The sequence below is a fragment of the Manis javanica genome, chromosome 9 (assembly GCF_040802235.1).
Source record: "Manis javanica isolate MJ-LG chromosome 9, MJ_LKY, whole genome shotgun sequence".
Taxonomy (NCBI): domain Eukaryota; kingdom Metazoa; phylum Chordata; class Mammalia; order Pholidota; family Manidae; genus Manis; species Manis javanica.
This window is the reverse complement of record NC_133164.1, coordinates 25,997,863-26,142,041: the sequence shown is the minus strand read 5'-3', so window position 1 is coordinate 26,142,041 and position 144,179 is coordinate 25,997,863.

The window sequence follows — 144,179 nt, the reverse complement described above, 5'->3', positions numbered from 1 at the left end:
CACTAGTCCCTTCTTGGAGTCTGTGAGTCTATTGCTATTTTGTTTCTTCTTGATACATTTGGACATAATGCTGATATGTCCTGCTGGGGATTTCATATAGAGGATAAGGGAAAGAGGAATTACAGATGACTTCTCCATTTTTGGCTTCATCTCAACTGAGTAGATGCCTTTTGCTGAGATGAGGAAGATTAGGGGAAGAATAAGTTTGGGGTGGAGAAGGAAATACTTACAGTTAAGATAATAAATCCAAGTGGAGATGTCAATGGGGAAGTATCAGGGGTTCAGATGTGCCCATGTATGTCTGGAGAATGGGCAGGCAGTTCTTTGGGAGAATGTATTTACATGAGTGCTCAGCAGCCTCTTGAGAAAGAACTATCCTAAGAAAAGTCAGGGCGCTCTCATTTGGTTGAAAAAAAGACCAGTGTTGAGAGGGATGGTGATCCTGTAGATAGCAGTTTATCTTCTGGCTTAGTCCACACATTCTAGGGTAAAGGGAATAATATTCAATAAATATTAAAATAAATACCTTCAGTATAATCTTAATTGATTCATTCATCACTTCTGGTGCCAGCAGTTCTGCAGAAATAAGACATGGTGGTTTCAGCACCAACAATAGTTGTGATATGAAGAGGCCTTGACATGGATTCTGATGGGCTTCAGCAGTAATGTTGGTGTCCTTGTCAACCATTGGTGATGGGCACTGCTGTGTGCTCTAGTGGTATACCTGTCATTTTTGGCTCCAGCAGTGACAGGAGCTATCACTACAAAATAGAAAGGAAAGAAAGTGGTGGATGCCAAATTGCAGCCAAGAAGACCCTTCTTGGGGACTTTTCTTTTGTTGAAGAATTTGAAATTGGTTGCATTTTCACAGTTGGGATGGAATTAGAGAATATTGTCATCATGACCCTGTTTTTATCTCCAGGATATGTTCTCTGGAAAACAGGAGTTATATAAAAAAGAGTCATTTTAACTGGTTAGCCAGAGACGGGTAAGATTCCTCAAGGGAGGAACAACCTAAGACAGGCACAGTCGCAGGGGGGCCATCAGGTGAGAATTTGGGGATCAACAGAGGTGAGGCTCAGAACCTCACCCCCCCTGCTTTGAGAGAAATCTTCTGCATCCGTGGATGTCTTGATGCCCTTGTCTAGCCTGGATTAATACTTAGTCCATAGGCACACACCTGATCATCTGATCATCTACATTTGCCTTCTTACAGCACTAAACTATGTTTTCTACCTTTATCTTGCATCTACCTACCACTTCAGCATTTTATTAAAAATAAAAATAATAATAATAATAGGAGAAATGTGGGATCAACATATAGATCAAGTACAAAAATCAAACGAATATTCATATTTGACCTGATTGTTTATAGGTCATATTGCATGATCAAAACCGAAAGTTTCTGTGATGACTGCCCTTGTACTGTTCACCATGTAAGAATTTATTCATTATGTAAGAATTCGTTCACCATGTAAGAACTTGTTCGATATGCTTCAGAAGATTGGAGACTGACGAGAATTAGGCTTGAGATGGATTAATGATTGTACATTGAGCGTTGACCCCCCTATACTGAATTTTATTGTTGTTAACAACCATTTGATCAATAAATATGAGAGATGCCCTCTCAAAAAAAAAAAAAAAAAAAAAAAAAGGTAAAGCTTCCCAAGGTTGTATAAGCTCCCTTTTCTCTGACTGAGCTCAAGAACTATGGTTATCCTAAGGCTCACAGACTCTACTTTTGCCTAATTTCAGCCTGATAGACATCCCACGGACTAGTCATCTTTAGCTGTATTCATCTGCTTTTCCTTCCTTATTTCAAATGCATTTTTGAATGTTTCTGTCTGAGTTTACACACTGTGCCTGTCCTTATAATATTATTGAGAAGATATAATTTCCTTCTCACCATTCCATCCTAATTACTTTTTCTAAGAGGCTTTGGTCTTTAAAAACGCAATAGCCTAGAGGCCTCTCTCTTCCTAAGGGTGGTGCTGGTAACAGAGTAAATGTGCTCCTAATATAATTTGCACACTTTTCTTTCTTTTCTTTTTAAAATGTCACAAATAATACAGATCCATGATTAAAATGAGAAAACATGTAAGCAGAAAGAAAAACTACGTATTTATATGAAAATGTATTTTTAAAAATGCGTGTGTGTGAAAAAACACAATGCATTTCATCACTTCTTAATATTTCCCTACTTTATATATCATAAACATGTACCTGTATTCTAATGGATGCCTGATTTTGCCTTGAATTGATGTAATAAAATAAAGTTTTTATTATTGGAAAAAAAAAAAAGAGTCATTTAAAAAGGACTTCTGTTTCTGTTGGAAAACTCTTATCAAGAACATTATGTATTGAGCCACATGATTTACATACATAAAATCCTAAATTATATTAATAATATTTACTCTTTTTGTCCAATTGATATGCTTCCACTTTCATGTTCAAATGACAAACCTAGCTGGTTGTGTTCCTATTTTAATCCTACCTTGCAGGAAGATCACAGATAAATTTTACTCTCAATTTTGTTTTTGGAATATTTGCTTTCTCCTCAATTATTAGTTTTTATTTTATAGTCATTTCTTAATCTTATTAAGATGTATTTTTCTGTGATTTCTTTCAAGCATTTTTTTTTGAGAAAGATGAGAGACTTAAATAAAACACTGTAAGGTGACACAATATTGTACTGTAAATGTCCTAAGTATTTTCTATACTGTGCAATACGGTACAAGGATTTTTCCATGTGCCCTTTACTTTTAAGTACTTGTCTTTACTAAATAGGAATAAAGAGAAATTCAAACAATTGAAATCTTTGTGTTTTGCCCTATTTTCCAAATAAGAAGATTTGGGATACTGAGTTTTTTGAGAGCTGAATGCTTTTAGACAAGTTATACAGCCTAGGAGAGATTAGAGATTTTTTTGGAATGAGAAAATTGTTGACTGAGAAGAAAGAGTTGAAAAGAATTTCTGAAATAGAAATACTAACATGTGAGCTACAAGTATTTGCTTTAATATACTTAGAATCAAAATTTCTTTTATGCGATAGTGAGATCTATTTTTTAAAAACTGTTCTTTTGTTTTTAAAAAATCCTGGCATAGTATGTGCTATTATTTTTCCTGAATAGAGTACTTATTATTTGTGATATGATTCATTAATTAATGACCAGAAAACCTGATAGCATGGAAAAAAGTTACTTTTTCTCGAAATTTCAGATCTGATAAAATGAAATTACTAAATAGGTAATAGGAGGGGTACATGTTATATTATGTTGCTAATTTAAAAAATGTTCTGAACCCTTGACTACTATTTCTGTGTTGAAAATTAATTAATGTTATATGTAATTCAACATTTAGAAAAGCTGATGGGAATTGAAGAACCTGGAGCTGCTCTTGTTAAATTAGATAATGCTCAGGGATCTCTTCCTGTCTGGTAAGATCCCTTCCAGATCCAGCTGTAAGGCTTCATCAGGGTGAATATGTTACTGCCTAAAAGTGCTCAAGTGGGTTTTCTTCTGCTTGAAAATCAAGTGTTGACCATATATTCAAAGGACCTATGGAACTGTGCAACCTAAAAGTTTAATTTTTTTATTTATTTCTATTTTGGTATCATTAATATACAATTACATGAGCAACAGTGTGGTTACTAGATTCCCCCCATTATCAGGTCCCCTCCACATACCCCATTATAGTCACTGTCCATCAGCATAGTAAGATGCTATAGAATCACTACTTGTATATACTGCCTTCCCCATGCACCCCCACTACATTATGTCTGCTAATTGTAATGTCCCTTTTTACCCTTATCCCTCCCTTCCCACCCATCCTCCCCAGTCTCTTTCCCTTTGGTAACTTAGTCCATTCTTGGGTTCTGTGTGTCTGCTGCTGTTTTGTTCCTTCCATTTTTGCTTTGTTCTTATACTCCACAGATGAGTGAAATCATTTGGTACTTGTGTTTCTCTGCCTGGCTTATTTCAACTGAGCATAATACCCTCTAGCACCATTCATCCATTCATGTTGTTGTAAATGGTAGGATTTGTTTTCTTCTTACGGCTGAATAATATTCCATTGTGTATATGTACCACATCTTCTTTATCCATTCATCTGCTAATGGACACTTAGGTTGATTCCATTTCTTGGCTATTGTAAATAATGCTGTGATAAACATAGGGGTGCATATATCTTTTTCAAATTTGGCTGCTGCATTCTTAGGGTAAATTCCTAGGAGTGGAATTCCTGGGTCAAATGGTATTTCTATTTTGAGTTTTTTGTTGAACCTCCATACTGCTTTCCACAATGGTTGAACTAGTTTACATTCCCATCAGCAGTGTAGAAGGGTTCCCCTTTCTCCACATCCTTGCCAACATTTGTTGTTTGTCTTTTGGATGGTGGCCATCCTAACTGGTATGAGGTGATATCTTATGGTTTTAATTTGCATTGCTCTGATGATTAGCGATGAGGAGCATCTTGCTTAAAACTTTTCTGTCTCCTTTACATATGGGGGAACCTATTGTGTCTTGATTTTGTACTTGTTGATGGGGTTTTGATTTTAGACTGAAGGGCAATTTATTTTCCTTATTTAGAAAAATCTGAGATCAGCCTCACCACAGTTTCTATAGAATAATTTTAATAATTTGTACAGTATCAATAATCAGCTGAAAATATCCTTTTTTCTTTATGTCAATTTTCAGACTGAAAGAATAAATTTTCTTTTTGCCATTCAGTACATCTTTAACAAGACTTACACTATGTAGTCTGTTAACTTAAAGAGGAAAGTTCCAGATCTAAGTTCCAAGTTTGTATTTATAATGAATGTGCTTAATATAGGCTTATTAAATAAATGAACAAATGAGCAAAAGAAATAATTTTTCAAATTCTGATCCTTTCAGTCCTGATCCTATCTTTCTATTTATTGCAAATTACAAGTCTATCTTGATCTGCCTCTTGTGCAGGAATGTTCCCCGTGGTCTGAAGCATAGCTCAGCAATGACATTAGCTACCCAGATGTGACTTTCAGGTTTTATAATCAAACCACAACCCTACAGATTTATTGTAGAAGATTTGTTGCCAGTATTCTGTCTCTGACCAGCTTCAAATGTCTCCTAAAAATGTCTGAAGTGATCTGGGAGGTTTTATTCTAGATCTCACCATATACAAATTTAGCATAATTTGACAGGTGGCTTTGGAGTGTTGCTGTATAAAATGGCGACATACTATAAGCCACCTAAGGTTACAAGTGTCCTCAATGAGACAGGCACTAAACATTTAAAGATGACTTTTAAGAACTAGTATCATTTTTCAGTGTATTTATGCTTGATGTTATAAAACTGTCACTGTATACAAATGACCCAATGTCTGCATGTATACAAAGAATGTTACATCAGTTTCACTTGAAGTAGAATTCTCTTGAGAACTAATAACTAGTATTCTTTTTGAACATTATGTTTGTCATGATTAGAAAGTTACATATTCTGCTCAGATTCACTAATCAAACTTAAGAAGCCTTGAATGTTTCTTGAAAATAAACCTGAGCCACAAACCTATGTCATGATCTACCCTGTTTTAGAATATGCTCCATCTTGGAATACAACATGATACAATAATCTGTTGAGATTTCTCAACTTGATTTCTAGAATCTGTCCTTTTTTTTTTTTTTTCAAATGAGAGGTTTTATAAATGATCAAGTCAGCTGATCATTTTAACAGATGGAAAGTGGTCCTGGTTGCTAACTAAGAGGTTGTTACACACGGAATTGACTCCTTATTTACTGACCCAGTGGTAGGATGGGTTCAAGGGATCAGTTTCAGGGTTTTGAATGGCTTTAGGGATTTGGGAGATTGCTGCGTTCACCAAAACAAAATTTGACAAATTTGTATTAAAATGTACATTTCAGAATTCATTTGTTATCTGAAGGAAATCTATCAGTGTGTTAACATCAATAGCATAGTGATAAATCCTCTTCTGTAAAATGAGTCAGACTGAATGAGTTTCCAAGTCTGAGTTCTAAAATTCAATGATTTTAAATAATGTGACTATCACTGCAATCTTAAACTTTATAAGATACAGTAGACCCTTCATATTCAGAAGGGTTAAATTTGAGATCTTCATGAATTCCCCAATTCCTCCACATGGAAATATGTCACATGTTTCCTAAGTATATCTTCATGACACAAGTTAACCATCTCTTCAGTATCAGCCAAGGTTTTATGTCTCAATTAAAGGATATTATAAAAAATTGAGTGTATCTGATGAATGGCAGAGTAAAAGAAAGACTCATTCAGATAGGAGTGTTGGGTGGTTTTCTAGATCTCACATCTGGCTTTGCATCACTATGACCTCGGAAACTGAAAAATAATACAGATGCTCAGGCTTTATCTCAGATCCATCCATTCAGAATCTGACTAGTAGGTAAGTACCCAGACAGCTGTAGTTTTTAAAAGCTATGATTCTGATACATAGCTAGATTTGGGAAACACATGTAGGTCTCACTAAATTATTTGCTTAACTACCAGCCTCATCATTTGGTGCCTTGGGAAAAGTACATGTCACAGTTTTGAGTTATCCTATAAAATATTATACCTTAAGTATTGAACCTATGAATGCCAGAGTCCTACATTCAAGATTCACAGTTGGGAAGCAGCAGTAATTCTGTATTCTGTTTGGGCTAGATCACATCTTTGGGGATAATAAATTTTGGGCTGCATGCTTTAAAAGAGGAGCATTGATCAGTTGAATTTGTACTTTGGCATATCTACTCCATGCTAATCTATTTTAGGGAAAACTTGTAAGTTTAGGTGGCTGAGTTAGAGAGATTCTTAAAAAGTAATAGAATTCTTTCTCACCTTTTCATTCTTGCTCTATCAAGAATCAAATCAATCTCAATTTTTGTGGGTAAATATATACAGTATACATTTTTATTCCTGACTTAATTTATTATGTTTACTGGTTAGCTGACTTTTACATTACTTATCCATTATCTATGCCATTTTTTTGGTAATATCTGTTTTTACATTAGAGTAGAAATTACTCCAATAAACAAGAATATAAATACAATGAAAGAAGGTTAGGTTTATTAATCTAAAATACAAATATTTAATAACATTCTAAAGGCTTATTTACTTTTTTGAGGTAACTGTTAATTTCAAATAGCATTATAAAATGGCATTATATTAGGAAAAGAGTAAAATGTTTCATTGTGCCAGCCTAGCATCTAAAAGAATGCCCAGCACATAGTAGAGTCTTAGTAATAATTTATGGGATAATTTAATATGTTTCAACTGAATTTTGACAATGAATACTGTTTTGTAAGTATTTTTCATTTGTGTTCATTCAATAAATTTTTTTGGCAATTTAACAGAATGACTAGGGCCTCAGGGATTTCAGAAACTAAAATAAAATAATGCTGTTAGGTCTGCTTTCCCTGCTTTTTCTTTCTCTGCTAACTGGCCACATTATCCCTGTTTCAGATATGCTTCCTTCATGTGGTGAGAGCAGGAGGTCACGGCCACACGCTGCTCTAAGTTAGTGACCCCAGAGGGAAGAGGGAGTTCTTCCTTTTGCAGGGTCCATATACAATATCCCAGAGAAGGACTCTTAGAGGTGTGGCTTATTGGATCAAGCAGATGTCCAAAGAGATGCACTGCTGGCCAGAGCCTGGTTCATATGCCGACCTCTGTGACTAAGGGCGTGTGTGACATCTGTGACTAATCAATTGTGATTAGCAGTCGGACCCACAGAGAGTGGGGAGCAGTAGTTCTCCATAAGAAGTAGGGGTCTTGCTGCAAGAACAATCTTGAAAATGAGACCAGGCAGACGAAACAAATGGCTGCAATACACCTTCCCATTTACAGGAGGCTAAGCTAGATGGTGGTTTTTCTGCTCTGCATGTACTCAGTGATGAGGAGAGAAAGACATGTAAGCTGCCAAGTAGCTTTTCAAAGGAGAAGGTTCTAGGGGGAAGGTTCAAAGTGCCATGGCCATGGAATTGCAAATAGGCTGACAGTCTAATGAGAAGAGTGCTAATTGTGGGGAGGAAGGTCAGAAAAGATGTGGGAAAGAAATGCTTTTACACTTGAACAAAAGTTGAGGGCGTTCAAACATTGAGTGTGTTTAGTAAAACTGTGTGACTTTTTTAAAGCTAACCATAGCAAAAACCTCTGGCCACATTGGGGTGAAAGGGACACCACTTTGCTTGGGAAAGATTGGCAAGAGAACGGATGACATAGAGTGAATTGGAGTTGACAGGGAGGGTGTGTGTTCGCACTCAATAAATATTTGTTGGGTGAATAAATAAAAAAATGTTGAAATAGCATTAGTGGTGATCAGCTTATACAAAGGCACAGGCTGTGAATGGCTACTGTACTTGGGAACGGTGAGAAAGTCATTGTGTTGGTGCTTTTAAACAAGAGGCATTTGGAACAGAGAAGGCAATGGGAAGAGCTGAGTCTTGAAAGCTTAGTAGGTCCATTCATTTGTTTAACAAATAAATTTTGAGTAACAATATGTGCTAGGCACATATAATACAAAGTAATAAATATATAATAGTCTAAAACAATTGGATTGCACTTTATTTGGTATATTAGAATGAAGAGTGATGTGATCAGATTTGAGTTTTAGAAAGGTAATTCTGGCAGCAATGTATAGATGTGCCTTACTAAGGAGAGGTAAGATATTTGTTCATTTACTCGTTCATTCTTACCATTTATGTATTTCACACTAACATGCCCACTTCTCTGAGTATTTTGATTCCTTCTTCATCAATACCCATGATAGCTCTGGCATTTCCATCCAGTTAGCGAGGACTCTCGCTTTCTCCAAGCTTCCCCGAGCCATCCTAGCATTGCATTAGTATCGTCTCCCTGGATCTTTGCCAGCATGTTCAATTCTGCGTCACAGAGGAATGTTGCCAGAGCAGAAATTCTTCTAGTCCAGTTGTACTTTCTGCTCCCTTGATTCAATACTCTCCGGATTCAGTCCCATACTCCTCTTGTTTCTGTTGGCACATCTTGGGGTCCTGTAGCAAGAGTAAGGTATAATCTCTGCTTTGATAGCAGATCCTCTTCTTCAGCAGGATATTTTGATTTAGCTCCAGTTATGGTCTGGTGGCCAGCAGGTGGGGGTAGGTCAAGTGTGCTCTGCATGTGTGTGTGTGTGTGTGTGTGTGTGTGTGCGCGTGCATGTGCTTTATTTGTGAGGCAGAACCCCTTTGTAGTATTTAAGAAAGGGAGTCTGTCACTAGCCTTTAACAGGAGGAGCGGGATGCTTCGGCAGGCTTAGAGGGTTTGGGAAAATCTGACGGTTCAAGCCTTTTTAATGTATCCACTCAGATAATCCCCATCCCATATCTTTGGTTCACACTACTTCTGAATCAGGGTCCTGACTGTGGAGTAGTTAGTCAGTCAAGGTTGAGAATATAACCTCTTCTAGAACTTTGCTGCTTTTTAAGTCCTGGGTCAAATCCCCAATATTTCCTGCCTTCTGGTTTTAAAAGATGTGAGTCTCTTTATATACTGCTTACGGAGGTCCCTGGCTTAAATACTTACACTCTAATTGGAGATTAAGCCCTCTCAGCTATTCCTTGTCTTCCCCTAAAATGTCGGTTCATCCCAGGAACATGCATGCCGATGTCAGATATGACGCATCGGCCTGCATCTCCCCGTGCACTGTCCACAGGCCCAGACCTCCACTGCTGGAAGTTGTAGCAACTTCCCTGCCGCCTGTGCAGAGAGCTGTCTGTGCTAGTGTTGCTCCTGGAGCAGGCCATGCTCAGGGTCGGCTTCCTTGGGCTGCACTGGGTTCTTGGAAAGCAGCAGCTGAGATGGAGAGAGCTTCAGGTGCAGCATGTTTATGAAGAAGGCCCGAATTCAACAACTAGGAGGCATGAAGGAAGCAGGACTGGCCCCAGGATGAGCTGAACTCCAAGGCACCTGCAGCCCAGGACCCCGCCAATTCTAAGGCCTTTAGTGTCTTTGATTGACCAGTCCCTGGGCACAGGTGAGTGGATGGTGAACCGTTGGTGAGAGGGGCTGTCTTCATGTAAGGCAATTACTGGAGAAGACGCAGCTGTATAATCGGCCTTCAGCCCAGCCACACGCGGGGAGGGAGTGCCTCAGTCCTGGCATGGGCTCCTGGTCGGCACCAGCACACCCAGCCTTCCGCAGGAGTCCAGAGGTGAGTGGGTCTCATACCTTTAGTCTTCATACTGTGGAAGCCTGTCCAGGAATTGCAAATAGGCTGACAGTCTAACGAGAAGAGTGTTAATTGTGGTGAAGAAGGTCAGAAAAGATGTGGGAAAGAAATGCTTTTACTCTTGAACAAAAGCTGAGTGTTCAGCATTGAGTGTGTTTGGTAAAACCGTGTGACTTTTCTAAAGCTAACCATAGCAAAACCCTTTTGTCTTGCCCATGGGTTTCAGCACCAAGCAAGTTTGCTATGGATTCAATATGACCAAAGAAATTGACAGCAAAACGTTCTTTAGGGTGAAAGGGTTTATTACCCGGCTTGTTCTCCCAGCAGCAGCACTAGCAGTCGAGCACTAGCGTCTCTGCCTCTGCCCAGAGTACTGGGCTGAGCTCTCTATATAGCGCAATAATAGCTTATAGCCTAAAGGTGTGGAAGCGGTAGCCTAGCAACAGGCCAGTTACATCATCAGGTGGTCTAAGTTCAGTGGGGATCCTGGCCATAGGAACACCAACTTTCCCACACCTTTATTTAAAAATGTCCTTTCAAAAAATAACTTTTTTCTAATGAGTCTATACACTCTAAATTCTTTTCCCTCTAGACATGACTGAAAAAGTAGCTTTTGTGATATGGTTTTGGAAACACGAGGTTTCAGAGAGACACAAAGGCTGCTCCCTTGAAGTAACAGCATCCAGACTCTAAGAAGCATATGTGCTACTCTTCTCCGATAGGACTAGAGCTGACTCAGTATGTTTAAACAACAGATCCTTCATGATTATGATGACTTTTGAAGGCAAAAGCATGAAGTCTGGATCACCAGTAACCTTTCTTCCTTATGCGGTGTTTACTTTTGCTAAGTCACTTTGTTACCTATTTTTTTCTAACAAATCCTGAATTATGACAAAAGAACAAAAAGCCTTACTTAATCCCTTGATATGCACAAGTAATTTTGTACATGTACTGTTTTTATTGCCTACTTTAAAAGAGGAGGACAGTTGAGGCTTTTAGAAATCAGGTGAATCGCCAGATTTCGCACTTCTGCCTCTCAGAGCAGTAACCTTTTCAAACATCACAAGGCCTTGAATTTATTTATGGTTCTTTGGAGCCAGGTAATTTAGCAGTGTATCTATAATTCAGAAGCAAATGTTGGGAAAGGGTGGAGGGGACAGTGTGAGCCTCTCTGAAATTTATCCGCTTAGGAGGCATAAAAGAAAAGGTGAAGCCTCATTTTGCCTTGGGCAGTGAAAAACCTCAGACCCATCCTGGATCTGGGAAGGGAAAGACCAAAGCGCTGTGAAGAATTCAAGGGATTTACCCCAGGGTAGGGAAGTGATTCTCAGGACATGGCACCTGAAACCACATTTGTTCTGGGAGCCTGAGACCAGGAAAGACATAGACATTTTCTTGGAAAAAGTTCAGACAAGAGGCGGAGGAAGTGATGGAGGGGTGGGAGGGAGTGGCTCGGCAGGACAGGCGAAAGGAATTCAATAGGTTCACCTTGGCCTGGAGACAGCAAAGACAGGCCTTGATAACCACCTGCAATTATTGGTGGATAATAACCTAAATACCAAGGAAGGTAAAGTGCCCACTTGGGGTGGAACAAAGGGAAGTGTAATTACCTGAAAATTAAGGCAATGGAAAGAAACCTGATTATGAAACAATTCATGTTTACAAAAATGTTCACGGTAGTTCTGTTAAAGACTTTGAGGCTTTAAAGGACCAACTTACCTCAGGTAAAAACAGCAGAACATAGTTTATTACTTCAGAAATAATCTTGTTTTAATGCTGTAAATTGTATTGAACCTGAATACAAGTATCACCTAAAAACAGAAACAAAACCAGAAACAACCAAACAGAAATAACTACTACAGGATTGCCCTAAACAGATTACACGGTTATTAAGCTGGGGGCTGGGGACACCCTTTTTGGCCATTTATTCCTGACCTGTGGAGTGAGCAGAAGTGACAGGAAGGCGCCGGACGTTCTCTCCAGGGGTGAGGCTCAGGGGCCCCAGGGTGTGGCTGAGGCCAGGGGCCTCCTGGGAGGTCCGAGCAGGGGCCGGAGCTCGGCTGGGCCGCCGTTTGTGCGCCACGAAGAAACTATGGCTTGTCAAACTCATCTTGCCTCCTTGATGGTGGCATCTATCCTTCACTTCCAGATTCTCTCCTGGGCTATTCGGCTATTTTACAGTACAGTTTTACCCCTTTGTGTGTTATATGCTGCTTTCGAAGCTGGTTAGAAAGTTCTCATCATTTTTGAATATTTGCTTTCCCTACTTGTTCCTCATAAAGCATTTTGAGATAGTATGTAGAATACCTAATATATACTTATTTTCACCCATACCCATGTAGGGGTTGATTTACTTTGAGGAGGAGGAATGTAAAGGAATTAATTTCATCTTTAATTTTCAAATTCTTGTGGGCCAATGCCAATGCTGCTTACAACATAATGGATTATGAGAAAAATGAAATAAAAACTCTTAAGACATGCAAAATACCGTAATATATTTATCTTTACATTTAACAAAATTTCCTTTGTTATCAAAGTTTCTAAATACTTATTCTCAATTATGGGTTCTGTTCTCTTCCATGGAAAAGTCTAGGGTTCTACTTTTGATTCTGTCATTTCCTGATCATGTTGCCTCTGGCAACACATTTACCTACTCAGAGCATGAATTTTCTTATCCCTTAAATGGATATAACATTCCTGTCCTTTCTTTCCTGTCTTTCTGGGTGACAGGAAGGAAGGAAGCTTGGTTTGTACCCAGTGAGGTGCTAATTCCACATTATACACCATATGGTTGAAATGGTTCCTGTGTGATGTGCTTGAGAAAGTTTTCATTTGTTCTAGCAAAGGAGAGAGGTTTTTTTTTTTTTAATCGAGTTAAACGTTTTACATTTAAGGAATTGTCTTGAATTCCAAACTAATTGAATACTGAATGTTTTTCCTTTAGGGATATTTTTTATACTTCACTGAGCATGAAGTCTAAAATCTCAGAGCTACTGGTGTAGGTATCAGGATAACTTTGGGGATCTTTCAAGAAGTAACATTGGCCTGTTACCCCAGACTCTGACATCATAAACCCCTTCTTCCAGGGTGGGAAAAAATATTCAAAGTTTATATGTTATGCCTCTTCCCCAAGATTTTTGCAAGTGTCTTATAGGTACTGAAGGATGAGAGCAGAGTTGTGTAGGTTCAAAAAATCTCACAGGTCATTCTGATATCCCAGCCACTCACTCCTAGTTTGAGAACAATTACTCTTTACATAATGTTAGTTTGTACAGTTTACAAATAAATTTCAGGGACTGGGAGGTTGAATTTAGGAAATAACAGGTGCTAATAGCATCAGAAGTGTCTGTAGGAAAATTGAGGACAGCTGAAGTAATACAGAGGTCATCTGCTTTGCATGCATATGGTGGATTAAGGTAACAGACGCTTGCCGTCATTAAGATTTGGGCAAAGGGAAGGTGCAATACTAGCTTTCAGTGGTCAGGAACGTGCTAAACTACCGAGCTCTCAAGAAAGGATCTGATGAATCTGATCTTTTTGGCTGTTTCTTAGATTTTCTGTGTTTCAAAGATCTAATGAATCTTTTCATTAATTCATATTCATGTATTATTTATTCTATAAATTCCTGTTAGACATTAAATATAGAAGATAAAATGAACTGATTTCATTCCTTCATACATGAATTATTTGTGATTCTAAGAGAAGTGGCACATACATGTAAAACAAAACCTCAAACTACATTCTAGAGTAATAATTTAGAATCATGAGGCTTCCCAGAAAATACTACATATATAGTTGAATCTCACATTTTTTCCTTTAGCACACAGTGAATTATTTACTAGATTCTCATGGTTCCATTGGCTCAAACTTTGAAATATTTGGAAAAAAGATACAGCTAAGAATAATACAGCTACTTATACTGCATTAGTTACATACTGGAGGAAGAGTTTCTAGAATTTAAAATCATGTGGAGGAGGAGTGTGGATCTGAGATTCAGCTGGAACTGAGTATTTATCTCCGCTTTATCATTTACTAGCTGTGTGACCCTGAGCGAACTACATTGTTCTCTAAGCTCCAGTTTCTCCATCTGTAAAATGGAGCTGGCCTTGCCTTTCTTGTAGAGTTGTTTTACAGGTGTAAATAAAAGGATATAAAAACATCTAATAGGGTGCCTAATACAGAAAATGTGTTAATAAATGAATTTCTCTTCCTTTCCTTTAATGGCCTTTTGGGATTTCAAGTTTGTACATACATTTGCCAGCGTTGGTCAGACGCTTATACACAAATGAAAATTGTGAAAGTTCACATACTCTTGAACAAATGAAGTACTAGTATCTGATTTTCACTGCTAACTATACCAAGGCTGTCTGTTAGAAAGTGGTTTCTTGGCTACAAATTTAATAATCTGGTTGATATCTTAATACTTATTTTTAACAATCCTTTTATGTTTATCAGGCCTCTCAAAAATACACTGAGATTGCTGTAAAATTACTCCAATTCTAAATTGAACGTGAATGTTGTAGTTGGAGGCTGCTATCCTGAATTTTGTAGCGGCTGCTCTCTGACTGTTCCTGTGGGTCTTCTCATGGATCTACGCAGAAAGCCGTAACAGTGCCATTCCAACAACTGCTTCACTGATTCAGTGTCAGAAGAGTACTTGGCCTTATAGCAATTTGTCTTTTAAAAATGCTTCTCCATTTCTGATACTTTACTTTTAGTCCTTGTCTAAAGTTTTCCAATCATTATTTCTCTTCTTGTGTGTCATTACATTCAGGAAGATCCTTTGAATCTACCTGTTTATTCTCAATTAACTTTAGGATGTAATGGGAACTGTTGCAATAGGTTTTCTTTCAGGCAAACAGGTAATTAATTATCTCTCCTTGGGCGCACAGGATGACAAGATTAGCCAACACATATTGTGTAAAGTCAGTTGACTTAACAAAATGTTTTGGAACGCTACAAAGGAAGCTTTCATTAAAATAGCATTAACAAAAAGCAAAAAACAAATTTCTGAGAATGAAGTATAATGTTGGGGAGTCTGCCTTTCTTTAATGTCTTCTACAATGTTAAATTATATTACTTTTTTGTGGTTAGTCTTCCCATTTAGAAAGAATGTGTGTGACTTGGTATTGCAGTTTTTAAGAATGTGGGTCTGCGGCACAGTTATGCACAGGATTAAAGCAGACTTGTTCCTAGCAGCGTTATTCACACCAGCTTCCCACGAAAAATAGAAGTAATTCACGTGTCCGTCAATGGATTAAAGGATAAACAAAACGTGGTATATAAATGCAGCAGAATATTATTCAGCCTTAAAAAGAAAATTCTGACACCTGTACAATATGGATGCACACTGAGGACATCATGGTAGGTGAAATAAGCCAGTCACAAAAAGACAAACTGTACAGTTGTGTGAAATACCTGGAGTAGTCAAATGGAAATAGAAAGTATCGTGGTGATTTGTCAGAGGCTGGCAGGGAGGGAGCTGTGGGGAGTTGTTTTAATGGATACAGAGACAGTTTGCAGTTTTACGAGATTCAGGAGTTCCGGAGATTGGTTGTACATCAGTATGAATGGACTTACTAAACTGTACATTTTCAAATGGTTAAAACAGTACCTTTCATATTCATATTTTATCAAATTTAAGAAGTTTATAATTAAAAATCATAGAAAATAAAAAAAAATCTTACTGTAGTCCCCAAATCTTTTTTCTCTAACTTAGGACCTTATATGATCCACGGTACAATTTTTGAACTGTAATAACCTCAGTATTAGGAATGTAGTTTATACAATTAGAAATGTTCTTTCCAAATGACCCTCATTGCTCGCCATCAAGACTGTGTAAACAGGGTTGTGGAAAGGTTAAATTCTTCTGGAAATCACCCGCTGTTGAAACATAAAATGTGTGCATCAGTTTTCTCTGAGCTTGACTATGTTAGAGATCTCATTAACTTTTTCACTATCTTTTCTCCGTGTGTTTTCTTGATCAGTTCATTTCTGTCATTGTCACAGGGCACGGGTAAAAGCATTTCCCCCCCTACATTTAGATAATATTAAAATTATAATCTTACTGCAGACACCTGCCTTTTATGCTGTCTTCAAATCAACCATGTTTCCCTTTGACCATTTCTTTGGAATGTAATTAAGTGTTCTGTTCTTTGCTCTGACATATTCTGAGCTAAGATGGGAAATTGCTGTGGTTAATTTGATCTTTAAGCTTCAGTAAATATTAGAAATATTTGCATTCTGTATCAGTTGTTAGAATGAGGATAGGTAATGCTTGCTTTTACTCCTATTTTGTGTTGGTTAGATATAAATATGACTAGTAGATATTTGGATCAAGCTCAGATCTTAACAGAAATAAACATAAATTCTCTACACTAATCATGGCTCTTTACTGCATGGAGAATGACTGATGGCTAAACATTATCTGCTTTCAGAACATTGTTAACCAACTCATCTATGTACCTCAGCTGATGTGTTATTTTCTTAGTATTTGGAGATAGATATACCAAAAGACCACAGGGACCTTTATTTTGCTATTCTCAAAAAATAGAGCAGATTATGAATATTTTTCCATAAAAGAAAGTGCAAAGCTTTCTGATGGTTTGTAGCTTTGCACTTTCTCATAACTTATCCTGAGTTAAAGAGATCCTGCAGTAAGAACTTTCCAGAGCTCATATTTGGGAACAGTTGTCCGGATAAAGACATACCACTTCCATATCATAAACAGATCCAGCCATGGAATAAGATGACAATTCCTGCTAGGCTGTGATGATGGAGTGAGAGGAGAGATCAATGACATGGAGGGGTAAAGCAAAAACTGAGGATGGCAGTGTGTGAGGCAGTCCTTCCCCCTAAATTCACAGATCGAGGAGCCCATGTAGGTCTAATCCCAGGAAGGAGTCCGTACAGAAGCTCTCATCTGCCGGGGCAGGAGGTAACGGTGTAGCTTGTATTTGCTTTCCAGTGATGGCAATGCTTTGCTTCAAAAAGGAATCAGGTTATGAATTTGGGTTTTGTATCAACAGAAGTATCTCCAGAGACTTGAGTCTCCAGGAACACAGATTGAATTGTTGGGGAGCCAGCTGAGATTAAGAGTTAGGGGACTGCCTCCAAAGTGAACTTTGAGAACTAGGATCTCATGCCTGAAAAAAATGTTTTCAGAGCCCATTTGTGAGCCCATTATCCCACCAGGATAGCCAGTGCTAACTGATCCAGGACAGAGGTTGCATGTAGATGAGACATTAAAAAGAAAAAAAAAGTAATATGAGGGAAGACTCCTGGAGATAGGGGCTTGGTTTATTTATTTATCTCTACTCCTTTCTCTGCTGTGGTGAAGTCATTTGCCTCCCACCTGCAGGTCTATTTTTCTGAATTCCAAGGTCCATTTTTTACTTTGAAGGACCGGGTTTGATTCAGCAGTAAGTGATTCCTACTAATTAGGTAGAAGTCACCTTTTAGTTCTGCTAATTGAGCTTCACTCTCTCAGTAAATTTCTAGAACCCCGTTGTCCTCCTCTTAGACCTCCACATTTACCCAACAATTACTTGTTGAGCACTCCCTGTCTATCTATCAGCCAAGAGTATGCAGCAGAGAGCAGGACAGATAAAAATCTCTGCTGCCCGATATCTCCAGCTCAAGGCCCAAGCCCACTCTTGCTGAAGCTGACTTACTTGCCTTGGCTGCGAGCCTCCTCGCCTCTGGGTGCCTTCTGGATGTCATTCCGCCCAGAGGTTTTGTTCCTTCCATTTAGATTTCCTACATTTACCCGGCAGCCACCACCACTACCCTGACCCCCTCTCCCTCTGGCTCCCTGACCGTCCAGCTTTGCCACACTCACTCCCCACCCCTCATCTCAGCATATCCAGGTCTGTGTCCCTGAGCCACCCACTCAGCCTAGTTAACGTGATCTGGGACATAATGTGACAAGGATGACAGTTTTCCAAGTGCATTGTCATGGGGAAGGTGGGCTAGAGACACATCCAGATTCAAGTCCAGCTTTACCATTTAGCAAGTAACGCAAACCACGTTACTTAAACTTCCTTAATCTGTTTCATTATATGCAAGATGCTCCAATAATACTTCCCTTTCAGGGTTTGGAGAGTCTAAATGCAAGGCTGTGTGTCAGGCACCAGGCTCGCAGTGGGTGCCCAGCGACGGTGCTCTTCTCCTTTTGGCAGTGACAGTTTCTCATCTGATAGTGACAATAACCATGGAGAGAAAACAGGACAGGGACAGAATTCCTGTTCTGCAGATACAGAAACTAAGCCTCCAAGAGGGTTATGAGTTACTCACATTAAGAAGCTACTGGTCACAGGAGGAGCCAGTGCAAAAAGCTAAAACTTCTAGCTTCTCTTCAGTGCTTTTTTCACTAAATGATGCTGCTTTTACCTAAAAAATAAACAACATTAAATTATAAGAAAAGTTCTACTTATATTTAAAATGTTGGTCAAAATGGCTAAATAGCTTAGAGTTTCTTTCATTGCGCATTTCTCCCTTTGGATCTCTTCCTGCTCATTTGCCCATGTTGGATATAAATGCTATGTGAGAAGGAAGAACAACCATTTGGCAATAACCCAAATCTCGTTTTCACTTTGTCTCAGGGCCTGAAAGTATTCCAAACGTTCCCTCGTTTCTATCCCTCATCCGTATTTTAGGCTGATAGAGCTAAATAGAACTTGAGCCCATGTTTGCAAAGCTACTAAGTGGCAGACTGTGTTATGTTTGACCGAAATCTGCCTGGCATCAGAGCCTAAAACTGCTTATTTTCTTAAAGACTTCTTTACATAAGTGTTCAGTATACTCAGTTTATTGCTATCTGTTAGCACTTCATGTGGGTGGGTGAAATGTCTGTTTATGCTTGGACTGAAGGGGGCAGAGCCAGCACGAAGTGGAACGAGGACTTTGGATTTCCAACTTCCTGACAACATGAACAAGCTGAGAAATGGACTTTGCTGCGACCTCGGGCTATTTTTATGGAAAAGGAAGGATGACTCAGAGGGCAATACCAAAGAGCACAGGAGCCAGGAGTTATAGGGAGTTATTCATAGGGAGTGGGACCGGACTGGGCTATAATCAAGAAAATGGTCCCAGCCTGGGCTGTGACCTGAGCTGCAGAGAAAAAGAAGAGAATTGGAAAGGAAGCAGGAAAAATATCTCTTATTACAGATGATATGATTGTTTCCATACAACTCAGAGTAAGTTATCAATAAATCTCAAAGATTAAGAAACTTCTCAAAGCTTTCAGGTAAAACAGTCAAATAAGTTTTAAAGGCAAACAATTAGATTGGCATCAGCCTTTTGAAAACTCACCTACGAGGCAAACTCAATAAGGGAGCACATTAAAAAAAAAATTCAGTGAATGAAGTGAAAGCCAAGGATTTTTTCATTCAACAAGGTACCTGTCAAATAAGGTTATGGAGAAACAGTTCTCAACATATGGGAACGGAGCAAATTCTCTACCCAGTACCTCTTCTTGAGGAGTCTATTAGAGGATAAGCTCTGTTCAACCAAGTGGTGACTGGTAAAATTTCAGCAAAAAGACTAATGGTGAGCTTTTAAAAAAAATATAAAGGTACATTTAAGACTACATAAAAGTAAGAATGAGGGTGAAAATGAATTTACAAATACCATATACTGTGATACAGTAGAAATATGCAACTAAAAATTGAGAGAGAAAGGGAGAAGACTGAAAAAGCCTATTGTCCAAGCACCTGGTGGCCATTAAAGGACCCTGAGAGCAGTGGGGTGGGAGCAACCCTGATGAACTAGGTAGTAAAAAAGTTGGAAAACAGGCACTAAGGGCAGGCATTAAAAAAGGCACATGTGTGAAGGTGATCACTAGGAAAAAAATAGGTAGATGGACAATGTGTGGAGGGAAGGGACAAATAGAAATGGAATAGTATAGATAAGAGTTAGATACTCTTGGTATAAATTTTCCATAGCTCTGACTCTAAGAACCACAGTAATATTTCATATGCTCAAAAAATGAAAACCCAGATGTAAAGATCCCCAAATGGACTGTAAACCATGACAAATGATCCTAACCATATTGTAAATAACCTCACTGAAGGGGATGGGAAAGATAAGAATAAATCTGAGCAACTTTGGAAAAGTGTATATTCACTAATGTAAGATGAAAGACAAAACAAAACCCAAAACTATAAATAAAAACTGTACTCCAGTTAGTAAAGCTGTTTCTTACAGGAGTATGGGTTAGCAATTCTGTAACTCTGTGTATACTAGGATTGAGGGAATAGTGAATGCATTGTAGGTATTGAGAAGCAGGTTCATCTGTCAGAGAAAGATACTAAAAATAAGGAAAGAGAGACCAGAATGAATCTTGTATTAATTTGGAATCAGAGGTATCAGTATCATGGTACTGATGTCAGAGGTATCAGGAATTCAAGGTATGTGTGCATGTGTGTGTGTACAGATAGGTATAGAAGTACAGGGATGTGTATGTTAGTATACATACATAAATTTCCTAACTCTCCGTGCTGAGAAGACTTGGGAGCAATTATGCCTCAGTGCAATAAGCCAACTAGCACCCAGATCTTGGTTTCTGAATGCCACTCTCCAATAGGAGGATCTAGGGACTCTGAGAAATGGCTGATTTCAGGATTAGGCCAGAAAATACATAAAATGAGCTGGACCATCTTGTGATACATACCAGGAATAAAAGGAGGTGATCAAAAACTAGACTGGGGTCTGTCAAAAGGACACAGGAATCTAAATGAAGAAGCTCTAAAATCTAAAACTGGACTAATTTGAGGAATTAAGTATTTACTAGTGGTGGATTATAGCTCATAGATTAAAATAGATGTTCATGAGTCATATAAATAAACAGTTGGAGATAAGGGCTAGCCCTTTCTTATGGAAAAACTAAGATGAATAAATGTAGAATGACTAAACTATAAACACAACCTTAGGCAAAGACCTTAGTAATAACTGTTGCCACCAAGATCTACCAATGGGTGCCAAAATCAATGGGCAAAGTTTGAAGAGAAACAGGGAATTAGCATAGGTCAAAGTATCCCTCCCAACATCTTTACCAATTGCAGAGGGAAAAATACTACAGTAGAGACATCTGGCAGACACACCCTCTATCAAGATCACAATTAGGACATTGACATTATAAACCATTTGATATGGAGAAATGAGAAGGGCACATTATGTCTATAATATTAAATTTGCATAGTCCCATTTTAATTATAAAAAACAGAAGAAAGGCCAAAATTGATATACATTCTACAAAATAGCCGACCAGTACTCATTAAAAGTATCCAGGTCAGGGACAAGGGAAGAAGTACCCCGGATTAGGGGAGAGCAAGAACATATAACTAAATGAGATGTGGGATTGTGGATTGGGTAACTAAACATAAAATGGGTCTTAGTGGGAAAACTGATGAAATTTTAATAAGGTTTATAGTTAGTATTATATCAGTGTTTCTTGTTTTTGATAACTATACTGATTATGTAAACAGATAACATGAGGGGAAGATGGGTGAATTCATTCCGGCAGATTAAAACATTAACTGTGAGAGGCAAAACTATGAAATTTTTAGAAGACAATATTGGAGCAAAACTTTATGGCCTTTGGATTTAAGGCACCAAAAATTCATAGTTTTAATGTGATAATTTGTCAATTATTCTAACTTTTGATACTACAAAGAGAACAAAGATGAATAAAAACTTACAGGATATCAGAAACATACACAAATAACAAAGGACTGGTATTGTAAATACATAGAATTTCTAATAATCAAGAAGTGAAACACATACAAATTTACCCGGTAGTAAAGCAGGTAAATGAGATGAACAGACTGTCATAGAAAAGGGTACATGACCAGCTCGTAGACATATGAAGATGTTTAATTTCATTAATAACCACTAAAATGAAATAAATGAGATGCTACTGAACACTCAGCAAATTGGCAAAAATTAAGGTTTGTTGGAAAGAATATGGATTAATAGAAACCTCATCCATTGCTTGTGGGAGTGTTAATTTGTTGAGCCTCTTTGCAAGGTAGTCAAGCTCTATGCAGTAAAGGTACACTTTATGTTTAGGACTCCTTTATGTAGCTCTTGGAAGAATTCTTGCAGAGCATCCTACAGAAACTCCGTGAGACATGTATAAGAGTGCTCTTCGTACCTTAATTCTGAGGAGCCAAGAATTAGAAAAAGATCTAAATGTTCACCAACTATAGAATGTCTAAATAATTTTTAGTGTATTTATATTAATAGCATGTACAAATGAACAGAAGCTACATTGTCACACAGATTAATCTTAAAAAGTACTGAAAGAAAGTTAGTTCAACCATTGTGGAAAGAAGTATGGAGGTTCCTCAAAAAGCTCAAAATAGAAATACCATTTGACCCAGGAATTCCACTCCTAGGAATATACCCTAAGAATGTAGCAGCCCAGTTGCAAAAAGACATATGCACCCCTATGTTTATCGCAGCACTATTTACAATAGCCAAGAACTGGAAGCAACCTAAGTGTCCACTGGTAGATGAGTGGATAAAGAAGATATGGGATGTGGTACATATACACAATGGAATATTATTCAGCCATAAGAAGAAAACAAATCCTACCATTTGCAACAACATGGATGGAACTAGAGGGTATTATGCTCAGTGAAATAAGCCAGATGGAGAAATACAAGTATCAAAGGATTTCACTCATATGTGGAGTATAAGAACAAAGCAAAAACTGAAGGAACAAAACAGCAGCAGACTGAGAGAATCCAAGAATGAACTAAATTACCAAAGAAAGGGACTGGAGATGATGGGTGGGAAGGGAGGGATAAGGGGATTAAGGGGCATTACGATCAGCACACATAATGTAGGGGGGGCACGGGGAAGGCAGTATAGCACAGAGAAGACAAGTAGTGATTCTACAGCATCTTACTACACTGATGGACAGTGACTGTAGTGGGGTATGTAGGGGGGACTTGGTGATGGGGAGAATCTAGTAACCGCAATGGTGCTCATGTGACTGTATATCAATGATACCTTAATAGAAAAAAATAAACACATTAATTTTGGAAAAAAAGTACTGAAAGAAGCAAGTCATATAAACATGCATACTTAGTGATTTTATTTATGTAAAGCTCAAAAAGCTGGCAAAAGTAAAAAGTAAATTGTTTAATAATCCGCTCATATGAAATAAAACTATATAAAGAAAGGAGTAATTAATAAATTCAGGATGGTAATTGCCCTTGGAGGGAGGGAAGAGGTGATCAGGGAGGTCTGATCCTCTAATATATTGGCAATAACTGTTTCCCTACATACCTTCTATATAAAATGTGTATAAAGAATGTCTTGCAAACTCCTTGGCATGTATGAGATATAATAATTTTTCAAGGAAAGAAAAATATTGCCTGGAAAAGATCTTTTTATCAAAAACTTCTGCTCTTATAGACTGTTCTTTGTAGCTCGGAGATAAATGCATAGAATATAGTCTTTCTCTGGTTTGTTACTTAAAATGACTGAAGGTTTTGTTTTGTTTTTTAAAGACATTATACTGTTTAATAATGGGGCCATGAATTTCAAGGCTGTTTCTCTGATCAAGGAAAAAAAATAATGAAGATAATAACTTGGCTTAGGTTCCATCCCACACTTAAGTTTCTGAAGAGCATGAGTCCACACTCGGCCATCTGCCATGCAATGTGCAGCCAGAGCAGGGAAAGTAACTCGTGTGAATTCAGACTTACCTCTCCGACATTCTGGTCCGGAAAAGAGAAACAGAAATATAGTGCCATCCACTGAGTCAACATTTTCCTGCAGTCTGTCTCAAAATTCATGGTCCTTGTTGAGTGAGTTGATAATAGTCCTGTTCCCAGTGGGCGAGTATGAATATTATTTAAATAGAATATGAGGCGGGGATTTGATGAATCAAAAAACCAGCTGAAGGTATTGAGACGTCAAGAGTGGAGACGTAAGAAGAAAGAAAAATTCTGTGCCCCACCAATTTTGCAGATTGCTTAGCCAACCGTGTGAGGGAGGAAAGGCAGAGAGGGCCTGCTTAACGTTTTTGCGGTACCATAGGCAGCTGCAACCGTCTCTGGAATACCTGTTTTATTTTCCTGCCCCTTTCCCTTTCCTCTGTCTATGCTTTATTCCTTCCAAGTCTTTAAATACCTCTTCAATATTCTTGGTTTGCATCCATTGGGTAGGGATAAAGCCAAGGTTAAAGATTAAGTGGGGGTGTTTATGGACTTGTTTTTACCTTTATTTCAGTACTGATCACTGCACAGGTATGAGAATAAATAATCTGTTTTCCCTGCCATTTGCACCATGGCTTAGAAACAGTGAGCAAAATATGTGACCTATATTGTGCCTTTCTGGAAAACCTTTCTATAAATTTTCTTTTGTAGGTATTAAGTCAATGGTAAGTGAGCGACCAGATTTGAGGAGATGATAAAATGGGAATGTGATATGGTCTGTTCTGATGTATGTGGTCCTTGCCCCACAAACAGATGGGGCTGTGTTTCTTCTATTCACACCTGTGTGCACTTCCATATCGCATAAAGCAGAGGGAGTATTTCATTAATACACAGGATTGTTTATGCTCTGAATTGAATGGTTGCACTTAGGACATTCTGTAATTTAGCAATAAGATAGTTTTGGTGTTTCAGTCATAGGTAGTAAAATGAATAATTTTGCATGGCTGGCTGTTAAAAGGAATAACAAATCATATTGATAGTTGTGTTTTGAAAGACTTCTACTCATGCTGAAAAAAAAAGTCTTGGCAATTCCACTTTTCTTCTTATAGAAAAAGATTGGTATAGATGAAATTTCTTAAGCATTTTTGATCTACAAAACGAGTTTCCCTATGAAACCTGATGGGTTCCTAAAACTATATGCTAATTTGAAGAAGTGTAATTCATGAGACTGAAAAATAGTACACATCAGGATGCAGAGAACACATCTGCAAAAATATTTTCTATTGTCTAAAATGTTACCAATAAGAATATATTGCCAGAAAACTACTGTTAAAGTACAAATTACCTTGGACAACTAAGATACTAAGTACAAACATATATATTAACATTCTAGCATGGATGTGTTTCTCCTACAAAGGAGCACAAGTGAGAAAAATGTGAAAAGAGAAAAAAATGAAAAATTCTACAATAGGATGAGAGAATTAGCTGTACTGATAGCAACAGTGATCTTGGTAGTTTGCTTTTCGGTCCTCCTTTGCTTTTCTTGCATGGTTTTCCATTTTAACACAGGATCAAATTTTTTAAATTATAGGGATTAAGCTCTTATGGAGGTGGGAGGTGGTTTCTGGCTTAACCCATTGGGTTGAGAGGGACACAGAGGCATTTTTCATGCCCCCAGACTTACTTGGAGAAGACAGATGCTTCCTCCCGTTATGAGAGGTGATTATAAGCTGAGTCCCATGATCTTCTGCAGCCTGTCAACAGTTTCCCAAAAAAAAAAGAGTTCAAAGTTGAAATAGGTAGTGAGCCGCCTGAAATACTTTGCAATGCAATACCCATTTTTGCACATGGTCTGGTATAACTGATAAGAGTCCCATTCAAATATTCCCCTCTCAAGGAAGATTGTTGCATGGAAACAAAGAGTAGGAAGAATTTTGCAGGAGACAAAACTGTCTGAGACTGGCGTTCACAGTTACTAGCTGGGTGACTTTGATTTAGTCTGAAAGCTTCACTAAGCCTTAGTTTTCACACTAGTAAAATGGGAATAATAACATCTACTGTGTGGGATTCTAACACTTATTAGAAAAACACTCCATGAGGCAACACAGGGGTTGTAGCAGATGCAATTCTAATATTTAAGGAAGAATGAGTAACACTACCAGTGCCTTGCTCAGAATAAGTAAACAGTAATGCAGTACTGGTACATGTAACGCTATCACAGACCAATTACTGGGCATATTCAAATATTAAAAAGTAGGTTAAAGAAATTATTTTTGATTGATGTCTTCAACTAAAAAATGTTGAGGACTCGATCTTTCCTCAAGGAAATCCTCTGGCCCATCTGCATTATCTGTATATTTGATGCTTGTTTGTATTTTTCATTAATGTCATAATACTGATGCCATTTTTATTCCCCAAGTTCATCTTTCTGTGATTTTTCTTATGATAAAGGATGTATATGCTTCTATGTTACTCAAGAACCACATGTATGTCCACAAACATTGCATGTGAGGCCATCATTGATATTCCAACATTAAACCTTGTCCTATTAGCAGATACTTCCTAGTGATAAAGGGCTCTTGCCTAATTACATTCAGAGGTATATCACTGGTTATGATGAAAGTAAACTTGATGAAAAAGGTGGTATTTCACAGGGATTTTGTTCTATCAAGAATTTTGGTTGTTTTGCTGAATTATGTTCTCTACCTACCCAACAGCCCCTAATCCAGTTCAGATCCATATTTAATTGCATTCCATTTCTAGGCTTCCTCAGTACTTCTGAAATAAATACTTACTCACACTTAACTGGGTAAGTCCCACAGCAAGTGTCTTCTCCTGCCCTGACCACAGTACCATGCATCGCCTTGCTGTAGGATCTGGGCTGTTGAGAAACATCCGCTCATCACACCACGTGGTTCTGCTGCCAAGCATGGTCTGCCTTGTGCCTGAGTTCCTGCTGGTCCCACTTGGGCAAGTTCTCCAGAACCCTATGAAAAACTGAAATATATAAATGGATAATGGCCAGAGTACATATAAAATAGAACTCTGACCCACAGTCTGTAGCAACTAGTCCAGGAAACCAACCAATTGTTCAGTAAGTAGCCTAGAAGCTGACCTAATATCGGTAAGTCAGACCATTATCTCTAGCCACCAGCCCAGAAAACCAAAAATAACCTCAGTAACAATCAGCCTTAAATAGCCAGAACTTGACTAATAGTTGATACTTTTCCTAGTTCTTGCCCCTGGTTACAACTTAGGGCCAACCAGAGAAAGCCAAATATGCTCTCCTAACCAATCACCGAGGATGCCCTGCATCTGGTTAGCCCACTTCCAGCTCCCGTGCCAACAGCCTCCAGTCAGGCATATCTGAGGCCTTCCCTTTGTTCCCCTACAAGGCTTTCCCACTGTCCTGCCTGCCTTTGAGTCTCTGCTAAAGTGCAAGTGACCATGGCCGACTCCCTTGCAGTGAGCTTTGAATAAATAGCCTTGCCTGTTGTCATTTAGTTGGCTTAATTTATTTCCACACTTAGCTCCTGGCACAGATCAACATGATTTGTGGGGGTTGGTCTTTGGATCAGTGCCATGCCTGATTGAAGATGCCCCTTCTCCATGCCAAGTGTTGCTCCCTCAACCCAGAGTATGCAGTTGGTTGCTGCTTGCCATCTCTGCTCACCTGCCCAGAGATGCGGCTGTATTAACCCTCCTTGATACGAGAGGGTAGTTCAACATTTCTCTTACTGTCATGCTTGATGCCTGTTGGACATGGCTTACAAGTTAGATACTTCATGTCCATTTAGCTTTCTTTGCATGACGTGCACCTCCACAAGGCAGGCAAGATCCCTCCACCTCCACTTTTTTTTTCTTGCTAAAGCAGGGAAAGTCAAAGTACAAGTGAAATGTCTGGCATATCAACTTACCACAAGTAATTTAACTTCATCTCATTAGAATTCAACCAGCTTTTTTGAAAGTCAGCTACATGTTTTACACAGATATGTGTTCAGTACCTGAATGGCTCACATTAACCTTTCCTTGCATTGACATTTTATGAGGAAATCTTAGGATTGAGCAATTTATACTATCTTTAATACATTACATGCTATATGCCAGGCAGTATATTTATACATATCTCAGTGACAGCTCTTCCAGCCACTTCTCCTATCCCCTCAGCCCCAGTTTATCGTCTTAAGGATCTTTTTAGGTTTTAGAGACTAGAAAACACTAGCTCATTGTTTTATGTTAAAACCATCAGTTTTCCAGAGTCAAATATGTGGTTCATTTATGGTAAATTTGTGTCCTCCAGCTTTATTTATTTTATTTCTTGTTCTTGTGTATATATAATACCTTATTGTTTCAAGACTGCTTTATAGTGTAATCTCTATGCAAACATGTTAAATAAAACATTAAAATGCACCATTTGTTGTACAATCAGTGCAAATTACCTAGGTGACTCGACAGTCTGATGAGCAGATACCTTCTACCTTCTAACCTTCTAGGCTAAGCTCACATATTTACAAGTAATGATGATGTTGTCACACAGCTCACTTCTCTGGAGCTTTCCTTTGATGCTGATAATAAAACATATCCTGATTTCAGAAGCATTACAATATGGAAGAGATGCATCTTAAAAATTAGAAATATGGTTTCTATAAAATGAGCCATCTCTCCCCAGTTTAAAAGGTGAGCCAGGTTTTACCATCAAGGTTGGTCAGCACTTGAAAGAGATACCCAGGCTTGTTGCAAAAGCCAAAGGCCTGAAAAGACAAACTTAATTCCTTCCTTTCTAGTGCTCCTAAAAGGTAGTCTGTCTGCAAGTCCTGACATTCAACCTCCAAAGTTCATCCCGACTCTGGGCGCTGAGTCCCATGTGTCTGCCACTACCGTTATCCAAGACATCATCGTCTCCTCCCTGGGCCACTGCAGCGCCTCTGCCTTCTGTTTGCTCTTCCCAGCTCTTCTCTATAGCACAGGAAGAGTAATCTTCCAACAAATGTGATTGTATCACTTTCCTATTAAAAACCCTTCAGTGGATCCCAGTTGTAAATTAAGTGAAGTCCAAATTCCTCCGTAACTGGGCTTGCCTGTTTCTCCAAACTCACCTTCCCTCCTCTCCCGTCACCTTCAGTCTCATTGGCTGCCTGTTCCTTGTACTAGTCAAGTTTTTCCATGGTGCAGGAACTTCTACCCACCCTAATACCATCACTTTCTTCTCATCTTTTTTCAGTTCTTGGTTCCAGTGTCAACTCCTGATAGAGGCTTTCCTGACAGCCCTGCCCAATAATTTCCTCTCCCCATTTCTCCCACATCTGCCATCTGCATTTATTTGATTGCACCATTTCTTTCCTTTGTAGCACTCATCATTATGTGAATTTATACATTTATTTGTTGGCAAATAGACTGACCTCTGTAAGGCCAGCAGCCTGGTGGGTCATCAAGTGCTTGGTACACAGCGTAATCCATAATTTAATTATCTGTGGGATGGAAGCAACAGGACTCTAGACACAGGGAGGGTTGGAGGACTATGCCAGCAGAGAGGACCCCATGCTTGAGGCCTAATGGAAGAAACATATCCAGCAGGACAGTGGGAAGAATATTGGATGGGGAATGAGAGGTTTGATTTCATGTAGTGGTTCTGCCTCGTAACAGCCGCACTAACTTGAGGGAATGTTTAACTTGATTATAATTCTTACTTTATTTTTATAAGTTGAATAATAGGACCTCCTCTGCCCATTAATTATTGCTGAGATTATATGATACTGATGTTCCTGAAATTGCCATGCAAAGTTAAGTCATTTTGCAGATATGGGGGAAAGGAACCGGTATGGGAACTATGTAAGGTAGGGACTTTGTCACGGCAGCCAACCGAGGCCGAGCGCTAGTCCCGGGTACAGGACCAGAGCCCGTCTGGCTGCGGGTGTGGCTGACCATGAGGATCGGCAGCTGCTCAGTTCAGGATCCTGTTTTCTTCCACTGCCAGGACCAGAGTTGGTCCCGCAGTTTCACTGGGGATGAATCTGGGGCTCTGGTATAGGTTTGAGAAGGCTCAGAGGAAGGGGTTCCACAGCCCTCATCCTGTCCTCCTCCTCCCCTCCATGTCCTCAGGACCTTATCCTCTCACGTCTCTCTCGCTCTATCAACTTCTTCCATATAGAAAAGGGCAGAAAGCCATTCACAATGTAAATAATGCAAGAATGTTTGCCTTACTAACAGTTACAGTCAGAACCTAAATATATGAAACTGTAACATTTCAGGCATTACTCAATGAACTGCAGAGGCATTGGGGAATAATTTGCTTTGTGCATCTCCTCTATATAGGTTTGTGCTTGTGGCAGAGGTGCCTCCCTGTCCCTCTGAAATTATGCTCCTCCCTCCAAGGTCTAGGCTCCATGGCAAGTGGCTGTCCAGTGAGGATGGGTGTCTGCGTCCGCTTACTTCTAGGTCAGGCCCCAGGTGCGATGTGTGTCGTGCCGAGGCCAAGGCATCTAATCCGTGCTGTGCCTCCTTCACGTTCCCTGCCCCCTCCCAGGGCTGAGTGCAGAGGATGACATGACCTAAGGCCTGGGGGAGCCGTGGCCTGGAGAGCCTGGGTCCTTGACCCCCCTGTGCCGAAAAGCTTTCTGCCCTTTCAGAACACCCTCCTTGGGCTCTTTCGTTGAGATACAAACTTCCCTTGGGTCAAACCACTGCTGTTTCATGTTTGCTACAACCACTAGTGTTGTAACTGACAGAAAGCACATTCTGGGATTCAAATTGAAGACAGGAAGCAACTCTGTTGAATTTCAGGTTGGAATATCTCTATTCAGACCATAAACATGTTATCATATAAATTATTGACTGCCCAAACAGAAGTTAACCCCAGTTTATATAATCTAAATAATAGTGAAGGGATAAATAACCACCAAACATCAAAATACCAATCAGCATTAGCAGAGTAAAATTTCCTAATATATAAATCAATTTGGTGACTTTTATTTTCCTCCATCTTCTAAGAAGCTGACCAAAGGGCCAGAGTTGTATTATGAAAACCTGTAAAGCAAGTCAAAGGCTGTAATCTTTGTATCCATCAGATAATGATGATTTATTTTTATTTTTGACATTGCATCTTCCTGCCCTTTAAAAATCTTTGTCTGCCTTATTGTTTCTAATATTACTTTGAGAGCAAGCCAGGAGGTGGTAAAAGCCTGTGTTTCTCCAAGTCACGGAAACAGCTGACATCCTGTCTCTCTCTATTAATGAGTAATAGACAGGTGGATATTTACCAGTGGCTCCAGCTGAATTATGGCAAGACCCATCATGAGCCAGGCTGGGAGGCTTGTCTACTGTGTGAGTAAGGGCGGTTCAAGAGAACAGCTCCTGGTTTCTCAGCAAGTGGGGGCAAGTTTGCACATTGCTTGCTCTCGCTAAATAGTCTTAACAGTTGTTTTTGTAAAGGACCTTGCAATTATTTTCTCTGCTGATGTTTGTTCTGTAGAAAATGTATTAGGTCTTTTGTAGGTTAAGCTAAGGCATGCAGTTTCAAAAAATTGCTGAGGATTAACTATAGTATTAGAATTCTATTCCCAAGTTCTGTACCTGCAATTGAGGCCCCTGGCGAGAGACTGGCTGTTGCACTTGGAAGCTACACTAATGATCTAGGGGCAAAAGAAAGACTCTTCTTGGTGCCCCACAGAAATAAAGCAGCTTTTTAAATGTTACCTGGGTAAAATCTGTGTATGGTAACTTTAGTTCTGAAAGCTTCCAGGGTTTACAGGAATTATTCTTTCCTCCAGCCACTCCTGGAGCAGGTGTGAAGCCATAGCACCCCCCCCCCCCCCCCTAGTAGTGAAGACAGTTTGCTGAAGGTGTTATTCACATCCAGAGTTTTTTTCAATTCTCGGGGGCTGTGTCTCACCTACCCCAGTGAATTATGCAAACTGGACCAAGGCATTATATTCCCTTAGCCACTTTCGTTATTAAGCCTGAAACATGTCTCACAAATATTTGTGAATGAATAAAGGACTGAATATGTGAATCAAAGAGGTGAGGTTTGAAATGACTGAGTGAATTTTAGAGCATGCTGTCCTATTATCAAGACTCTTCTCGTGTTAGCATTAAGACAGTACAGTCTATGTTAATGCCTGTGTGATTCTTATTGCAGGCAATTTCTTAAGTAGGGTCAACCCTGCTTTCAAATGCAAGTCTTTGCCACACTGTCAATCTAGCACATTTCACAAATAACATCAACACTTCCTGGTGTTCTAAGATGGGAACTCAGTAACTCTGTAAACCTCCATAACTATGCCAGTGGCAAAAATGGTGAAAACAGTTGTTTGGGGGGTTGAATAATATAGCAATAGAATGATAGTTACACCGTGATAAATATAAAGAAAAATCAGTTGCACAGAGGAATTGAGGGAAAAGAAGGACAGAAGCTAGGCCATGTATATATTCTACTTTGATGGCACATTTGCCAGAACACGGGTGTTCCCCCGCTGGTCTGTCTCCTGGAGAAGGGAGGGGGCTGACTATAGACAGACAGCACAATTTAGATTTTTTTCAGTTTGAGTCTTTGTGTAGCACATTTCAGAAGAAAGCCGTCTGATATAATTCAAAACCATGGGCTTTAAAGTCGTTCAGACTTGTGTTTATATATCTGGCTTTGTCACTTAACCATTCTCTGAGTTTGAATTTGGGTTTAACCTCTCTTTGCTGTTTCTCTATTTATAAAATGGATGACTTCTACTATTATTGTAAGGTACTCTTCTAATTGCTGTTTTATTGTATTTAATTAGGAAGTTTGACTAGTTTATTGAGGGTTAAAGTATCCTAGAAAATGAATTATGTGAGAGAAGAGTACTTTTCCTTGTTTCATGATCATTTTTAAGGGTTTTTTTTAACATGCCAAGTACCATTCTGATATTTACTCAACTTTAACAAAAATACCAATATATCCATTAGGTAACAAATCAAGTAAAATGTATGAGTTGGGGACACTGTAGGAATTACTGAATTATAGGCACTTACTAGCTGATTAGCACAGACTTGATCTTGAGCTTATTTGATGGAGTTAGCAAAGTAATATGAAGCAGTAATCTTAGAGGTAGAGAGTAAACCTAGTCAGAAATATTTAGAAAATTTAATTAGAAATAGATGCATATCATCTGTATATTTGTATATACAAATTGGTTTCAACAGAGATCATAGCTGTCTGCTGTCTGCAGTAGTTCTAAATACCTCACAATAAGGCTTTATTTAGTAAACACTGCTTTACATTGAATGGTATGTCAAACAAAGCTTATTTCTAAAGTTTCTTAGTAGTATGTAATTTTGCTGTGGGGAAAACTGTAGTCTAGTACAGTATTTCTTAACCTTATTTTGTTCCTGAAATTTACTTAGCTTTTAAAATGTTTTCATGGGAAATTTCACACATATTTAATAGAAAGAACAGTGTCAGGCACTTCTTTACTGTAACTCTAGGGGAAAACAAGTTCCCAGCCTAGGAAAAATTACCTTTGAAGCTGAAATCAGTCAAAGGGAGAAATAAAATGGAAGAAACCCATTTGCTGCTTACAAGCAGTCTTCCCCTTCCACTTGCCCAGCTGTAAAAAGGGACCTCTGTAAACCTCGCTGGTCCAGATATACCTCACTCTCCCCACCATTGTAGTCACCTGTTGATATGGAGATAGATGCTTCTTTTCACCCCTTGAAAACAACTACTAATATGGAGATGTACTAAGGCCAGGTGAGAGATTCTGGAAATATTGCAATTTTATCCACATTTACCCATAACCTAGCTTTAGTAATTATTTATTTTGGGCCAAATCTGTTTCATCTATTTCCTCAATTCCACCTCCCCATATTTTTAAAAACATACTTTACTTTTTAAAAACAGTTTAAAATTTACAAAAAAATTACAAAGATAGTACAGAGTTCCCATATTCTCTCTACCCATCTTCCTCTGTGATTAACATTTTATATTAGCATGGTACCTTTGTTACAACTGATAAGCCAATATTGTTATGATATTAACTAAAGTCTGTAATTTATTTAGATCTATCTAATGCCCTTTTTCTGTTTTGGGATCCTACCCAGGATACTATGTTACATTCAGTTCTCATGTTTCCTTAGGTTCCTTGTGGCTGTGATAGTTTCTACGATGTTCTTTGTTTTTGATGACCTTGATGGTTTTGAGGAGGGTTAGGTATTTTGTAGAATGTCCCTTATTTGGAATTTGTTTCATGCTCTTCTCTGATTACACTGAGGTTATGGGTTACAGGGAGGAAGCCCATAGAGGTTAAATGCCAATCTCGTCACATAAAACCCAGGATACCTACAACAACATGATTTCTGACTGCTGACGTTGACCTTGACCATCTGGCTGAGGTAATGTCTGACACGTTTTCCTACTATAAAGTGATTCCAACTCTTCCCCCTACCATACTGGGGACCTCTCTGAGCTAAGCTCATGTCTAAGGAGAGGGAAGTTATCTTCTCTTCCTTGAGGAAGTATCTGCAAAAATTACTTGGAATTTTTCTGCGTGGGGGATTTGTCTCATCTCCACCAGTTAACAATAGATTCAGTTACTTATTTGTAACCGTATTGTTTTGAAACAAATTCCAGACATCATATCTTTTCTTTTGTAAATATTTCAATGTTTACAAAAATATGGGAGGGAGAAAACATTATTTTTAAAAACTCTCATGTATTTGTTTATACAACAAATATTTTAAATTTGGAACATCCATTTATTAAAAAAATTAAAATACATTCCAAAGTCAAAGGATCTCATATTCATGAACTCAGTGAATACTGACTGAGCATCTACTGTGTGCCAACTATTGTGTCAAGGGTTGGGAATGATGGATAAGAATAGAAGATGAATAAGAGATCACATGTGAACCAATCTCACTTAGCTCCCTTTCTTTGCCTCAACTTACACAATCAAAGCAAACATTTATAGGTGCTTATTTTGTGCCAGGCATAAGTAAAAACTGTTTTTTCATTTTAAAAATGAAGAAACTAACTTGTACAGTAGTGAAGTGACTTGCCCAAGGTCATTTCACTAGTAAGATGTTCTAATGTGACTTGATCTCAGGCAGCATGGCATCAAAGTCTAACCAGGGATCTGCAAACTGCTTCTGAAGAGGGACAGATATTTAATATTTTACATTTTATGCCACGTGTGATCTCTGTTGCTGCTGTTGCTTCTCCTTCTCCTCCTCCTTCTTTGTAGTCCTTTAAAAAGGTAAAACCCAGTCTTTGCTTGAGGGCCATATAAAAACAGGTGACAATCTGGCTTTGGCCCACAGGTCATAGCTTTCCATCCCCTGCTAACCACTGCACTGTACTGCCTTTGTCACCATCGCGGTGATGGTCGCCCTCAGAATGGCCTACGAACCCTGCCATCCCACAGGGCTAAATTCTTCCTTTGTGATGCCTTAGGCCCACTTCTTGTTTTCGTCATCCCTAAAAGAATGCAATACCAGGCTTGAGTTCCCAGGTAATGTCTGCCAGATATGTCTCCTCAGGGCCTGAGTAAAGGAATATAAAGAACTCAAAGACACTGAGTGTCAAGGAAATCTGAATTTGGGGGTAGTTGATTTAACTGATTTCCCAGAGCACAAAGGATGAGTGGCCCGCCTACATAGTGGAAGTGGTATAAATAGTTCCTTTTCACAAATGAAGAAGGCAACTTTGACTTCTGTGGTTAGACTTCTACTGCAGGGTCCTTCTTATTGCTTCTGTGGGAAACCCTCTCACCCACTGGGGATGTTTAAGAGCCTGGAAGGGATGCTTTCTGAGGGAGAAAGACACTCAGACGACTCAACATCTTATTTTTACAAAGGCCTCTTATGAATTGTGAATGAAGAGAACTAGATCCAGTCAAGGAGCTGGTCATGGGCCTGGCTCTGCCTCTAAAAGGAAGTCAGTTTGTGGTTCCTTATGGTTCATACATCTAAAAAATCATAAGCAAGGCAAAGATACCATGGTTAAAAACTGAAGCTGAATGTAACCTCATTGGAAATTTATCTCTAGCTACATTTATTGGACACTTAATGTGACACGAGCCATGCTGAGCAACTTGTTACCTCACTCAATCCTCAGAACTTCAATGAAGTTAGCATCATATGCCAGTTTTACAGATGAGGAAGGTAAGGTATAGATAGGTTAAAGAACTTAAAAATCATAGAACTAGTAAGACTGGTACTTAAAACCAGATATGTCTGATGATACAGTTTCAATAGGTAATTTTTGAGTACCTACTAGATGAGTGCACAGGAGATATTTAAGCAGTAAAAATTATCAAATACATCCTAAGCACAAGGTATATGCTAGGAACTAAGGATACTATGAGGAATGTAAAGTTCCAGCCCTTAGGAATAATGCACCCTCTTTTCCCCTGCGGGTCAGCGACCCTACTTTTCTTTCATGTATCTTTCCACCACATATTCATCTTTACCTGTGATTACATGTATAAAATATGTATTAATAGACCTATACACCTATCTTCTTTACATTTTCCACCTGCAAGAGAGCAAATGTATAGGTCATAACAAACATGAGTATCTTAACGTGTTCTTATGTCACCTCCAGCAGGCCCCCAATTTGCCTGGACCTATTGGAGCCTCACCTTCTCCAGCTGTACAGAATTGGATACATTATGTTTGACAACTTTTGTCTAGGGAAATACAGTTTCTGCTTAGAAACATCCATATTCATTGTGTATTTGGTAATTTGGATCCTTGTAATGCATACGATTTCTTGGCATATTTTACTATCCAATTCATTTCCTTATTTCTCATCTCTGTGGATACTAAATCATACTTCTGCAATTTGGAGAAGCAGGCCTGTGATTTTACAGTCACAAAAATATAAGCCTGCTGCAATTGTTTAAAAATGTGAGCTAATCACTTATAACTTTGGTCAGATCGAATCACTTGATCCGTTGGGAACTTTCCTAGCTCTTGTTCTCATAACTTGGTCCTGGAGTTTTCTATTATTCAGAAACCCAGAGCTCAGAAGCTCCTGTTAGACAGTTGTGATTAAGAATATAGTTTTTATAATCAGACAGTCTATTTAAATTGCAGTCCCTAATACTTTCAAGCATTTGACTTGAACACCATTTACTCTCTAATCTCAGTTTCCCCATTTATAAAGTGGGGGTAAAACTACCTCACAGAGCTATGAAGAAGATGATAAAAAGGCTTTATTAGTATCTGCCACAAGTAAGTAATAAATATTAATCATTATTGTTTAATATGGAGTCATTAAAAACATTATCTGCAGTATAATTTTATATTGTATAAATTGATTTTGTTCCTGTTGGTGTAAATTTTTTTTCCTTTCATGGCTTATTTAAAAATCACTTTATTCATGTTTTTATTCAACTCTTAAAATGTTCCTGGTGTGTTGTGGAAAAAAGAACTAGCTAGTTTCTGCCTTGAGGAATTGATAGTTTGCTGGAAGATGTGGCATGTACATATTAAGCTTTTCTGTAAAAACAAGACAATGTGTGATCATTAAGTCACAGATCTGCGCTTCTCAAGCTTAATGTACATGTGGGTCACTTGGGGATCTTGTTAAAACGCATCTCCTGATTCAACAGGTCTGGGGTGGGGCCTGGGAGTCTGCATTTCTAACAAGCTTCTAGATGATGCCATTGCTGTGGGTCCTGGGAACACACTCCAAGCGCAGGGTCACAAAGAAGGCAGAAATTAACGCTGACCTTGCCTGGTCCATAGTAGTAACACAAGAAAGCAAATTACATGTGATTTTTCTACATCATTTCATTGGTTGAGGTTTACTATTTTTGCATGATAATGAGAACTATTATTCAGTTCTAGGGAGACCGGGGCAGGACTTGAGCTCATACACAGCAATCCTGCAAACCATAAAACCCAGTGGTCATATTTCCTGTTTTTTTTCTTTGAATTCTAAGTTTTCTTTAAATTTCTGTTAGGCATGTTTGTGGCTGTAACTAGCCTCAAATCTTTACTGAAAAAAGTGACATGTAAGCCAATGCATTTAATTCCATTGTTTTAGCCAGACAGCACTAGTTCAAAAAAATTTGAAGGCGTTTAAGTTGAAAGTTAAATCCAAGTGAAACAGACCATACATTAAATAATTCTAATGATGTGACATCTTCTATCCTTTAAATCAGAAGCTCTTTCTACTTTTAGTGTGGGCGAGAAAAAGAGCTACCTGTTAGAACCATATTTGAAACCCAATCTCTGTGTATTTTCATTTAGGCATTATGAAGGTTACCTAATAAGCTATGATAGTGTTCTTTAGAAGTGACAGTCCCAGATGGAAGATTTTGCTAAGATATTTCTTCAGGCTTGAGTGCTGGAAAAGCAGTGAAGGTTGTCAGGACATTGCTGGGTTCAAAGGAGAATGACTCTGGTGGATCTCTTATTTATTTCACAAATATCTCTGTCCTATTCACTTTTCTCTAAAGAGTTGCTATTATTTCTGCTTTTGTCCTACTTTACTTTCATCTTACATATCAGCAATTGAAACCCTGGTTCCCCTAATTGTGTCTGACATGAAGCTGTCAATCTTATCTCCAAGGCCTTTATTGAAATGTTCCAGATGTGTGGCAGACTCTAGGATTGTAGGCGCGACTGGCCCCTGATTTCTTAAATGCTCAGGACATCCTCTTTCTCCATTCTCCAGGGCTGTCCACTATCCACTGAAGTCATGCATGTAATGTTGCTTCAAAGCACCTTTTTTATCTAGCCTTTTATTTTCTCCCTTCAGAAAACCACCAGCATAGTGAGTCATTTTCTCTTATTGGCAGTGTGCAAGTCTCTAGTTCCCAAGGGAGTACACAGATAAAGCTCTCCCAAAGGGTTTTTACATTTTCAACTTAATAGCCTAAGCTCCCATGAATTGGATTCATGAATAAAATTGCAAATATCACTTCCAAATTCACATAGGGCCCCCAATCAAATGTGAGTATACTGAATGGGGGTGTCCTAAGCCTTTGTTTCTCTGCCCAATCATTTATTTTTTGTAAATGACCTTTGAAAATTTTTAATCACCAGAAAGCTCCCTTTAGGGCTCTTTGCATTTCTCTACAAGTTTTCTCCTCCAATCTGGACTATGGGCAGATGTATAGACCAAATGGTTCATTTTTCAGGACATTCCACTCCAGTTTAACTGTATTCATGTTAGACTCTCCGATTAGTGTGGCTCATCTAAGTCTAGAAGTAGCCATCGAGCTCTTGTTGCGAATATCATAAGTTCAAGACGACATTGCTATGTTCCACCCTTTTTATATTTATTCCTTCTTTATTTATGTCACCAAGTTAGTCTTCCTTGATGGTCAGAAGTAAAGTCCAGACTTTGTTGCTCCCAACGTCCTTCCTTTGGAGGGGTAAAAAGGAGGCTAGGTGTGCGAAGACATTCTCAGGTATTCTTTCTTTAGCCAAATAACACAACTACCTTTTGATTAGTTATGGCTCTTTATTACTTTTTACCTCATATTTATACCAGCTTTCCATATTTTTCCACCTGACTTGTCATTTGCCTTTTCTTGACTGTGTCTCCTGCAGGGCATAGACTCAGTTCTGACTTTCTATCTCAGTAAAGAGGGCAATGCTTCCTTCCTCTCAATGGGAGCCTAGTCCATTGCCATTGAACGGTTGAAAATCTGTTCTTACAAAAAACTGTTATTCCTTAGTTCAAGTTTTGTGAAATAAGATAGCTGTAGATTTTTTTTCTAAGTTTTAAAAACTTGTTTTTTAATTATAAAACGGAATCACATGCACCAGGTGAAGGAGGTAATACTTAATAAGGGCAGTTAGTGCTCCTCCCACTTTGCGTGAATATGAATTAAAAATAGGTTGGGGCCTTTGGTTGTGTATGTCTAAGAAGCACTGGTATGCTGCTATTGGTGTTCTGGGGGCCACATTCTGAATGGTGAGGCCCTGGAGTCTTAGGCTTTCTCTGTTCTCAATTCACAACTAATGATTGGCTTTGCCTGGTAATTACTTTTATTTTTTTTTCCCCAGCTACCAAGATCTGTTATCAAAACTCCAGCTACTACAGAAATAAAAAATGAGGGAAGTAAAAGTTCTCAATCTTTCCTCCTAGAGACAGCTGCTGTCAACAACTGAATGCATATCCTTCTAAATTATTTTGCATGTACAACTATTTTTTAGAAAATGCACTCATTCAAAACATTCTGTTCTTGTTTTTTGCACTTTCCAGTACATTTTAGGCTTTTTTCCTCATGTAAGAAACTTACAGGTCTTTCATTCTATTTTAAGGATAGTTTACATATGACTTCGGTTTTTATGTTATTAAGATATTCATGTAAACAAAGTTAAAACAAAAAACCTCAGCATTTTTGGCAGGATTCAAAGTTATATAAATGGTTTAAAATAAAGTTAACTTGCCTCCTGATCATGCAGTGATGATACTTTTAAAGGAATGAGCAGGCAGAGTATCAAATGAGCCACCCTGGTGGGGTTAGAAAAGAGATGCAATCATTTCCCTTTACAAAACGTCTCCTGCAGCTTCCCTGGAGGGCTGGGACTGGGGTATTTAAGGACAGTGACCTTATATAAGCATACAAACTTACCCTGAGGTTTGCTCAAGCCCCCCCCACCACTCAGGGTCTGAAAGCAGTGCTACCACTGGGTGCGGGGGTGAGGTGGGGTGCAGCTTACACCCCTTACACCCCCACCCACTTCCCCACCCTTTACCCCCACACCAGGGCAGGAGTCCCCAGAAACTTCCCCTGTTGCTCCACAGAGCTGCATGGCACCAGTGGGTTTGTAGCATGTGGCCCTGCAATTAATTTGAGAATCTTTCCATAATAAAAAGACACTCAACTCCTGGCTCCCCACTGCCCCAAACAAGGCAGTGTGACTTTGAAAGGCCCACTCCTCGTTGAGGGTGAGGCTGGTGGCCTGTGACCCCTGAGAGACTGAAATTCTCCATCCAGGAAGACACAGGTGTTGGTGCATAGGAGCTATTTTATATAAAAAGTAGGCAGAATGAATGAAAAATTGCTCTTCAAAGGCTGTTAAGGCTACAGGACACCTGTATTGACTTGAGCTGCATGCATTTGATACCATACCAGAAATTCATGAAGGCGAATATATGTCCTTACTTTGTCTCCCACTTAAGAATAAGGATTTCTGGCCAGAAAAATTCCCTGAATTCCAGTCAGAATTGGGATGGGCAGCCCTAGATCTCTGCAATTAATTTGAGAATCTTTCCATAATAAAAAGACACTCAACCCCTGGCTCCCCACTGCCCCCAAATTAGGCTAGAAATATGATAGATTCAGTTAATCTTCAGGAGGCAATTTCATATGTTTCAGATCCACTTCTACTGTATGATTAATTGCTTCAGTGTTTGGCAAGTATTAAATGGGAGAGTTTTGTGGGGAGGAAGTCGGTGTGCAGGCTGCAGCTGGCCCGCTGTTTGTTACTGCTCAGGCCCAGCCTCTTGCTCACTCTCAACAAAGCACAGCTGCTTCGTGTCTGTCACAATCAAGGGGATGACATTTCCCAACTGGTAGTTACCAAAAGGATTCCTGTTGAAGCCTTTTGGAGCTGCCAATCTTAAAGGTAGTTCTTGGCTCCCGCTGAGACAGAATGTCTGCAGTTGGCTTTTCATCTCCATTTCATACTGGAACTGAAAGAACGGCTTGTGTGTGGAGACTTGTAGCTCACCCCTAGCGCCTTCCTCCTCCTTCCCTTCACCTGTCTACACGTTAAGAATATCAGAGACTCAAATCCTCCACATACCCTGCGGAAGACTGAGTCTGTCCTGGTTGAGGAGTAAACTAGGGAAAAGGGGCCTAAGAAATGTTAAGGGAAGCGCTAATGCGAGTCACAAATGAAGATATTTCTATGTTCATGTCTGTGGGGAAAAGAGTAAAGGCCGTTCCTTTCTGGGACTTAAAGGAGAGCCTTCCTCATCATTTGGTGTGAAGGAAGGAGAAGAGTTCAGAGAATTTACTGGATTCAGCAGTCTAGGGAAACCACGCCCACTTGACCTAGATCTCTTTACAGATGGTCTTTCAAGCACCAGGATGCCATTAATTAGGCAATTTTTGAAAGACGCTAAATAATGCTCTAGCCAGGTGGCCCTCTGGGAGGGATAAACCTGTAAAGCTATCAGAGGAGTACATTTACTCCTTCCTTTCACTCAGCAGTGATTAATGGTGAGGGCGCTATATGCCAGGCATTGTTTTAGGTGCTGAGAACTGGACCAGCACCAGGCGGAGGGTGGGGTGGGAATAGCACGATTCAGATGGCTGGCTTAATTCAAGCGAAGAGATGCTCTTATTCTACCGGTACTTCCCCTACCAATCCCAGACTCAGTATATGCTAGTTTCCTCCCTTGTCAAATTTTGGTAAGATGGCTGTTGCCTCTGAGCCTTGGAGTTAAGAGAATTAAAGCACATCAAACATAGAATGAATTGGAGAGTCTGGACATGTGCAGCAGCACCAAGCAAGGAGAAATTCAGGGCAAAGAAGCAATTTAAAATGGTAAAGAAATTAAAAAAATACTACATGAAAAAGCAGAAGGAAGAAAAACTAAGATCATTTAGTACGGATTTGCTGTTCAAAGAATGAGGTGTTTTGACCCTAGTGCCAAGAAGAAAAGTCGATCCGTGTCTTCCGGGGGCTGGAGGTAGTGGGGAGTGAGGAGTCACTGCTCAGGGATTCAGTTTCATTTTGGGGTGATGAAAATGTTCTAAAATTAGATGGTGGTGGTGGTTGTATCATTCTTGTATACTAAAACCCACTGATTGTATATGTTAAAGGAGTGAAGTTTATGGTATGTGAATTATATCTTGTTAAAGTCGTTATAAAAAAAATGACTGGCTCAAGCTTGACCCAGGGGAGGCAACAACTTCCTGTGAGGTAGGAACTGAAGTGAATTTCCTTTCAGCGGACTTATTTCTGAATCTCTAATAAACTTAGTTTCTGTATAGGATAATTTTGGAGAAGCTTACCCAAGTATGTATTTTAAAGGCAAGATTTTTGTAGCTGAGGAAATGGGGGACAGAGAGAGGGAAAATCAATGTTAGAAACTATTAATATGGTAGAATTGATATTATAAGCTTTTATGTATCTAAAATGAAAGAGAAATAGGTTGAAAACCGATTAATACATGGGAAAGCTGTAGATCTGTGCTGTCCAAGATGGTAGCCTCAAGTCACACATGGATATTTAAGCTTAAATTAGTTACAGTTGAATGAATGTTCATTTTCTAAGCCACATTTCAAGTGCTCAATAGCCACATGTAATAGTGGCTACTGTACTGAGCAGGACAGACATAGAACATTCTATTGGGCAGCTCTGCTCTAGGTGTTAGGTGGTGTGGTGCTGCACGTTATGACACCCCACAATCTGCCTCTGTAGCACAATCTGGAACAAAGTCTCTTCAAGAATCTGCATTTATAGTCCACTGAAACCTAGGGCTGTTTTTGTAAAGATGTGATTCCTCATTGCATCACTTGGGGAGTCAGTCTGCAGCACACAGGGAATTCTTCTAAATCATTAGGTTAACGGGCATGAGGCTTAGATTTTATTTTGAATTCTGCATGAAGTTTCTTTATGGTGTTTCAGATATTTCCCTTTTGCCTGACTTTTCTTTTTAGGTACTTAGTTTAAAAGTCTGATAAGTATTTGACAAACACTAGTGGCCACATGGCAAATATTTATCCATCAGGACAGTAATTACTGTTGAGTAAATAATTTGTCCTTGTTTTCTTTGTCCCAATTTCCTGGGCTATGAAATGGAATTTGTACTTTCCTTTACCATGACATGTATGAAATTAAGATTTCAAAATTACTCAATAAGGTGCCACAAAGAAATAGCTGTGTATGGTAAAGTAATTGTAATTAAGTTTTTAAAAAATGATTTATTTAAAAAATGTCAATTGTTCTTATCTACAGAAATGTTGGATAATATCCAAAATATATATATAAAGTCTTAAGCCACCTCTAAGATACCTTTCAGATGTAAATTTTGTAAATATTTGCTTGTATTTTTTCATCATTGCCTTATGTACTGTATATATAATTTCACAAAGCTGGAAGTATATCATCTATGCCCCTGACTCTCAGTCCCAACCTTAGCCAACTTCACTGTGTAGCCCAGCAGTTAAGGATGTTGGCCCTGGACCCTCCCTGCCTGCCCAGAGGGCCAGCTCTACAGCTCACTAGCTATGTGCCCTTGATCAATCCCAGCTGTTCTCGGTTTCAGTTCTTTGATTTGTGTGATATGGGGATGATAATACTTCTCAAGGTGGACGTGAGGTTCACATGAATTACTGTGAGCTAATCACAACGAATGATGCCAGATGGCACTTGATATTATTATTATTACAAATATGACCTGTTTCAGCCAATGTGCCTGCTTACAGAACTGAAGCCCTCCCTAAAAAATTCCTCTGCACTGAAGTAGTCATGAGGTCTCCAAAGGGAAATCAGCCAGTCTTTGGGCTCCAGTCTGAGTACTGTCCACCACACTCTTTCTCTCTCTCTCCTCTGTCTTCCTTTGGCCCATGTTCTCTGTTCTTGAAATGAGTCTCGGTATCTTTACTACTAGCAGTGACCAGGATCCAGTGTGAGAATCCCAAAGTCCATGCCAAAGTACACTTTCCAATTCTTCCAAAGTCAGTACTCTTGGAAAATGCCCGACTGGTTTTTACGTAAAAATACAGAGAAAGACTCCTTCTAATTCTCTTATGGACCATAACTGTACTTCTGAGAGGCTGGCTATTGTTTTGTTCTTGATTCTGTAGAGGGTTATAAAGCCGAAGTTTCTCTCTCTTGCTAATGTTGGCATTCTTTTAAGGTACAATTTCTGAGCATTATTATGATGAATGCTCCTTTCTTGTGAAATGGTGTGGAGGGGATGGGACAAAGTTGGGGGATGCTGAATGAGGAAATCCCTGCTTTTCGTCCCATAACTCCTTATGTGTAAGCTCCTTGAAGATAAGTACTTTCCTGTAGTACACTATTTCCTATAGCATCAGTAAAAACCCATTAGATAGATTAAAATGCATAATTTTAAATGTTACAAGAAGAAGAATGCAAAATGACATTTATTAATGATCTAGTGTGAGCTGGGCACTCTAAATATGTGGTTTAATCTTCATAGTGACCTTTTAGGGGACAGTTAGCCTCTTCTTACAGATGAAGTAAGTCTGTCTGAGAAATGTTAAGCAGTTTTCCAAGGTCCCACCATGAGTAGGTGACAAAAATCTGAGTTCCACTCCAGGTGTGCTTAGTAGACTTCAAGTTTATTTTTTATGCTGCAACGTTGATTTTTAGGATAGCCAAAGAGATGTGGATACTCTAAAATAACGTTGAACAAATGGAAACCTAGCAACTTATAACATCATAGCTTTTTTAGATAATTATTAGCTCCAGCAATGAGAAAATAATGTAGTCATGAGCAAAATCCTATTTTAATTGATTGAATTTATCCTAAGTAAATTTAGAGTAAATTTAGGTTCACCTTTACAAGTTGGAATATCACTAAGTCTTAGGAAAAAAGTTTGGTAAGAAATTTCTCATATCCCCTTGATGTCAGATAATTCTTTGAAAATTACATTTAGACAGCATATAAGTTACATATGCTTTGAGATACTAAAGCGGTCATTCAATTCAACACTTCAGGTTATAGTCAACGTAGGATCTTCATTTTATTTTTGATGGTTTGGAGGCCCCCAAATGTGGCTTTCCCCACTTTTTACTTCTTAGCATCTAACAAAAGGAGTAGAGTAGATGGAGTTTCTCTGATACCGTTTCAAGTATTCTTTAGAGTCCCTCTCTCTTATGCTCTTTATTAAAGCTAATTTAACTTTAGCAAAGTTATTACTTCCTAAGAGACATCATTTTCTCTCCTGCTGCCACTGTGGATCACTTAGGAAAAATGTGTTTGAACAAGAGGCCATGCTATCTTCCTACCTGGGCATTTGACTTCCCTGTTGCCTAAGGACCATTCGCATCTTTCTAGGCTTCAGACTCAATGGAGATTTCATGAAAAACTGAAATGCAGTGAAATAAATCATAAAAAGGTCTGTTTACTTTAGGTCAGATATTGAGAAACATCTGATATGTAGTCATTAAGGTGAGTGGAAGTAAACATCCTCTTAATCATCCAGGATAAAGAAAGTTCACAATAATTCCTCTTGTTCCTTATCTCTGTTTTTCAATGAAGTGTCACCAAATGACTGTGGCTGGAATGCAGTCATTTCCCCTGCTATGCATCTATCAGCAGATCTATGTCAGTTGACTTTAGCTTTCCTGTTTAACAGTGATGAAATAACTCATGGTAACTTATTTAATCAATACATACTCTTTTCTTAATATACTTAAAGTGTAATAGATGTTAGCTTCATAAGTATAGGGAACTAATCTGGGTCTATTCCCCTTCTGTTTCTTCTCTTACTGGTGACCCTTTTGTCATTTAAGTTCAACTTTCCTGTGAAGATCATGATACTGCATTCAAAGAGTTACACAGAAATAAGAGATGGTCTTGCAGGCTTGAATTATCACATTTATTGGGTATATTTTATTAGACTTTTTTCCAAAAGCACATTGCTTCTAATATAAAGTGTTCTGTTAGATCTAAATATTTTACAATACTGGTAATATACCTTTAATCTTTAAAGAGAAATGATCATATAGCTTCGTGTATTGACATCACCATAATAGATTGACTGGTTTGCAAAACAAGTGGCAACAGCTATAGATAAAAGGAACAGTACAAAGAATTTTAAAAAATTCTACATACAGCAAGCCCTATATTTAGACTTGACATAATGACCAGGGGAAATTTTACATAAGCATTACTAGGTGTGCTTGAAAGTTTCTTTGACACGACATTAATTAGAGCAACTCCTAGTGATAACATGACTCTTTTTGGTGCTAAAAGCATATAGTATGCTGCACATTAACATAAGCAACTGGCTTACTGAAATAAATATATGGTTATCAAGTACAAAATCTGATGAAAAATCTTCAAATGAGAATACTTTTTCTAGGTTAATCAATGTAATTGTTCTGATAAATTCACTACATAATTTTACTTATAAAAACTTCCATAATAGCCTTTTTACAGCTTTATTGGATACATTCATTTTATAGATGTCTACTGAACCAGGTGAAAGGCAGTAGCCAGGAGCCATGGATAGAACAATGCTAGATACAATTGTGTCTTTGAGGATTGTAATCTAGTGAGGGAGAAAGACAGCAATACATTATGATAAACACCAAAGTAGACCATATTCAAAGCCATAAGGGGATATTAAGGAGGAAATAACTCCTACTGGTAAACTAATCTGGATAGATTTCTCAAAGGACACATGCTACCCACTCTCACCTCTCACCTCCGGATCTGCCCTCTCTCCCTGAAGGTTATATCAGGATCTTCCAAAGACGGCCCTCCCCATTGCCAGTGTATTCTGACATCCCTTCCCATTGTTCTCATCAGAATCTTGGAGGTAGTGGTAAAGTAGATTGCAGGTATACTTAAAATTTAAAGAAGCTTCCAGATCTTTCCTCTTTTTTTTTATAGGAAAAATAACTTGTCTTTTTAAAAATAATAGTCCTGGTATTTTGCCATGAGCCGTTAGTAGGACATTGTGTCACCAAGCAGGTTGGTGGAGAAAATGAGAGAGCAGAGGATTCCTGTGAAAACAGTTTCAGACATTTTTCCTTTGAAATGATTTTTTAATAGAGAGATGCCTGTCACTGTATCTGGGAAACTCAAGGCAAAAGTCTGGGAAAATTTGCTAAAAGCTCGCCCAGACTTTCTGTACCGTTCTGCAGGCAACTGTATTGTTTTCACTGATGGTCTGTGGTTAATTCCTGAGAAAGCCAAATATAAGTGTAGCAAAAGCCAGCAAAGCAGGCCTGAGTCCTAAAATTCAACCTAATGACATGATGATGATTATACTTAAGCAAGTACTTAACTAAGGACAAAAAGTTATTTACGTTAAGTTGAGCCACTCCAACTACCTAATGGACAGTAGCCCAGTGGAATGATCCTCATGGAGTATCTGTTGAGGGAGTCAACCACACAGTTACACATTCCCTCGTGACCACAGGAAGTTACTACAGTGATTTCTAGAGTAGTTAATGGAAGATAGTTGTTAGACTGATCTCCTTTACAATTACAAATACCATGGATTAATATTATAGGATCCTTGGAAAGGACCAATCTGATTGTTCACAACTTGGAACAGAAGGACTTTATAATGTAAATTCCAAATATCTTGAAACAATGCATATCAAATACCAGTGTTCCATTTTTAAATCCTGAAATGCTACTTTGCTTCCAGAGACATCTTTTTTAAAAAACAACTTTATCAAGGTTGTTTTGTATTTTATAAACAAAATTGCCACCCATTATAAGTACATAATTCAATGACTTAGTAAATTTATGGAATTGTGCAACTATCACCACAGTGCAGGTTTAGAACATTTCTATTACCTCTAGAAGTTCCTTGTCTGTTGGACAGAACCACTCCTACTGCCAGTTCTAGGCATCTACTAATCTGCCTTCTGTCTATAAATTTGCCTTTTCTGGACATTTCACATAAATGGAGTCATACAATGTATAGTCTTTCGTGTGTACCTTCTTTGATATAGCATGTGTTTAGAATTCATTCATGTTATACTATATGTTAGTAGTTTATTATTTTATAGATTTTATAGTGCTCCATGTAATGGAGCTGTATATGGATGGGATGATGTATATCAATATATATTGCTTGTGAGGAATGTATATACATTTTTTTTATTGTGGTATAGTTGACATATAACGTTTTGTATATACATGTTCCAATTCTCAGTGTGTCTCTCTTCATGAATTGAAACACTACAGTGGCTTCTTAATGGCGGTTAAAAAAAATAAAATCCTGAGGATCTCATTTATTATTGGTGTTCTTGGAAAGAGTATAATTTGTAATAGCAACATGGATAAATGGAAATTGGTTACGTGTGTCCTCTTCATCCCTCTCCTTGTTCTAGAATTCTTGAGTTGTGTAGTCAGTGAATCCCCTTAAATCCCATGCTAAAATTTGTGTGAACATTTTTTTCTAAGGAGATGGTCCATAGCTATTTTCAGATTCTCAATGGTCTGTTATCTAAAATAATTTAAGATCCAATGCTAGTGTTTAGTTCTATCCTTGACCCCTTTTTCCTTATTACTCTATATATTTTCTTTGGAAAACATTTACTTTCATGATTTTATGACTTCAATTACCAGAAGATAAACTGCTGGGAAGAGTCCCAATAGAAATTCATTTCTCTGATCTAAATTATGGGCCATATGAAAATTTTCATGTATTTGAATACGAGGAAGACATCCTTTCTATGCAAAAACTGGGGCGGTAGAGGTTTGTGTCCCTTCTTACCTTTATCATTCTACCTTAAACCTTGAACTTTTTCACCTTGAAGAGACGGACAGGCTGGAACTTTGTCTTGTCACTTTCTCTCTGCACTCTATCACCTTTCATCATTTACATCTGTCTCATGAGGGCTGAAAACCTCTGTACATTCCCCAGCATTCACCCACCAGATTGTGCAACTACCTGATGGAGATCTCCATCTGCATGGTCTATAGACACTTTATGCATACATGCCCCCAGGTCAGCATCTTATCTTGTCTTTCATAACTGTTCCTCTTGCATGCACCATCTTAATCAGTGGGACTGACATCCACATAGTCCCCCTGATCCTTCCCTCACTCTCCACGCACACTTAATGGTCAGCAAGGCCAATCATACCTCAGAAGTACCTGGCGTGTATGGTCCTCCTATACATCTCCACTGTCACTCCTTTTTTCAGGTCCTCCTCCTCTCTTGCTTAGATTCCTGCAGGAGAGTACCGACTCATCTTGCCACTGCCGGGCTTTTGGCATAGTCCATCCCCACCCTGCTGCCAAATGATCCTGTTTCTAAATCTTTGTTGCTTCCCATTGCCTAGGACGAAGCCTCAGTCCTGAGGCACCTAGGACTCCCACACAGTGTGGCACCAGCTTCTCTCGCTGGCTCACCTGCTGCCGATTCCTCACCATACACTGAGTTCTAGCTGATCTAAATGTCTCCCTCACCCCCAAGATGCCACTCCTTTTCATATGTCTGTGCTTCGGGAAAGGCTGAAGAACTAAGGATGTATTGCCTTGTTGTCTCTTCTCCCTGTTTAGCGTTCTTCCCATCCTCAGCCCTTCTTCCTTCCCTTTTTGTCCACTGGCCTACTCCTATGCCACACACCTCTGTCCAGCTGTCATCTTTTTGGCATCACCCCTGCTCCCACCCCCAGGAAAAGTTCAGATGTCCTCTATGTGTATCTCTCAAGTGCCCTTTCCTCCGTGGCTATTGTTTGTATTTCATTCTCATTCACTATGTGGACTGCTGGAGACCATGGCATTTTATGCATCGAGCACCTAACATACTGCCTGGCACACAGTAGGTTTTCAAGAAATGCTAAATGAATGAATGAATGAAATTTGCAAAGAATATGGTGAGCATGTAGCTTGCCTTGCTCATTTTACTAATGAGGAAAATAAGAACCAGTGCCATCAGGAAAATTACCTCCTTAGGCAGATTCCAGAATAGAACCAAGGTGTTTTGACTTAGTTGAATGCTCCTTCCAGCACCCAATGTGGCATACTTAATTCAACAGATTTCTAAGGAAAGAATCCTTAGTTTTAGTGACAACATGTAACGCAGTTAAGACTAGGAGATTTATTGGTGGAGAAAGAAAGAAAAGCAGCTTGTCTTATTTCACAGAGATTATCATTATTCTATGAATCTTTGTATCCAGGGCAAAAAAGTATGAAAGTGACTGAAAGAAAGTAATAATTCCAGTCCCAGAGAAGGTTCTAATGAAGAAATGACAGCACTTTAGCTGCACTGATCAGTTAGTGTCGGACAATTTAGGAAGATTCCTTTTCTTAAGCTCTAAAGTGAGATGTGGAAACTTCACAGATTCCCCAGGGATCAAAGCTTGGCTGAGGGGCTGGCAGTGAGAGGAACAGGAAAGCAGTATTTCTTTTGAAAAGGAGCCAAACACATGTTCATTATTCTGGGTTCCCTGTCTGAGGCAAGTGACTTGATCGAAAATACTCAGTTCTGGAAAGAAGCCGTAATTGTTGTTTATGTTGTCCTGAAAAATTTAAATACGTGGAACTGAAAAGTCTGGAGAGAAGAACCAAGATTAATATTTTATTTTCAAAAGCAGATGCTCAGAATTAGGGTACACACTGTGGGCTGGAAAGGATAGAACTGGGGTATTTTATTCTAAGTGAAAGCAACTACAAGGGCGGGTAACTTGGTAGTGGAACAATCACAAACAATACAGTTTCTTGAACAGTGTGTCTGCCAAATTGCGAAAGATACAGATTATATGAGAGAAGACTAGATTATATCCAAGAGGGGAGATTTTTAGGAATTACAGATTAATTTTAACATGCATGCATTTGGAAGAATGATGGTTTTCAGCACCATGAGCTCAGTTGCTGATAGAGAAGAGCAGGGGAATGGGGAATACCTATTCGGACTGGGGGATGCCCTCCTGGAGGGAGAGAGCCAAGGAGCTGTGGGGATCTATGCTGGGGCTGACGCAGTGGGAGGGACCCAGCAGAGACCACGGAAGCAGGTAGAAGCAGGTCTGAATTGCCGTGAACTGAAAGGAGAGAGGCCTCTCTGCTTCCAGCAAGAGGGAAGAGGGGGTTAGAAATAATAGAACATGCGGACGAGAATTATCCTTGGAAGTAATTTCCAAGATTATGGGAGGGTGGACATAGAGAATGAAGATTTGCTGTACTCTTTCTAGCTAAGTTTTGATGAGATGATAAAGAATCAGGGTTAATTTTTCTCTGTCTTGTTTATAGCTCAAGTTCTTACACATTTTCTAAAATCATGACTGAGAACATGAATTCTAGGGCAACTTGCTGCTCCATCCTGGAGCTCTTGGACAGATGCTTCGGGCAGTTAGGTGCTTCTATCTACACCTATGTCCTAATGTTCACCAGGGTTTGGGGAGCATCTCTTTCTCTTTGGCCGTTTATCTCACTGCTTCCCCGGACTTCAGCTGCCATGCAGCCCAGGCCTCTCCTCTTTCCAACACCTGGAACGTTCATCCTCTTTTTCCTACTCTCCATTGACAATCTAAATTTCCTCACTTTCTTTCTCTTCCTTAGGACCTTCTCTACTTTTTAAGAGACAGGTACTCTATCAATTTGTGATATGTTATCCATCCCAGAAAATACATTCGTATTGAAAACAAGAACCAGTTGTAAGTAAGAGTGACTTTAATGGTTGTAGGCTCAGGTATTAGGGGTCATTTGGGACTAGAATCTGAGGAATGTTAGAGGGACAGGAGGCCTTCCTGAAGTATTTTTAAAATGCAAAATTCGAATTAAGAATTTTATAATAAGATAAAATGTGTGAAGAGTTTTCGCGGGTACCTTGTGTCCTTGTGTGGAAAGTCCTAGTCAAGTGCCAAATATTAGTCTTCCTGTCATTAGAGGCCCGGAGCAGGGAGGCACTGAGGAATTTGCAATTGAATATCCTCCTCCGGGCCCTTTAGCACCTTCTGAAGATTTCATAAATCAGGGAATATGCCACATTTTGCTGAAGGGATAAGTGTTTTGAGAGGTGATAAAGTTTGCTTGCAGTTTTATTTGAACTAAAGCTGTGAATGGACCTACAGTGCTGAGGATCCTTCTGGGCCTGTTTAAATAGTAGATCCAATTCCCTTCTTGAACAGTTTTTCATGTCAGCTAGTGAGTGCTACAAATGCTGATCTGTCCTGCATGGGGCCCTGTCCTAGGTCCGGGCATGATGCAAACTCCTTGCTGATCCCTCAAGCAGCAGCTCAAGTCACAGGCCTGCCCTGGAGCTTTTCTTGACCACTGCAGGGTCCATGACCCTTCCCTCCTATGAACGCACATGCGCTTGTTGCTGTTGCTCGATTACTTTAGCTTTTCAAGCATGGGTAGCAACATGGAGAACTTTGTCCACCAGACCATCTGGGCACTGCTTCTGCTTGGGAGGAGAAAGACATTTCCAGCCAGCTGCTTGGTGAAGCAGGCCACCTGTGGGGAGTTGCACCCATGGAAGGTGGGTGAAGGCAGAGTGTGAACTGGTTCTAGGAGGGCAAAGGGAGTACAGAGAACACGGCCCAGGGAGACAGGAACTCCTGGATGAGAGGGTCAGGAAGAATTTAAGTGGCTTCTCTCAGTGGGGGCTTTTGGGGAGAGGAACAAATGGATATCTAGAAATGAGAAATGGAATGATTTTTTTGCTTTTTAAAAATTCTATGCAATACTGCAGAAAAAGTCCATAGCTTGTATCTAGTTTAGTCTTATAGTTGCTCTAGTCTTCCTGTCCATTTGTGTACTTATTCATGTGCTTCATGGGCACATCCATCACATATTTACTGACTGACTTCCTTTTTTGGGCCAGACTCTGTTCTAGGTCTGGAGATGAGTGAAGGAAACAGATATTCTGGTGAGGGAGACAATAAATATCAGACAAGTGGAGACAGAGGAGATAATGTCAAATATTTTGAGATGTATGAAGGAAAAAGAACCGAGGAATGGGTTGGAAAGTGAATTGTGGTGGGTGGAAACCTACCGCTTTTTATGTGGGTTTCATGTATATGGCTTATTCTTCCAAAGTAGACGTGAACTTCCCAGGATTCATCTCTGTATTTCTGTGCTCTTCCCCTGAACGACTTCATGTCTTTCAGGTAGTCAATATTTCAAATACTTTAATGAATCCAAGATAGAGATTTACAGTGAGACAATTGGTTTTATCAGGTTTCTTCATCTTTCCTGTGCCACGGTGCTTTGTCATTTGATGAAGCCTATTGCTTCCTCTTCAGAGTGATACATTAAAATACGCACAGAACAGGCTACATAGGATTACAGTGGCAACTAATATGCAGTCCGCGGCTCTCTATTCTAGGCTGAAAAATCAATGAGAGACGATATAAATATTCTTCACAGGAAATGTGAAGGGGAAACTAAGCTTTGGACATCACAGCCCTTCTTATTCCTAGGATGCTGACTACACTGCGTGCAGTGAGTCGGCAAAGAACACCTGACATTTAGGGGAAGGAGTGTCGATGATTCTTTTGGCTTCACCTATCCGGTGAAGCCGGACACAAGTAATGTAGAGGGTAAAACAGAGGTCCAGAGAGTAAATGCCAGTCCTCTCCCTGGTTGGTATTCTCCTGGCCACGCTGTGGGGCACGAGGTTAGAGCATGAGGTCTGCACCTGGAAGGGAAATCACCTTCCTGGAAATAATTACTGTGACCCAGGTTGAGAAGGAAGTGAGCCTGAGGCACGGAGCTTGCCGGGAGCTAGTCTACAGAGAAGGCGCTCCAGGGGCCTGAGCTGCATAAGGACAAAGGTGAGGCTTCGCAGACAATTCCCAGAGCGGAGGGAGAGTCTTGCTGCGGGGTTCCACAGGCTGGGGGGGAGGCATGCGACTCAGTGGCTCTAGGTTTTCCTGGGAAGCCTGATTTTAGGGGGAATTCCCTGTGAAATTGCAGACTTTTCAGAGACAAGGCTGGTTTTTTCACAGACTTGAGCGATTGAATAGTGTTTCCTCTTTGGATTTAACTTGGGTGACTCAACAATGTATAGCGAAGCACCAAACCCACATGCCCCGAGGCTGCTGATTCTCAGAAAGCAGCGAGGACGGGTGGCAGAGTTGTGGCACCGTCGCCTCGGCTCCTTTCGCTCCTGTTCGCGTCTCACGGCGCATCTTCAACTGAAGTGCCCACAGTGACCTCACACTCAACACACCCAAGGCTGATGCTATCGCCTCTGTCTTGCCTTTGTTGGTTTATGATAATACTCTTTTCCAAGTTACATTAATTAAAAAACAATGAAGCTTTTAAGCTTCTATTTCTTCACAGTTTGCCATACACAGTACACCGTGTAAGCTCCATGATTGATACATTTACACAGATCTCATATCTCCTGTGTTCAAGGGCCGAAATTCTTGAACAGGACATTATTACCTCATTTCTGGATTTCGTTTCTTTCATTAAGATCCTTTTGTTTCCCACTCCTGAACCCTAGCCACTCCCCTTCTGGAAATAAAGCTATCCCAGGTGATGATTACAATTCTTTTTATTTTCTTTCTTTCCTAGTGACAGGTCATAGATTTATTCTTACTGCTTTGCATGCCTGATAATTTTTGATTAAATGCCAAATACAGTGAATTTTACAATGCTGGATGTTGGATTTTTTTTTTTTTTTTGGTAGTTTAAAAATTTCTGGGCTTTGTTCTGGAGTGCAATCAAGTTGGTTGGCTTCAGTCTGAGTCTTTTGAGGTTTGCTTTTAAGCATTCTTTGGCAGGTCCAGAGTAGCCTGTAGTCTTTGCCTAATTTGGCACCACTACTAAGGCAATGAATGGCCTTCTGAGGACTCTCCTCGGTGCTCCTCATGTTATGAGATCTTTACTCTCTGGCTGAGGGGAATAGGAGGTTTTCCTAGCCCTGCATGAGCCCCAGGAGTGATTCCTCATCTTCCTTTCAGGTGGGGCTTTCTCTCGCCTCAGTTGTTCCCCATAAGCTGTTCACTACTCAGAAGAAGTGAGGAGCCCTCTAGATTTCTGAGCTTGCCTTCTCCCCATGCACTTCCGTCGTGAACAGGACCCTGTCTTGCTTATTCTAGTGCTGGGGTCTCCTGATTTCCCCCCCCTGAAGGAAGACTGTGGTGCTTGGCTGGGGTTTCCCTCCCTTGGCTGCATGGAAAAATTCTCTAGGTTTGGACAGGAGTGAGTTGGGTCACTTGTGGGGCTCACCCAGTTTACCTTCTCTCAAAGATCTCTGTCCTGCACTACCTGCTGTCCAACTCTGAAAAGAATGTTTCGTGTATTTTGTCTACTTTTGTTTTTGTTTTTAAAATTAAGGCAGGTGGGAAATTCCAGTCTCTGTTACTCTGTCATAAGAGATGACCAGAAGTAGAAGTCAATACCCCATCATCAGGCCACATTGTATCTATGTATCCATATCTCCTACTGTGTTTTGGTTTGAACTACATTTTAGTTGGGTTGTTTATCCATGCCTCCACTCAAGCCTAGCATAATCAACCTTCCACACCTTTGGATGGTTAAAAATGAAAAAAATGTTTTCGTTTTTAACCATCCAAGGAAAAATGTCAGTCCTTTTCCCTTATAGATATTAGAGTCTAGTAGATAAACAAGGGCTACACAAATTGCAGACACAGTCGTATTCACACTTGGATGAGTGTATTTATCTTTTAAAATACATGTAGAATGAAACCAGTTTTCACTCTTCACTCGGTAAAATGAGTGACAGATGTTGAGTGAAAACTAAGTGGCTACACACAGTTCATGTTAATGTCTACCTCCTCTGTTTCAGCATATCTCACCTATTCCATCATCTAGTGGATGCTTGCTAAATTTCATACCACTTCAGAAGCAAAGAGAATGATTACAGAACCCTCAGGGCCTGAGTATCACTGGGGCGTGGGTACCTTCTAGGCCTAATGGTGACTGAGGTTTCTTGCAGTTGAGATGTTACATCTGCCATAACTCATATTACATGGTCTTACAACACTATTAAGACCCATTCGCAGTTCTACAGTTAACTGAGGGCTTAAAGTGGCAGTGGTCTTATTTCTGAGGTTTATATTTCCAGACTCAAGAATTTTCTTAAACTACAGATACATTGAGCAGGTTTTGTTCTTGCATGTTCAGATGCATGCAGCGAAAAAATCTGCCATTCAAAAACAATGAAAAATAACTTTATAGAGTTCTGAGGCTTAGATTCACTGCATGAGTCATAATTGAGGTATATTAAAATAATTTTTTTAGTTGACCAGAGTTTTTCCCTTAATTTATGGTACATAAATCCTTGTATTATAAAATATCTGGACCTATAACTTAACAAGCAGCCATAAAATGTTTGCTCTTGAAATAAGTGGGTCTTACTCCATGAGAAGAACAAGGAACTTTTGGAGTAGAAAATTTTGATTAAATCACATGGAAATGATCCAACCACCAGCTCTTACCATTTATGAACACTGACAATGAACTTTCAAGACAATTTCTCCTAATTTTGAGTGTAGTTGGAATTTCCTGCTTCCAAATGAAATGTAGATTAGGCTTCTGACTTTTTGGTCATTTTTAATGTCACAAACCCCTCTAGTTGCTTTTAATCACCAAGAGGCTAAGTTGAGAAATAGGAGTGTTCAGATGCAGTGGGATTGGGGGATATGGGTACCTCATTCTTTGTTTCCATGCCTGGTGCCTCTATTCCTGTCCATGGTCCCTGGGCTGACTTTCCTAGAATAATTGATGAGGGGCAGAAGAGGTAGAAAAGGCGGAAGGGATCTCTCTTGAATGTCTCTGCCACAACAAAGGCTCACTTGGACCACAGCCAACCTCAGAGAGGGGCTGGGGCTTGAAGACCTCCGTGCCCCCAGATCATATTGCCTCCTGTACGTGATTTTCCTGGATGTGCATGAATGCATCTTCTGCCAGGATCATTTAGGACTCCGCTGGCATTTCCTGTGACTCTCGGCAGTTCCTCCAGGCCTTGCACAAAATCGAAGATGACTTTGCCACTTGTTTGCTTGTGACCCACCATTAAATGCACATCTGAGACTCTGTCCATAGGAATGATACTAATTTTCAAACTAGGGCTTGTACTTTGCTACCCCCATCAGCCTCTTGTCCTTTAGATTACTAAGTGAATTGACATGTCAGTCATCCATCCCTTTAGCTTTAGGGGACACATTTCAAGCTCTCTGAATAGGCTCCTCAAGGTCCTTTACAGTTAGGCTTGAGGTTAGAAGACCGTCCCATGCTCATTCTCTACTCTCAAAATGGGGGTGGATGGAGACTCAGCACAGTTGTAATTGTCTCTAAATATATCCTCCTTCTCATTTCCAATTCCTCTCTGTGCTTGAATTTTAAACTTTTTATACCTTGTAGTAGGTTTGAGAGGGTCAACGACACGGCCAGTCTTTTTAGCCAGCTCCTTTGCTATCACTGGATAAGTGATTTGGGATTGTATTTTTGAATGTCAGAGTAGTTGGCACGTACTTGTGTTAAGACCTCAGCTGAAGCTGAGACCAAAATAGTTCATGTTAAAATCCTTTTGCATTTGCATTTTAAGATGCATTAGCTTGTCCAGACCACAAAAAGAAAAATATCCCCCAAAGGAAATATTAAGAAATGGCATGAAATATTTGGTTTTACATTTTTAAATGTGTGTAAAAGCAAATTTTGAGTGTTTTTAAAAATCTGTTTTCTGATTAATTTAGATATTATGTTCCATTCAAGAATGGAATCTAATTTACAGTGTTGTGCTTTTAGGAAATAAGTCCAGGGGATGAATTAGTTTAGAAATTCATGGAAGGCTTCTTCATGTTTCATCCAGAAAACTCCACTGTTGGTGTAGTACTCAAAGCTGGAAGCAATGGAGAAGAACCCACATGTGGAACTCCTAAAATAGCCATGTGCAAAAACTAGTGTCTTCCTGGGAGCATAAGGTTATTTCCCTTTGGGTGCTCTCCCCCATAAATGTGAGTGTGCAGGGTCTTGCTGCCTACTTACCTTCCCACCTTTGACCCTTTTAAGAGCGTAAAACAGTGTTCTATTCTGCAAGAAAATCCATTCGCTGCGGAGTGTGGTATCTGGAATCCAGCACAGTGAGTCAGCAGGTGGCCACCAGGGGGCAGCTATGCACAGCTTTTGGGCTTAATTCTGTAAGGCACTGGGGAATTATGGAAGGTTTCAGAGCAGGGGAGCAGCCTAGTGAGAGCGTATGTTAGGAAGACAATTCGGTAACCAGAGTGAAGGGGAGAGGATAGACGCAGAAAGTCAGCCCTGGGACTCCTGCTATGATTTGAGAGGAAAGAGAAGAGCCGGGCATCAGGTAGAGACTAGGAATGGAAAAGTTCTGGAGACATTGTTAAAAGAAATGCTAATGCAGGATTGCATGCCTGAGTGGGTAAAGGAGGGAGGGAAAAAGATGGAGAGCAAGTTTTCTGTTTGAAGAACGTTATTTCTGAAAGTAGAAAATGAAGCCATGTATCCACTTTACCCCCCTTTATGTATAATTCATTTCATTGTAATGAAAGTTACCAAAACTTAGAGGATATTCTTAAAATGTTCATTTATCAAAAGAAGCTTTTTACAATAATGGAAATTTCAGTCGCTGATAGTTTCTGGAGATTTTGGGGAAAAGCATCAATTGGCTTTTTTGGGGGGTAAAGGGAAAAGGAAAGGCAGATGTGGTGCCCACCCTTCTTTGCTAGCTCCCCATGGTTTTCCTCCTTTATTGAACGGTAGCTGTTTGGAGAAACAAGGCTCTGACTCTACCTCTCTGGCTGAATGGAAGGCAAGCCCGTGGAAAGCTGCCGTGAGATCTTGTTAAAACACATGTCCCCATTGCTTCAGGAAGCTTACAACCTCACTGTATTAATAAGATAGGTATATAGTGAAAAGATTTCCCCAAACATAAATACCTTCCAAATGTGTCTGAGGGGAGATCCCAATGCATTCCAACCGCAAGCCAATAATACTGCTGAATATTTTAAAAGAAGCCCAAAAGATGAAAGCTATAAGCTCCACTGTGACAAAGAGCACTCTGCATGGGACTGATACGTATTCTGAAGTTTCCCATTTCTGTTTTGCAATTTGTTCTGGTCTTTCATTTTTCTTTGACTCTATACTCTCACTGTTTTAGTTGGAGTGAAAGTGGAAAAGACAAAATACTATAATAAACACAATGAAATTTTGCGGTTTTGCCACAGGGGAATTTGAATCAATAGTTTTGATATAGAATTCATGACAAAGAGCATCATGCCAGACCTTCCAAATTAAGTAGTTTATTTTGGCAAACAGGCACTTGGGATAAAGATTTTCAAAAGATGCATGTCTGGTTTCTCTGTTTCTGCTCCCTGGAGTTCTGGACTACTTGCCCCAGGTCTCTGCTGCTGCAGGGTACTGCACATTTTGTGTCCATTGAGGTCACTCAGAGGTGGCACTGTCTCTCCTTGGGTTGTCTTGTCTTTTGCTACCACCTTAAAGATCTCCCTCACTCATGACTCACCCCTCATGGCCAGTAGAGATGCCTCTTCCTTCTTATATCTTCCAAATATATTCAGAGTCTGATTATTTTTCACCCACCCCCTGCTACCTCCTTTGACAAGCCACTGTAATCTCTTACCAGGGTTACTGTGGCAGCCTTTAACTGGTCTGCCTGCATCTAACGTAGCTCCCCCTACAGTCTATTTCTCAACATTGCAGCCAGTGATCCTGACTGTCCACTCCTGCCCCTCAGCTGAAAATTCTCTAGTGGCGCCCGATTTCACTCTTAATCAAAGACGAAGACTTGAAAAAGACCTAAAGGTCTTTGCTGCTCTGACCTCATTTCTTATGCCTCCCCTTCACTTACTGTACTTTACTCACACTTAACCTAGAACATTCCAGGCACAGCAAAGTGCCTTATTTCAAGTCTTCTGCAGATTTAAGAGAAAAGTATCAGCTGGCCTCTCAGTGAGGCCAACCCTGGCTGCCCTGTTTTAAAGTTCAACCTACTCCTCCCATCACCATGATTTCCTTATCCTGTTATTCTTTTATCCCCATAGCATTTATCCATATACATATCATGTACTATGTAATTTGGTTATTATGTTTTTCTCTTATTATGTATGTATTAACTTTTATTATCTCTCTCCATCCACTGGAATATAAGCTCTATGAGGGCAAGAATCTTTATCAGTTCTCTTCACTGATATATGTATTGCATCTGCCTAGAATGTGACCCGGTTACATGATGGTGCTTAGAAAAGAATAATAGGTATTCAACATATAATGAAAGAATGTAGAGTTCCTTCAGAAACTGTGTTTATTGGTAAAACTTGAGTGGGGTCTAAGAACTAGATGCAGAGATGTATCTATTTCATAATTTTGATGGTGCTACTGAGTTACATAGGAGGGTGTTCTTGTTTAAAGGAAATAAAAATTAATGTATTCAAGGGTCATGGAGCACCTATTAACAAATTATTTTCAAATCATTTAGAATAAAAAAAGATTTGTACTACTTTTGCAACATGACATTAAGCTTGAGATTATTTCAAAAGAAAAAGGGCTTTAAAAAGAGTCATTTTTTTTCCTGTGTGTGAGGTGGGGGTTACAGAGGACAGGTGGTATGTAAGAAAGGAGAAGAGATGTCACACAGAAGAATTACTTAGGTTCCTAGCCATGTTTTATTTCCTAGTTGCTTGTGTTTTACCACCCAGTTGTCTGGGCTGGGGAGGGTCTCACAGAGTTGCCTAGGCCCAGGACTTGCAGTTCTACCACACAGCCTTCATCTCCCCACAGTGCACAGAGCTCCGGGAGGCTGAGCCAGTTTAGGTTCGAGTACAACCTCACCTTGAGCCTGGAATAAGGGCTCTTGCGCTTTCCATCATCGTGATGTTGAGTCTAAGCCACCGTAAGAGACACTTCTTAACGGTTATTTTAAGTCCCTGGTTCTGCTCCGCATTCCACTGAGTTTCTCCCCTTATCTGTCCATCTACTCTGTGTGTCTAGCAAACACCAGACCCACCGCTTCCCCCTGATTCTGGCGCTGGAAGGTCCCCCAGCCATTCCCTGGGCTCCCTGCTTGCCTCTCCTGTCTTTGCTTCCATGCTGTCTTCTCATATGTAAAATTGCTCCCTCTTTAGTATTCCCATCCTCCTTTCTCATTTCATTTTATTCACAGCATGATCACCTATGACACAGGGCCCACTGCCCTGTCTGTTTCTCCCGAAGAGAATGTAAGGTCCAGGAGGGAGGGCCAGGATCTTTTTGGAGGTATTTCATCTATCAGGGGTGAATGCTCAGCATCTGGAACAGTGCTTCGCCCACACCAGGCACTCGGTAAATATTCTGTGGATAAGTGAGATAAATACATTTGGCTGTTGCAGATAGGATTCAAGGAGTTTGGGCACATGTGGGGTGTGGAGTGAGACCGGCCACACGCTGTGTCATTCTAAGTCTCAGTTCCAACCTAGCCAGAAACCCGGTTACATTTAATAATAGACAGGGGGCATCTGTGTTTTCAAAAATAGTAAATTTCCTTCCAGCTCTGGCAAGGACTGGGAGATTGTCTGGAGTAGGTGATCCTCACAGAAAATTTCAATTTGTCTCTCTCCAAGTATGCAGTAGTTCCTATAAACATAGGTTATAACAGGGATATTTGTGTTACAGGTTTGGAAGGAAGAAAAATTGTCTTCTTGATAGGCTCCAAAGTCAGCAATTTCTCAAACTGTAATGACTTGAAACAATAATACTAATTTGGTCCATGAATTCACAATTTGGGCAGAGCTTGATAGAAAGCGTCTCTCCCACTTGGCATCAGCCGGGGCAGCCTGAGGCCCAGAGGCTAGAATCATCCATCTGATGTTGCATTCATCCACCTGTCTGATGGTTAGGGCTGGCTTTTGGCTGAGACCATGACTGGGCCTATTGCCAAACATGTCCAAGTGGGCCTCTTTAAGACTTCAAAAATCTCATTTCATTTCAGCATCCGACTCAGGCTTGTGGTTCAGAATCTCACTATCAAAATCAGGTCTGGATCTGATGAGGCTCTGTGGGTGGGTCATCAGGTATAGCTGCCTGAGTCCTGTCCCTCTTGCTCAGAAGATCTGTGAACTAAAGAGACAAATTACCTGCCCCCTGTAATCGACATTCCAGGGAAGGGCAAGCATAGGATAACTGCTAGGGACATTCCCATTCAAAAAGGGTGGGAGTGGTGTGGGGGTGGGAGGCACACAGCAGAAAGGGGCCCATTGAAAATCTGAAATCCTTCTGGATGTATCTTGCCAACTCCTACTGCCTGACAGTAATCTGGAAAATCTATGCAGGGCCTCTCCATGTGGCCTGGGCTTTCTCACAACGTGGATCCTAAACTTCAGTTGCCATAGCAAAATGGAAGAGAGAGTTTGTGGTTTTTAAGCCAAATGACAAAATCATCTTGGCCAATATAGTTAGATAGTCTCCTGACATTTTATCGGTTTTTATCAAAAAGGACAGGAACAAAGTGGCATTTGCCAACTAATGGGTAACATCAACATATGCTGTGGTTGAAAAGCAGAGTATTGTGGAATTCCAAGTTCAGTTTTGGCAGCATGTTTTAAAACAATGAAGTAATAAGGAGCTCTCATGTTTGTGGTAAAATGTTCAGTATGAGAGGAGAAACATTATTTATAAAATGAGTTCTACAATTAGGGCTGTTCTAGCAGTACATGTCTTATGCTGTAGCCCAAAAGCTTAGACTTGTGGGAAAGATTCTAAAATAGAAAGATTTCAGCTTGGGAGGAAACATATGGTCGGAAAGTAAGCTACAAAAATGCTCTGGTTATCTATCGGTGTGTAGCAAGCTATCAAAGCAGTGGCTTGCATTTTCCTCTCAATAATGTGGATCGAGAATTTGGGAATGGCTCTGTGCGGCATAATTAAGGGCAGCTCAGGCCGTAGCATCCACTTTATGTATGCTGGTGGTGCCTCTGCACTTCTAGGCCTTTCTCTCCATATGGTATCTCGTTCAACAGGGTCTCTGCAGATGACTTACGCTTCTCAACAGCTTTGTAGTTTTAGGATGGTCAGGTATTTTACATGGTCGTGTAGGGCTCTGAGACAGTGCTCCAACAGACCCTGGCAGAAGCTCCAGAGCTTCTTACAATCCAGCCTTAGAAGCCCCATATGCCACCTATGCTGTATTCTATAGGCCAGTCAAGATTCAATGCGAGAGGTAGCAAAGAATTTGTGATTTCATCTAATGCAGTCTGCCTTTTGCCCACAGGTTATTTATATTCCTCTCAAACACACAAAATAGCCCTCTTCACACATCCCAGTGCCCTCCAATCTCATCTCTTTTCAGCTTGGGCTTGAAGTCTGGGAGCTGGTCACCTAAATCAGGTCCAGATGTGGATATATTTCTTAGATGAACATTCTTGAGTATAATTCACGAATACTTGTGAACTAAAGAGATGAATTTTCCCCATCTTCCTAATACCCAACATAACGTGGTAGAACTGCTGAGCCATGGTAGGTAGATGCTCTAGCTCAAAAAGGTGGAAAGCAGATCACATAAGCAGTCATTGGTCCAGAGCAGTGAGGAAATCCAGCCGGGCGCATGCTGCCACCTCCCTGATCAGGGCCGGTCCTGCTCCCTGAGAATGATTTGCTGTGGCTCTTTGCCCTCCACACTCTTGGCTCTGCCCACAAAGGCATCCTTCCTTCTCCATGAGGTATGATTTGCTGTTTGCAGCAGACTAGTTTTCTTAGCCCGCTTTCTCCCCAAAGATAGGCAGGGGTTCAAGGGCCTCTTTCACTTTGTAATTTCAGTTCAAACTAATATAACTCCTTGAATAACTTTGTGGCTTTGTGTCTATCAAATTATAATCTGTTTCAGTGGTCTAAAGCTAGACCATGCTTCTTTCCCAAAAAACTCTCTCTCTCTCTTTTTAAAACTAGGAGAGAGTCAGATGCTTGGGGACAATATCCTTAAGATTTCTGAGACTCCTCATCTTGGAGAGAGAATCTGAGAGACAGGACCTTAATATTTTTAGAAACCCTAGTATACACACCCCTTCACCATTCTTAGCCATACCCTTGATGTCATGCTGTACCACTAGTGCTTGGATTTAGTACTTACTGAGGCCATTTTTTATATTGAGCCTTTTACTGAATGGAAAAACTAGGATTTAAAAAGTTTTATTTTTAAATCTAGCAAGTTCTGTTGTCTTTATATTTCCTCTCAATTCTGCTTGAAAGCTAGTTTTTTAATAATTCTTTTTGTACCTTATCATACACAGGTATGAATAGGTGGTTAGCACTTTCAGCATTCTATCTGGAAGCTTTGTTAGACATATGCATAAGTTCATTAGGTATGTTTTCTTTTGCAAATTACAGGGGATGTGGTGTTGCCAAATTTCCTATCACTACAAAATAGAGGTGGCGTTCCTCTCTAGCTTCCAGGGACTATTTCTTCAAATTCCTTAAAACCAAGTGAAGTTTTCCTTCCAGCTTTTACTCATTTCTGGGTCCAAAAGCCAATGTCACATGTTCTGAGTTTTGGTTATAGTATCCCAAGTCAAGTACCAAATTCTGTTCTATTTTATCTGTTGTTGCATAATAACAACTGTGAAACATAATGGCTTAAACCCATTTCCTTTTTTACAATAATTTCTATTCTAGGAATCTGAGCAAGGCTCAGTGGGTGGTTTGTCCCTGAGCCATTTGTGATATCAGCTGAGACATTTAGAGCTAGAGAATCCACTTGTAAGGTGGCTTCTTCATTCACATACTTGATAGCTCCTCTGTCTTTCTCCATGCAGTGTCTCATCCTCCAGTGCCTCTGTGGCTTGAGCTTTTCACAGCGTGGTGGTCTCCAGGTAGTCAACTAATAATGTGGTGGCTCAGGGCTCCCTTGTAGAGTGTTCCAGGAGGTTTGGGTATGTTTTAAGGCTTCTTATCATCAAGTCTCAGAAGTGCCAGGGCCACCCATCTGGTCATTCTGCTGACAAATCAGTGTACAAGGCCAGTCCCGATTCAACAGGAAGGGAATTACCCTGTACCTCACCGTGGAAGGAACAACAGGGAATTTGCAGCCACTGTTAAATACCTCAAGAACTGGGGGATTGAGAAGTTGTGCCTGTCAATTGGATTTTAAAATTTTATCTATACTGAAGGTATTACTCAGGCATTATTTACCTTTTATCCCTCCTCCTTGAATATATCATTATTCTGTGTTGAAAAGATTTTAGATTCAGGAATGTTGAAAAGATTTTAGATTCAGGAATTTGAAGAAGCAGTCAGGGACTAGAGATGCTGTAGTGCTTTTTAAGACTTTAAAATTTACAAAGGTATTCATTAGTTTTACTCTGATACTAGATTTAAAGGAGGAAAATCCAGTCACCACAATATGCAAATCAATGATCACATTTGTTCCTAAATATTCCTAGGCATTGAGATACTACATATTTGCTCAACAACTAATTTTATGGGCTGCTTAGCTTTTCTTCAATTTCAGATAAATATAGGACTTAGATCTTAAGCCACATATATTGTATTTTTGGGAGAATGGAGCCAAAAGGAGTAGAGAGCTCCACAGTCTTACATGGCTCAGGATTAATGGAAAAAATGCATGGAAAACTCTCAATTTGGCCTTTGTCCCCCCAGTCTGGCTAGTGCTGCGCTCCGGCTCCCTGCTGATACAAGAGGAAATAGGATCCAGGATCCCCAGTAATGCAGACCCTACGGGAAAGGAAGAAAACTGCTCTTCAAAATTCATATTCTACTTGTGTCTGACACTGTTTTGATTTTTAAAATCTTCCCAAAATCAAGAGAGAAAAAGACAAAATTTTTTTCTCAGGACTTTAGGATATATTAAAATTACACATTTATTTAAAAGGAATTTCAAGACACATTTGTAACTATGATGGGAACTTTGAGATACATCTATATCCATCATCAGTAGTTATAATTATGTAAAAAAATTCTTTTTCTATTAAGCATATGATATGTTCTGCCTTTCTGAAAAGCTGATAGATTCATTAATGTGAACATATTAAAATTTCTAAATATGTTGAGCATAAAATCAACTTGCCCACCAGTCCAACTTTTTTTTCCAAGCCTTCTAAACTTCCTTATACAGACACTTGAATCCTGATCTTACCACAGTCTGACTTTTGCCATTTTCCCAGTAGCCTGATAACCATTGGCATTAAGGCTTCATTCTCAGGCTTAGAGTAGAGACATGCTGCTGCCCAGCACACACATAGAACTGATGGCAGTAATGAGATAATGACTTGATAACATGCATATGTTCCTCACTCTTTGAATATGAGTCTAGGCAAGTATCAGTTATGACAGATTTGGAACCTTTATCCAAGCTGGGCTAAACCAAGCCATATATCGCTGGCAGTCTTCTCCTACTAGTAAGATATTTCTCATGAAGTAGCTAACTTCTGACTTAGAAATAATTATTTTAAAAACCAATGTATCGCTGTTTACATATTCAGAGGTAACTATCAGTGACGTGGCAAAACCTTTGAAGAAGCTCTTGCTAACTTGGAAACTGGACAGTGATCAGACAGACAAAATAAAAAAGGCATGTTCATGAAAATATAGTGTTTAGAGAAGGCAACCAAGAAGTTTTCATTTAACCAGTGGGAGAAGATGGTTGCTGAAAAGATTCTGATTAACAAAATATTTGCTACTACTAATGTGTGAGAAAATAAGGTGGTCACAGTTAGACCACACCAAACTCCAAAGAAATTCTGTGCAGAATCTGGTGTTGTCCATAATAAATTGTTGTCTGCGTCTTCATTGTCTACCTCCACTTTTTTGACCAGATTTGTAATTTCTTTGTCAGCATATCTGCCTCAAAAAAATAGTAAGCTCCTGATCTTATTGTTTCCAGTCAGTTCTGTGTGCCAATAACCACACCCTTCCTTGTTCTTTCCTATTAGTTCTTGTGTTTGTTTTTATTTTTCTTTTTAGAATGACTTTTCTTATTCCCATATTTCTCTCACAGTGTAATAGAGGCAATCTGAGGCTATCTGCAACAATATGGGTAGGAGTTTAGGGTCTTTATACAATCTTTGCCACAAGGTCAAGTTATTTTGTTTAACTGAAAAGGTTTACTGGACGTTTCTTGATTGAAGCTTTTCTTAATCTCATCTCTTATCAGTAGAGGCCTTGTAGCACTGGACTTTTCTGAATTTACATAATCTCTTCTTTTTTAATTCTGTTTGAAACAAGCCAATTCTTTTTAAAGTCCATCTCTTTCTTGTAAATCCTTCCCTAAGGAAACTGTAGCAGGTTAACACACAACATTCTGATTCTTCCTTGGGTACTTCTAGATCTTGAGTTGTTTTTTTTTTTGTAATGTGAATCATAAGCTAATTTTAGTAAATATTTTGCCATTGTATAATATAGGTTGCTATCTTTTCAGAACCTATGTCAGCTGTTACTTTATTTCCAACTGGTAAGCCAATGCCATGCGCTTTTGGTGCTATAACTCTTTACTTTACGGTATCAGTTTAATTACAAGCCTTTGTAATTCTCCCAGATCTCAATGGTCAACACTCAATTCAGTGAAGGTGTGTTTCTTGCTGGTGTATCAGTCTCATAAGAGCCTGCTATAGGGAAGGACTTTATTCTAAACAGTTATACAAGACCTGTGCTTCCTCCTTTCCATCCCAGAGCTTCCAAGTCTTCCACTGGATCCTGTGTGTCTGGCAGGCAGAAAGAATGTGAAGGATTACGATCTGGAAATAACATAAATCATTTTAATTCACATTCTATTGATGGAATCAGTTGCATGCCCATACTTAACTGTAAAAGAGGATGAACAGTATTTTCTACTTATATGCAAGGAGAAAGAGAGTAGGATATGCCGCAACTAACCAGGAGGTGACTAGGGTACTCTTTACTTTGATAAGGAACACTGGGTACAGCAAATTTATATATACATGTTTGGAGGGTGGGGAGAGTGAGATGGGGATAGCTGGTGGTTTTATGTTCAACTTATTGATTTTGGGATGTCTCTGATTCATCCGAGAGGAGAGAGCAGGAAGTATAGTTATAAATATCAGTTTGGAGTTCAGATTAAAGGTATAATTTTTAGAAATAAATTCAGTAGTGATCTATGTATAGGTTACTAACTTACACACTTAACACAATTTTATTAGGCCTATCACTTCTTAACCCCCAGCTTTTTTACTCACAGACTACTTCTCTGTCCCAAATTCTTTTTTTCCTGTTTTATGCTTTCTCTTCTGCTTTCTTCTTTCACATTTTTACTCTTCTTTTTTCTTGCCTTCTGCTTTACTTTTACTCACTTCACATTCTGATAGCATTCCTTATTCGAGATACCTAAAAGCCTATATTTCAACAATTAGAATTTTAAACAATGAGAGTTTTAAGAAATATACCATTAAAAATAGATGCATTAATTTTAGAATGTGTATTTAATAGTAATCTAGAAAATCCAGACATTGATTACTACCAAATGTATTTATATTTGAATTGGCAAAACATTTTCTCAAAGAAGCTGGGTAACAACTCTGGATTTCATTTTTCTCAGTTTATCACACTGGTATTTTTCCAAGTTGGTGTCTAGTAAGTTAGTCTCTAGATTTTTTCCAGTTTGCTCCAACAGCAGATGTTTGTATATTCCCCTTCAGTCTCATTGCAACAGACACATAAGAAAGATTAACTTGGTATTTGATTTTGTCTACTTAATAAGCAGTTACAGAAGTTATCCTGGCCAGAATTACTATTATGATCTTTAGAAGTGATTTCAAGAAATACCTTTTGATAAGTCATATGTAGCTTAGGGAACTGCTGGCTCTGTGAAAGGAACAAAAAGGCAATTGGTGGAAAAAAGGCAATGATATTTAATGAGGTCACTGGTAATGTCAAGAATTTGTATCTAAAGGAACTACGGTAGCATGCATATTTAATCAACATCATGTGGAGTCTGTAATACCAGTCAAGAAAGTATAATTTGGCTAGCAAATGGAAAGAAAAAATTCTATCCATCAGAAATGTCACACATGAAGTTGAAATAATGTTGAAGTTGAAACGATGTTACCTCACCATCTATTTAAATAATGTTGAAGAACATATTTGTTACTAAGGAATAAAGGGGGACTACTTAAAATAAGACCTAAAGTACAAGACATCCAATTAATAAAAAGTCAATGGATATGATAACATTGATATTAAGTATTTCTGTTGCATTAAAAATGAAACTGATTGCAAAGACATACATAATTTCCAAAAGTGACAAGAACAGGTATATATCTATATATCTATCTATATATCTATGTATATAGATCTTGTACATAGATATATAGATAGATATATAGATATATATACACACATATATACATACATAAAGGATGCTCAAAATCATTAGTACTTCAGAAATGTTGATTAAAATAATGAGCTACATACCCAATTTACAACTGTAAATAAATTATATTAAAAAATAAACTACTTAAATATAATAAAGATTATTTACCAGAAAGAAAGACAGAAAATTGGCAGAGTGGATAAAGAAAACATGGCCCAACTGAGCAGAAATGGCTATATTAATAAATGTAAAGTACACTTCAGAGCAAGGAAAATTACTAGAGAAAAAGAAATATAGTGATAAAAGGGTCAATCTACCAGGAAGACATGATGATTCTAAATGTGAATGTACCAAGAGAACCTCAAAATACATGGAACAAAAATTGATAGACCTGAAGTGAAAATAAAGAAATCCACAATTATAGTTGGAAATCAATGTAATCTGTCATATCAAGAAGGTAAAGAATAAAAGTTATGTGCCGTATCATTTGACATGGAAAAGGAATTTGACAAAATCATTGTTATGACAAAACTATCTATAAGTTAAGAATAAAGGGGAATTATCCAAACTTAATAAAGAGCCTTTAAAAAATCCTGCAGCTAATATCATTCTTAGTAATCAAGATTTCATGATTTCCTCCCCTAGGAGTGAAAACAAGACAAAGATGTCTGCTCTTACCACTCTTACTCAACATAACAATGGAACAAGTCAAGAGAAATAAATAAAGGTCAAATGGATAAGAAAGGAAGAAATAACCGTGCCACCTGTAAAGAGAGTTTTATCTATGTAGGAAATACTATGGAATTTATAAATGCCCCAAGGTCTCAGGATGCAAGATCTGTACACAAAAATCAATCATGGTTTTATATATTATCAATGAACATGCAAAAAACTGAAATAGAGAAGCACTATCATTTACAATTACTCCAAATGAAATACTTGGACATGCACTTAACAGAACAAATGTAGTGTTTGTTGAATATAACAAAATTCTGTTAAAAGAATACAAAGATCTAAATAAAAGGGGAGTCCTATCTTGTTCATTGACTAGAAGACTTAACATAGTAAAGAGATCAGTTCTCCATACATTGATCTACAGGTCTAGTGCCATTCCATTTGAAACCCCATCAATCATTTTGTCTCAACATAGACAGGCTTATTCTAACATTTACGTGGAAAGGTACAGATCCTAGATAGCTAAAGCAATTTTTAAAAATAAAAATAGAGTGGGAGAAATGACTGTATCCAATATTAAGGCTCATTGTATGGGTACCATAATCAAAGTGTGGGTACTGGTAGAGGGATAGACACATAAATCAATGCAACAGAATAGAAAACTCAGAAATAGAGCCACACAAATACACTCAGTTGACTTTTTTGACAAAGGTGCAAAACCAAGCAATAGAGGATAGTCCTTTTATTTTAAAAATGATAAAATATTAGAAACAGAACAGATTAGTGGTTACTAGGAACTAAGGATGGGGGTAGGGGCAACATGGATGATCTTTGTGGTAGAATTGTTATCTTGATTATGTTGGTGAGTAAATGAATTGACATGGGTGATAAAACCATACAGAACTTACATGTATAAGATTATATAGAACTTAGTACACACAAATGCACACAAATAAGCCCAAGTAAAATGGGAGAAATTTGAATAAAATAGAATTATTTAAATATCAGTGTCCTGGTTGTGATACTCTACTATAGTTTTGCAATATATTGTCTTTGCAATAAAGTGTACAAGAGACTCTCTATTATATTATTATATCTTACAAGTACATGTGAATATGATTATCTCAAGGAATATTCTGAGAATTTTAAAAATCAGCTGAGAAAAAGCATAGAAAGAAAAAGGAACATAAAATATACAGGTCCAATAAAAAAATCTAACAATGTAGATTTAATCCTAAAGATAATAAAGATTATGTTAAATGTAAATAGATAAAATATTAAAAAGACAAAGATTGTTTTACTGGGCCAAAAGAAAACATGGTTTAAAGGGCAACCATCTTAGGATATAGAAAGTTTGAAAGTAGAAAGAAAAATCATATGCTATTAGAAGACTAGCACATGCAAAAAATCTAGTACAATTATGCTATTATTACACAATACAGAGTTTAGGCAAAACATATTCTCAGCTAGAGCCTTTTGAGAGACTAAGATGGCGGCATGAATAGGGCAGCAGAAATCTCCTCCCAAAACCACATATATTTTGGAAAATACAGCAAAATACAACTATTCCTAAAAGAGAGACCAGAAGATAGAGTAAAACAGCCAGGCTACATCTACATCTGTGAGAAGTCAGCATCTCATGAAAAGGGTAAGATATAAAGCCGTGATCTGGCAGGACTCAAGCACTCCCTACACCCCAGCTCCCTGGTGGGAGGAAAAGAATCAGACTTGGGAGGGAGTGGAAGCACAGGACTGCTAAATAACCAACCCTAGTAATCTGCACTGGGAGCACAGACACACATTGCATGGTGTACTGGATATTAAAGAAATGGAAAAGTAAAATCCGAGACTGAGACTGCGAACAGGTCTCCACAGCTGGCTGCCCTGGGACTAAAGAAAAGTGGGTGCTTTAAAAGTCTTAAAGGGACATGAGTTTAACAGGTGGACAAAATCCTTTTGGCACACTCAGCCCAGCAGGCTGGGAATTTTAAGAAATTACAGGTGCCCTAAACTTCTGGGTGGCAGTGCAGCTCCAACACCCCTCATGGCAATAAGCAGCCTACTGTTCATTCCCCACTGCTGGCACTGCAAACAAACTGGCTGACCGGCCATTGCTGCAGACCAGCTGGGGAGCAGCCCTGCCCACAGCAACAACACAAAGTCATCTCCCAGCATGCAGGTAACTGGGTCAGACCCAGAGGCTATTCCCTGTGCACAGCTGCCTGGCATAGGGAGAGGAAGCTGGCTCAAAGTCTGGAAGGCATGAAGGGGCACCGTTCTTGCAGGAAAACACATGCCACATGCCTGTGACCCCTGGCTGGGCCTTAGGGTATCCTGAGGGCCACCCTGCCCATGGTAGCTAAGGGATTAACCCAGAGACTGCTCCCTGTGTGTGGTTAACCAGCACAGGCAGCAGAGAGGGGCAAGGAGACCAGCAAGCCAGAAGGGACTTTGTTCTCCCAACTGACTCATACGCCACTCGCCAGCAATCACTTCTATAGCCATGAAAAGGCAGAAGAACCTGGTCCACTCCAAAATCACTCAAATGCCAGAGAGAGGGCCTGGTGAGACTGATACAACCAATCTTCCTGAAAAAGAATTCAAAATAAAAGTCATAGCCATGCTGATGGAGCTGCAGAGAAATATACAAGAGCTAAGGGATGAATTCCAGAGGGAGATAACAGAAATGAAACAAACAACGGAATGATATAAGAGCAGACTGGATGAGATTCAAGAGACCATTAATGGAATAGAAATCAGAGAACAGGAATACAGAGAAGCTGAGGCAGAGAGAGATAAAAATATCTCTAGGAATGAAAGAATATTAAAAGAACTGTGTGACCAATCCAAATGGAAGAATATTTGCATTATAGGGGTACCAAAAGAAGAAGAGAGAGAAAAAGGGAGAGAAAGTGTCTTTGAAGAAATAATTGATGAAAACTTCCCCAAGTTGGGGAAGGAAATAGTCTCTCAAACATGGAAGCCCACAGAACTCCCAACACAAGGGACCCAAGAAGGACAACACCAAGACACATAATAATTAAAATGGCAAAGATTAAAGACAAGGACAGGGTATTAAAGGCAGCCAGAGAGAGAAAAAAGATCACCTACAAAGGAAAACACATCAGGCTATCATCAGACTTCTCAACAGAAACCTTACAGGCCAGAAGAGAATGGCATGATGTATTTAATGCAATGAAACAGCAGGGCCTCGAACCAAGGAAACTGTATCCAGCAAGATTATCATTTACATTTGAAAGAGGGATTAAACAATTCCCAGATAAGCAAAAGTTGAGGGAATTTACCTCCCAGAAACCACCTCTACAGGGTATTTTAAATGGACTGCTCTAAATGGAAGTACCCTCTATGGTTAAATAGATGTCACCAGAGAAAATAAAATCACAGCAAAGAAAGTAGAATAACCAAAGGCAAAAAATAAAATCAGCTATCCACAAAAGCAATCAAGGGAAACACAAAAGAGTACAGAATAAAACACCTAACATATAAAGAGTGGAGGAGGAAGAATAAGAAGGGAGAGAAATAAAGAATCATCAGACTGTTTATAATAGCTTAATAAGTGAGTTAAGTTGGATGATTAGATAGTATAGAAGCTACCCTTGAACATTTGGTAACCACAAATCAAAAGCCTGCAGTGGCAATAAGTACATATCTATCAATAATCACTTTAAGTGTAAATGGACTGAATGCACCAATCAAAAGATATAGAGTAATAGAAGAGATAAGAAAGCAAGACCCATCTATATGCTGCTTACAAGAGACTCACCTCAAACCCCAAAACATACACAGACTAAAAGTCAAGGGATGGAAAAAGATATTTCGTGCAAACAATAGGGAGAAAAAAGCAGGTATTGCAGTACTTGTATCAGACAAAATAAACTTCAAAACAAAGAAAGCAACAAGAGATAAAGAAGGATATTACATAATGATAAAGGGGGCAGTCCAACAAGAGGATATAACCATTATAAATATATATGCACCCAATACATGAACACCAACATATGTGAAACGAATACTAACAGAATTAAAGGAGGAAATAGAATGCAGTGCATTTGGTCTAGGAGAATTTAACACATCACTCACTCCAAAGGACAGATCCACCAGACAGAAAATAAGTAAGGACATAGAGGTACTGAACAACACACTAGAACTGATGGACCTAATAGACATCTACAGAACTCTACACCAAAAAATAGCAGGATACACATTCTTCTCAAGATGGATATGGAATATTTTCCAGAATAGACCACATACTAGGCCACAAAAAGAGCCTCAGTAAATTCAAAAAGATTGAAATTCTACCAACCAACTTCTCAGATCACATAGGTATTAACAAACACATGGAGGCTAAACAGCATGCTCCTAAATAATCAGTGGATCAATGACCAAACTAAAAGAGATATCAAGCAATATATGGAGATAAATGAAAACAACAGCCCAACACTCCAACTTCTGTGGGATGCAGTGAAGGCAGTTATAAGAGGAAAGTTTATAGCAATCCAGGCCTATTTAAAGAAGGAAGAACAATCCCAAATGAATAGTCTAAAGTCACAATTATTGAACTGGAAAGGAACAAATGAGGCCTAAAGTCAGCAGAAGGAGGGACATAATAAAGATCAGAGAAAAAATAAATAAAATTGAGAAGAATGAAACAATAGAAAAAAATCAAGGAAACCAAGAGCTGGTAAACCCCTAGCCAGACTTATTAAGAGAAAAAGAGAATCAACACACATAAACAGAATCAGAAATGAGAAAGGAAATATCATGACAGATGCAACAGAAATACAAAGAATTATTAGAGAATACAATGAAAAGCTATATGCTAACAAACTAGATAACCTAGAAGAAATGGACAACTTTCTAGAAAAATACAACCTTCCAAAAATGACCAAGGAAGAAACAGAAAGTCTAAACAGATTACCAGCAATGAAATAGAAACAGTAATCAAAAAACTACCCAAGAACAAAACTCCTGGACAAGATGAATTCACCACTGAATTTTAACAGACATTTAGAGAAGACATAATACCCATTCTCCTTAACGTTTTCCAAAAATTAGAAGAGGAGGGAATACTTTCAAACTCATTCTATGAAGCCAGCATCACTCTAATACCCAAACCAGGCAAAGACACCACAAAAAAAATAAAATTACAGACCAATATCCCTGATAAATATAGATGCAAAAATACTCAACAAAATATTAGCAAACCGAATCCAAAAATACATCAAGAAGATCACACACTATGATCAAGTGGGATTCATCACAGGGATGCAAGGATGGTACAACATAAAAAATCTATCAACATCATCCACCACATCAACAAAAAGGACAAAAACCACATGATCATCTCCATAGACGCTGAAAAAGCATTTGACAAAATTCAACATCCATTCATGATAAAAACTGTCAACAAAATGTGTACCTCAACATACTAAAGGCCATATATGACAAACCCACAGCCAACATCATACTTAACAGTGAGAAGCTGAAAGCTTTTCCTCTGAGATCGGGAACAAGACAGGGATGCCCACTCTTCCCACTGTTACTTAACATAGTACTGGAGGTCCCAGCCATGGAAATCAGACAAAACAAAGAAATACAAGGAATCCAGATTGGTAAAGAAGAAGTTAAACTCTCACTATTCGCAGATGACATGATATTGTACATAAAAAAACCCTAAAGATTCCACTCCAAAACTGCTAGAACTGATATTGGAATACAGCAAAGTTGCAGGATACAAAATTAACACACAGAAATCTGTAACTTTCCTATATACTAACAACAAACCAATAGAAAGAGAAATCAGGAAAACAATTCCATTCACAATTGCATCAAAAAGAATAAAATACCTAGGAATAAACCTAACCAAAGAATTGAAAGACCTATACCCTGAAAACTACAAGACACTCTTAAGAGAAATTAAAGAGGACACGAAAACATGGAAATTCATCCCATGCTCTTGGCTAGAAAGAATTCATATTGTCAAAATGGCCATCCTGCCTAAAGCAACCTACAGATTCAATGCAATTCCTATCAAAATACCAACAGCACTCTTCAACGAACTGGAATAAATAGTTCTAAAATTCATATGGAACCGCAAAAGACCCTAAATAGCCAAATCAATCCTGAGAAGGAAGAATAAAGCAGGGGGATCTAGCTTCCCAACTTCAAGGTCTAATACAAAGCCGCAGTAATCAAGACAATTTGGTACTGGCACAAGAACAGACCCATAGACCAGTGGAACAAAATAGAGTGTCTAGATATTAACCCAAACATCTTTGGTCAATTAATACATGATAAAGGAGCCATGGACATACAATGGGGAAATGACAGCCTCTTCAACAGCTGGTTTTAGCCAAACTGGACAGCTACATGTAAGAGAATGAAACTGGATCATTGTCTAACCCCATACACAAAAGTAAATTCAAAATGGATCAAAGACCTGAATGTAAGTCATGAAACCATAAAACTCTTAGAAAAAAACATAGGCAAAAATCTCATGGACATAAACAGGAGTAACTTCTTCATGAACATATCTCCCTGGCAAGGGAAACAAAAGCAAAAATGAACAAGTGGGACTATATCAAGCTGAAAACTTCAGTACAACAAAGTACATCATCAGCAGAACAAAAAGGCATCCTTCAGTATGGGAGAGTATATTCATAAATTACATAACCGATAAAGGGTTGACATCCAAAATATATAAAGAGCTCACACACCTCAACAAACAAAAAGCAAATAATCCAATTAAAAATGGGGAGAGGATCCTAACAGACACTTTTCCAAAGAGTTTCACATGGCCATCAGGCACATGAAAAGATGCTCCACATCGCTAATCATCAGAGAAATGCAATTAAAACCATGATGAGATATCACCTCACACCGATAAGGATGGCCACCATCCAAAAGACAATAACTAATGTTGGTGAGGATGTGGAGAATGGGGAACCCTCCTACACTGCTGGTGGGAATGTAAATTAGTTCAACCATTGTGGAAAGCAGTATGGAGGTTCCTCAAAAAACTCAAAACAGAAATACCATTTGACCCAGGAATTCCACTGCTAGGAATTTACCCTAAGAATGCAGCAGCCCAGTTTCAAAAAGACATATGCATGCCTATGTTTACCACAGCACTATTTACAATAACCAAGAACTGGAAGCCACCTAAGTGTCCAACAGTAGATGAATTGATAAAGAAGATGTGGTACATATACACAATGGAATATTATTCAGCCATAAGAAGAAAACAAATCCTACCATTTACAACAACATGGATTGAGCTAGAGGGTATTATGCTCAGTGAAATAAGCCAGGCGGAGAAAGACAAGTATCAAATTATTTCACTCATTTGTAGAGTATAAGAACAAAGCAAAAACTGAAGAAACAAAACAGCAGCAGACTCACAGAACCCAAGAATGGACTAACAGTTACCAAAGGGAAAGAGGCTGGGGAGAATGGGTGGGGAGGGAGGGATAAGGGGGAAAAGGGGACATTACAATTAGCACACATAATGTAGAGGGGAGTGCACGGGAGGGCAGTGCAACACAGAGAAGACTAGCAGTGATTCTATAGCATCTTACTACATCAATGGACAGTGACTGTGATGGGGTATGTGTTGGGGGGTTGATAATGGTGGGAGTCTAGCAATCATAATATTGTTCATGTAATTGTACATTAGTGATACCAAAATAAAAAAAAATGCATTCTCAGCTAAAAAGTATTTTTATAAAGCTCACCAGGAAGTTATAAAAATTCCAAATTAGTGTTATTAGTAAAAATGAACATGTTCTTCAAATTTTTTTTAATGTTATTTTGTATCATTAATCTACAATTACATGAAGGACATTATGTTACTAGGCTGCCCCCTTCACCAAGTCCCCCCCCCACATCCCTGTTCACAGTCACTGTCCATCAACATAGTAAGATGCTGTAAAATCACTACTTGTCTTCTCTGTGTTGCACAGCCCTCCCTATGCCCCCCTCAACACTACACATGCTAATCGTAGTGCCCCCTTTCTTTTTTTCCCGCACTTATCCCTCCCTTCCCACCCATCCTCCCCAGTCCCTTTCCCTTTGGTAACTATTAGTCCATTCTTGGGTTCTGTGCTTCCGCTGCTGTTTTGTTCCTTTGGTTTTCTTTTGTTCTTATACTCCACATATGAGTGAAATCATTTGGTACTTGTCTTTCTCCGCCTGGCTTATTTCACTGAGCATAATACCCTCTAGCTCCATCCATGTTGTTGCGAATGGTAGGATTTGTTTTTTTCTTATGGCTGAGTAATATTCCATTGTGTATATGTACCACATCTTCTTTATCCATTCATCTACTGATGGACATTTACGTTCTTCAAATTTATTGGGAAATTTAAAAAGCCAGAAATAATGAAGACTATTTTAAAGAAGTAAGATTGATTTTGTCAGCTGCAATAATTAAGGTAATGTGTCATTAGCATTTACACGAGTAGGTGAATGGAACAGATAGTTCAGAAACACATACATATAGACAACCTGATTTATAAGGGTGGCATTACAGAGAAGTAGGAAAGGGTGGACTTTGTCATAAATGGTACTGGACGTATTGATGTCAACATGAGAAAAAAAAACTAACTTGACCTCCACTTACAAGCATATAAACCAATATGAGTCCTGAAAGGATTGTGAATATGAATGTGATATATAAAGCATGAGCCTCTTTATGCCACTTCCCAGTCAATCTACCTATTTTTCTGTTTGTTTATTTGTTTTCCCCACTACAGAATAGTTTTATCTGTGGAAGAATGTCATGTATATGGAATCACATAAGGCATGCTCCTTTGAGTCTGGCTTGTTGCCCTCAGTGTATTGGGTTTTAGATTCATCCATGTTGCTGCTTATCAGCATTCATTCCTTTTTCTTGCAGAGTGGTTTTTGTAATTTTCTTTCTTTTTTTTTTTACTGCGGATTGTTTATTTGTTCTCCTTTTAATAAATGTTTGGATTGATTCCAGTTTTGTCTTTTATAAATAAATTTCTTCACAAAAAACTAATACCAAATGTTTTATGTTTTTATTCTCTCATGTAATTAGCACTGGGATGGCTGGGTCATAGCTGAATGCATGTTTAACCTTTGGGAAAGTGACACTTTTCCATACTGGTTCCATTTTACACTTCCTGCCCCCACCCTGATCAATGTATGAGAATTCTTGTGCTTCACATTCTCATTAACATTTGTTACCATCACTATCTAAGAAAAGTGGCCTATACCAAGATCATGACAAATCAAACATTTTTATTTAGAAGCTTTATCACTTTTTTGTTTGTCTTTATTATCTCTATAAATATTTGTGTTTGTGAGGTACTGGTAAAGATTCATTTTTTCCCATATAGAGAGCCAATTGAAAAGATTATCCTTTCCCCATTGACGTTTTGTTGAAAATCAATTCACTGTTTAACTGAGTCTATTTCTGAACCCTCTATCTTGTTTCAGCAATCTACTTATTTATGCTATGACCAAACCACCATCTTTATTATTGTAGCTTTATAGATATTCTTGAAGTTAGGAAGTGTTTAAGTCCTTCAGTTTTTCCTTCTTTTTGAAAATTATTTTTACTGTTTTAGAGCCTTTACATTCTCAATGAAAATTCTAATTAGCTCGTAAATTTCTATTTAAAAAGGCTTCTAGAATTTGGACTTGAATGAACATCAGTGTACAGATTAATTAGGGGAAAATTAGAAAACCATGGTTTTCTAATCCATGGTTTATCTTTCCATCTATTTATATCTTCTCTGATTTCTGTTATCTTTCCATCTATTTATATCTTCTTTAATTTCTGTTAGCCTTTTATTTTTGGTTTTCAGTGTAGAGGTCTTGCATAGTTTTTATTTATTCCTAAGTATTTTATGTTTTAAAAAATTCACTTATAAATAGAATGGCTTTTAAATTTGTATTTTCTAATTGTTTGCTTTTAGAATAGAGAAATGCAGTTAATTATTTTTTATTGTCCTTGTATCTGTGACCTTACAAAATTTATGAGTTATAGTATATGCTTAGTAGATTTCTTACGATTTTCTACATAGATAATTGTCAATAAATACAGTTTTTTTCTCTTCTTTTTCACCTTTTTACATTGAGTAGGACCTCCAATATAATGTTGAAAGAAGTGGTGAGTGCACATATACTTCCTTTTCTTTTTCCCAATCTTAGGAAGGGGAAGCATTCAATATTTTACTACTAACTATGATGTTAACTGTAGGTTTTCTTTAAAGGTCCAATATATTGAGAAAGTTCAAGATATTCTTAAGTTGCTGAGAGTTTTTGTCACAAATGGATTTTGAATTTTGTCAAATGCTTTCTCTACATATATTTAGGTCATATTTTTTCTCATCTAGTCTGTTGACACAATAAAATACAGTAATTGCATTTTGAATGTTGAACCAACCTTGCATTACTATAATGAATACTGCTTGGTCATGGTGTATTATCCATTTTGTATATTCACGAATTTCATTTGCTAATATATTGTTTAGGATATTTGTGTCTAGGTTCCCAAGAGATACTGGTCTATCATTTTTTCCCCTTGTAATGTCTGACAGATTTTAATATATGGCCCTGGGCTAGCCTAAACAGATTGTAAAGTTTCTTTTCTCTCTTCTGAAGAAGTTTTTACAAGATTACTAATATTTATTCCTCAAATGTCTGATAGAATTCACCAATAAATCCACAAGGATTTTTCTATTCCCTTTCTGTTAATTGCTTGTTTCTGAGAATATTCTCCCTCCCTTTCTATCCTCTGTGGCAATCCCAAACTTTGAACTTCTAAAGCTAATAAGATTATGGCTTTCTACTTGAGTTCTAGCTTTCCCCTGCCAAATGGACAGCGAAAAGCCATATAAATGTAAATTTCATCTTGTGCATTTCCCTTAAATTTCCAGTCCTCTCACATCACTTTTGTCTGCTTTTGATCACTCTCTAGTTTCTTCAAATAGAATTAAAAAAAATATATATTTATATCTTTTCCAGAGTTTATTGTTGTTATCTGTGGAAGTTGAGTCCATCATAAACTACTCCTTAATTGAAAACCAAATCAATTTGTATCATAAAAATCTTTTTAACTCCTAAAACTAACCTGTTATTTAGAAGTAGTTTGCATCATGCAGTAGTAAGTTAACTGAACCTGGAATATTTAAACAGGGGCTACTTGAGAAGTTTATCAATAAATAGTTATTTAGCACATAGTGAAATGAGTTTTGATTTAGATGAAAACTGGATTCAATGTAATATGTATTTATCAGTTTGTAGTATGTCCGAATGTCTGAATATTTCATTCTTGTAATCAGCAAAATATATTTTAGATATTTGTCAAACAATTTAACCCTGACCTCATTGCCACTAAAATTTATTAAGTTTTACTGAAAGAAGTTATATTTATGTATTATTTTGAAAGGGTATACAGTCCACACATACCTCCACAAGTGATCTGAAAGTAAACCAGCGGCAGTATAGGTTCTGGGTTTGTATTGCCAGCATTTGAATGAGTCCTGCTTTCTACCTATGTGATCTTGAGCAAAGTACTTCTATTTTCTGTTCTTCAGTTTCCTAATGTATAACATGAGGATGATAATAATAATCCTCATAGGGTTGTAATATCAATTCATAATGCATGATAAGTACTGAGAAAGTTTCTACACATAGAAAACAAAATGTTAGCTATTGTAACCAAAGACCTCAGTTCCTGAACCCAATTATGTTATTAACAGAGCTGCTTTCTATTATGCCATCAGTTTGCAGTAAGACTTACTAAAAGAAAGTCTTATAAACTTCTTACTATGAGCAGATAATGACATTATCTCCACTTTATACATGAGGAAACAGATGTTTGTCCAAGGCCATTCATCAGTAGTAAGCACTCCTACCCAGACCCACATGATTCCAAGCCCTGCTGTAACCACCTGGCCATGTTTTGTTTGTCCTGATCAACCTCAAGCGTGACCTAGCAGACTGGTATGTTATGCAACTACAAGTAATTATTATACTCCATTTTTGTGGTTCACCTTTATTTCTATGACTGGGGGGGATGTACTTAGCTGTTTTGCTCAGGGTTAAAACAAAAATTTAATGGGATTTCAGTGTGCTAATGTTAGCACAAACTTATTTTGACAGGTAGGTTAAATTGTTTTTATCACAGTCATTATTGCCCTTGATAACTAATAACTGTGATAGCAATGATACTGGTAGAATCATATGCCTGGTAAGCCCCACGAAAGGACACTTAATTTTCCCCCCTTGTATTCAGGTAAGATTTATCTAACTTCTCCCAGTCAGATAAAAATCTCTCCTGCTTTAAATATCCACAGTGTACTGGTTTGCTCTGGAGTTATGGGTTTCTCTGGATGGGACTTTCATTGTTAAAACTTGGAAACTCCTGGACAAGCTGGAACAAACTGATCACCCTATAGATGAACCCTAACCTATCCTGATGAGTTTTTGCCCTCCTGTCTTTGCTCTATCTACTGGGTAGAGGCAGAGACAGCTGGTTATCATTTTTTAAAATAACAACCCTTCACATACTTGAAGACTGTTATCATGTCTTATTTCTCACTTTTCCCCCTAGGCCATCCAACAGGTTTTTATCAGGGATTCACTTCATCTGGTGTTTTGTCCTCACTGCCCTGAGAAATACACAAGAAGCAGCATGCAAAATCCCTGCCCTGAGGGAACCAAATGAGGTGGTTCCAGTTTCTTTCACCTTTGCCTATAGGCCTTGTTTTCTGACTCTAATTAGATGATTTGCTTGGAACATTGAGTAAATTCACCATGCCTCTTGTAATTGGTGGAGACCCAAAATGTGCATAATACTCAACTTCTAGGCTGAGCATCTGGCACTTGTTCCGTACTGCATAGAATAAGATCCCATAGGGGCTCGGCGGACCCTCCTTCTACTTTATGTTTATGTGTCATGTCTGCTTTGAAACTGTTTTAAATCATCAACACACCATGGCAGATTCTGGCTTACCTCGAAGCTCTTTAGGCCACTGTCAGTGGAGCAGTTCAGGACTTAAGATGGAGTTTTTCATCACAAGGAGCAGGGTTATCCATAAAACTGTTCTGCTTTGTATTAATTTCATGGTTTGAAATATAAAAATTAATCTGGAGCTTGTATATCATTTTCACAACAAAAAAATGAACTGCAAATCTTCCATAATTCTAGCTACCAACTCTCTCCAATTTGATGTCTGCCTTTAATTAAATTGCATTTGGATTATTTTCTCTAGGAAAAAGAAAAATTCTACCCTTGCCAATTACCCTCCTACACATACTAGCTTAGGAATTTAAGTCCATGTCATAGTGACCTTATTCCTTGATTTGAATCTCTTCCCCATTTAAACATAGAAAGTATTTCCTTGAAACAGGTGTTCAGAAATATCTGGGGAAGTCCAACAGTTTACAAAGAAATGAGTTCACTTTGTGCTTCTTAGGCCCTGGAGATGCTTAACCATTTGCATTTTGTTTTTGAAATACAGTATCATTTATTGTGTAGACACCACAGACAGCTGTTCAAATTCAATTTAAATGGGCCCTGTTTTGCCATATTTATTTAGCTTGTCTAGCTAAAGCTCTGAGTAATCTTGGCTCGAGTCCTTAATACACAGATTAGAAAATACCAATTTGTCAATTTTCTTTTAAGGTACATAGTAATAAGAAATTTTCTACAAAAGTCTGGTTATTAGCTTTAAGAAAATAATTTTTAACTGTTCTTTATAAGGTAGCCAGTCAGCATTGCCAAAATTAGGAAAATTAATAATAAATCAATTAAAATAAAAGTTTTCCTTGAAACACAATCTCTTTTAAAAATGAAAGTTTGGATTGCTCTCCTCCTGTTGACCACATCATATGTTGCTACTTGCTGCTTCTATCTTTGAGGAAACTGGGTCATTTGAACTATAAGCATGTATGAGAAAACATGTTTCTTGGGTTCTATTCATTGATATATATAGTTGTGTACATTTCTTTAGGCCTGGCAATATTCAAGTCTACAAATTTTCTCTTAACTATGGGTCAGTACTTGATTCATTCAAAGAATAGTAAAAATTTGGAAATGTGGCTTTGTTACATAACCAGGAAAGTTTCTGAATGATAGTACACTTAAGAATTATTTTTATATTGATCTACAATTGCTTCCAAAGTATTAGGAATTATAAAATCATACATATATTAAAAGATTTGTTTCATATATTTGGATCAAGGCTTGTATTTGTTCCCTTTGCCTTAGTATAAGAGAGGGACAAAAGAGTCAGTCCATTGCTTTGCAATACTAGGACACATTTTGTTTTAAAATAACTGTTTCTACCTGGAATTTGGCAAGCATAGCCATTTTGTGTCTCCTATACATTGAAAGGGAACTTTCCTACCTCTGATGTCATTAGATTTTCCTTTGTGATTTTTGTTTCTTGCTGCGGGGAAATAAACAATTAACTCTGACCACTGTGATTAACTCCACACATTTGCACTAATGTTCCCATTGATTCTTTTGAAATTCCCTAACTTCTATACAGTGAAATTCATCTTTCCCATTGTATAGTTCTGTGAGTTTTGACAAATACATACAATCATATAACCACCACCACAATCAAGATACAGAACAGTTCCATTACCCTTCTGTTCATTTATTTTTTATTCTATTTTATTTTACTTTGGTGTCATTAATCTACAATTACATGAGCAACATTATGTTTACTACACTCCCCCCATCATCAAGCCCCGCCCCACATACCCCATTACAGTCACTGTCCGTCAGCGTAGTAAGATGCTATAGAATCACTACTTGTCTTCTCTGTGTTGTACAGCCCTCCCCATGTCACCCACCTACATTATGTCTGCTAATAGTAATGCCCCCTTTTTTCCCCTTACTCCTCCCTTCCCACCCATCCTCCCCAGTCCCTTTCCCTTTGGTAACTGTTAGTCCATTCTTGGGTTCTGTGAGTCTGCTGCTGTTTTGTTCCTTCAGTTTTTTAATTTGTTCTTATACTCCACAGATGAGTGAAATCATTTGATACTTGTCTTTCTCCACCTGGCTTATTTCACTGAGCATAATACCCTCTAGCTCAATCCATGTTGTTGTAAATGGTAGGATTTGTTTTCTTCTTATGGCTGAATAATATTCCATTGTGTATATGTACCACATCTTCTTAATTCATTCATCTACTGATGGACACTTAGGTGGCTTCTAGTTCTTGGTTATTGTAAATAGTGCTGCGATAAACATAAGGGTGCATATGTCTTTTTGAAACTGGGCTGCTGCATTCTTAGGGTAAATTCCTAGCAGTGGAATTCCTGGGTCAATGGTATTTCTGTTTTGAGTTTTTTGAGGAACCTCCATACTGCTTTCCACAGTGGTTGAACTAATTTACATTCCCACCAGCAGTGTAGGAGGGTTCTCCTTCTCCACAACCTTGCCAACATTTGTTATTGTTTGTCTTTTGGATGGTGGCCATCCTTATCGGTGTGAGGTTATATCTCATTATGGTTTTAATTGCATTTCTCTGATGATTAGTGATGTGGAGCATCTTTTCATATGTCTGTTGGCCATCTGAATTTCTTCTTTGGAGAAGTGTCTGTTCAGATCCTCTGCCCATTTTTTAATTGGATTATTTGCTTTTTGTTTGTTGAGGTGTGTGAGCTCTTTATATATTTTGGATGTCAACCCTTTGTCGGATATGTCATTTATGAATATATTCTCTCATACTGTAGGATACCTTTTAGTTCTATTGGAGGTGTCCTTTGCTGTACGGAAGTTTTCAGCTTGATATAGTCCCACTTGTTCATTTTTGCTTTTGTTTCCCTTGCCAGGGAGATCTGTTCATGAAGAAGTTGTTCATGTTTATGTCCAAGAGACTTTTGCCTATGTTTTTTTCTAAGAGTTTTATGGTTTCATGACTTACATTCAGGTCTTTGATCCATTTTGAATTTACTTTTGTGTATGGGGTTAGACAATGATCCAGTTTCATTCTCTTACATGTAGCTGTCCAGTTTGGCCAAAACCAGCTGTTGAAGAGGCTGTCATTTCCCCATTGTATGTCCATGGCTCCTTTATCATATATTAATTGACCATATATGTTTGGGTTCCTCCTATTCAGTTTTAAAATGTAAATTGAAAGAAGTTCAGTGCCTCATACATTTAGTTCAAAAACATTTGGTTCTGACCGGACCAAGTACATAAACAGGGACAAAGAATCCCAAAGCGCTGATCTATCCAATTTTTTTATTATACTGATTGTATAATAATGATGATGATGGTTATAAATCACTATGTGCCATGTACTGCATTAAATACTTCATATGCATAGTGTACCAAACCTATCAAAACTCCAAGAATTATTACACACATTTTACAGATGAAAAATCCCAGATGCTGGAAGATTAAGTTAACATTCCCTTCATGATATGGCCAAAAGGTTGTAGAGGTGTGGGTGGTACCCATGTTTGACTGCTGGTGAAGCAATCTACCTGGCTTTCTATGGTGCCAGTAATATTTAAAGGACCTGACCTTCCCTTGCTGTTCCCAATCCAATCCACATGAACAATTAATAAAACATTGAGTTTTATTGAAATTGATACTCACTAGATTAATTAGCTCATGGATTCAACATATGTACTTACAGTACACCAGACACTGAATATATAGCGGTGAATAAAAGACAAAAATCTCTGCCCACTTTAATTCTAGACCATAAACAAAATCAATGGGTATAATGTGTACATAGGAGTACATAGTGCTAAGGAGAGAGAAAAGCAGAGAGGGGAGATAAGGGATCGAGGGGAGATAAGGGATCGCCAATTTTTATCATTTTGATCACTGAAAATACTGACATCTGGGTAAATACTTGGAGGAAGAGGGGGCGTAAACCCTTTGGGTAGCCAGGGGAAGAATATTTCAGGCAATGACAATGGCAAGTGTAAAGACCCTGAGTCATATTTGTGCCTGACACGCCCAGAGAACAAAACCCCTGGCCAGGATGCAGGGCAGTGAGGGAGAAAGTAGGGATTTGATCATGAAACCTGTTCTGTTGAAAATCGGTTACAAAGGGGCAGCACGGGAGCAGGAAAACTAGTTGGAAGGCTTTTGCAACAACCCAGGTGAGACATGACGGCGGCTCATCAGCTGTTAGCAGAGGAGATGCTGAGAAGTATCAGGACTTTGGATGTGTTTTGAAAGTAGAATCCTCATCTGCGGCTGGATTGCATGTGGGTTGTGCATGACATTGAGAAATTAATGATGAATGCAAGTGTTTTGATCCAAGTCCAAAATTCAACAGAGTGTGTGAGGTTGAATTCTAGGAAAAATGCGCCCAGCCCATATGTTTTAGAAACACCTAAATGGAAGGGAAAATTTGAAGTTATATGATGTTGACATGGCTTTAAAATATTTAAAATCTGAAACAGTCCTCATAACTGACACTTATATATTAATGAATCTATAATAAATGTATCATTTGATATCACTTTTCTGAGAGTTAATTACAAACACATACAAAAAAGAACTTTTTCTCTTTCCACTCAAGCATTTTAGATTGCAAGCTGAACAAACAGATGCATAAACAAAACCTTTTAGTAACTTGACAAATTTTACTTCCTATTTCTCTAATGCAAAGCACATGTTTTTCTTGGTTAAACCTGACTACTTATTCAGTGGTTTAATTTTTCAAATTGTATTGGATTTTTTGCATGGTTTCAGGTACAAAAGTTTACACTTTAACCATAATCAAAGGAATAGGCAAACAATTTAGAGAACTTCATCATCCTAGCAGATCAGAGCATATCCTTTCAAATTACAGGCTCTTGGAACAGATAATACAAATTTGACCCTCTGGTTTGAAAGTCAATTGATTAAATATTGGAAATTGAGTAATCATTCATTGAACAGTTGAAATAATGAGGATTTTAAGTCTGGACTTCATCTCCACATGTCATGTTCTTATCACGGGTAGGAATTACTTCAATGACATGCTCATGACTTCCTTGCTACCTCTGATGACTCCTTTACCAGTTGTCCTCTGCCAACCCCCCTCCCTATGCCACAGAGGTTCAAGTTCAAATTCATTAGTGTGACATTCATGATCATACATTAGGTTGATTCATCTATTTTCTCTATCCCACTTATTCTCTCTCTTTTCCAATACTGGGCATCCACTCTAGTCAAGACAGCCTCACTATAGTCCACCTCATACACACACACACCACGGCTCTTTCCTTTCTCAGTGTTCTTTCCCATGTCTCTGTTCTCAGAACTACTTACCTAACACGCACTCATTTATTCAGTCAACAGATATTTTTTGAGTATCTACCAGGCACAAGGAACTCTCTGAGCCGCTGTATCACATGTGTATCTCTTGGTAGGTTTTGTTTCTGGACACTTTCATTGTCTCCTCTGTGCCATGGTGATTCCCTCAGTAATACCACCTTCCTCCAGGTCTGGATGATTCTGCAGTCACAGAACTGCATCTGTCACAGCTACTACCTTTATCATGGTCTTTGCAGCCACCTGCGCTTATAAATGTAAAGCCAGGTCTTGTTAGCTAGGTCCAATAACAGTAACTGAGTAGCTGGAATGTATCGAACACTGACTACCTGACAATGTCTGTTCTAAGCACTTTACATTAACCCGCTGAATACTCATGACACGGTAACTATATTAGCCCAAATATAGAGATGAGGCATTGAAAAGACTATTGTAAAATATAACCTCTGGACTCTGTTAGTGTAGCCAATTGGGGCAAGCTACTTTTTCACCCATTTAAAGCTGGATGCCATGGGGACTGAAGGGTGAATAAGCAAGATTACTATAGCAACCATAGCTCTCTGCTGTGTGCCATTCAGGAATTTCATCTGTAGGCCTTCAGTGCCTTCACCTACTTCACAAAAACTCTTAAATAGGATGAGTAATAGAAAAAGGGTTGGTGGGAATCCTCCAGAGATTTCTCTTCAGTTGCTATGAGTCCATTGATTAATCCTTTACGGAATTAATCTTTCAGTCATTGCAGATTTTCTAAGTGAGCTATGTTAAATTCTCCAAAGAAGGAAATCTATCTTCTAAGATTTATTATAGGAATTCGCTCATGCAATTATGAAGGCCAAGAAGTCAGTCCCTCAGTCTTGTCATCTGCAAGGTGGAGACCCTGGAAAGCCCAGGAGTAATTCAGTCCAAGGCTGAAGGCCTCAGGCTAGGAGGCTGTCTGGGGGTATGGGAAAATAGACGTCCCAGCTTGGGCTGAGAACAAATTTTCTCTTCCTCTGCCTTTTGTTTTATTCAGGCTTTCAGTGGGTTGGATCATGAACACCTACACTGGGGAGGGTGATCTTTTCTAATCAGTCTATGATCCAATTGCTAATCTCTTCCAGAAACACTCTCCCAGACATATCCAGAAATGTTTTACCAGTAATCTGGGCATCCTTAGCTCAGTCAAGTTGACACACATGATTTTCACAAGTGCCCTCCTTGTCAACTTGGCACCCATATCCACCTCCTTAAGCCACACTTAATTTCCAAATAGAGCATAAGGAGGTCATAATTCTACCAAACATGATACAACTACCCTGAGTACAACCAAAACACTAATTCTTTCCCTAGAAGTGAAAGTAAAGTCCTCAAAGTGATCTTTACTCCTTTCTTGAATTTTGGCAGGATCCATGTTTCTGTGTTTTCTAGAGACTCCCTTTCTAACTTAAGCCAATGATGCAAGTCTCTGGTCTTTCTGTACCTCTCCCATTCCTGTGATCCTAATTGCAATTCTGTGATCACAATTGCAAATTCTTGTCATTTAGAACCATATTTCCTCTGGTCATCTTCTGGACATAGATTTCGGGTTGAGCAGGATTAAGGATTGCCAGGCAACATGCCAATGATATTAGGAAAGGACGCTGGACAGCCTACCAGTCAGGTACTTAGTTGCAAGCCACGAGACATTTATTAAGGATTGTGGGGTAGCTCACAGAGTCACTGGAATGGTTTCAAGGCCATTCATGAGTAGGTGGCTGCTCTCACCCGCTCCGTGGACCAGAAGCAAGTTTGTATCATTTCTGCATCAAGAATCTGAGCTCATAGTCTTTACTACTGCAGGCATTGCAAAGGAGAGAGAATGTCGACTCCCAGACCTTTGTTCTATTATGTCCCAGGCCAAGAATATAAGTCTGGTGTTCTGACTGGCAGAGAAAAATACATGCCTCACCCTGGAGGCTGGGGAAATAAGTATCCAATATATTCAGCTCCTTGTAGTCTGGGATCTCAGCCAAATCTCATGAAGCGGGGCATTCCCCAAATTTATAGAGTTCAGATTCATCTATTTCACATGACAGGTGTCCACTACAGACAGTAATGTAGAAGAAAAATACTCCAGCTACAGGATTTCATTTGTCTGGGATTATCTATGCAAGTGAAAGCACCAGCCCATAAACTCTAATATTCTCTATAGATGTCATTTAGATTACCATCCCTGATGTTTAAATATAGAACATGAAATCTGGCAAGTTTATGTTACCTATCTGAAGTCACACACAAGATATCTGAGCCAGGGTGTGAACTTAAATCTCTGTTTAAAAAATCTGTGATCTCTCCATTGTACCATTTTGAGAGAGGTTTTTCATATACAGATTTAATTTCATCTTATATAAATATTGGTGCTAATAATGCAGTTTTGAACATCTAAAAGGGCTAGTAATTTCATTGAAATCATGTCTTTTAAGTCTGCCAATAACCTTCATAGATATCATGAGGCTTGTTTTACAGGATTTTGAGAAAATTGAGATTCATTGTATATAATTATGGGCACATAGTAAATGACAGATTCAGAATATAATTTTATGCTTATTTGGTTTTAAAATTAAAGTAATACCTTCAGAAGTTTTTTTCATCCAATCAGTTGTATAATCTTAAAAGAATCTGTGCCATAATTCCTTCTCAAAGTTTTTCTCTCATTAATATATATATATTTAGACAAATATTTTAGCACTAGTATATGAAATTTGAAAAATATTTTAAAATAAGCAATCTCTAATCCTTTCTTTATCTGACACATATGTTTATTAAGTTTAATTATAAAATGATAAATGTATGGAATAAAAAAAATATGTAAAGTAGCAAAAGTCCCTGCTAAGAGATAACCACTTAACAGCACCTGAGTAGTTGATATCTTAAATAATATGTTTATATGGGTCCTATTTCTTGATTTGTCAACTTTAGACCTTAGTTAATTCCCTTTATATAAATAGGAAGAATTAACTATAATTTCTCCTACCTTTTCTTTTTCACTGTATTTGTTATATTTGATATACTATTTTATTCTCCTAAATTTCCTTTATAATTTAATAATCTCTTGAGCTTCTACTTCATATCAGCTTCATACAATTTGCTCATGCTCTTACATCTTATTCCTCCTTTTCCAGATTTTTATCTCTCAGCTGTATCATTTTACAGTGATAAAGTTCATAAATGTTGCCATTTTGCTCTGTACATATTTAATCTTCTGTGCTTTGACTGTAGGTTTATTTTTAAAACTGAAAAACATTATTTGCTGTTAATAGCTGGACTATAATGAAAGAAACTGAATTATTTGTTACAAAACTTGAACCATTCAAGGGAGCATTAGAGTCAATGTTAAATGGATTCTTTTTCATTCAATCTCAAAATCATTCCACAGTTTGGCTTAGATATAGACCATGATTCTCTTGTTTTAGCTGTTTTTTTCCTCCTCGGGAGCCTCTGTTTGTTCCTTATTAAGATAAGAAATATATACTTTTACTTTATTACTAAGATAATTCAACTTCTTCATGTTAGTTCTTTAAATGAATTGATTTTCCTTCTAAGGATCTGCTTCTTGGCTTTAAGTGACCTGCTGTGGGGGAGAAAGCAACAATATAGAGTTTCTCCCACCCCAAATATCAACATGAGACGAGCTTTGCCCCTGGGGATGACCTCCGTACTGGTTCTTCCCTGGACATGTTGCAGTTTCTTTCCCACACACCCATCTCTGCTTTGTCCTTGTGCAAACTCTCCTGCTCACGTTCCTGTAGGCTTGGAGGAGAGGTGGGAATAGAGGTGATCTGGCCCAGCTGCTCCTGTACTGCCCTCTTATAAGTAGATTGACTACTGTCTTGCCTCCCATTCCTACTTTCTAAGTCTGCCACCCCTGCACTTACAGTCTGGAGAAAAAATTCCCACATTTGCTTGGTTGTTTCCAGGTTTTTAAACTTCCTCCACTCTGGCTAACTAGGAATAAGATTCCCATATGTTTTCTCTCTTCTCATAATTTGTCATGTCTCTGGTATGCTAATGGGATTCTCTCCCTCAGCTCTGTGATGAAATCATTCCCTTTTATACGTCTTTGCTGATATTTCACTGTTATTTTGAGAAGACAGTTCATTTGTATACTGGGTTTGTTATCTTGAACCAAAATCTCCCCTTCTCATTTTTTTTTTTTAAATTTCAGTTGTGATGCACTACTTGAGATTTCAAGAAAAAGTTACGTTACAGTTACTATGTTTTGAATATGAACTCAGGAATGGGTATTAATGTATTTTATAAAGTATTTCATTTATAATTTAGCCAAAATGTAAACTTGTTGTAGTATATAAAGGGATAATTTCAGTTACTGAAATCTTTGGTCAACTAGACTTCTTCATTCTTCAAAGATTCCAGCTATATGTAGCATCATTGAATTCTGTTATTTTATTATGACTTATTTTGTCTTACAATTTGGAGGTTTTTATTCTTTTGTCCTTATCTTCTGGATTCTACTAGTCATATCTGTGTAGTCATCTGTCTTTCTCTTTATGGTTGCTATTAAGTCTCTTCCCTCTGGTCCTTAGCAATTTTACTGCAGTATGCCTTGAGTTAATTTATTTTCATGTATCTTGTTTAGGATTTGTCTTGCCTGAGGGTTTCAGCCTGGGGTAAGTTCACTATGGATTCAGTGAGACCAAGAAATGACAGTTGAACGTTCTTGGGGTAAAAGGGTTTATACCTGGCTTTATTCTCCTGGTGGTAGGTCGAGTACTAGAATCATGTCTGCATCCAGAAGTCTGCAGGTCTGTAATCAACCTCTGACTCTGCCCCTGCCCAGAGCACTAGGCAGAGCTCTTTATACAGTGACTCAGTCAATAGGTCCATAGTAGCTTATTGTCTAAGGGTGTGGAAGTATTAGCCTAGCAGTAGGCTAATTACATCATAAAGTAGTTTACGGTCAGCTGAGGATCTTGACCATAGGAACTCCATTTTCTCCACAGGATTAAACATGATTTTGGAATATGATGATTCATGTCTTTCATAGGTCCTGGAAAATTCTATTTCTATCTCACTAGGTATTGCCTCTCTGACATTCTGTTCTCTTGGTTTGAAAATGTCTTAGGACATATTTTGGATTTTCTCATTCTTTTGCCTTGTCCCTTTCTCATAATTCCATCTACTTTACTTTCTGTGCTGAATAAGAGTAATTTCTTCAGCTGTATTTTTCATCTTCATTTTCTCTTCAGCTGTGTCACATCTAGATTTAACCTTTTCATTTGGTTTTATGTTTCAATAGATTTTTATTTTTTATTTTTGGAGTTTCCATTTGTTTCTTTTTCAAATTTGCCTTGTGTCTTAATGTTATTTTTAGTGTTTTTGAGTCTATCTATTATGTCTTTAATCAACTTCAACATAGTCATTTTACAGTTTCTACCAGAGAGTTCTATTTGACTTCATGAGCATGGAGATCCTGATAACACTGCTGAGTTGGCCTTTTGTTCACGTTGATTGTTTTGTCATGTATCCTGTAATTCTGGATTGTGAACTCATCATAAGCAGGGCTTTATCCATGAGAATCCTTATCTAAAGGCCTATCCTTCCGGAGGAGTTTTGAGTTGCTTTTCTTAGGCATGCCAAGCTTAATATTGTCTATGTGTTCATTTTTAATGTTAACGTCTTGTTCTAGGATTCCCAGACCACATAAATGTTATATCAAATCCCAAATCAGTGGGAGTTGTTGCTCCATGATGAGGAATTCTCAGAGATTATTTTATGGCATACAGAGAGTAGACAGAGATAGATATGGTTTCTTGTTGTCTTCTTGTATTATTAGATGGATTATTATTTTCTAATTGCTACTGGGACTATAGTCCATTGACTATACAGACATTGTATGGGGTTCTTACAATTTCTTGCTCCTTGCAGATCCAGGATGTATCTTCTGTTCACAAAGTAGGCATTAGAATTCAGATTTTTGAAAATTGAGATGAACACACAGAAACCAATTTGGGTCATGGTAGTTTCAGTTTGAAAAGTTATCACTTTGGGTTTCAGTTCTCCAGTCATTTTTGGTGTATAAAATCTCCACCTTATTTTCTTAAGTAGCTTTCTATTTCAAAGGATGCAGGTAGTTTTTAGCCAGAATTTCCGGGTGTTTTGCAATGGGAAGTCTGTTATTTCTATCTTTATGTAGATTATCTTTCCTGTCATTTTTTTCAGGAAAAGAACTATAATGACTTACTTTCAAAAAATCTATCACAACTATAATTTAAGAAAATAGTTTTGAGATTCACTCATGTTCTTATGTATAGATTTTCCTTCTAAAATTTTTTTAATCTTGCCATTTTTGTGTATTCTTTTATTTGAATTAAGATTATATTTTCCAAAGAAGAAATGAATGCAAAATACCAAATTTGAAATCACGGTAATTTAAGCAGTTTTAATGGTGCTTGACAAAACGGCAGCAGTTAATTCATTTGTGAATCACATAACTAAAAACCTTCCTGTGTGGAAGAAGACAAGCTTACTTCTTAAAAACAAGGTGTATTTTCTTAAATACAATGGTAATGTTTTTAACAGCTTTATTGAGCTATAATTGACACAGTAAGTTGCACATCCATGTACCTGTGAAAACATCATCATAATTAAGATAGTGAACATATTCATCACACTAAAAGTTTCCTTATGCACCTTTGTAATTTCTCTCTCCTGCCCCTATTGACAACCGCAACTCCATGTCTGGGCAATATGCTTACTATTACTACAGATAAATTTGAATTTTCTAAAATTTTATATAAATGAATGTAGTATACACTCTTTCATGTCTATCTTCTTTCCCTCACCATAGTTATTTTGAGATTCATTCATGTTGTTATATATAGCAATAGTTTATGCTTTTTATTGATGAGTAGTATTCCATTGTACTGATATGCTACCCTTTGTTTATACACCTGTCAGTGAACATTTGAGGTATTCCCAGGTTGGGGCTCTTATCATTAAAGCTGATATGGACGTTTGTGTATAGTTTTTGTATGAACATGCAGAGGTGATATCAAACATATCCCTTGGTTGTAGAATGTGAGAGAAAGGAGTCAAGAATAGCTTTAATATTTTTGGTCTGAGCAACAGAAATAGTATACTTGCCATGGATTGGCAGAAAGGACAGGTTTTGCTGAAGGTGTTGAATGGAATTCAGTAGTTTGGTTTTTGACATGTTGAGTTTGTAACCTCAATTAGAAGTATAGGTAGAGATAATAAGTTATTGGATGACTAAATCTGATTGGTGTTAGTTAGCATGGTATATATTTCATCATTCATTAATTTTTAATCTATGTGTCTTTATATTTAAAGTGGGTTTCTTATAGACAGGATATAGTTGTTTTGTTTTATTTGACCATTCTGACAATCTCTAACTTGTAGAGTCTAGACTCTTACTTACTTGGTACATTTAGGACATTGATGTTCAAAGTGATTATTGATGTAGGTGGATTAATATCTACCATATTCACTATAGTTTTCTATTTGTTGCTAGTGCTCTTTTTTCCTCTTTTCTCTTTTTCTGATATTTTTGGTTTTAATTGGACATCTTATAATTTCATTTTCTCTCCTGTCTTAGCATATGAATTATACTCCTTTATTTAGTGGTTGCCCTAAACTTTGTAATATACATTTATAGCTAATCTAAATTTGCTTTCAAAAAACTTCATGAGTGATATGAGTACCTTATAATAACAAAATAACCCTATTTCCTCCCCCTTATCCCTTGTATCATTACTGTTATTTCATTTACTTTTGTATAAGCATACATATATATTATATTTACATGTATGTCCAAGCATATGTGACATATATATATATAAAGTTCAGAGACAGTGCCTATGGATTCTGAACTTCACAAGTGTGTCTTGCTTTTATTCTCCCCTCTTAGGTGGGAGGGAATGGCTACAGTGGGATGGAATTGGGTATTTCTCTCCTCCCACTCAGATAAACCCCAGCAGGTTAGGTCCTGGCCAGCTAGTTTCCCCTGAGGGCTGACCTTGCTAGGAACAGAATCCTCTAACATATTTCAAAGTGGTTCTTCTTCTGTCGCCCTGCCAGAAGCCTGAGGGAAATTTTCTCTGATATTTACTGGGGGAATTTGGTTGAGCTCCTCGAGGTAAATTTCACAATATTGTGGGGTTTCCTTGTGACTGGGTTCCTAGAGTTTTTAACTCTCAGACTCATCTCCATTGAGCCTCCAGTAATTCATCCATGACATTTCTGCGTTCCTTATCTGGCACCAGTTCCCACAGAGATTTTTGTTTGTGAACCTCTACTCTGGTAAGAAACAACTCCCTGTAGGCACCAGTCTTTCCAGTCTTGGGGTCAGTGGCTCCACTGTATCTCCCCTTCTCTCACAGGCCCAAGACAGTTGATTTTTAAGTCTATCTAGGCTTTCGCTTGTTGTTAGACTGGAGTGGCAACTTCCAAGCTCCTTATACAAAAAAACAGAAACCAGAAGTCAGGTGATTCAGTCTGAAGTTAAGGGCTGAGGTCTAAGCTTGAAATATGAAGCTGAGAATTGTCAGAATATATGTTATCGAAAGTTGTGGTAGGCAGAATATGGCCCTCCAAAGACATCCAAAACCTAACCCTTGAAACCTATGAGTATGTTACCTTGCTTGAAATAGGGGATTTTGCAGGTACGATTAAATTAAGGATCTTGAGGTTGGAAGAACATCCTGAATTATCCCTGAGAGTTCAGTGTAATCACAAGGGTCCTTATAAGAAGGAGGAAGGATGATCAGAGTCAGAGAGAGTGAGAGGGAGAGGGAGGAAATAAAGGGAGAGAGACATGAAGAAGCTACGCTGCTGGCTTTGAAGATGGGGAAGGAATGCAGGCAGCCCCTACAAGGCAAGGAAACAGGTTTCCTCCTGGAGCCTCCAGAAGGTGCACAGCTCTGCTGATGCCTTGATGTTAGCCCAGTGAGTCTTCTGACCTCTGTAACTGTAAGATAATAAACCTGCATGGATTTAAGCTAATACGTTTGTGGAATTCATTATACAGCCATCGGTAACTGACAGGCAGCCGTAAGAGTGGATGGCATCACCTAGAGAGGAAGGGACAGCTGACAGGTGTCTTGAGCACTTTATAGTTCTTTGCCCTTTAATGAGACTGCTTTGTTCCTGGTTACAGAAGCTACATAAGCCCAATTCAGTTCTCATTTCACATCACTTTCTGCACGGTTGGGATGGAGTTGATGTGAGGTTTGTTCACTGTGACGTTTTGGCCTTGGATCCGAAGGTTTTCTCTTTACTTGATCTCCAGGATGCTTAATTGTTGTGAGTCTTGAGCACCAAGTCCACCACTGATCGCCAGCTGCCTGGGCACTTTTACTGCTTCTGGCAACTTCAGCCCTGTTTTATATCACTACAGCACCTCAGTTTCTTGATTGTTAATTTCTAAATTGTTTTTGAGCCTGGGTATGCTTATTTTTGCTTTCCCATCCTGGTTTTGAGACCTTTGCTTATACCCTACAACAGGTAATACCTTTTGGGTATCCACTATTTCATTTAGTCAGCATGGCAAACCCACAGGTAATTTAAGATGCAGGAAATAAGATTTAGAGTTCAAACCGTATGCTTAGGGCTTCTGGTGGCACAGCCAGGCTTGAAAGCAGATGGGCATGCTGGAAAAGTCCACACTGTTTGTTCCAGGGCTACCTGGACTCTTGATTTCTCAGCCTTCTGAAAGCTGCCAATTCCTCTTCCCCAACTAAACTGAGGAAGACTTAACACCTCAGTCCCAAGCCAGACCTCTCCTTGCCACTGTTCTGGATAGACGGATATGCTTCAGCTGCTCCCGCCTCTATCTGCATTTGTGAATGTTTTATCAATATTTAAACATTTTAGCTAATAACATTCCACATCTGAATTGGTATAATCTTTCTGACAATTACTCAATAATAAAATTTTAGTTTTTTCTCTTGCCAATGGAATTGGGAGGGGGTTACCTCATGATAATAAAATAATCAAAACCCTTTAATCCCTTGCTTGAAACATCTACAATCTTCCTTCAAACCAACCAACCAACAAAAAACTTTGACATTAAGAATGTTATGGTTTCAAAACCATAATGCCTAAGAGAATTATTTCTATACACTGTTCCATTCATTAATTCCTACTTCATCCCAGCTCAAAGATCTGGCTCTCCGCTGAAGACAGAAACCCAAGAGGGGCAGCAGCCAGTGAATCAGCAATAGAGTCACTCTCCCATCCTCAGGAGTTTAGCTGCAAGAGACTAAATGTGAAACTTCTATAATAAAAAGTAGCAGCAGGATTGTTATTTTTACTCAACCTTTATTTAACTTGAGAATTCTCAGTCTCCAAATCTAGGCTATTTCTAAGTGTGGCAGACCTCCAAGGAGAACTTTTACATGTCAGTAGTTCTGGTGAGGCTGAATAGCATCTCTTGAGGGTGTGTCTGGTTTCCTCAATGGGCCACTGCTGACCTCACTATGAATCCTGGGGGGAAGTCATGCTCTGTACAATGCAGGCAAATTCTCAGAGTTCTGGGGGGCAGGCTGACATTACTGATGTCTACATAACAGGTTGAAAATGATCTTCCAGCCCTTTCTTAGGTCCGCAATGCTTCCAACACAGCTGGGGCTGGAGACCCCGCAGACCCTGGGAGCACCACTCATGTTTTCAGGGGAGTGTGCTCCTGCCCGCCCTGCCTCTGCCATGAGGACACACAAAGATGAATGGCGGGTCCGGTGACAGGGCCTCTTCACTCTGCAAGCTGCATACAGAGCGCTTTGTGCTCCTGACGATGGCGATACTTCCCTTCTGGCAGAGGCCAGCTGGCTTCTCTAGGGCTGCGGAAAGTAACGCTTGTTTCTGAATTGGTTAGAGTTCAATCTCAATTATGTCTGGAAACGACACACGTTCCTTTCCCTTCTGCATGACTGCAGTGTTAATTTTCAAGTAAACGTGTGCAAGTTGCTTTCAAGTTGAAATAGTCACAAACACTGACATTTATTGGGTACTCCCTTTGGAGGTTCCTGGCAGTGTGGCCACAGAGGTGTTTCCCCTGCACCAGAGGCTTGGAAGCTGCTCTTTCCAGTCTTCATATACCACCCTGAGGGGGGCTGGAAGAGATTATTTGAACAGGATCACATTCACATCTGCCTCTCCTCCACCCATACAAAGCCTAATTCCAACTTTCCCCCAAATGGTATAAAACTAGAACCCCAAACCAAATCCAAGAAGAAAGGATCCAACTGAATTTGTTTGCCATTTAAAAGTAACTTGTATTATGCACACAGCTGGCCCCTCAGATTTTCATAAGATAGTATATGCTTACCAGCCGTCAAATGAAAGTAACCGCTCTTCCAAGTTTAAGTTCTGTCCTTATTACTTTTTAAAGCTGTGGTGTTGCATGTGACCATGCTCCTGACTTCCTCTGTGTGCCTCCAGTACCTTGTGTAGACCTGGATCTGATGAAGAAATGAATGGCAGGCTTTCTTCTTCTAAACGGTACGAGGTGCACCTGTTTTTAGGATCTGCACATACTCAGCCAGGGTGTGTTGCCTGCGTCTGCCCCCACAGCTGTTGTTTTGCCATAACAAATACTACTGTATTCACGGAGGCTTAAGCCTTGTGAACTCTGTAACTTGGACTTGTTAAAGGGAGGCAATAAGACTCTGTCTGGACTGGTGATAATAGGTTAGATAAAGATCCCGCGCCGACCCTGCCACAGCAGCGTTTATACTAACGGCAGGAAGTCTCTCCAGCAATGTACAGCCCAGCAGACAGCAGATGTGGACCGTGCAAAATTAATGATTAACTGCGTGCCAGCATGTTGGTCAGGGACCGGCACTGCTCTTTAAGGGGCTTATATAGTCTGTGGAAGAAATTAGTGCATGAGAGCGTCATAAGGATAAAAGAAAAGCCTAAAGCAGAGGCTTGACATATTCTGCTTTTCTCATAGGGCAAAAAGTTAACCATAATGGTCTGCTTTTTACAGTGTGAAGCTCTGACTCTGAAGTTGGGGCAGATCATCCACTTGTTAAAACAAGACGTGAACATTCTTGTTATTCCTTCAGGAGGGACAGGGATGGCGTGCACTCACACTGAACTCTAAATGCGCCAGCAAGAAGGGGGAATTATCTGACAGTTATCCTCGACTTGGAAGCCTGTGAAACCAAAAATCATTAGGAAAGTGACAGCAAAGTAGTAAATAGGTCTATATGTTCATAATTCATTATCCCTTTGGGTTACATGGGTTTTAAAATGCCCAGAAAGTCCCATCAAAGTTCACAGGTAAAAGTAAAGGTAAGTATTAGTTAAGTACTAGCAGCTTTGTAATTTATCAAAGGTGTGTTGTAAGGAACATGATCTCCCAAAATATCTAGTTAAAATGAATTTCATAATGATAACTTCTTCATATGACTTAAATTCCTTTACCAAGTCCCACAGATTAAAGGTAATAGGAATCCAGGAGTTGCCACGACCAATATAAAACCTGTAATGTTCACTGGCACCCCTGGGGTCCAGTGCCTCTGGCCCTGTGGCCTCTCCACGGTCTCTGCTTTCCTGGAGCCAGAACATCTTTGCAAAGATAAGGGTCAATCCATAAGCTTCGGATGACTGTGCCAAGACCTCAGTCTGGCACATTTTGCTTCCTGTTGAGTAAGGAGTAAGGTCAGTGGCATTATGTATTTGTAGAGAGATTGGGATTGGGAGGAGAACACGCCTACAAGAAACTAAGAGGAGAGGTGACTTTCTTCAACTTTTTGCCTTACACCCAGGTTCTTCTATAAACTGGTTTAGATCTCCTTATCCAATTTTATTTCCTACTTTCTACACCACCTTCCTGATTCTTCCACTGACAGAGGCTAGTTTGTTTGCTGTTTCTCCGCATGTTCTATACTCTACTTGGGGTTGATAAAATTAATCATTCTAACACACATAATTTTTTTTTGTAGTTAATTTACTTTTGTCCTTATTACCTCATTTAGTTCATTTTTTTACAGTATTGTTTTTAAAAAAGAATTTAAGTCCCTTGAGAACAGGAAATATATATAAATTATAAATATGATTATAGATTATGTATAATTTAATATATAAATTAAATAATTATATTAAATGTAAACTAATATATAATTATATATACACATACACTCAAATTGTTCCCTAATATATCAATTGTAACACATTTGTATGGATGCATATTAAATATGTACATATATAACACAAATCTGTTGCACATTTTTTATATACATACACATCTGCTCTGGAGACAGACATGATGAAACAGGCGATTGATTAAAGCTGAAGAACACATGTTTTATTACTTTTCATCCATTGTTTTTTGGCCTCACTTCTTCCAGTTTCTTCATGTAAGAATGAAGTGGCTCTTGTGCAGCTTTCAAAACCACTTTCTCTCCATTACACCCCAGTTCCCCTGGCTACCAAACTTTGGTCCTCAGATGTTTTCCCTCCCAGGTTTGGTGCCTTTCCTCACTGTCTGGGCCAGTGCAGAAGGACAGGGACTGGACACTGATCATATATCATGCACATCTGTCTCCTTTCTTTGTGTCTACAGCTGACACTGTTCCCATCCTGTGTGAGTGTAAAAAGTGATACATTACGGGATGTTAACTTCTTAGACATATTAAAACTCTTATTCTGAGTATTTCAATAGAGAACCTAAGGTAGTCTGGGGCAGTCTGTCTATTTAGGGGCAGTTGTAGGGCCTGTTCTCTTGACAATACATCTGCCAAAATGCCACAATTAAGCAGATAGTAGAGGACCAGCACATCCCTTGAGGGGCTGGCAAGTTGGAATTGCACATCTAGAGAAGTGATTCCTAGGTGTGGAATTTCATAATTCAGTAAGTTTTTTTTAAATGAGGCATAGACTTTAAAAGTATTTCATTTTGGTAAGTAAGGGTATTAAAAGAAAAACCAAAATAATGATCATTCCACATAAAATTATTGGAATAAAGACAACCCTTAAAATTCAACATATCTCACTTTATGAAAACATAATCACATTATTTTTATTTTGTTTTCCTAAGGACTACAGAAACTTGATCATTGGTCACCACCAGTTAGTGGTTTGGCCTTAAGAATCCCTGGCCTGGAACAGGCAAAAGATGTTGAAACCCAAGTTCCCCTTCATCACCTCTCTGGGTGGGAGAGTGGGCCCTATTCTCCTTTGACAGTCTCTCCCATAATCTACTAAATGTCTGAAGAGAAGAACCCTCTGAGACTTGGGAAGAGGAAGGGCTCAAGCACAAGCAAGGGGAAAGGTAGGAGAGCCTCTGACAGTGCCTGTGGTATAGCTGGAATATCTCATCTTTCTGAGATTATCTGCCTGGAAAAGCTGGGCAGACCCTTGCAGAACAGAGGACCAGTTGTTAAGGTGACTGTAGCCCATCAGCACCATATACATTTGATTCTGCTTACAATGTGTCACTGTGCTACACTAAATCATGCATTTGCAAAGAAAGTTGTAATAACAGATGTGACTGGGTGTAGTTCATATCACAAAGAAATGAGAGAGTCGGTAACTGTTGAAGGCATGTGTGTGTGTTTTGTGTATTGTGCAGCTTTGTTCAGCTGGGTACAGATTTTTGTATTTAATGTTTCTAGTGGACAAAATTATACACATGCAATCACAAAAAATTTGTTATGCTCAAATTATGCCCTATATATCAATCGTGTTGCAAAAATTTTGTTTTCCAAAAATAAAAAGGTACAGCAGAATTGACTGTATACTATTTCAGGACAATGTCAAGTTCAACAAACAGTGGGCATAACTTCAGACCTAAGTGAACTCTACCTCTATGCAAACCAGACAGCAAATAGAGTGTCTCCAATTCTTGACATCTAGACATAATAGTCTTAACCCCCTAATTCTATAACAGGGGAAGCCTGAGCCTCCCCAGGACTTCCATGTTCTTGTTATCTTGTGGGTTTCTTAGGCTCTGGGGTTCTGAATTCTCAATTTCTGTGCTGTAATCATTGACTCAGATGCAAAACTCATAAGATTGACAGAATCTGCTCAGAAAAAGCATCAGTGGCATGTTGAATTTTACCAATAGGAGGTCGGGCGGGGGGGACACCAGTAGAATGAGGGATGGGTGTGCGGTTAGGCCTTAAACCCACCAGCTACCTCTCTATGGCCACCATGGGCTGACTGTGTCCCTGGCCAAAGGTCATGCATAGCTCCTGAAAGACAGCTCTTAGTATGCTGATAAGTACCACCTCCCATGCTCCTTTGAGCCAGATAGTAATGATTCCACTGGAACTAGCCTCAGAGTACTTCACTGATTTTCTAGATCTTAATCATTTATTAAACTCTCCAGGTTCCAATTTGCATGTGTGCCATCTATTCTTACTTCAACCATGACTACCTGGATACAAATTCTGCTTCTGTCACTTAGAGTTTAACATTAAGTGAGTTACTTAACATGCCTGGCTTCAATTATACCATTTATAAAATGGGGGCCATGCCAATTACAGTTGCTGCAAGAATTAGGTGGGCTTAGATAGGTGGATAGATCAGTACCGTACAAAGAATGTAATAAATAGTGAATGAAAGCTGCTATTGTTACTTTTTTATTACTATTGCTCCTTTCTCATTTCTTCGCATTTAATCTGAGTGATAACTAACCTTGGTTGGGCAAAAGTATGAAAGTTGAATTTAAGACAAGATAGCTGAAATATAATTTTCTATCATGTTAAATAGCTTCACCAAGTTTACTTGAGGCTAGCATTTTATTAATAAGAGTTGAGCACAGACTGTGAAGAAGAATTAGAATACCCTCAATACTGAGAGATTTGTCATTGGCCCACCTCCAGGGAATGTGCCAGGCTAGTTCATCTCCTCAACAACAAAAGTTTTGATTATTTGAGAGGGCAAGTGTTGCTAAAATTTTAGAGGAGAGAAGTTGGAATGAATCTTTACATTGAACATCTTCCATGAAACAACCTTTAAACCTTTAAAAATGTATGACACATTCCTCTTCCATAAAGTCTTGTTTAGGCCACTTCTCAAGATTTAGTTTTTTTCTCTCTGGATGTAATCTCATATATAATCTAGCTTTGCTATTTCCTCTTTTTTTCTACCCAGATTCTCCTCATTACCCTGACTTCCCAATTTCAGCTCTTCTCCCTTTGGTATTTCTGGATCTTATTTCTAAACTTACAAACAAAACCCGCAAGGTGCACGCAAGGAAGGTGGCACCCGCACCCTGGAGAGCAGGCAGAGTTTCAGGTGGCAAAATATGCCTTCCTCTGATATAAACTCCTCTCCCTCCTATCACTTTAATCACCTCTCACAGCAGCCCATTTGCCTGTCAGGGACCACTGCACAGGGCAGGTAGCTGAGTTAGTATAGCTGCAGGCATGCTTTCTGATGGCCAGCTTCAGAGATAATCTCAGGCTGCTATGGTGGCTGGTGAAGATCAAAGGTATTCTGCCTGCCCGAGGTCAAAGAGCTCTTGCTTTGTGAGCCTGTATATTCTAAAGTTAGCAGATCCAAGGCTACTGCTTTCTGTCCCAAAAAGTTTTAGCAAAAGATACTAAGTGAAAGTAAAAATCTTCCTGAGGCAGCATCTGAGGTATACAACTTCAGTTCCCTGAACTCTTCTCCTGAGATAATTTGTATGTCATAAGCTTGAGGTTTATAGTGCTGCTTGACCAGTCCTTCCTCCCTAGCTTTATCTGTACTTTCTGGATCAGGGAAATAAAGTCACCTGCCAATTAATTCTGTACCTAAGACCTCACTTTAACACACCTGAGCTTTACCCATGGGTTATATGAATTAGCCTATGGACTATGCTATTTAAAGGTTTAAAATTAAAAATTAACATCCCCTGCTCAATTAATTTTTGGAATTTTTGCCACAGATAAATAATAAAACCCGTCATAGACAAAAACAATGGGAAAAATAGCAGTAGCTATCCAAGCAACTCAATGCCACAATATGTTGAGAAAGAAGATAGGGAGACTTAAAATGATTTGGATTGTTTTAAGCATCTTTGAGTTGCAAGTAAAGCACTCTAAACAAATTAGCATAAGTGAGGGAAAGAATTTTATTATAGGGCTATAGATACATATACCAAGGAGTTTTAATGTAAGAGTAAGTCGAGTCTTACTAGAGACTAGAATGAGGGCCAAGAAAATAGAGGCAGTTCATCGCCTTTCGCCTCCTGATTCTGCTTCTGTCTACACATCTACTTCCTTCCCCTGTCTGCACATAGGCTTCCTCTGCTTTTCTGAGGCACATGGTAAACCAGTGCTGTTCAACAGACTTCTGCGGTGGTGAAAATATATCTACGCTGTTCAGTTTGATATTCACTAGCCACAGGTGGCTACTGAGCAGTTGAAATATGTCTGGGCTGATGAAAGAGCTGAATTTTTCATTTTACTTAATTTAAACTTAAATGGCTACATGTGGCTAGTCTCTACCGTATTAGATAGCAAGATAGTAAAAGATAAACTCTCCCATAGTGCCTGCATTTGCATAACCTCAGGTTGAGCAATCAGCAGAGACTCATTAGCATCCTTGAACTCCAATTCCAGCTTTCAAGAGAGAAACATTGATGGGCCCTGGCAGTCAGGGCCATCCTTATGTATGGAGAGGGGGTTGTAATTCTTAGAGGAAAATGGTTGTGTCCAAATGGTCATGCCAAAAGATATCTGCTCCTCATGTTAACTTCCAACACATTAATTTCACTGGTTAATTTTCAAAACACCTTCATTCATCCATGCAAAAGAGATCTAAGATTCTTATTTACAAAAATAAGAATTTGACTTTCGTATCAAGGAGATATGCCAATGGGATCAAATAAAAACTTGGGACTAATTCAGAAATCATTTTCTGGAGATACTAGCTTTTCTCTATTACAGGCTTTTTGGGTAGAAAGGGCAACATCCACTTGACTAGGACTCTAGGAAGATGGGAATATTATTATTCTCTCATTTTTTTCTGCTGTCAAAATTTATCTCTACTTTCTAAACAATGGAGCAGACCAAAGAGTCCACATATTTGGGCACTCCTGGCCCTGGGCTGGAGCCGTCTACCCTGGTGCTAAGCAGTCTTTCCTGTGTGGGTAGATGAGGGGTTCGCATACCGCCTAAGGTCAATGCTCTCCCATTTCTTGGGTGGTGCCTGATTTGGTCTGAGTATTATGGTCCTGTCTATCTGACTACCTCATCTGTTCTGACCTTGGAGGCCTGGTAGCTCATTAAGATCTTGGCTATTGACATCTGACTTATTCTAGCCGTAACTGTTCTGGCTTTCCAACCCTGCATACTCCTTGATCCCAACTTGTAAATCGGTTTCCTAATGGCTAGCTTGCCATGGTCCATATCAGGCATGGTTCCGGATTACCCAGCTCAGCTATTCTTTTTAATGACCTTCCTCGAGGGATTCAGTCTCATGAGTCTCATTGCCTGGCATAACAGATGCATCCTTGGCAAATATTTTCAGATGGATGTGTTTCCTACTTCTTTTATGTTAAAAAATACATATGGCACATTGGCACCTCAACTAATGACAGACGTATGTTCTAATGGCCTTCCTTAACTCTTGTCAGAAACTTTATAACCTGGGCTGGAATAATAAGCAACAGGACTTGCATTCCTAGTTTCAAGAAAAACTATCTAAAACCTTAATGAGCCCCAAAGGATGGCTGCAGTATCTTTTAATGTCATATTTTAGAACCACCCCCAAAATATTTAATTTTATAGGCCAATGTATTACTGTTTTACATTGAAATTTATTGTTGATTGGTGCCCAGACACTGCAGAGTGCATGTTTACATGTAGTTTTTGTTCAGTAGAGATGTAAATGATTTTCATCTGATAAAAGATACACAATGGTGTTGCCTTGTAGGACATTAACCAGTTTTGTGTCAAACTAGCAATCTTATTTCTTGTTTATCAAAGAACTTATCAATAGTTCCTCAGAATGGTTTTTGAAACAACTTTACCATCTATTGGTGTCCTCACTCATTAAAGAATTGAATAAATTTTGCACATATTCATTGTATATTTGTCTTAAGCTATGAAAAATTTACTTTGTTATTGCACAGGAGATATGAAGGCTAGTAGTACTAAAATAGTACTAGAAACAAAATCAAATGTGAATTGTAGGGAGTGGTGAGCTACATTGAAGATAGTGAGCTCAAAGGAGTGAGAACAGATAGGAACTGAATCAGGAAAGAACATGCCAGAAAGAAAGCATTTAGAACAGATAGCTCCAATAGGTACATTAGATTTATCCTGGATCAGTTCTGCCCCTTATGATATAAAAAAATCACATATATATCACCATCTGCTTACTTATGTCTAAAGGTTTCTTTATAGGGGATAAAAACTTCAATCCACTAGAAAACAAAGTGTTTTTTTGGCCGTTATTACTTGGGGTGATATCTTGAAACTGTTATACTAAGGTTTTCTTTGATTAGCCAACATTAAGTGATTCATGTTAACAGAGAAGAAAGTGATGAGAGAACTGGAGAGAGATGGGGAGGGATTGACATCCAAGCATGGAGGAAGGGATGGAGGAGATTGAGGGACAGGAGGCAGTCCTCATGAAATGCTTTATCTTCAAATCTTTGTTATTCTCAAACGTATTTTCACTTTTTTTAAAAAAATAGAGACTACATTATTGAAAGGGTTTATTCCAAAAATATTATTAAATGAGGCATTGCTTCAGTATTTTTCTGTTTCTCAAAGGTAATAACCCTCATGTCAAGTGACCCACCCCAAGTTCTAGTCACATGAACCATTTGCAAACTATATTGTTGACCAGAGTCAGTCAGTATATTATTTCCTCACCAGCTTATTTTAAAGAATGAGTAGAGCTATCTATTTTAGCTTCTGAGTCAGGTTTGATTGAAATATAACACTTCTTATTCTGGTTTATATCTGTCTTGTGAAAGGGAATGCCACATTAATAAAACAAGATAAAGTAGGTGGGCTGTTATCATTTTAAAAGCAATTTTCGCCTTTTAAATAAATTCCTAACATGGATCCTTTCATGTAGGGAATTTTTCCAGTATGTTTGAAATACGAGTTTATTTTAGGAGAAAAAAATGTCTAAGAACACATCTGCTATGTAATTTGAAATGCCTCTTACTAAACCCTTTCTACCTCTATCATGCTAATTAGGTGAAGAAGACCCTATTTCACAGGAACTGGTCTCTACAGTTTCTGGAATGGCACCAAGAAACAAAAGTAATAAAAGCCGTAGACTCCTTTTTTTTCCTTTCCCCTTGTTGCCCTCTCTCCTAGTCTTTTCTCTTTCCTCCCAAACTGTGTTCATGCACAGACAGGTCCAGTGCTTGCCCTGTGGCTGAAGAGGTTTGTTCCTGCCTGGGAACAGACCTCTTTGGGGATTGTGAGGACTCACCCTCAGGCAGGGTGGAGTTAGGAAAGTGATATCATCCTGCCTAAGTCTAGGGTGCTGAAAGGTCCGCAGTCTTTCACGTAAGTATCCTTCAGATTGATATTCCTAAAAGTCTCTGGACAGGACCCTACAAGGCCAGCCTGTGAGCTTTGGAGGCAGTGACTACAAGAGCATCCTAAGAGATTCTGGAACACAATGGGAAGACTGCTCTGGGCTGCCCCTCAGAACTGAGGAAGACAGCAGCCACAGATGCCTGGGGAAGCTGCTGAGAAACACCACAAGCCCTTCCAGGGTGCTCTCCAGAGAGGACCAGCCTGAGGAAACCTCTTTCTTCCCAGATCTCCCCTTCCAACCTCCAATTAAGTTTTCATGCTGATTAATAAGTGGGCACATCCATGGTGTGGTGAACATTCATTCCCAGGGAATGTGGAAATCCCTCACTGAGGAGAAGCAACAACTTTCTCATCCAGAAGTCTGGTTGCGTGGGGTCTCACGCAAAGTACAATGAAGATTTATCCTACTTCAGTCTAACTGGAAACTCAGCCATCAGATTCTTGGCCGAGAAGAAATGGAGTTAAATGTGACGACAGACTGAGAAGCTTCAAGCTCCGTTGGTAGAGCAAGTAGGGGGAAAGGCAAGAAAAGCACTTCCTCAACCTCTGCCCAGATTGTAAATTTATTTTTGTGTCTTTTAATAGGTTCAAGTTTTTTGGCAAAATGACAAAAGGAGATTTTCAAATCTTCCTTTCACATTTCACAGATATGAATGGTACCAGATTTACCCTAAAAAAAAAAAAATCACAGTTGAGCTTCCAGCCCGTACTACTTTTTTTTTTTTTTTCATTAGTGGGTTCTTTCCAAGACAGGAAATCAACAAGAGAGAAAATTTATAGCTAGTCTAAGTTAAAGAATGCTGTTCTGAGCTCTGGATTTTCTTTTCTGCTTTTAAATATCCCCATTTGTCTTCACGTTTTTCTTTCCAATCCCCTCCCTATCCTATTCCATGCGGTAGATGCTTAATATGCTAACACTTACGAGGACAGAAGGCTTTCTCCTGAGAGCCACAGAGCTGTTCTGTGTGACTGCCAGAAGCGCGGACCTGAGCCCTTCCTGCCCTGCCAGGATCTGATCTGTCTCCAATCCCATGGTCCACCAGAGGCCCAGGGGCACCTGGGACTGCCTTTCTCCTTCCAGAATTGGAAGATGGCTTCACAGATTGATCGAAGTCTCCAGAAACATGTTTTGTTATAAGGTTCTCTATGGAGGTGGCCAGTTGAAGAAGAAACTGGCTAGGGACGTGCAACTTATTTTTCTCAGTAATTTCTCTGTTCACTGCAGACCCTCTTCTCATTCTGTTAAAAAATCAAAGGACTAAAAAAAAAATTATATTGCTTTTAATGTGCTTTGTAGTAGTACGTGCTAAGATGATTAAGATAGGTTCCTGATCTTGTAATTATACAAGTTATTATGCATATGAGACAAACCTTTAAAAAGAATGAAAAAAATATCGTTGAATATGTTTTTGTTAGTATCTTGGAACTGTGAGAGGTCACCAAAAAAGGACATTTTCACAGAGTTCAAGAACTTTTTATTCAATTAATTTAAAAATGAAAGAATTGAGATTTTTCACCAACAAGATTGGCAAAGATTAGTTTTATAGGATCGTAGCTCAGCGTATGGGTGGGAAATAAGGAAACTGGCATTTTAAACCCTGTTCATCATAAGTACAAATTGCATAAGTTTTTGGAGGACAATTAAATATACAAATATAATTTACAGAGGAAATGATAGAACATCTGGGTTGTAAAACTGTCTAGAAAAAAGTGGGTGGAGGGAAGTCTAGTCGAAAGAATAAAACAAGATTGATTATTAGTTCTTGAAGTTCACTAGTAAATGAGGATGCATCAAACTCCTCTAATTTGTATAGGTTTTTAAGTTAATAGCAAACATTTTAAAAAGAAAAAATACACATGCCTTTCATTCATTTATTTATTCATTAACTGTATTTTTCTGTGCCAGGCACAGTTGTAATTGCTAGGGACATTGTGGGGAACAAATATCTCTTCTCTCAATGAGCTTAATTCTAGGGACAGGAAAAAGGCTACATAGACATAAAAAATAGTAAGTGGTGACTGTTGCTGTAAAAACAAGAGCAGGTTAAGGGAATGGTACAGTTGGGATGAGTTGCGTGTTTTTTAAGGAAAGGGCCTTCTGGAAGACCTTTCTGATGGCAGAACACTTAAGTGTTTTAGAAACAAACACAGGAAGCAATCTCTGAATATCTGGTGGAAGAACATTGCAGAAACATTCTAGGAAGAAGGAACAGTAAATTCAAAGGCCCTGAGGTGAGAGCAGGCTTGGTATGTTTAAGAACCAGCAAAGGCAGTCTGTGAGAGGGGGAGGAAAGTATGAGATAAGAATAGAGAGAAACCCAAAGGCAAGATAATTTAAGGCCCTGAAGATCATTGGAAAGATATTGGCATTATTCTGAATAACATGGGAGGCCACAAGAGTTTTGAGTACATGGATTGTAGTATCTGGATGCTCTAAGCAGAGTCTTTTGGGAAGAGGACAAGCAAGAGTGAAAATAGACCAGTTCAGAGACATTTTTTCCATCAATGTGAGAAATCACACTGGAGAAAGTTATTGAGCAGCCAGTGGAATTCTGTACACTTTGGTAGCAACGTCAACAGGATTTCCTGGTAGATTGGATATGTAGTATGAGAGATAAATGGCTCCAAAGTTTTTGGCCTGAGAAACCAGGCAAGTTGAGTTGCCACCTATGCATCTGCAGGTAGAAAAATCAAGTGTTAGGTTTTATATATGTGAAAGGAGAGAGAACTGTTATTTGAAAAATTGAGTAAGCATTTGGAGATACAGTTTGGAGTTTAGGGGAGACTAAATTTATATTGGATATATACATTTGGAAGTAGTTATATAGAGATGATAGTTAAAGCTATGAAACTAAAATAAATCCCCAAGAATAACTGTAAATAGAGAAGAGGTCCAAAGATTGCTATACTTACAACCTCAGTGTTAGCTATTAAGGAAGGTAAGGAAGATGAACAGAGGAGGGTGGACAACTACAAACGATGTCCTGCAGTGAAGCAGCCAACGTGTTTCGAAACTGAAGGACAGGTTCGTTGGGCCAAGGGCTGCTCGTAGGCCAAGAAAGATGAGGCTTGACCTTCATGCTTTGGGTCTGACAACACGGGGTGCATTGCTGTTTTGTGATTGTGGTGGAACTGAAGCATGATTGGAGTTTTTCAAGGTAGAAAAAGAAGGGATAAAGCAGTGCCAATAAGTAAGGACAACTCCTAAAAGGAACTGTGCCATAAAGGGGGTGACTCCATACCACGGCAGTGAACAAATGGCGCACTCATGTTAAGAAACATGGGATTTTCATAGAAGGATTGCTTAATGGGTTTTGGATAGGCAGTAGGAAAACCACATAGAACAAGGCATTACTGTAGACCTAACAGTAGACTAGAACTGAGGAGGTGAGAGGAAGAAGCCATTACTAGAACCTGGAGAGGGAAAGGAGGAAGAGCTGTGTGGAGGGGGCTGCCTGGCCACAGCTACGATGCTCAGTGGCGTGGTGGAACTAGCCCACGGCCAAACTTCCAGGTGAGGGAGGAGCCATGGGCATCACTCTCCTCTCTCAGTCCCTCTGGTCTCTTGCTTCATGCATCAGTGCCTGAACCCCAGGGGGCCAGGCAGATTGTTAGTGAAGTCCATGCAGATCCGTCTCCTGAGACACAGAAGGACAGAGAGGGTGCTTGGAGAGTTCAGTGGAAAATACCAGCACAAAGAAGATCAGAAAGCGACCAGTGCCTGGAGGGAAAACTGAGTTAAGAGAGCAAGAATTGATGGTACCAGAAAGTCAACTCATAGGCATTTCAAATAAGAATGTAATAAAAGATACACGAAAGTTTGAGCTGTAAATGTATATCTCAGGGTTAGTAATAATAGCATAAAATGGAAATCTTGTAAAAACTTATCTACCCAGTGGAAAACTATGTAGCAATTAGAAGTAATCTTGTTGGAACATAATGACATAAAAATAGTTGTGATAAATAATTGAAAAAAATTTTCATAAGTGCATAATATTCTAATTCCAATTTTTCAAAAAGAAAAATAGATCTTTACCTGGAAACAAAACTAGAAGTATTTACACTAGATATTAACTGTCAATATCTTTGAGTAATGACATTTTATGCAATCACAACTGTTTTTTTGCTCATGTTCTTCACTATATCGACTGCAGGGTATTCTGCTTCCTTCAGTATGAATGCACTACCCTCCTCCCCCACACTGGGTTTGTGTTCCAGATTGATCTACTCATGCTTCTTGCTCCTGTGAATTTTGTAGGTACATTATTTTATTTGAAGTTGAGCTCCAAGGCTTCTGTGTGCAGCATTCAGCTTTGGCTTTTTCTATTTCTTACAGTAGAAATCACAGAAGTGCCTGGTGGCCACATAATGCTCCTGCGAGGACTGACTTGAAGGACTTGCTAATTCCAGTTCTTTGCTGAGGACCTGGAGATGGTCTTGAGTTGCATTGTTGCTGACACTGGGTTAGTAATAGATATTAACTAGAATTCAAAGGTAGAGGTGAGAGAGAGAGGCACCGGACAGAGTACTACCATGGCTGAAGCCCTGTTTGTGGGCATCTGGTTAGATGGTTGATATAAATGGTGATCATGATAAAACCACATCAATTATCAGTAATAATTTTAATAAAAAGTATTTATTGAACATCTAGTCTGTGCTGAAAGCTAGATTGGCAATTATGGAGGAAGAATATAGGAAATGGTCTTGTGATCAAAGAACTTAGAGATATGATTAATATACAAACTAATAAGATACATGCAAAATTGTTTCTTACAGGCTATTAATTCTGTGCATTTCAGAGGCAGTAAGGGGGATGATGTTAGGAGTGTGATTTTGATCTGAATTTTGAGGGAAGAATAGAATTCTGAAGAAGAGTGGGGAAGAATTCTATGGGGGACCTGAACAACTGAGAGCCTGTTGGAGCCCCATGGAAGGGCTCTAGGGGCAAGCAAGTGCAGGGGTGATGGCAGACAAACACTTAATAAATAAACAAACTCAACTTCCCCAAGTTAACATACATGCATCAGAATACTCCTGGAGAAAAAAATTACAGCAACTGGCTGTAACATGACATGAGAATTAACTACTTAAAAAATTTTTTGAGAAAGGCAACCACTTGATAGGGAGGTTATTTAATTTAACAGGTCATTGAACAAGTTAGGAAACATGAATTTTAGTCCCCTTAATGACTCTCGTTTGATATCAAGTCCTTTAACCACTCTGACCTCTCATCAAGGGAGCCTATTCTTGACTACTTCCTCTATGCTAGATCTCTAACATGTATTATATCATTTTATTCTCACTATAACCTACAAGTAGGCTTTTTAAAAAAAATCTATTTTGTACAGATGAGGAAACTAAGACTCAGAGAAGTCAAGAAACTTGACCCAAGGCATACAGCTAAAAGTGGTAGGGTTGTGATTTAATCTTAATATGTCTGACTTCATAACACCACGATGTCTCCAGCAGGCCTGGTTTCAGACTGTCAAAGTGTTCCATACTCGTGCAATGAAAACATATGGGGCTATGAGGAGATTTACATAAATTCCACCCTTTCTGACCCTCACAGATTTCTATTTTTCCATCTTGTGATAGGGCATGACTTAAATCATAACAGAGCTGCATGTTTCACAAGAGAACTCCTTGAAAACTGAAGTATCTGTTTTCAAATAGCACTGAAATTCTAGAGGCCAGTATGTTTTCTAAGAGTGAAAAGTTCTTGGCCCAGGACCCAGGCACAAGAGTCTCCTGCTATGCTTCCATGGAAACAGGCCAGGGATGTCCAGGGCTACACAGCAGAGGAATGTAGCCCTTAGAGAAAGGATCAGAGAGGGTGCTCAGCAACAGGAGGAAATGGCTACATTTCAGTAACCTGCAGCACTTAGAATTCACAGGAAATGATTTCTTCCCTTGTGGGAGCTAAGACATTCCAGTAAATCTGAGTGCCTGTCAGGGAGACAGCCACCGCTATAGGCCTACTGATTACATTTGTAGTTAAAACCCAAGAAAACCCCACTCATGATAGTTCTGACTTTGAAAGTTATATCTTACAAGGATCTTTGCAAATGTGTCCCTTACAAAACAGATTTAATCTTCACTAAAAATCCCCCTAGACCACAGAGATAAGCTGTCTATGTAGAGGCAAAGTAGTGTGTTTTCCCCAAATGTAGGTATGTTAATCAAATTCTACATACTCAGATCTGCCTGCAAGGTTGGGTAATTCCTAACAACACCACCCTTTACCTCAGAGTCACAGAAAGCCATTCATGTTACTTTTGGGGTTTTAAGTCTGGTGTCTGTTTGGTTTCTCCAGTGGAGGCATGGTTTGGTTAAGAGCACTGTATTCTTAAGGCACTGAAAGGCAAACTATTCAACCCAGAAGGTGTCTGTGTAGATGGTGAAAGTTCCCTGTGAAATAATGCTGATTTTTCCGGAGGTACATTCAGCCTCTTAGGGAGTCACTGCAGCTCTGTCTTTTTCCTTTGCCAAACTTGGCATTTCTGAAGTCTCTGGTATGTGGAGGGGGCAAAGAGCACCTGGTTAAGAAAAATCTTTAAGAAAACATCTGTCTGTTGCACATACACTCTCCTCAGAATTGTTAAGAGGCCCCTGAAAATAACAGCCTGGAAATAGTGATTTAATGCACCCCCGTAGTCTGAGAATCCACCATCTTCTATTCCACAACTGAAATCTCCATCAAATAGGAATAATGATCTAATTATGTATTTGGCCAGATTTCAGCTTCTGAGTGAAACTCTCGTTAAATTATTCCTGGGCCTTCCATTCACACTTAACAGGAAAGGGTCGCTGGTGAGTAGGCTGTGCATTTTAATTTAGGGATAGAGCTTTCTCTGCGGCACCCACAGGGGCCACAATGGCCTATTCCGTCTTCGTGTCCTCATTCCCTCCATGCTAGCCCTCCCCTTTCACTCTGTCCCTTGCAGAACACTTCTGTCCATCCACCTTTTCTCTGCCAGTACCTTTTGCTTGCTTTTTCCTTTTCTTTCATTATATGTCTTTCCTCTTCCTATTCTCCCTCCATCCTTTCCTTCCTTCTCTCAAAAAACAAATGGAAAATATACTCAAAACCACTGGAATGCTCACTGTAACAGACGGACACCATGGTCTTCAGTAGGCTGATACCAGCTTCAGTTCAGCCTTTTTTGGGGGTTTGCCTTCTGGGCAGGACAGAGTCCAGCCCATTCCCAGTATGTTCTTGTTCTGAGACTGCTCTTCTGAAATTATTTACCTAGCAATAGAATTGGAAGCAATTTAAACTATTGCCATGGATCCTTATCATTATACAGTTTTGAAGAGTTGAGTTGGCAGAAGCCATATCTTCATAGATAGCAAAACTAGGTACAGAACGGTTAGTGACTGAAAATCAGAGATGAATCTGTAACAATCAAGTAATCAACAAACCACTGCTGAATTCCTTTTATTTTAAGGATGTTGTAATAAACAAGATGGGGCATACAAACCAACAGTGTACACTCTCAACCTTGTGTAGCCTATGATCATGTTTGGGATGGCAGGGAACTTACACATGAAAAATAGCCAGAAGTAGTTCCAGATAATATTTATTGGGCACTTACTAATTGTCAGCCATTGTGGTGAGCTCTTTGTATGTGTTCTGTACTGTAATCCTTGAAACAACTCTATAATATTTGTCACATACCGTTATGATCCACACTTCATGAATGAGGATACTGAAGCTTAGAGACTAACTTTCTCTAGGTCTTACAACTAGCACGTGGCAACACTGGGATTTGAGCTAGCATAAGTCAGTAAATATTAGGTATCAAATGAATGGAACAGAAGAATATTCTTGAAGTTCACCTGTAAAGTCACTATATACTGGGAGGTTACAAAGAAACAGCATCTCAGGATTGGAAGAGACCTGCCAGAACTGAATATCCCTGATTAATGTCACTCTGGGGAAACTGGGACCCAAAGGCAGGCATAGCCTGTTGAAGGTGATGACATATAATGGTGTTTGTAGGGTGAGTAGGGGTTTGACTGTTGAGATGGAGAGGAGTTATTCCAGGCTGGAAACAGGAATGATGGTCTCCTGAATCATATTCCAACTGTTTTTTGTACTGTTTTCTTTTTACTAAGAACCTTTCCTTAATATTTGATGTCCAAAAATGGTTCCAAGGAGAGGAGTCTGGGGGAAGAGGAGCTTTTCTAACTGACATCACTTCCTGTAGTCTGAGAGTTCTTACTCCTGTGGACTCTCAGTTGGTCAAAGTTGCCATTGGTCCTGTCTCTCTGATGAAGTCCTGTGAATGTCAAAAGTATAACCAAGAACAAGCAAGCAAGACTAGAAAAAGGCTATGGCAGACTGGGAACTGCAATAGAAAATATGTCAGCATATAATTCACATATTTGAAACTGAAAAACTGAAGCTTGCAGGAAAGCCTGCCATAGTCTCTTCTACTCTGTGTTATCCTTGAACAGAGTACAGTTTTATATAGAATGTTTGCTGCAAAACTAGACACAAATAGTTCTGAGGATTAACTTTGAATTTCCTGGATTTGGTGGGTATAAATCAGGGCCTTCATGCTATTTTAACACTTTTTGAAAACAAGGTCCTTATGAATAAATGGCAAAACTGGGTCAAGAAATGCTTTATTCATTAATAAGTAAAATCTAGAACTTGGAGTAATGCTCCCTAATTATGAAATGGGCAGCACTCTGTACTATTTTCTGATTGGCTGACATCAGTTTGAATGCAAAGCTTTATTTCACTGCAGAGTCCTGGCATACTTCACACATTAAAATTCTAAGCTGTCTAAGTAGGTGTGAAACTAATTTTGTGTTTATTTTTTAAAACCCACCTATGATCATTTAGGACCATCCACTTCACTTTGGGAGGGCAGCACCCGGTTGTGGGTGGGCCCTGGGAGACAATAAAGGAGAGGATAATTTCTTAAATGGCTTAAACCAGAATATTTATAGCTTCCTGGAATAGTTGTAACTACTTATCCATTTTTCCAGCCACAACTTTTCTTAATAAGAAGGGCTTTGAAAAACCTGCTAAATCTGGGCATAAAAGGAAACAGAAGTTTTCCTAGAGCAGTGGAATTTTTTAAAGTCACATAGTAACCTTATTGATGAAATCAGGAAGAGAACACTTTCAGATCAGACTTGAGAGAGGTTATTTACAAAACATAGGGTTTTCTCAGCACAGGAGGTACCTCTGTGAAGTTTTCTGCAATATGAAGACACATGGTATCAGTGATTTTTAATCAAGTCAGACTCTCTTCTTTAATGAGGAATGTTAAATAGCATTACCAGCAACTGATCCATTCAGAACCACCAGGAAGACTGTTTGCAGAGGTCATTTAGCACTTTCAAAAAGAAAAAAAGGAAAAGAAAAACTCAGATTCATTAGCACTTAAATTGGAAATACAAATTACGCATGTTTTTCTGCTTGGGTAGAATGTATCTCCCTTCGATTAGTCTTCTCATAAAGCACTTTATTTATGAATCTCTACCCTAATAAAAGTTCATTTAAAATGTGGTACCTGTTTAGGCTACCCACAATCTGATCAAATGTACATGTTGGAAAAGTCATATTCCCACTGGCCATCACTAGAAACAGATGGTTTGGTACCTTTTAACTGTTGTTACAAAGGAATGGCCCCTCCCTCAAAATATGCTCCTTGGAAGATTTATGACCAAGAATAGAGTCTTTCTTTCTCCTGATCCTCTTCTTCCTTAAGACCTGAGTAAAATAACTTAGAATGTTGTGAAATGCAATATAAAATCTCCCTCTCAGACTGGTGGCATTCCACTCAAGAAGCTACCATACCCTCTCCGTTGAGTCTTGAGCAGAGCAATGATAAGGGAAAAGCTGAGTGAAGTCTCTGCCTTCCAACTGTGTTCTCCTCCCACGGCTCAGCTTGACCAGGGCTTTGCTGCTGTGGTTCTTTGGTCCTGAAACCTCACTTCTTGCACTGAGGCTGGGAGTCCATCATCACGGTCTCCCATGCAGAACAGACAATGTTATAGATAGACTGGAGGCATCAACTCTGAATGCAAAGGACTGTGTCATAGTTAAATAATGAGATCAATCTTATAGGGAGGATCAATCTTATAGATAGTAAAAGCACATTTCTTTTCTCTTTTAACAAATATGGGCCATTTACTTTGTACAAATTATTGTGGAGCATTAAGGACAATTCAAAGATGTGGAAGATGTGAGATCTTCAAGAAGTTTCAAGAACAGTAGATGAGATGGTACATGAGCACCAACCACTGAATGACTAAAATAGCATAAGCAAAAACTGTAACACAGGAAGATTCTCTTCTGGCTAAGGAAATCTTTATAGAATATAGCAAAATATTTTCCTTTATTAAACATCTTTTGGCTAACATATTGTGGAATCATTTCACACATATTATCTCAGAGAAACCAGAGGAAGCAGGCATTGCTATCTCTATGTTGACAAATGAGGGAACTGGTAGCCAATTCAAGAGATACAGTCAACGTATTTGTGTGGCAGAGCAAGGATTTGAATATTTGATCATCCATATATTCATCTCCAAAACCTGTGCTCTTAATTATAAATTAGCCCCCTATTTCCTATCCTATTTATTCACCAATTTCTCTAGTCTAGAGAGTAGTCTAGTTCCTCTTGTCTCTCCTAAAATCCTTCCAAGAAGCAGCCTGTACAGATATCATCTAAAAGGCCAGATCCCCTGGGTCCCGGGAGACAACAGAAGTAAGGAGCAGGCACCAAGCTGAGCCGTGGTAGGAGAAAAGCAGGGTGAGCCTGGGGGGAGGTGGTCCCAGTGAGAGTGCCTGAGGAAGGCATGAGGTCGCCGCGGATCAAAGGAACCAAGTGGGAATTAGACGAATGTATGTGTCACAAAAAGAATGCTAAAGGGTGGCACCACTATTGTGGGACCTGATCTCCCAATTACCCTCAGAGGCCCTTAGAACATGTACCCTGCTTCTCATAGCCAAAGAGGCTTTCATGATAGCTCAATATTATTTGGTTAGAGAGGAGTTCGCTGATTTAGTGTCTTTCTCTGGTGCTTATAGGTGGGGATTGAAGCATTAGTACCATCTTTACCTCCTCTCTTTAATCTCTACTTCCACATATTCCAATGATTTTAATCTCTACTTAGCTTTAAGGTCCCAGAAGTGATGTGGATAATATAAGGAAGGCAGTGCTGTTTATCTAAGGATCAGGGCAAAGCAACTCCCTGAAGAGTGGATACCTAACAAAACTTTCTTGGAAGCAGGCCAGGTTTTCCTCAGATCCTGGTTTGAGTGGATTACAGAGGCACACACCCTCCTCACAGGAATGACTCTTGACTCTGTATTTGTTGAGGTAAGGAAGTGTAAAGAGCAGTGCCCGTGGAGTCAAGTGATTTGCATTTGAACCTGAGCCTTATAATTTAGCAGCTACCTACACATGAACAGTGTTCATACGTAAAACAACAATAATACTTTGCCTAAATTCCAGGGGTACTGCAAGAAGTAAAGCAGATAATGGATGTGCAAACACTATTTTAGAGATTCCTACTGGAGTTCTGGATTCCCACTTATTCACTCATCCATCACTGGTAAAGAAGAAACACTGGAACCAACAGGGAATCAGCAATATTAATGAAGGTCCAGTTATTCTCAAAGTCATAGCTCCCAACCAAAGTTGTGTTAAAGAATATGATGAAGACCTGAGGCCAAATTGTGAAGCCTTCTAATACAGGTCCTCAAAATTCGACCTGGGTACCCATCTTCTGGGAGAACTGGGTTCTGTGAATTCGACTGGCCAGTGGCATGCAGACTCGTCTTACGTCTCTAACCTCGTAGAAGGCCGACCCAGGTCCCTGACTCGAATGTTCTTTTCAGGATAGGAGGAGACGGAGAGGCTACCTTTACCCTGTGTTTGTTCCATGTGGTTGTCAGCTAGGAGAGAGAGGCAGGGTGGAGTCTCTTCTGCTTTTGAGACAAAGTGGTTCCCTGCTCCCCACCCCTCCCCCACCAACTACTGGGGAGAGTGAGGTCCTCCAGGGGAATGGCTGGTTCTCTCCCACAGAAGATCAGCAGAGAGAAACTTCAGTGTCGTCTATCACAATGTAGTGGGAATGGTGACCACTAGGAATTGCTTCTGGACTTCAGTCATTTTGGGGACACTGTATTCCTTTAAGAATCTGATAAAAATTCACAAATATTCCCCCATGGGACAAATAGAACATTCATAAAATGCATTTAAAGCTAATATTTTCATAGAGTTTCAGAAAATTCACAGATACCATCCATGGACTCTCACTGGAAGCTAGATTTTAACTTTCAAGGCTGTTAATTATTTATTATTATGACTTTTCCTTATCTCAAAGGAAGCCCAGGGCCGACTATTAAAAATACTGTTTTTCAAAAGTGAAAGTGAAGTAGAAGATTGTTTTGAAACTCGATTGATTTCTAATGTGTCAGTTAATTTGAATTTTTCTTTAATTATTAAGGGATTTTGTTTTGTACGTCCTAGCAAACTTTGGCCTACATGAAAGAACACTTAAGTTCGTTCCTTTTTGAAGTTATGTATTATCTTATATCTTATTTAAATTGTGAAATATGTCTTACCTAGGAGCAAACAGCTGTCCACATTAGTTAATTGAGCATTGAAAAAGAAACTTATTTTAAAGACAAATTTTAATCTGAGTCATTATGTTCTTCAAAGTGAAGAGTACACTTACTTTACGAAGCACTTACTTTGGGGAGCTTTGGAATATACTAGTCATCTTCTACTGGTTGGACCCCTCCTTCCTTTTTTATTCTACCTCATTTGTTTGTATCCAGAATGTAACCTCAGGCAATGACTACAGGTGTAGCTCTGAGTAAAAAAAATGTCGAATCAGTTAGTCTTGCCTACCCCAGCCAGCTCTCCCTCTGACAAACTCCCCCCTGAAACACGCTCCTCCACCATCTCCCGTGCACATCAGTGTCTTCTTCAGCTTCCCTCTCAGAACTTGAGGAAGCCTACTTTCCATCCACAAGGAAACAATCCCTTATACAGCCTACTTCTCGGTCTTTAAAGCTGTTGCAATTCCAGAAGAGATGTTGGTTTTCACATTTAGTAATCCAAAGGTCCATACCTCAAAAAAAAAAAATAATAGAAAAAACATCCATCTTCTTCAAAACAATAAGGCTCTACCTCTAGAGAAATTGCCTGTTTGTCCTTTAAAATGAGAGCTTTTTCAGTAATTCTAGAGGACAAAGGTTTTGTAAGGAGACAAAAAACTTGAAAGAACAGTCTCAGCTAACAGTCCTCATTACAAAAGCATTTCTGTGTGCATTATTTTATGAAACCTTTAAGGAACAGTAAGACTCATATAGATAAATTCTAGGATATGCATTAGATGTTAAAATAGAAACAATGCATTTTTCTGATGCTTTTTTTTAAAAACAACTTTAAATTATTGTTCACTGAGTTTAAAGGCTAATTTCACTTTGGATTATTTTTCATGTAAAATTCTTGATTCTTGAAATTAAGATAGGAGAGCCACTCTGGGGTCTATTTCAGGTTAATGGCTGCTCATAGTGGCTGACTACATCTCATTTAAAGGTCCATCCATTATACTTTTAATGACATCCAATAATGTATTTAAACTAAAGAGGGGCCAAAGAAACTCATGAGCCTGAGGAATTTCTAAGGTAATGTATAATCATGTCCAACACTTAAAATAAATATAATATTTACTTTACAAAATCTTGTCAGCTTCTGAGTCAAAACTAGTGACAAACCTTAAAATGATTTCCTTTGGCAACAACCTAAAACAAATTCATGTTGTTTGGCTATGAAGATGTTTAGAGAATTATCAAAATGTTTAGAGAATACTGTTTTTATATTCTGGCATTATTTTATTTGTATGGTACACATATACTTTTTAGCTGAGGTATTAGGCTTAGTTATCAATGTTATTTAGCAGATAAAAATGACAAATGCATACTGATAATGAAAAGATTTTCTTGAAGCTAAAAAATCAGAAGGTTTGTTCTCTAACTCTGGATCTATAAAATATTTTGTATAAGATTAGAAGACATTCTTTTAGAAAATAGTGACATTGTCTGATGGAGTAAAGCATTGGAATTAATAAAAATTAGTTAATACAAACTTTGTTTCTTGTGCTGGCTGAAATTTATTTGGAGGAACAAATCTTTCCACAATGATACATTTTTTCTTCTTTTGTCTTACTGTTGCCATACTTAGAAGACAAGGACACACCCAACTGAAAGATGAAAATTTGAAACAGGCCATGTTTCCTTTTTATATCTATTATCCAAATCTGTTTGATTACTTCTTAAATGGATTCTTTCAATATTAAAGAGCAATAATAAAAAAAGATAATTCATTTTACAAGGGTTTTCTAATTCAACTTCCTGTAGAGTGGACATTTTCATTTTGTAGATAAGAAACTATGTCTTTTGCCCGTTTTTAATATTGGTTTCCTTCTTCACAGGAGTGCCTTGGATATACACACACATATACAAATAAAAGTTCAAGAAGATATTGTATATATGTAATATCTTCTTGATATTAAATAAAAATTAAGATATTGTCACTATATATATATATATACAAGGTAAGAAGATATTATAGACAGCTTTATTACATAATTTTGACAACTTACATGAAATGGACAAATTCCTTAAAAACTAATTTAGCAATACTGACACATAAAGAAAAACCTAATCCTGTCTGTTAATGTAATCAAACAATGGGCTGCCATAATAAAATATCAGGGGCTGGGTGGCTTAAACATCAGAAATTTATTTTCTCACCTTTTGGAGGCTGGAATTCCAAGATCAAGTTGTTGACAAGATTGGGTTCTTTTGAGGCTTTTGTCCTTATAGATTCTATCTTTTTCTGCTTTTTCTGCTTCTCTCTGTGGGCACACACCCTGATGTCTCTTTGTGCAAATATCCTCTTCTAAGGACCCAAGTCAGGTTGAATTAGGGTCCACCCGAATGGCCTCATTTTAGTTTGATCAGCTCTTTAAAGGCCCTGTCTCCAAATACTGTCACATTTGAGATACTGTGGGTAAGGACTTCAACATATGGATTTTGGTGGAACACAATTTAACTTATAACAGGAGTACAGTTGTATTTACAAATACTGAAATGGACATCAGCCATGAAGACTTTTCTCCTCTTAGAGTCTCTGAGTGTTCTGGAATGTAGAGGGAACACATGGCAGGAAGGCACTGACCATGAATCATTTACCCAGCATAAAAGTAGCCCAAATACAGAAAAGGGTCCAACTGGTACTTGGTAGAGAGCATGTCAAACTAAAATGCTTTAGGTGGGAATATTTAGCCCAGGAAGAATCTAGGAATTACTTAGTACAAGCCCCTTACTTTACAAGTAAAGTACTTAAAATACTTTACAAATATATATATTTGCATATGTATGTGTGTGTGTGCATATAAGTCCATCTGTCTCACAGAGAAGAGTTCACAAAATCTTCAGAAGGAAGAGAATCCAAAAATATTAGGACTCTCATATATGATACATGATGATAGACACAGAGCAAACATTTCTTTGTCACTTATTTTCACCTGATTATAAAGCCATGAAAATCACAATTAGACATGACTAAAGACCTAGTGAACTTCATTTTGTTTCATTTGTTTGCTTTGTGAATGGACAGGCTGTATTTTCAAGTTCCTACCCCTCATAAGGTGGTTTAGAGATTGTGGTTGATGAAACCAGTGAAATTTGTCATATCTAATAAAAACTGTGTCTTCTTATGAGAAAAAAATAATCCCCACAAAACTTGCTCTGTTGAGCTGTGCCTTTGAAACATGCCTCTGTTCCCGTCCCAGCAACTTCTCTTGAGACGGGCCTATAGGTGGCAGCAGCTGTTAGCTGTTGGACTTGGGTGACATGTGCCAAATGTTCTCTTGAAATACTTTAAATAGTTCAAATATCCTTAGATACTTGAAAATGAAATTTTCTTTAGATAAGAAAGTGAAAGGTCAAACTTGAATTGTTACTGTTGAATGATTCATACACTATAGTCAACATTATATAGATTTTTAAAGGGTGTAGTGGCTAAAATATTCTATACTTCAGAAGGTTAAGACATGTTGATAGTTGGGTTCAGACTTTGAGATTTGTGACTACTGTGGTCAGATTGGTTTTCCTTTGCTCTCTATTGTTTGGTGTAAAATGGGTTTTTGGACCTAGATAATTCTCCAATCATCTCCTCTGTGTTTAACATTCAACCAAAGTTGAGATTTTAATTGGTGTACTATCTGTTTTACATAATGAAGGTACCACCCAAACATTGAATATGATTTGTGTTTTTGCAAATCAAACAATAATGCTTACATGCATAAACAGCTTATACTTAAAGGGTAACTTGCAGAGAAAATCCCATTGCACTTTGAATCATTTCATATTTACTTTTTTTTGAGAGTTTGGAATTTTGTTAATCTGTTTTCCTAGATGAGGGACACCTGTGTTCTATAATGACTTCCAAGAACCAATTAGTTTCTGGGATTGCTGAGGCAATAAGGATGTCTATAGGTGCTTGCTAAACTATACTTTGGCATGACTGATCTGATTGCATCAATCATCTTCATGGTTTGTATAACTTGTGGCTCAATCTGTTGGGGAGACAGTGGATTCTATCTGTCACATTTCAGTCAACTGGACCCAGCCTTCATGTTTCCTAAATCTCAAGGCAATTGTCTACAATAATGCTACTCTACCCACTAGATCTCTATAAACCCCATAAAACACCATAAAAAGTGGAAAACTAGATATTTCTAAACAGACCTTTTAATTTCTCAGCAAAAACAAGTTTATTTGATTTAATAATTTCCAAAGGGAATTTTTTTTTGATGTGTGTTATTTAGTTGGGCTATTTCTATTATGTGAAGGAAATGTCCAGTTTCCCTTCACTACATTGACCTAACTTGAAGAAGAATAAATAAGTGGTATCAGTTTTGGAATAAAAGTTTCAATGCATGCCAACAGCTAGACTCACTGAATCAAAACAGTTGGTTAAAAAATAGTTTGGAAGAGATACATCTATGCTATAGGTGTCTGTTAAAGAATTTTAGAAAAATGAGGGATTGGCTTTTTGTGTTACAACCCCAGTAATATTCATAAATTTTGATTTTGAAATAAGATGGCTGAAATTGAGATTGAGTGTGAACAACTAACTGAACATTGTTGGTACTGAAGCTTACCTAAGATGAAAGTGGCAGGGTTGACTTCCTCCTTTGGGATTAGTCTGCAATTGATGTCTTAGGTTATTTTGAAGTGGTTTTTTTTTTTTTTTGAGTGTTGCTGTATGGAGGAGGGAAGAGGATATAAAACAGATACATAGATGCTAACCTACAAAAGCAAGTGTTTTACCCAATCAAATCAGCTACAATCTGTCTATAACACTGGGCAAAGTTAGTATACACCTCAAGGGAATGTGTTTGAAAACAACAAAGTATCTCTTTCCGTTTAGGGACTCACAGAGGGGAAGAGTTCAATATAAGGCAAAGGTGGAGAAATGAAAGAAAGTGCTTCAAACAGATGGGCATTTTCTGCAGAGAACTTCCTTGTTGTTCTTGCACTTGAAAATACAGTATACTGTATTTAATCCTTTAATCCTTATCTATAAAGATAAGGATTTATCCCACTGATTATTTTATTACTGCCCTAAAGCTTATTGTAAAATATCACAAGTCACAGTTCATATTTTTTAAAAAGGACACACTGCCTTTCTACTTTTTGAATTCAAGTTTTATCGTTAGGGAATACTTGGCCGATTTCTATGCACAAGACAATATTTTGCAGAATTAGCACTCAACAGTTAACAGTTAAATTCCAGGCTCATTGTCTCTTTTGTAATACATAAACTTCTCTGATATCTTTGGATTGGGTCCCCATTTAAATTCCCTGTATTTGGTGCATATTCTTGATGCCATTCTCCTTTGTTTCAAGTTGGGTGAGCTGCAATCGGTTGGACCTGAAGGAACTGTCCTGGGGATTCTAGCAAATAAATTATTTCCCTCAGGAAAGTCTGTGATTTTGGAGGCAAAAAATACAAAGTGCTTCCAGGAAGGCTAACTCCTCTCTCCCTAAAATAACTCCCTTCTCTGTGATATTTTCCGGATTCCATATTTTAATATGTCTTCCTCACACACACACACACCATTAAATTAAGCTGTGATTAATGGTAGTATGTCACATAAAAGGTGTCTTTTCCCCATAGATTAGATTAACCATAAAGCCTCAGTATTACATATTAAATGTAACTTGTTAGAGAAAAATGGCCAAAATGATTGACTAAGACCAGTCTTTGCAGTATCAGCATGTTTGTGTTGATTATATATCAAAATGGTAACATCTAGGATATTAACTCTGTGATGGCAAGATTCTCACCTATTTTGTTCTTTGTAGTTTTGCCAACCCTTTAACAGCTTGGCAGCTAATAGTTGCTCAGTAAATACTTATTGAATGAGTGAAACATTAAGAAAAGTACTGGAACAAACTGAATAGTTTTGCTGTGATACAATGTCCAGCTTATTCTAGTTTAGAATTCAGTTTCAGCCAAACACTCCATTACTCTGGTTTCTAATTAAGTTCCTTCATTTCCCAGGGACTTATTCTGTGCCTATTCACTTATCAGTACTTAATACTGTGACCAGATTAGCAGCCATTTTCTCTTCTCTTTAACATGCAACAAACCTACCTCTGTGCCGAGAAAGAATGCTTTCATATTTTCCTCACTCTTGAGTGCTCTAAGGCATTGCGAATTTTTGCTGTGTACTTGAACAGTTGATAACAGTCCTTTGAAGTAGAGCTTTGAACAGATAAGAAATAGTAATCTAACCATAGCTTATCCTGATAGTCAACAGGACCATCCTGGTATCCAAGCCATTGAAGATTGTGAATCTCACTTGAAATTAGGTAGAAGCCATCAAATACAGCTTCTAATTCTCAACTTCTCTCTCCTCTTCTCCCTCCCACAGTACCCTTTATTTTTCTTAAGTTGTGTGCACAGGAAGTAATATAAATAAGAGCAGCATTCGCCATCAACCCTCCTCATGGGTAGCATGGTCTCAAATGGGATAAAGCCAGAGGGTAAATGTACATATCTATCTTTCTGGTTAAGCAGTTTCAAACATTAAATTCACAACAGAAGTGTTCCTTCTAAAAAGTGTCAATAGCAACTATTGGGAGTTTGTTTCCATGAGTGGGAGGGACATTTGACAAAAGACACAGTGGTTGGCCCTAAGACTGGCCCACCTACCAATTCAACTGAGGCCCGGAGGTGAAAGATCCAGGGCCACGCAGTCTATTCTTGTATTCTTACACTTTAAAGAGGCTGGAGATAAATTCTCAGCAGTGGGCTACATAGCCACAGGGAAGTTTCAGTCACCCTGAAGAGGTTAAACCATCCCTCTGCTTTCCCTCCATTCTGTCTTCGCATTATCCAGGGGAAAGGCAGTCAAAGGGCTCATTTAGAAACATTTTCATTCTGTTGAGATGGATTCGGACATTTTCCCAAAACTTCTTTCTAGACTAATCTAGTTTTCCTGCCAAGAAACTTACTCTCACTTCTACTCTGTTTCCTGGGATTTGGACATTAGCTATTGATCGTTTTCTGTGGTTTTCTCTGTTTTTGTCCCCATGTTAAGGTTACTCGCCTTAATAAATCTAAGTTATTTCACTCTATGAAACTTCTTGGTCCTCATTGTTCAAAAGCAGAGCCAGATGGAAAGGCCGCTCATGTCACATTACAGTGGCAGAAGCTTGGGACGTGCCCAGGGGCTCCCTCCAGTGTGTACCCACCCCCACCCCTGGGTGCTGCAGCAGGTTTCCCAAGTCAGACAACGCCTTGTCCTGCGGATTCCACTGATCAGCTCAAAGTCAGTTAGGTAACAAGAGCCCTTTCAGTAGTGTCCTAGGATTCTGTCAGGTTGACTGTTCAAACATGGGTTTTTGGGATCCTCTCCAGCATTCCTTAATGTAATCCAGGCACGTTATTGCAGGTTTTATTTGAGAAGGGGCTACTTACTTGTCACTTAGAATATTTTCAGTTTTAAGCCAAAATCTTAGCCAAAAAAAAAAAAAAAAAGAATATGGTGTGTAAAGTGGAGGTGGTTTGGGGAGAGGCAGAAAAGCAGAGCACAAAATGCAGTGGATCAAATGCCAAACTTACATTAAGAGCACGTGTGCTCTGGGGAATGAGGTTTCTGTTTTGTTTTACACAGAAACTGTAATAGTCTTGTGCTGTTTAGAGTTTGCCTTTCCAAGGAACAGTGAAGATGCAGTGAACTCAAAGGCAGAGGAACACAGGCAGAGGAGTATAGGGCTGGACTACATGCGGGGCTGGGCTATGCCTTCTGTGTTCTACCCCACGGGGGACAGGAGGGCCAGGGGCTACTGGGGGGTACCCAGTTCACTGTCTTATGGGTTTGGACAGGATGCTGTTAGGAAGACTGACACATTCCTGGGTGCCAGGGCAAGGGCAGTGCCTCCAGATGAGTCAGACTGTTATTGCTGCTGGAAGGACAAGACTCGGCAGCTCCTTGGAGGTGTTCGGGACTTGGGGTGAAGGTAGAGGGAAAAACCAACCACTGGCTAATATCTTCTAAGAAAATATGCACTGTTAAGTTTTAGCAGAATTTCTCTTTGCAGAATCTCTTTAGATCCCTACTGTAAGGCAGGCTTTTTCTAACCTGGCATAGAGGAAAGAAGGGGCACGGAGAGCTTTCTAGATGGAAAAACTATATAGATTCTAATCAAGGACCTTTCTGAATGTGACCCTTTCTCCTCCTCAATTCTCCATCCATCCCACCCCATTTTAGAGTGCTATAAAGATACCTAGCCATGCACCACCTTTTAAAAATATGGAATGTAAACATACCCCATAGTCACCTACCTCCAGGCAAAATCTAATGGAAATCCAGACTTCATGGAAGCCTATTATGGCATTTTTCTTTAGGATTTCTGGATTATTTAGTAATCATTCCACTACCATGCCCAATGCACATACATGCACAACACACACGTGCATCTGAACTAAATACAGCAGTGAATATTATGGATTGGTTGGTCGTTATTTTTTTGTTTGTTTGCTTTTTGTTTTTTAATCAGACAGAACCCAATGGATCAGAGTGATGTGGCCAAAATCAGCCCAGCCAGGGGGACAATATGGCCAAATAGAAAGTGCAGGCAGAGCAAAGTGTTGTTTTTTTAAAATTTATCTGTCACTTATAGCCTTGGGTAATTGATATAAATACTCTGCAACTGAAGGTTATGATTACTAAAAAGTCTACAAAATTACCCACAGTATCACCTTAATATTTAAAGGGATTTCATAGATATACATATTACATTTTTATATATACATTTCTTAAAATTGTCTCACTTGGTTCCTGAGACATTATTGTAAGTATCTCACAAGTGGGACTTCCATTTTTCTTTTCATATAGGTTAAAAGGCCTTCTTATAAGAATTGGGGACTAAAATAAATCCATTTGTGAATATTTAAAAAACTTTGAAGAATGCATCTCCCCAGTCTGTGTATTTCCTTGGATAGCTGGTCTTCTGTGCAGTTAAAAATGTTATCAGGATAATACATAGATACTGCCTTTTCTAGGTAGGGCTGAGATGGCCCTGGTAAATTATTAGTTAATTCATAAAATTGTTCAAAAAATGGAGGCAGCGAGACAGAAGAATATCTCTCTATCTCAGCTGGTCCAAGTTACGTATCTCTGCTCCTAAAATTGTGTCATTCTGAATTCTCTCAAACAACTCTGAAATAGATAGTCCATCCCTGATGCTATTTATTGTGGCAATTTTCATTCCCTGTGAGTTCAACTTTTTAGCAAATACACTTAAAAATAATGCTATTTTCCTTAACACTATCTTCAGGATTCCCTGCCAAGTAGAGGTTTTTCAATATCTTTTTCTCCCCACTCATTCTGGCTTCTTCCCACTCTTGGAGTTGTCTCCTGCCCACTTCTGCACCCCCTGGAGAGATGACCTCACCTACAGGTTGGGGTGGGGGTTGGGGTGGGGGCTGCACAGCTATATTCCATCAGAGGCGGAGGCAATATGAGCCCACATTCATGCCTCCGTGTTTCTTTCTCACAAGTAGTTGTCAGGTTGTTAATTCTGTTTTTGAGAGTCAGGTTTTAAAGAAAGGGAAAAGAAAAGAAATATTCTGACTAAAAGACCCCATAGAAAGGAGTGGGATGGTTGCTATGAGCTTTGAAACACGCACGTGTGTGCGCACACACACACATACGTACACACACACAAATACATTCACAAAAGGATAAATTGAGAAAGAATGCGGCCACGCCAGCCTGGTTTAGCAGTCCAGTCAGCCCCACAGATGAGGAAGTGCTGCTTTGTTCCAAGCTAAAGCCTTGTTTTCTTGTTCATTGTCTTCCAGGGTAAGATGGGGGGAAATTCACCTGTCTGATGCAAAGTTAAACTGCTGGCTTTAATGTGACTGCATGGGAACTTGGGTTTATTAATGAATACAACATACCCTCTTTGATTTGAAAGCTTTCACCCCGCTGAAAAGATTCAAAAGGCATCGCTTCCTGCACCAGCGGCATTCCTTTATCCGTCTCAGTGGTTCACCCCTACCCAGCTGCTATATCTCATTAACAAGCATTTGACCACTGCAGCCGGCCTGGGAGTGTTGACACTTGAAAGGCCCAGGCAGGCGTGGGCAGGCCATCCGCTATGGCAACAGGAAACTGCCCCGGAGACAACACTGAGAAAACAGCAGCTGCAAAAGCCAAAGTCAAAGCAGACATAAAGGGTTGCCTATATCCACGTCAGCCTGGGGTATCCGTGCGTGGCTGTGGGTCTGAATTTGCACATCTATTTACTTCATGTATGGGATACAAGGGTCACTATCAACATATCAGAATCCAGACTTGTTGACAATCCAGAATGATTTTTTTGACTTAAAATGTTCTCAGATCTTTAGGTTTCAGAATTTTTCTTTGTCTCCTTATAATGTATGTTCTTGTTTATGCACATGAGAATATTCACTGGAGGACTTAAACTTGATAGACACTTTCACTCTGGTTGAGGTTGCAGATATGATGAAAAGTGGATATGCCTGAATCCTTCTTCAGTTTTCATGCCACCATATTATTTTTCAAAAAAAAGTCAACCTGTAAAACTGTCATATAAATATGTCTGATTTCTCTTAGAGTCTTTGGCTTAGGAATCAGACTGTGATGGTTTTAGGTAGGATATTTAAGAGAGAAACAGTCATTTCAGTTGTGTAAAGATAGCTCATAAAATTCAGTGAAATATTGCACATATAATTATAATAATTTTAAATACCTATTTTAATAAAATTTATTTACTGTTTTTTGAACTGAAGGCTGTACCCTGAATTGAGTGCCATACCCCCGAATCTACTTCTAAATGTTGTTTCTGTATCTATCAGAGGAGCTCAAAATACAGATGCCAATTAGACTGTCTCATGCAATGTTTGGAGCAAGTAGTTCTCCAAATTATAAGTGTCCTCATTCAAGCCTATAAAAGCATTTTTACAGCATAGGTAAACAATAGTTCAAAATCAAAGTTTGTCATCCAGAAGGAAGATGTTCCCTTATAAAACAGGAAAAAGAGGTCACTTCACATAAGGAGGGGAGGGTAAAAGCTAAATAAAAAAAGACACTAATGCAATGTGTTATAAATTAAGTTAGTTGCCATTCAAAGAGTGGTGAATTACTTCTCTGTTATCATCATGTACTAATATTTTTATTCTTTTCAATAATTTAGATTTATTTGTCTATCACTAATCATAAAACTACCTAATTTATTCTAAAATGGTTAATTAGGTAAAAAGCGGGTGAATTTATTTAAAATTATTGTTGGTTAACTCCTTTTTGTTAGAAATGGTTCTTGAGTACAGTGAATTTTCCTACTGTACCTCCATCCACCTTTTTTTGTTTCTTTCACATTTTATGCTGCAAGGGAAGAGAAGAAGGCACCATCCATCACTGGAGATCTTCACTCTTCACAATATGGTAGACATAGAAACATCCTCCTGAAGGCCGTTAAGATATTTTCCTTGGACCTCAGTTTCTCCTCATAGTCCTATTGGGTCACGCTTATGTCTGATAGGCCGGAGATGCACAGGCTCTGGAGACAGGCATCTTGAGAGAAATGCTCAGTTCTGCCATCTACCTGCAGGGCAAAACTTAACTAAATAACTCAGATTTTTGGTGCCTTGCTCAGACTCCTACTTCATTAAATAGGGGTAAGATTAATACATGAGCTTCAAACAGTGCTTATCTCATCCTAAGCACTCAATAAATGTTAACTGCTACTATTAAAATCAACTCTCCACCATACCATACTCTAGCCCTCTACACTGGTGTATATTTCTATACATTCACTATAGTTTATATTGTCATATGGGTGTGTTGACTTGTTAATTTTACAGCAACCGCTCCCCCCATCTTCTCCCAGTCTAAGACACATACATTTGAATATAAGCTTTATGAAATTGTGGATGTTACTGTCTGTTTACAATTGAGTCCCTTGAACCTAGAATAGTATTGGCATATACTAACAGCTCAATAGATTTGTTGGATTTTGAATGCTGAATAAATGAATTTGTTATAGATCTAGGCTCAGAGGCAAAAAAATAACCAAGGATGAGTTTTAATAAATTAATTACGTAATGGGGAAATGCCTGATGTGTATAGTTTTAGGGATAGGGTGAATACTATTTTAATAAATATCTACTTTCATCTGTATTGTAAAATTGATGCCGGCATGATGACAAATACCTTGATAATGTTGCCATGTTCAATTCTACTGGGCTGAGGATTTGAAGTTCCTGTGCTATTTGAGTTTCATTCTAATCTTATTAAAAGGTAAGTTGTTTATGTAGTGGGTTCATAGTTAAACCTGTATAATATGTAATATTCTTAATTAACATTGACATGATTTTCAGAGCATTGTTCTGAGTTTTTTAGGTTGAAATTTTACTTTTGGTTAAATGTGTTTTTCTGGTAGTTATTTGGGGGATTTGATGATAGGGAAAACCATGGTACCAAAGAGGAATAGTCCCTGACTCTGTAAGGACCCTGGGGTAAAGTAGGGACTTCATGGGCAAAAGAGAGGCTAATCTCAAGGTATTACCCACATTGTGGCCTGAAGGTGATGCTGCGACTCTGGCAAATGTTGGGCTGCAGTCTGCCCAGTGTAGGGACAAACTGGGTTATTTAGGGGAAATCATATTTTTCAGAGTAGAAAAATTTCCAAACCATCTGAAAAACACTGTGATGAGCTCCAAACTGATGACTGCTATCAGTCCAGCTTAACTCAGACTCAGTGATAGACAAAAAATTCATCCCACCTTAGCATTAATTGACTTCAATTCTCTTTTTATAACTTCATTTAAACATGATATCTCCCCTGTCCCCAAATCACCCAGTTTGATTTGGAAATCGGCATATGTGCTAGACTCTGTTGTAGGATTGCATACGCACTCTCATTCAATCCTTGCCTTAGTCCATCATGATCAGCGTTTTTATCCCCATTTTCAAGATGACGGTGCAGAGGCAGAGACCAGTTTGGGTGTTTACCCAAGGTGATACCATTAGTGGGTATGTCCTTTGAACCCAAGTGACACATTGAACTTTAAATTTTTAAAATTATATCCCATCACCTGTAGAATGTCTAAAATTGCTTTAAATAATTTAAAGAAGTCTATTTTATCCTGATATTTTGTATTTCAGAGATATGTTTTTAAAATGTTCTGAAGGTGGTGGTCCCTGTGAGAAACCAAGTGGCACCTGAGACATTCATGTTGGGGTAGCAGTTGAGGAAAGTCCTAGAAATCAGGCATGGAACTGTGTTATGTCACCGCCAGTAAGAAAAACAGGAAGGAGAGGAGGGAAGTGGGCAAGAGAGAGGAATGAGAAAGACTGAGTTGCTTTACGTTTCCAGGCGCCTTTGGGTCTGAAGAATTCTGCGGTGAGACACGACAGCATTGGTGCTGTAGCCACCTCATTTCTCACCAGAACCTTCCAAGGGCCTCCTCAGCTAACTTAGAGTAAAACCAAAGTCCTCATTCCCCTCCCCTCCCTCAGGCTCCTTGCATTTCCTCTTCCTCCTCACCCTCTGCTCAGGAGTAGACTCCAGACACAAGTCCTGCTACTCTTGGCTGGATCCAGGCACACTCCCCCCTCGTGGGCTCTGCACTTGCCATTTCCTCTGCCCCAGGAGTCGTTGCCCCACCGTCCGCACCCTCACAGGTCATGCTGGCACCCCTCGCATCCCCTTGGTGGGCCGGTCTATCTAAACCTTCCTTGTACTTCAGCTCTTCATTTCTTTCTCCCCTTCTCTGTATCCAGTTTCTCCTTGACCCTTATTACTACTAACAAACAATGTAGTTTGCTTTCCCTATTTATTTGTTACCTGCTGTCACCCCACAACTGGAACTTAAGCTTTTTAAAAATAGGACTTCTGTTGGTATTCCTTACTGTTGTATTCCTGGGATCTGGAATAAGACATGGTACATAGTAATACTTTTTTTAAAGTATTTTAATTATTAAAGCTGTAGTCGATCAGGATGTCATAGATTGATCTCAAGAGTGGCCCCAATTAATGGCTCTCCTGTATTCATTCCCTTTGCAATGTGTTTCTGCAGCAACTCCCAGCAAGATCTGAAGTTATTTCCCCAACCTTTGAATTCATGCTGTATCTGCTTTAGCCAATAGATTGGGACAAATGTGACATTGTGCTATTTCCTATGCTAGGCCTCAGGAGGCCATGAATACTTGTGTAATTCTCTTGAAACTCTGCCTCCATCATGCGGACAAGTCTGGGTAAACCTGCTGGAGGATGAGGGAAAGGGAGCAAGAATAAGTTGTGTCAGCTGAGGCCATCCCAGGCTGGCCAGCCCCAGCCAACCCACTCCTGACCACAGAAGCACGATAAATCCAGCCAAGATCAGCCAAGCTGGACTTAAATCAGCAGAACCACCAGTCAACCCACAGACTCAAAGCAAAAACGTGGTGATTTTTAGTGCCACTGAAAATCTGTGGTTGCTTCCCATGCAGTCTTGTGGTGGTGACAGCTGACATAACATCACTCAGCTAGTGAGTAGCAGAGATGTGACCCCACACTGGGTCCCCAGAGTTCTTACTCTCAGCCACTACTACCCTTAGAGAATTCACTATCTAGTAGAAAAAAACAAAATCTAAATAAATGAAATATATTATAATAACTGAAATAATACAAATAGGATTTGATAGTATCCAGAGTACCAATTTTGTCTGGACAGGAGAAGGCAAAGAAAATGAAATGATCAAATTCAGTATCATGGTAGTTCTCATCAGAGGTGAATTTAGGTGGAACTATCCAGGTACATAGGAAGGAGAACAACTTCTGGGGAAGAAACAATAGCAAAGACCCATCAGCTTGTCTGGAAAAAGTTATGAGGCTCCATGTTTGAAGAAACAAAGTGTGAAACTGAGGCATCAGACTTGAGACTGGAGAGGTAGATAATGTCCAGATTATTCTATGCTGTGCTGAGGAGTTTGAATTGTATCCTATGGGAAAGAGAAAAGCTTTGCAGCTAGGAAATGCTGTGATGAGGTTCATGTTTGGAATAATTAGTCTGGCAGCAATATGGTAAATGCATTTGGAGGAGGATAAAATGGAAAGGAGGTTGAAACTTCAGAGGCCATTGTAATATAGAGTTCTGAACATACAGAATGATGGTGATTATGGTGAAGATGGAAATGAGAGAACAATGCTACTTATTTGAGGGAGAATGGAGAACACAAGGCTTTCTGAGGAAGTGGTATTTTGAATAGGTCCTTGAAGAATAGGTAAACTTCAACAGTAGAAATGTTGGTAAGGATATACCAGGATAAAGAAATTGAACAGATGAGGCCTTATACATAAGAAATTACACATTATTTTTGGAAATTAAATATAATCTGTCTCGTAGTTCATCTAAAGCCTAGAATACAGACTGATTGCTATTATGAAATAAGGAAGGATATACAAAATCATGAAGTACTGGTTTGTTAAAGCTGAGAAAGATCAAGTTGAATTGAAGCAATAGTATTAAAGGCCTTGAAAGCCAGACTATGGGGGTTAAATTCACTTAGCAGTCTTTGAAATCACTGCTAATTTTTGAGTGGCTGTGAGCCAGCATTTTGTAATAGTCTGAGAAAGAGGGGATCAGGGCTGATGGTGCTTCTCATGGAGGGGAGAGCATAACACAGGTTTGGAACATCCTGACTCAGAAGAATTTATGGGGAATGACATGATTCCATTGACAGGATGATTTTACAATACTAAATTTTATTGGTTTTCTTTAGCAGAAATAATAATGCCAGAGAATAACTGGCTTGAGAAAGTTAATTTATTAGTTGAGTCTACATTTCTAGAAAGACTCTAGACATGTAGCACTGAACTGGAGCTGTCTGGGGCTTGGAAGGGAGAACAGGGCTAGAGGAGTAATTTGGGAGACATGCACATTGATGTGCTATTTTGATGCTGCAGAAATAGATATTACAGAAGGAAAGGGGAAGAAGGAAAGATACAGAGAGGGCAACCATATACATATAGTTTATCCTCCAAAACAGGGTATTGACAAGATAACAGGCTACACCAGGCTGTTCCCAAGCCAGCTGGGATTTGTGGACATCTTAGAGGAAAGGACAGACTATAGAAACTTTGGGGTTGGAGATTGACAAGGGGCAAACTTGGGAAGGACCGGGGGAAAGACACTGCAGTATGAAGGGGTTGCCTACAAGAGTCCATTCTGAGTAGGCGGACCTGGGTAACCAGGAGGAGTCTACTATGCTATGTGAAGGACTACGGGTCTTGATAAGAGCCAAGGTCACTAGAGCTATGGTGTATTTGAAAGCTTCTATCCACAAAATAGTATCTGCTTTTGAGGGGTTAAACCTGGCTATTCCTCAGCTTTTTGCCACCTACCTTTTTCTCACATTAGAAAGTACTTCCTACTCTGAAACACCACATGCCCTTCTTCAGGATGTCCCAGGACAGTTTTATAGCTCCAAATGGAATGCAGATGAATGGCTGTTTTCATTTTATGCCTTGGATTTACAGGTGCAGGTTATATAGCTTCTCATTCTTACTTAACTTGGAAAGCATTTTAAAAGCTTCCAGCATGTCAAGCTATGTGATTTTGGACAAAACTGGATTTTCCAAAGTCTGTTGTGTGCTTTTAATATTTCCTGTGTTGGGAAACTTATAATAATAAAAACAGGACATCCGCTCTGCATGAGAGGTCTTCTGAGTTTCATTTGGTGAAGTCTGAGTTGGGAAGGTGAACTTGCTTCACTAAGTATAAAATATTGTGGAGATATTAATTCTCAAGTTGATTTAGGGATGTCATGGTAGATATGCCCAGTGCTTCTGGTGGTTTGGGTGGCAGCTTTGAAACCAGGGCTGCTTCTCAGACAGGGATCAACTTGGTCCTGGAGGGGGCATTTTCGGCTGAGGTGGTAATCACCCGGATCCAGGGTGGCTCTTAAAGGACGCAGGAAGGTTTCTTGGAGGCCCGGGGCTACCTCTTGCCAGTTGTCTTGATTGGGTAACGACTCACTCACTCAAAATGCTTCAAGCAGACAAAACAGTCATTTTCTATATTTCACCAATTCTTTGTTACTATAAAGTAAGTACCAAATTTGCAAAACTGCCGAGTGTTTGAATGTAAAGCCCTTGTGTTACGGCCAGTGGAGGGCCTGTGCCTGTAAAAGGTTGTGATGTTCCTAATGTATCACAGATTGGTTGGAGAGTAGGTGTGAACTCAATTTCCTAAATAAAAAATTACTCAGAATAGTTGTCTGCAAAGTAATATTCTCCAAGATACTGAATAACCAAAAGAATCCCAAAGAAGCTCTTCAAATAGATTTAAGTAGATTACTATTGCCCTGTTTGATTGTGAAGTCGTATATAATCACAAGTGTCTGGACTGGGCAAGGGCCGTAAAGCTCGTGTGAGCACCTGCAAAGTGAGGAAGTAGAGGCCTGGAGACCACAGAACTAACTAATACCCACACATTCCAGGAGATGTGCAAGTCAGGCCCAGAACCCAGTTATTGGTGGTCCAGTCCAATGCTTTCCCCACAGTGTGACATGACAGGAGTCTCCTGAGCAGAACACCAGAGCACTTCGGAGAGTAGCTGTCTGACCCCACGGGTGATATGCGAGCCAGCAGCATGGCATATGTTTTGTGTTCCTTAGAGAGTTTCAGCAGCTCAACTGCTTGTAGACATAGGGCATGTTTTTGGATTCATAGGTCATTCAGCATTGGCAAAGATGGTCTTCAGGGCCATAGACCTGCCCTCAGCACCTACAATGTGTGCAGGTGACAAGTGGATCTTTGATGAAAAGTAGACATTTATGGAAAAGGAAGAATGTAAATTGTTCACCATGTAAATATTTACTTGAATTGTCTTCCTCAGCGAGAGGAATCTTTTAAGCAAGATCATTAGCTTCTGTGGTGAGAATTCCCTTGTAGTCTGATCAATTTTGTCCAGCTCCCTTCAAAATACTTTGCAATACCAGGATAGAGATGGTACCATGCTCAACTTAGGCTGCTCGTTCATCACATGTGTGTTGTCCTGTTATCAGGACTCATAGTCTGACTAGCTGCAGTAGCCTGTGAAAAATAATATTTAAAGCTGTGCTGTCCTGACAGCTGCAATGGACAGACACCTTGCTGTGTACTAAAGAGATGTTCATGTGAGAAAACTGGAGTGGCTTTGAGGGGATTCTGTGAAAAGACTTTTAAAGAGTGATGGACTCCAAATCTGTTTCTATGCACAACTGAAGAGAACACCCAAGGTATCCCAAGGAGGCCTCGATTGTGAGTCTGCAGTATTTGCATGATTAAGTCAGAGTCATTTTAGCAGTGACAATGCAAAAATTTTAAGTGTACAATTTGTGTTCAAATTTTGCAATTCATTGTAGGAACGTAGGTTACAGTTGATTAAGGAATGGCCTCAGAAGTGCTGGCATAAAATGAATAACATGAACTAATAATCTACCTATAAAATAGTATTAGGACTGATTCTCCCCCTTCAGGTTGCTCTGTGTAGAACGAAGTATACTGTTATGACATATAGAGAAATATACTAGCTCTCTTTTTTCTCTTAGTGCTGTGGCTACATGAGCTACAGGAAGGGAATCTTTGATTCATGATCATTGGCTGGCATGCTATTTTCTATGGCACTTTACAAAGCATCAAAATTCACTAGAGTATTCTGGGATGTGCTCTACAGAGCATATCTTAAAGGCTTCTTCCTTAGGAGAAATTCCTAATGGAGAATTCCTAAATATTCTATGGAAATGAACTAATGATAGTACTCCATTACAAAGCATTTGGAGATGACCTAAAGGTTGCTAATTAGGTGCAATAATTTTCTGAGGATTGCTTGGGCTTGTGGAAATGCACAAAGGCACTTCAGATATACGCTCTTACTCCTGTCTACTCTGCTCTTGACTGCAATTCATCTCCACAATCAGTGGCCCCCTCCATGACCCCTTCTATTTTATAGCCTATGTATACAGGGTCATTAACAATTTGCCAGAGCAGTTTCATGTGATTGAGTTAACTCCCAGAAGAGGAGGGAGCTCTAAGTGAAATCATACTATTCAAACAAAAATAAGTGTTGAGACTTCCAGTGAAATCTCATTGAAATGACAGCGTGCTCCCTGAGTCGAAATAGTTCGGTGGTTACAAGCAGATTATTTGGACTCTGTATTGTCACCTATTTGTCCTTGAGGCAGATTGTTTGACCTCCTCATACCCCAAATCCCTGATCTATAATCTAGGGAATGACAAAATCTCTCTCATAGAACAATTAACGAGATTAAATGATACAGTGTTTAGTTCAAAGCACATTTTCATTAGTGCCTGGACTTTTAAAAGTTCAGTTAATAGTAGCTCTATTAGTAGTAGTACTAATATTGCCACTAGAACTAGTGCTACCACTCTAAAATTATCCACTGAATGGTTATTTATATAAACCATGGGAAGTGCCCCCCATTCCTTCCTTCGATGAACATTAGAAACATGCTATGCATCAGGATGAGACCTAAAGAGACAAGACACACATACCTATAGTATAAACATATATACATATAGGATATAAACACACATATATAAGTATATATGTATATGTATATTTACACACATATCCATACATACACCTACTATAGTAAATATATATTCAATATAGATCTCCTGTGCTTGAGTCAGAAGAACTATATTATCCGGGATGCCCCTTATTTTTCCCACACAGCAAAACAAGCTTTGGATTTAAGGAATTACTGACACAAAGACATTGACAGAGCCATGGCCATATGTCACAACCTTTAAAAGTTAGTCCTGTGATCTAATATTAAGGATCCAACCAAGCCCCAAATCGATAAGGTCATCGTCACCTAATGACAGGTATTTTGACTTTATTGTTGGAGCCAGACCAGGGAGGACAATAAAAAGTCTGAACCAACTTGGTTTTGGTTTGGTTGCAGCTGGACTACTATCATCTAGGAGCTATTTAGCAAACAGACGATAGACACATGGCTTTATTTATAGCAGTCTGTAGGGAAGGAATGCAGTCGATTGCGCCATCTCTTCCGCAGTAGTTTAGCTACAGAATTATCTCAATCAGGTGGAGGATGCATTAGGCAAACAGAGGCTCCTCCTGGAATGTAGGCAAATTGATCTCTAAATGATGGTGCTGGTTAATTAGGCAATGCAGTTTCACCTGGGGAGTGACAGTTTTATAAGAGCGGGGGAATTTAATACAAGCAATTTTTAAACATCTCATGAAATTAACATCACAGTCAGTAACTCCTTTTATTTAAACATGTCTCTTTATATTGTTTTGCAAATTCAGAGACTCTGACCTAAAATGATAAACACCGCTGATACTTCTGGCCCTGTGTGGGTACCATTTCAATTGCGCTGCCTTGATGGTATGGCGTTTACACCCTTCACTCTGAAATAAACATTCCCCAAAGCTCTCAAACACATAGTGCTCAGAGCTTTCCCCTGGGTCCTCTCTTGATTAATTCAATTAGGAGACGGCCATATGTTCCCCATATGTATGTCAACTTGCCAAGGATTCTTAAAAGGAAAGGAGAAAGACATTTAAAGAATCACAAGTTACTTGAAAACACACAAACTATAAAATGATTAATCAACCAACTAGTTAAATCTCTATTTATATCATTCAAAAGGCGATTAAAATTAGACAAGATAACATCTCCTGATTATCATTATATATTGCACTTCCATTTCTTTTTTCATTCTTATATGTAATTAATTTCTCAGGCACGATAGGGAATCAATCACTATGTATCAAGTTTTCCTCACCTGTTCATTCACCTGGAAAAAGTAAAATGGTTGCCAGGCGAGTGGTAGTAGATCTTAAGGCAGTAGATCTTAAAATTCGCCGGAGCTCAATACTCAACAGACTATATGCACCAACATTTGGTAAATATTTTAACTGTCCGTTACCTGAGTTGGGCATCCAGTTGGCTGTGTCCCGATTATAGTATCATGACATGTTAGAGTTGGGATGCACAGCACAGGTCTCTTGGTCTGACTTTATAATTGCATAGATGCTGTTTTTCAATTTTGGGGCCCCACATTGTGTTTGGCACATAGCAGATGCTCCACACATATTTTAAAAATCAAAACAATAAGGAAACAGGGAAAGAGAAATCCAGTGACAAGAGCAAGCAAGGTTCTCTAGCTGGTAACAAGGTCTTCTGACTCCTAAACCTTTTGCTTCTCCACTATGATACTATCAAGTGTTCTCCCAGGTGAAGCATGGTGTTCTCACCTTGACATTCATCACATCTGCCCAGTCTCATCTCTTTTGCCTCCCTTACTTAGCTGCCTTGGGTTCTAGTCCATTTGTTCTCTGAATTTACCCCCTTTCCTTTTTTCAACCTTTGCTTGAGCTGTTCCCTTCACATTGATAACTTTTCCACACATTTCTACTTTTCAACATCTGCTTAGAGAGGTTAGGAATGAATTCAGTTAGAGAATAGAGGACTGGGACCTTATCTCATTTAAAAAAAGAGTTGATTACAAACAGCAAGTATCCTAGGTGACTTCCAGAATGGGGGCATAAGTCTTTCCTTGAACATGTGCAGTGAGTTGCATTTTTAGTCCCCATTATAGGGAGTAGAGCTGCTCAAAATGGGGGATATAGGGCCTAGTTGGACCTCACCCTGCAAAAAATGTAAGCTATGCAGAAACTGTTTTTAAGGTATCCTTATTCTTCCTTTCTCCTTTGGTGCTTCCCCCTTTTTCCATCCTGTAAATATGTTAAAGTTGCCCAGTTTTATCCAGTTCGTCCAGTGTTGCTAAGCCAGCTGGCTTTACAAAAGCCAAAAGAGAGCTGCTTACTATGTGTCAGGGTCTGTTTTAGTATTTTATATATGTAATTAATTACCTTTAGTTCTCATAATAAATTTTGGGGGTAAATACTATTATGATCACTGTTTCACATATGAGGACACGGGCATGGCATGTTAGAAAACTTGTCCAGCTAGCAAATGGCAGAGCCAGGATTTGAATTCAAGCAGTCTGGCTTCAGCCTGTGCTGTTAATGGGGACATATATCCGTTCTCCTTTCCTCTAACAGCCGACCATTGAAGTATGGTCAATGGGTATATATATATCCTGACTGGAGTCCCTCTTTGGATTTTTAAAGATATAACCTTTATTTTTTCTTTCTTTCCTTTATGTCCTTTCTGGCCTGAGTGTAGTCCTTTTTATGAAAAACTTGGTTTTCAAACAATTAAATCAACACATACTAATTTAAATTTAAATTCCATTAACAATAGTCTTTTCTCTTTCCTCTCCACATTCAATATTGTGAATTGTTCATGTTGTTGACCATGTCTTTGACCTTTAATTTGCCATCTTTTTCCTGCTTCT